Raw genomic sequence first — 144,179 nt, forward strand, 5'->3', positions numbered from 1 at the left:
AAGGAAGGAAGAAAGAAAGGAAGGAAGAAGGAAAGAAAGAAAGAAAGAAAGAAAGAAAGAAAGAAAGAAAGAAAGAAAGAAAGAAAGAAAGAAAGAAGAAGGAAGGAAGGAAGGAAGGAAGGAAGGAAGGAAGGAAGGAAGGAAGGAAGGAAGGAAGGAAGAAGGAAAGGAAGAAGGAAAGGAAGAAGGAAAGAAAGAAAGAAAGAAAGAAAGAGAGAGAGAGAAAGAAAGAAAGAAAGAAAGAAAGAAAGAAAGAAAGAAAGAAAGAAAGAAAGAAAGGAAGGAAGGAAGGAAGGAAGGAAGGAAGGAAGGAAGGAAGGAAGGAAGGAAGGAAGGAAGGAAGGAGGAAAGGAAGAAGGAAAGGAAGAAGGAAGGAAGGAAGGAAGGAAGGAAGGAAGGAAGGAAGGAAGGAAGGAAGGAAGGAAGGAAGGAAGGAAGGAAGGAAGGAAGGAAGGAAGGAAGGAAGGAAAAAGAGGGGAGAATGCAGATGAACTAGAGAAGGGATTACTAAGAAAATGATGGCTGGAGGAATCAGTCGGAATGGGAGATGTGTGCTGAAAGTATATAATGGACCAAACATGATGACCTCTCAGTGTCTGTGTTGCAAGCCATGATGCCCAAAAGTAGAGAAAGAGTATGGGGAATATTGTCTTCCATGGAGGCAGGGGGAGGGTGGGAAAGGGGGGGTATACCCGGGATATTGGTGGTGGGGAATGTGCACTGGTGGAGGGATGGGTGTTTGATCATTGTGAGATTGTAACCCAAACATGAAAGCTTGTAACTATCTCACAGTGAGTCAATAAAATTTTTAAAAATTAAAAAGAAAGAAAGAAAGAAGAAAAGAAGGAAAAAGAAAAGAAACAGGGGCCAGTGAGATAGAAGTATAGCAGGTAGGTACTTAACTTGTATGCAGCTGGCTCAGTTTGGATTCTCAGCACATATATGGTTCCCTGAACACCACTAAAAGTAATTACTGAGCACAGAGTCAGGAGAAAGCCCTGAGCACCACTAAATGTGCCCCACAAAGTAAAACAGAATGGAACAAATCAAATAGCAAAAGTTTTTAACTTGAATTTAAAGCAAGAACAAATTCAGGAGCAATGGAAGCAAAGACTTAGACCCATGCACCTTCTCAAGTCTCCATGTTTGCCATCATTGCTGTTGACTGCTACCACAGTCGTTGCTTCAGAAGTACCAGGCTATAGATTTAATGAAAAGTAAGAGAAGAGGCTAAAGGTCAATAGGCCAAAGCAGTCTACGTCCATTTAACCTTTTCCTCCACTGGAACTCAATGGAACACAACATAGAAGGAAATAGCCTGTGATTGTATGTAGTGCTAGGCTCATTTCTCATTATCCAAAGTGAATTTCTATCTCAGAAATAAAGAGATTATATTCTTAAAAAAACAAATAAAAATAAGAACAATAATAAGGAGAGATGTAGTGATGACACTAGAGATAAGTGCTAGTGCTTCAAGTCTTAAAAAATAAGGATGGAAAAATGTGTTGATACTTTGGAATGTGCAACAGAGAGACAGGAGAAAGAGAACAGAGAGAGAGAGAGAGAGAGAGAGAGAGAGAGAGAGCAGATTTATTAGACATTTTGAGAAAAACAACCTACAACTTCATTTCACTGTTACTCCGGCAGTGAACTATTTTCCTTAGAAAATTGTAGCCCCTTGCAGTGAACTATTGCCATGATGGTCCTTAGGTTCTGAAAACTGAATGAATAACATTATGAAACTTTCCAGATTGATCCACCATTTGCACTCAAAGCACAACAATCTCATAGATAAGCAAGTTTCTATAGTCACTTTTCAAAGATTGTACAATCAGATAAAATTTTTAAAAATTAGTCAGAGAGCACAGGGTAAAATGCTTGCCTGAATGTGGCAAGTTTGATTTCCAGTCCTGAATATGATCTCCTGAGTACTACCAGGAGTGATCCCTGAGCATTGAGCCTGGAATACCCCTTGAGCACTACCAGATATGACCCATCCTCCAAAAACTCAGAAAAACTGAGTAAAGAAAATAATAGTGACAAACCAGTTTTAAGTGTGATATTTATTTGTTATTTTATGACAAATGAAAAAATTGTTTAATATTGGTGAGGTACTAGGAAAGCATCTTAAAAGATATAAGCAAATTCTGGATTATCAAGCCACTGAAAAACTGGAGGCTATACCACTTTGGAATACCACAATGAGGACCCCCATTGAGTGCAAATGATGAATCAATCTAGAAAGTTTCACAATGTCATTTATTTAGTTTTCAGAACATAAGTACCATCATGGCAATAGTTCACTGCCAGGGGCTACAATTTTCTAAGGAAAATTGTTGACCTACCCACCCATGTTTAAAAGCAAGTTGTACAGGGGTTTTACAATACAATTTGATAAATGATGGGAATAACCTTTAGTATGTTTCTGGGATATAGTTAAGATAAAGATGTTTAAGGAAAATTTTTCTGTTGCCTTGATTTATCTAGGTGGACCACTAGTTTAGAGATTTGCAGTGTTTCTAACATGTACTTTTAAGTGTAGGGCTTAGTCTGGGATGAATGAATCTCAGTTTCTATAGACGGTGCTGTGAGTGTGACTGGACATAGCTCAGTTACAGATGCAAAAATAAAGGATATTACTTGTCAAGAAATTGTGTCCAGGGGCCAGAGAAACAGCACAGTGAGTAGTGCATTTGTTTTGCATGTGGCTGCTCCAGGTTTAACCCCCACACCACATACTGTCCCCAAAACCCATCAGGAGTGATTCCTGAGTGCAGAGCCAGGAGAAAGCCCTGAGCACTGCTGGGTGTGACCGCCAAACAAAGCAGAAATAAATAAATGAATAGATAAATAAATAGTGTCTACCCACTGTATAATTCACGCGAAGCACCTTATTTCAAGTAGAATTTCTACTGAACTAAGCACTGTTATGAATAAGTAAAGATTGTAAATTTAAATCAAAGTATAGCTCTATCCTCCAGTTTGTTCATGATACTATGTGAATATGAACTTTTATAACGCCAACATTTCTATGCAGAAGTGAAGTGGCTATAGAAAGAAAGGTTCATGCATCCCTTGTCAAACAGAGGGAAAAAGGAAAGTTGATTTTGTAAGATTTAAACTCTTTTCTAGGAGAGCTTTCGTTGGATGAGAAATGGATGGTTTAACTTGTATATATGGTGGGCATATTTAACTTTCTCAATAAGCTTAATATTTCTCTTCAGGGTATTGACAAAAGTCATTTTACATTGAGAGAATTGAAGGATGCATGAAAGAAGAAGCTGACTCTTTGGAATCGTTTGTACAATAGTAATATATAATAATGTTCCCACCTTTCTGAATAATTTTACTACTATTGACCTCAACAAGAAAGTTGCATTCAATATAACATTTATGTGTACTAGCTCAATAATTTTACCATTATTACCCTAAAATTAGTCTTCAGATATTAATAAGAAACTTTTAGATTAATAATTTCTTCATAATTGATGTCAACTCATCCATATTTAATCATCATAAAAAACATGATTGAGTTATCTTCTGATGTCACTCTGTTATCCTAAAATAAAATGCAATCATTGTCTCAATTTTGGATATCATTGGAAAAAATAAAATTCATCTTTCAGTACAGACTATTAAATTTCTGGTCATACTTTGAATGACCTATTTGAATGAGCAGATATTTTCATCCCTCTCAGTGACAAAAACCACTAGAGAAACTGAATGGACATCAATGCAATGTTTGTCTTCCTGCAAAAATACCACATCCAGGGTTGACTACCAAGTACTCCAGCAAAACACTACCAAGAGATAGCTCACTGACATTATCTGAATTAAGTATTACTTTCTCAAAAGTTCAGTATGTCCTTCTAGTGAAAACAGCTAAAATTTAATCATATAATATTAGACTCAGAAAATAAAACAATTTTTTCTGTCTTAGTGGTCTGCAAAATATTTCTCTTATTTTTACCATCTGCAAGTCTCAAAGTGTTGAAAACTATTGGCTCATGCCACCCATGCTTTGTTATAACAAGTCTAACAAACAAAGACAAGTAGTATCCATTATAAGTTGTTCTCTGAATGAAAGGAAATGTCTATTCCTATAAAAGAAGAGGAGATAGAGGGATAAATAGAAGAGATTGGGGAGGACTTACAAGGAAATTCCTGGGGGTGAAGACTAAAGAAAATGAGATATATCAGGGAGGGTGCCTAAGCCATTCAAGACTGAAAAAATATAGGAAAGGGAAGTAATGCAAGTCCTACAATTAGAGGAATCAAGACATTAAGAGTCTGAAGAATAAAAAGAGTTCAAAGGAAGTCTCGAGGAGCTAAAAATAAACCATACACATGTGGGCCAAGTGTTATGTAAACCAGAAACAGGACATTGAGAAAGCATTAGATCATTCAAGGTTACAGTCACAGTTTATGAGGATCAGAAAGTAAAGAACCAAGGGTATAATTTTAAAATAAGCCTCAAAGTGATTGTGAAGAAAGACTGAATTTGAGTATCTACTTCATAACTATTTTCTGGATTTTGTGAGCAGATCATTGCCCCTTTTCATACCAAGTTTGAAACCAACAAAAAGAATAAAATAACCATTAATGGGCGGAGAGAGGAGAGAGCAATACACTGCTTTTGGCTGTGCTGAATATTATGTGTATTTTCACACAAGCCATAGTTTATAGACCAATTAGTCACCACACAGCCCCCCCCTTCTGGGGAAAATCAAGTTATATACTCTTCTCCCTCAATTCCTCCAACCCTCAACAACTTTTTCTCCATCTCAGCTAACTAGGAACAAGCATGTAATCCCAGATGCACCCACTTTTAAGTTGTTTTATAGCCTATGAGGTTATTTGGCATAGAATTTCTGTTCGATTAAAAATTTTATGCAAAATTGATAAATTATGGATAAGTTGAAGCTTTAAGTTATAGAAAAGATGCGGAAGCAGCTGTGTACAACTAGAAGCCACAGGTAAGCCAAAATCTTAAGGTACTTAATGAAGTTGAGACACTGGTGAGTAGAAATAGGAATGAGAGCAGCACAGATGTAGGAATAATGAGTCATGGTGATTACTGGATCTCTGGACTCGCCAAAGCCACCAGATGACTCAGATCTAAGTCTCTTCTTTGGATGTCTCAGGTTCCTGAATGGCTGCCAGTGTCCATGAGTACTGATTCCACAGCTTGTCCTGACTTCCCAGGAGATTCTTAAAAGTCATTACTTCCTTGGATCTTTACAATACCCCTATTCTCATCAACTAGTTCTTTATGGAAGATTGACAAGCACCTCATAATGACTAAAACTCATTTAACATGGGCATTAACATGTTGAAGTTAACATGCTAACATTACATGTTCTCACATTTTTCACCTGAAATCTATGAAGAACGTATTACTCTCATGTATCTGTAGATAGATAAGCCTAACTTAAAGATATTACCCTTTTGTCCAAAGTCTCACATTAACTCCATTGTAAAGCTGGTCCTGAACCTTTATCTGTATAACTTCAGCTAATATACTAGTAGTTGATGTTAAGACTGAATACTATTTAAAGCCTGTCAAGTTATTCAGTTTCTTTGGGATCATTTTGAATAAGACAGCAGTAGAAGACTACTCCAAATCATAAATTTTTTAATGTAGTGAGAACAATAGTAAGAAAAAAGACATTATGTAATACAATAAGACAATCATACGTCTCACTGAAACTTCTTAAAAGAGAAGTTGTGAAAATTTCCCCCAAAGAAATGGTGATTATGAATCACTTTTTATGATAAATGGATTTGAGTAAGTGATTCAGTATTTTGGGTACAGGAGTTATTTATCTGTGAGATTTTCTTCTCAAATTTTTATAAACACATTACAAGAATATTGGATTTCTAAGGTATTCATCGTGCGTATGACTGATGCAGGTTCAATCCCTGGCATCATAGTAGTCCTCCAGCACTGCCGGGAGTGATCCCTGAGCACAGAGCCCAGAGAACTACTAGGTGTGGCCCCGCAAAAACAGACATCCCAAACTACCAAATTTACACCACAGAACTGCTTGGGAATAAGTGATAAATCAACAGAATAAGCCAGAACATTTAAAGATAGACTCATGTGTATGTCTCAATTTTGTCTTTATATGTGTCATAATTATTTTTAACATCATCTATAGAGTATATTATGTGACATATCATATGCGATATATAAAACTTATATGATTCAATATTACAAGATATTGGATAGTATACGTGTTTGGTATTCTGCAAAGGTAGTGTACAAAATCAGCATAGAAAAATAAAATTGATTTGGGACAATTGTTGCTTAGGAGAAAAAAATAAATGTTAAGTGCCTTTCATATTATGTACTAAGCTAAACTCTACGTAGACTAAGGATATGAATTTTATTATTTTTATTTATTTATTTTGATTTGGGGACCATATTTAGCTATGCTCAGGGATTACTCCTGGCTCTGTGCTCAGGGACCTCTCCTGGAAGGGTTGGGGAGCCATTTGTGGTCTTGGGGTTCAAATCCGGGTTAACTGTCTGCAAGGCAAGCACTTTATTTTTTTTTCTTTATTTAATTTTTATTTTTTTTAAAAAATTTTATCACCATGTGGAAAGTTACAGAGTTCTCAGGTTTATGTCTCAGTTATACCGTATTCAAACACCATCCCTTCACCAGTGCCCATATTCCACCACCAGAATCCCCAGTATACCCCCCGTCCCCCACCCCAACTGTATAACTGATGAATTTCACTTTATTTTCTCTTCACCTTGATTACGTTCCATATTTCAACACAAAACACACTATTGTTGTGGGAGTTATATCCCCAAACAAGATAACCCTAATAAGGAGGCATTTGATAATTAGTTTTCCATTAAAAGATTGTTTGTTTTCAGGTTTTAGAAAAGGTCGCGCGGCCGCTAACGCGGCTGCGCGGCTCGGATGTGTCCCAGTCCCGAATCCTGGAGCCGTGTTAGTTGCTGTTCAGTGTCGCCAGGGTTCCATCTGGAGAAGGTGTGCTGGCGGCACCTCCTCCTTCCGGCCCCCCAGTGTTGCTGGCCCCGATTCGAGTCCGGAGCATTGTCCGGGCCGCGTTGCTCACCAGAATGCCTAAGGCAAGCACTTTAATAGCTGTACTATCATTCTGGTCTTGGAACTCTATTTTACAGTTCTTCTTCCCTTTCCTTTTGTTGTTATTTTGATGACTGGAGGAAGCACACATACTTTATTGCAGAGCTTGCATATTTGTTTGTGGTGCAAACACAGTTTATTTGCAGTGCCTGATAGGCGTAGGCAGAACACTTTAGTTGAGGTGAACTAGTGATTTCTTACTTTACTATATCACCAGGGATCCCAAACATCAGTGTTGCCAGAATCTCATTAGGCTTGTGGAGCTGGGAATTGAATCACAGCCTCAAGCCACTGAGCTATCCCTAGGCTATATAAAATATCTGAATATTTTTCAAAAGAAAAATTCTACAACCTCTAAAAATGAGATATACAAAAATGCTTTTATAGAATGACAATGGAAAAATTCTAAGAGCAACACTAAACCTGTAACTATAAAGAAAAGAATGTGGGCAATTATAATTATTTTATAATAAAAGCATTTATAAACACATTTAGGAGATAAAATGGCAACTGAGGAAATACTTATAAATAGAAAGCCAAGAATCATTAATCACAATATAGAAAGGAAAGCATAAATTGGTAAGAATGCTAAACAGTAGGACAGGAAAAGGAATAAGCAGGAAATTGATACAAGAAAGTTACATAAATGGCCAATACATAGAAAAATTTACTGAGTAAATATGTAATAAGTCAATAGATATAAAAATTCACGAATCATTACTATACAATGATTGAGTGGAAGCTGTCTTGTCAGTATGTCTCAATGGAATCAGTCTTTCTAAAAGTCAAATGTAGAGAAAGTGCTAGCTTTGCACTTGCCTGTAACTTGCTTCTGCTACTCACCGATTATATGACCTTGGACAAGTTGTCTCACCTATCTGAGTCACTAGGTTTGTATTGTGTAACAGAGGATCCTAATGCCTCCTAGGTTTGAGGAAAGATTGAGAAAACACATGACCAGAACCTGGTACAGAGAAAGGGGTCAATAAATACCAGCTTCATTACCTCTTACTCTTTGTACTCATGTTTTCCTTCCTCCAGATTCCCAGCCAACTCTGATTAGATAAAGGAATGATTCAAGGCAGGAAAATTCAGCTCTTTGTTTATGAAGTCACTATTTGTTTAAGATATTTGTTCATATTTCAGAGAAAGCATACAAGGAAAAAAGCAAAGTATTATAGTAAGCAAAGAAAGCAGAGCAAAAAGAACAAATTACTGGTAAAGTTTTGGCATTAAGGTGGTGAAAAGAACAAGAAAAATGAAAAAACAGAGTACAACCAAACCCCAAACTGTAAGGAAATCAAACTAAAATGTGAATAATGAAAAACCTAGAGTAAATAAAAATAAATGTTATGGAATTACAGGTGACAGTTGTAATTTTTAAAATATTTTTCATGTATCATAAAGTTGACTTCTTAAAGTATAACAGCATTCTAGCATATTCAAAAAGATATCAACCATCACCCCTTTTTAAGTACAAAACATTTTTATCAACCCTCACCTCAATAAAAACGCAGCCAAAAAGCCAACAAAAAACAAAAATGGCCCATTAACAACTACTTGCTATTCTTCCTGCTCTGAACTTCACTTCCTATCACCATGTATTGTCAAAGGCATGATTTAAAATGGTTGACTTGTAGGAGCCTTCTTTATTCCACTTAATATTTTATCAGAAACAAACTATCTAGAATTATTTATAAATATATAGTATTCAAATATTTGAATGTCATTTATAAAATATTTGCAGGGGCTAAAAAGAGAGGCTGTGTATCTAGTCCCTCCTCCACTTCAGCCAAAAAGGAGGTGAGATAATCCTCATCTTTTGTCCCTCAGAGAGTTTCCTAGTAATATGATAAGGGTCCTAGGACTGAAACAATAGCACAGAGGGAAGGGTGTTTGCCTTGCACATTGCCAACCTGGATTTGATTCCTCCATCCCTCTCAGAGGGTCCGGCAAGTTACCGAGAGTATCTCGCCTGCACGGCAGAGCCTGGCAAGCTACCCGTGGTGTATTTGATATGACAAAAACAGTAACAAGTCTCACAATGGAGATGTTACTGGTGCCCACTAGAGCAAATTGATGAACAACGGGATGACAGTGCTACAAGAGAAGCAGAAAGACTCATGTCTATACTGAAAAAGAAGCAATAGGGAAGCAGTGTAGAACCCACCAAGCTCACCCAACTAAGATAGCACCAGCCTGAAAACTCCTAGTACTAACCAACTATGAAATCTATTAGATAAGGAGTTCAGGGATTATATGCTAAAGATTTTTAATGACTGCAAAGATACAGTGATGCAAGTTGTCAATAAAGTATAGGAAACTGAGAGAGAAGAAATAAGCAAAAATGAAAAAAACAGACATCAGAAGTGAAAACTGAAAAGTATGGTAGGTGAAATAAAAAAGAAATGGAAGTCTGGAAGCAGAGTGAGAGCACTTGAGGGTAAAATCAATGAGCTCTAAGATGCAATGCAGGAAACCTCCAGAAATAAAACTATTGAAGATGTAAAAAAGTCTCAGAACAAATGAGCAGCACACAAGAGAGCTATGAGATGAGTTTAAGAGAAATAACACAAGAATCACTGGGATCCCTGAGAAAGGAAGAGGAAAGGGATGGTGATGAGAAATCATTAATCAAAGAAAACAGAGCCAAGAAATTCCCAGAGCTGAATAATGGAGACTCCCAGAACCAAGAAGCCCAAAAGGTCCCAGACAAAAAAATTAAATTAAAACAAAAATTCCTAAGCATATCATAATCAGAATGACAAAAGCCACAGAAAGAAAATATTGAAAGCAGCAAGATCAAAGAATGAAATTACATATAAGGGAGTTTTCTGAGATTTACAGCAGATTTATCAAATAAGATACTATGGATTTGGGGCTAGAGTGATAGTACAGCAGGTAGGGCGTTTGCCTTGCATGCGGCCAACCTGGGTTTGATTCCCAGCATCCCATATGGTCCCCTGAGCACTGCCAGGGGTAGTTCCTGAGTTCAAAGGTGTAACCCCTGTGCATTGCTAGGTGTGACCCAAAAAGCAAAAAAATAAAAGATACTATGGGTTAGAAGAAAATGGTGGGGCACTATTAAAAATCTTCATGATCTGAATGCTTCACCAAAAGTATTCTACCCAGCAAGACTCTCATTTAGATATGAAGGATTGATACAGAGCTTCATGGATAAACAGCTGAGGAACTTCATAACCTCAAAACCAACTCTGAAAGAATTAAAAGGGGTTTTTCAAAAACCCCCAAAATACATAACTTCAATAAAATGATGGCAAGAAACTCCTACAGGTCAATGATCTCACTCAATATCATGGCCTAAATGCACCAATCAAGAAATAGAGAAGCATGAAAGGTAAGAAAATAGTATCCAATTTTCTTCTGTCTATGAGAAACTCATCTGAAAACACAGGGAAAACACAGGCTCAAACACAAAGGTTGGGAAACTGTATTGCAAGCAAACAAGTCTCTTAAAATAAACTGTGGTGTCTTATACTCAGATAAGACAGCATAGACTTCAAGTTAAAAAATCATAAGGGACAGAGATGGTCATATCCTGCTGACCAAGAATATGTAAACCAGGAGGAACTATTGCTACTAAATATTTATACACCTAATGACTGTAGCACTGTAGTCCAGTTGTTCATAGATTTGCTCAACTGGCACCAGTAACATCTCCATTGTGAGACTTGTTGTTACTGTTCTTGGCATATCAAATACACCACGGGTAGCTTGCCAGGCTCTGCTGTGCGGGTGGGATACTCTTGGTAGCTTGCCAGGCTCTCCAAGAGAGATGGAGGAATCAAACCCAGGTTGGCTGCATGCAAGGCAAATGCCCTACCTGCTGTGCTATTGCTCCAGTCCACACCTAATGACAGACCACCTAAATATCTAAAACAACTACTAACAGACTTGAAGGAAGATATTGACAGCAAAACAATAACAGTGGGATGTAAATTCCCCCTCAGTATGGTGCTGGGTAATTCCCTCGCTCTCCAGGGGATTACACATGAAAGGATGTTCGTGGGCTCTCCAGGCAGCTCTCTCTCCTGCTCATATTCGATGCTCTCCAGCCACTTCTCAACCTGGGACAGCTGTTGCCTTGAACGGACGAAGAAAGAACGAGGGCCAAGCTGGTTGCTGATTAGTTGCTGTTTATTCAAATAACCTCTTGTCTCTCCCAGCTCTCTCCAACCCTTTCTCTCTCTCTGTGTCTCTATCTCTCTCCTCTTTTGTGCAATTCTTTCTTCCCACTGTATTGTCTCCTCTCTCTTTCTCTCTCTGCTGTCTCTCCTTCTCTTGTCTCCTTCTCCCTCAATCCCCCCTCTCCTTCAATCCTCCCTTTTTTCCCGTAGCCCCGCTCTTTTTTTTTCAGACTGATCTAATTATTTTTTAATTGATATCTAAACAATTGGCAATATTTCATATCAAAATATTTGTAAACACATACATAGACTTGTGCATATATGTAAAATATAGTAGATATTGCATTTGTATATATTATTTATAAATTACACACATGTGTATGTCACAGATATTATATAGTTTTTGAGAACTTATTATTTTTTGGGGGGGGAGCAAATATTTTTCTTAAAATGGTGTAGAACAGTTACCGTAGTTTTTTTCTGATGTCATAGTACATCATTGGAGCATGTACTTTCTAGCTATTTTCATGTCAAACCATACATTGAATATACACAATATGCCAGAGATACTGATATTCCAAGTGTTCACAGCCTGAATTTTATGGATAAACTTAAAGTTTATTGGGATTAATATTTTCTTTATTTTTTTAATTTTTAAAATTTTTTTTTATTGAATCACCATGTTGAAAGTTACAAAGCTTTCAGGCTTAAGTCTCAGTAACATAATGCTCGAACACCCATCCCTCCACCATTGCATGTATTCCACCACCAAGAACCACAGTAAACCTCCCACCCACCCACCCCTACCCCCCAATCCCCCACCCCGCCTGTGTAGTTGGTAAATTTCACTTTACTTTCTCTTTAATTTGATTACATACAAACAAAGAAACTCACTATTATTGTTTGGAGTTTCCCCCCCAGAGTCGGACCTGCTGGAAAGGAAGCATTTGATAATTTGTTTTCCATTGCTGCGAATGAGGAGATATGAGGTTGTGTGGCCACAGTAGCGGCTGTGAGGTTCTAGATTTCTGTATTTTAGTATTTTAGTGACTAAGTCCAGAGGGCTTTCTGCAAGAGATTGCATCATTGCTAGCTCCTACCTCTCTGCTACTTTGTATTCTACATATGAGTGCAATCTTTCTGTGTCTGTCTCTTTCTTTCTGACTCATTTCACTCAACATGATACTTTCCAGGTTGATCCACTTATATGAAAATTTCATGACTTCATGCTTTCTAACAGCTGCATAGTATTCGATTGTGTAGATGTACCAAAGTTTTTTTAGTGAGCCATCTGTTCTCGATAGCCCCGCTCTTTTTAATCCTCTCCCCAAGCCTCCCCACAGGAAGCTCAATTAAAATGTTTTTTCCAGTCTTCCCGACCACCTACAGCCCACAAGGTCAAAACAGCCCTTAATGTGTCTTCCTCCTCTCCTTAGGCCAGCAACTTAATTAACATCTTTAATTATACTTCCTAATCTTTACGATTCTGTATGGACACAGTAATAGACACTTTTAGGCTGATAGGTGACTCTCCTGGGGACATCTCACCACAGACTCAGACTACAGTGCTCAGGCTGGATCAATCATTCCTAATCCCAGCAGGATCCAAATCTAGTTATTACTTTTGGATCATGACAGAATTTGTCCATGACCAAGCTCATAACTTATAGTTAAGCATTAGGACACTTTGGCCAGACCCATTTCGATGACAGGGTAGCTCATAGCTCACCGCTTGCCCTGGGCCCATTAAGTCCCTCATCAAGACCTTGTTTTGGGGGATCTAGGAAGTAAGGGCAACTGAGGCTTAAGGCGAGAGAGCAGATGTCCAGGAGGTAATACTATCTGGAGTCAATCAACTCCCAAGCCACAGGCTTGTCTTTTTAACTGTCCTCCTATATCCATACAAAAAGCAGCTGCTCTAAAACAGCTAACCATGCAAAGGACAGTAAGGAGAAAAGACAGACAATATTTACAAGTTAGAGTCTGATCAGGAGACAAAGGTAATTGATAGGTTGTGGTGCAATCAACAAACACATGCTCCCAGTGGCCAGGGAGGAAGGACAAACCAATGTTATCCTACAGAGGGAGACTTCAACATGGCTTTATCACCTCCAGATAAATTAACTAAAGTAAAACTCAACACTGGCTTTGAAGAAATAAATGGAAGAGATGGGCTTAGCATATATATAGAGAAGTATATCCCCATAAAGACGAATACATATTGCTTTTTAATGAGTAACAGAAGTGATCCCTGAGCACAGAACTAGGAGTAAGTCTTGAGCAATGCTGGGTGTGGCAAAAAACAAACAAACAAATAAATAAACTAAGAAATGAGATTATATTTGACCCAGTAATTCCACTTTTTGGCATCTACCCCAAGGGCCCAACAACAGAATGGAGGAAAGACATCTACACCACTCTGTTCCTTGTTCCACAATAGCCAAAATCTGGAAACAATCCAAGTGTGCAAGAACAGATAACTAGGTAGAGAAACGATGGCACATATATACAATAGAATATTATTTGGCCATAAGAAAAGATAAAAGCTTACAATTTGCTGATATGTAGATGGATCTGGAAAGTATGCTGAGTGAAGCTAGTCAGAGGCACAGAGACTGACACAAAATGATCTCTCTCATATGCAGGATATCATGAAACACAACAGTGAAATAACAAATGCATAAAGGCAACAGAAACAAAGAACATGCATGATAACTGGTCTTCAGTAGGAAGCATGACACTTGGGGGGGTGGGGTGGGAGAACTAGATAGGAAAGAGAACACTGCAACAACGCAACAACGGAGGAGGGAAACAGTTAATGGTAGCAAGGCGCTATGCATGAAACCTTACTGGCAAGTGTACTCTAAACCACAATATCAAGCACTGTCTGTGGCACTGTCGTCCATTGTTCATCAATTTGCTCAATCGGGCACCAGTAACGTCTTCATTGTGAGACTTGTTGTTACTGTTTTTGGCATATCAAATACACCAAGGGTAGCTTGCCGGGCTCTTCAAGAGGGATGGAGGAATCAAACCTGGGTCGGCTGCGTGCAAGGCAAATGCCCTACCTGCAGTGCTATCGCTCCAGTCCCACAATGTCAAAAGTTGTAAAAAACTGTTTCTCATAGAGATAGGTTGGTGAGTGGGAGGGAAACGGGATGAGAGGCATTGGTGGAGGGAAGTGGATACTTCTGTAAGAATTGGTGTTGAAGCATTGTGTTTCTAAAACCCATAAAGAATAATGCTGTCATTCATGGTGAATTAATACAAATGTTTTCAAATGTTCATGGTGCTGAAGAGCTTCCTGTAAAAGAATGCTTTGATGCTATGTGCTACCTCTAACCTACCTGTTTGCTTTCAACCTAAGTCCTTGACTCACCCTAGAGAATCAACTGTGTTGAAGTTTTTAACAAAGTTTTTAGTTCTTCTGGGTGGTTACTTCCCCTATCTATAATAATACAGTCATATCGCCACTTGTTTAGCTATCAAGAGACAGACTTTATCTGCAAACTTCCTTTTCTTGCAGAGAAGAGTTCAGTTCACTTCTACCCTTCCCCCTTTCAACATGAAACATTCTCTATTTTTAGTTCCTCTATTGTAACTTTAGGCAATACCCTTACTTTAGTTCCTCTTTGTCACTTTTCTTTATTTAAAAAAAAAGTAGGCATCTCCCAGGGGTGCGTGGGGCCTGGGAGTCACCCTTAGCAATATTCAGTTTGGTGATAAGGGCCTGATGGTCTGGAGTGACAAGCTAACTTTGGAACTGACCGGGCAGTGCAGTTCATGGGAAGGACAAGATTTGCCTCAGTGCTAGCCCTGGGAACTTCCTCCACTACTGGGCCATCTTCTCAGCCTCTTCTCACTGGATCCCAAACACCTACAGCTGTGTGAACAACTCACAGCACGCGGGCAGCGGCAGGGTTTGAACTTCAGGCCTAATACCGGTCAGGCAAATGCTTTAAGCTATTGAGTTTGCCCTCTTCCACAGTTCCCTTTTGTAACTTTCTTAATATATGTATTTTCATTTCCTGTTCAATTAATTATCATCTGTACCTCTGAACTCTCTATTTTTATAGTTCCCTTCCGCTCTAACTTCAAAAGTTCTGTCTCTGTTCCTCTCTGTGGAAAAGAGAATGGAAGATACTCTGAATTAGGGAGCAATAATATTTCTAAAGTACTAGGATTTTAGAGCAAATCTTTTTGTAAAATTTATTTTATTCTTTAATTAGTGAATCACCATGAGGGTACAGATACAGATTCACACATTTTCGAGCATGTTTTTCCCTCATACAATGTTTGCAACCACATCCCTCCACCAGTGCCCATTCTCCACAACCAATAAACCCAGTATCCCTCCCACCCCCCAATCCCATCTCCCCCGACCCCACCCTGCCTCTGTGGCAGGGTATTCCCTTTTGGTCTCTCTATCTCCAATTGGGCGTTGTGGCTTGCAATAGGGGTATTGAGTGGCCATGTGTTCAGTCTCTAGACTACTTTCAGCATGCATCTCCCTTCCCGAATGGGATATCCAACCACATTATACTTGGTCTTCCCTTCTCTATCTGAGTTGCCTTTTTTCCCCAGCATGTGAGACCAGCTTCCAAGCCATGGAGTCAACCTTCTGGTACTTATTCCTACTATTCTTGGATATTAGTCTCCTACTCTGTTATTTTATATTCCACAGATGAGTGCGATCTTTCTATGTCTGTCTCTCTCTTTCTGACTCATTTCATTTAGCATGATACTTTCCATGTTGATCCATTTATATGCAAAGTTCATGACTTCATTTTTTTCTAACAGCTGCATAGTATTCCATTGTATAGATGTACCCGAGTTTCTTTAACCAGTCATCTGTTCTTGAGCACTCGGTTTTTTTCCAGATTCTGGCTATTATAAACAGTGCTGCGATGAACATATAAGTGCAGATGTCATTTTGACTATACTTTTTTGCTCCTCCGGGGTATATTCCCAGAAATGATGTTGCTGGGTCAAAGGGGAGCTCAATTTCTAATTTTTTGAGAAGCATCCATATTGTTTTCCAGAAGGGCTGAACCAGTCGGCATTCCCACTAGCAGTGTAGAAGCGTCGTTCTCTCCCCACATCCCCTCCAACAGCAGTTGTTTTTGTTCTTTTGGGTATGTGCCATTTTCTGTGGTGTGAGGTGTTATCTCATGGTTGTTTTGTTCTGCATCTCCCTGATGATTAGTGTTGTAGAGCACTTTTTCATGTGTCTTTTGGCCTTTCGCATCTCTTCCTTGGGAAAATTTCTGTTCATTTCTTTGCCCCATTTTCTGATGGGGTTGAATGTTTTCTTCTTGTAGAGTTCAACCAGTGCCTTATATACCCTTGATGTCAACCCCTTATCTGATGGGTATTGGGTGAATATTCTTTCCCATTCTGTAGACAGTCTTTGTATTCTGGTCACTGTATCTTTTGCGGTGCAGAAGCTTCTTAGTTTTGTAGTCCCATTTGTTTATCTCTGTTTCCTCTTGGTTGGTCAGTTGCATGTCATCTTTGAAGAAACCGTTAGCTTCAATATCGTGGAGGGTTTTGCCGACTTTGTCTTCAATGTACCTTATGGTTTGTGGTCTGATGTTGAGGTCTTTAATCCATTTTGATCTGACTTTTGTGCATGGTGTCAGGTCGAGGCCTAAGCCCATTCTTTTGCATGTGGTTGTCCAGTTGTGCCAGCACCATTTGTTAAAGAGGCTTTCCTTGCTCCACTTCACATTTCTTGCTCCCTTATCAAAGATTAGATGGTCATACATTTGGGGTTGTGTGTAGGGATATTCCACCCTGTTCCATTGGTCTATGGCTCTGCCTTTGTTCCAGTACCATGCTGTTTTGATTATTACCGCTTTGTAGTAAAGTTTGAAGTTGGGGAGAGTGATGCCTCCCATCATTTTTTCCCCAAGAATTGTTTTAGCAATCCTTGGACGTTTGTTGTTCCATATGAATTTCAGGATTGCTTGATCCATTTCTTTGAAGAATGTCATTGGTATCTTTATAGGGATCACGTTGAATCTGTATAATGCTTTTGGGAGTATTGCCATTTTGACAATGTTGATTCTCCCTAACCATGAGCAGGGGATATGTTTCCATTTCCTCATGTCCTCTTTGATTTCATGGAGTAGCGTCTTATAATTTTCTTTGTAGAGGTCTTTTACTTCCTTAGTTAAGCTGATTCTGTGGTACTTGATTTTCTGGGGGCACAATTGTGAATGGAATTGCTTTTTTCGTGTCCCTTTCCTCTGTCTCATTGTTTGCACATAGGAAGGTGATGAATTTTTGGGTATTTATTTATAGCCTGCAACTTTACTGCACAAGCCTATTGTTTCTAAGAGTTTCTTAGTAGAGGCTTTAGGCTTCTCTAGATATAGTATTATATCATCTGCAAATAGTAAGAGTTTGATTTCTTCCTTTCCTATCTGGATGCCCTTGATATCTTTTTCTTGCCTAATAGCTATCCCAAGTACTTCCAGTACTATATTGAACAGAAGTGGTGAGAGTGGGCATCCTTGTCTTTTCCCTGATCTTAGAGGAAAGGCCCTTAGTTTTTCCCCTTTGAGGATAATGCTTGCCATAGGCTTGTGGTAGATGGCTTCGTAAATCTTGAGGGAAGTTCCTCCAAACCCCAATTTGGTGAGGGTTTTCATCATGAACGGATGTTGGATCTTGTCAAATGCTTTCTCTGCATCAATTGATATGATCATATGGTTTTTATCTTTACTTTTGTTGATATTACGGATTATGTTGATTGATTTCTGAATGTTAAACCATCCTTGCATCCCTTTGATGAATCCCACTTGGTCATGGTGTATGATCTTTTTGATGAATTGTTGGATCCTATTTGCTAATATTTATTGAGGATCTTCGCATCGGTGTTCATCAGGGATATTGCTCTATAATTTTCTTTTTTAGTGGTGTCTTTGTTTGCTTTTGCTATTAGGGAGATATGTGCTTCATAGAAACTATTTGGGAGAGTTCTTGTTTTTTCAATTTCCTGGAAAAGCTTGAGGAGAACTGTCAACAAGTATTCTTTAAATGTTTGGAAGAATTCACCAGTGAATCCATCTGGACCTGGGCTTTTGTTTTTGGGGAGACTTTTGATTACAGTTTCGATTTCCTTGATATTTATGGGCCTATTCAGGTATTTCAAGTCTTCTTGGTTCAGTCTTGGGAGATTGTAGGAGTCAAGGAATTCATCCATTTCTTTTAGGTTCTCTTGTTTCGTGGCATACAGACTTACAAATTAGTCTCTGATTATCTTTTGAATTTCATTGGTTTCTATTGTGATGTCCTCCTTTTCATTCCTGATTTGGTTTATTAGGGTTTCCTCTCTCTCTTTCTTCGCGAATCTTGCTAGCAGTTTATCAATCTTGTTTATTTTCTCAAATAACCAGCTCTTTGTTTCATTGACCTTTCAGATCATTTTCTGGGTTTCCATGTCGTTAATTTCTGCTCTAATTTTTATTATTTCCTTCCTTGGGTCTGGTTTGGGTTCCTTTTTCTAGTCCTTTTCTAAGGCCTTGAGCTGTAAAGTCAAGCTGTCTGTGTAGGCCCTTTCTTCCTTCCTAAGGAATGCTTGCAGAGCTATAAATTTTCCACTTAACACAGCTTTAGCTGTGTCCCATAAGTTTTTAGGTCATGTCTTCATTTTCAGTTGTTTCGAGGTATCTCTTGATTTCTTCCTTGATTTCCTTCCTGACCCACTCACTGTTCAACACTGAGCTGTTTAATTTCCAGGTGTTTGTTTTGATTCTCTGTGTCTGTGTGTGGTTAGCTTCTATCTTCAGCGCATCGTGGTCTGAGAAGGTAGTTGATACAATTTCTATTTTTCTGATTCTATTGAGGTATGTTTTGTGGCCCAGTACATGGTCTATTTTGGAAAATGTTCCATGTGCACTGGAAAAGAATGATTCTTTCTTTGTGGGGTGTAAAGCCCTGTATAGGTCTATTAGGCCTCTTTCTTCTACTTCTTCCTTCAGTGTCAATATTTTCTTGGTGAGTTTGATTCTTGTCAATCTATCCAGAGGTGATATGGCGGTGTTGAAGTCTCCGACTACTATTGTGCTGCTAGCAATGTCCTCTTTAAAGTCTGTTAGGACTTGTTTTAAGTATTTAGCTGGTCACTCACTAGGTGCGTATACGTTTAAGAGTGTGATTTCTTCCTGTTGCACTTATGTAAAAAATAGATAAATAGAAAGTGACCTTGATAAATAGAAAGTGACCTTCGCTGTCCCTTCTAAACTTTTTCAGCCTGACATCTATGTTGTCGGATATTAGTATGGCAACCCCAGCTTTTTTGAGGGAGTTGTTTGCTTGCAGGATTGTATTCCATCCTTTGACTTTGAGTCTGTGTTTGCTCTGACTGTTCAGGTGTGTTTCTTGTAGACAGCAGAATGTTGGGTTTTGTTTCCGAATCCATTTTGCCACTCTGTGTCTTTTAATTGGTGCATTTAGGCCATTGACATTGAGAGAGATTACTGTCATGGTGTTTTGTGTCATTTTTCTGCGGGGTTTGTTGTTCTTATAGGGTTTTACCTTGTCTTACAAAAGCCCCTTTAATCCTTCTTTTAAGCTTGCTTTCGGGTCTATGAAGTTCCTTAGTTGTTGTTTATCCATGAAATTGTGTATGGTTCCTTCGAGTTTGAATGAGAGCTTAGCCAGATACAGTATTCGTGGTGAGGCGTTCATTTCATTGAGCTTTTTCACTATATCCCACCACTGTCTTCTTGCTTGGAGGGTTTCCTCTGATAAGTCTGCTGTGAATCTAAGGGGTGCTCCTTTGTACGTGATTTTTTTTTGACCTTGCATCCATCATTCTATGATATGTCTTGGGGTCTTTTTATTAGGGTCCCTTCTAGCTGGCACCCTTCTGGCTCCTAGGATCTGATCATCTACATTATCCAGCATTTTAGAGCAAATCTTACCAGAAAAGCAAACAGAAATTCCCAGGAGCATGACTCGTAAGGCATGAAGTAAAAATATGACAAAAGCATAGAAGGGTAGAAAATCATAATTTGGCAGCTTAGGAATTATGAGATGTACCATAAGACAGAAACAGGGACGTGATTTTTAATTTTTTGCAATACAGACTTTTTAGATTGATCATCCATGTAAAGGAACAAAGGGCTGAAGCTGAAGAGAACATTCCCTAACACAGTCTCCTCACTACACCCAGTGGGTGGGTGGCAAGAGAATATTGTGTCAGGGAACATGAGGCAAGTCTGATCCTTATGGTGCTTAAGTACAGTTTGCACTTCAGAGAAATTTAAGGAAGAAAGGACAGGGATCTGTGTACTGACACATTTTCAGCTTACCCAGAAGTAATCCCACTCAGAACAAGAATATAGAACAGAATAAACATAATCTAACATTTAAAACACTTGATCATGTGCCAGAGAAGCAAGATACAAAAGAAAACAGAGTGAAAACAGTGGAAGCATAAAGGTAGAAATGCAAGGCCATTCATTTTTTTACTACATAGAATCTGTCCTAGCACTGTCCTTCCACTGCTCATCAATTTGCTTGAGCGGGCACCAGTAATGTCTCATTGTGAGACTTGTTGCCACTGTTTTTGGCATATCAGATATGCCATGGGTAGTTTGCCAGGCTCTGCCTGTGTGGGAAGTATACTCTCGGTAGCGTGCTGGGCTCTCCGAGAGGGATGGAGGAATCGAACCCGGGTTAGCTGCGTGTAAGGCAAACACCCTACCACTGTGCTATCACTCCAGTCTGTATATTTTTATTTCTTTTTGGGGAGGAAGGGCACAGCCAGCAGTGCTCAGGGTTACTCCTAGCTTTGTTGCTGGGGGTAGAAAGTGCTACCTCAGGTAGTGTTCAGGGGTCTTTGTGATGCTGGGGATCAAACTCAGGCCACTGGAACTCAATGCACTTGCCCTGCCCTTTGAGCTATCTCCCTCAACCTAGTCTTTACAGTTTGACAAGTGATTTTGTTTCAAAATTCCCTCATAAATTCCCACATTACTTGTATAGTAATTTTCATGTGCCTTCATATTCCTTCCCAATTTTATACCCATTTATACACAGTATGTAGACTATGTTTACCTAGGCTTAATCAGAGTATAATATAATTTTAGTATGCCAGTTCTCAAATTTAACTTATTTTCATAGACACAATTTCAGTGATTAAACTTACCATTCTAAATGTCTGAACTAGTGCCGATGCTTCCAGTTGACTTCTGTTATAAATAAGCTCCATAAGCAAGCACCGTGGGTATTTTATTTTCAGCATAAACAGGAGAACAGATGCTTAGAAAAATTGGAAAATGAACAATTTTGAAATTAAAATGGTAAACGTGGGTGATTTAGAAGTCACTTTTAGGATTCAACTGATTCAGTAATTCCTGTTTCTTATATATTACATATATATGTTTTAACAGATAGGAGTTCTTCTCAGGAAGATTTTTACTTTGAAGACATATACAAATGCAGAAAGATTCTATAGATAAATACACTTGTGCCCAGATTTAATAATTTTCATCATATATGTATATATATATATTATATTCAAATAAAGGGATGTTCCTGAAAAGCTGAATTTCCCCTTGAACTCTTCTGCAGTCACATGTTTAACTTAATGATTTTAAGGAAAAAAAGGCAAGTTAGTCCCAAAATCGTTCATACAAATTGCAATAAAAGAATGAGGGAATTGGTGTGATGCTTACAGAAATATTTGACTTTATTGTTGTTGTTTGTTTTTGTGTCACACCTGGCAGTACTCAGGACTTACTCCTGACTCTGTCCTAAGACATCACTCCTGGCAGTGCTTAAGGGACAATAAGGGATGTCAGGGATTGAACCCAGGTCAGCCACATGCAAGGAAAATAAATGCCTTACCCACTTCACTGTTATTTCAGACCCGAGACTTTACTCTTGAATAGACTGATATTTCTAGAATAAATGCAGTAATGCTCTATGTCCATAATGCATTATAGTTTGCAAAGAGTATTTGTGGCAGATATATATAAAGGGAATCTGAGGTAAGTTTCAACATAGGCTGAATCTCTTATCTGCTTCTCAAGAGTAGATATGGGGTGAAAGACTGGCAACTAGGGAGGGAGCTTACTTAACTTAAAGAATCTTTCAGAATATAATATTTCAAGCTCTCTTCAGAGAGTCTCTTGCTTGCATGCCTGGCTGTTCCTCCCCGGGGCACCTCGGAGGGGATGGGCTCCAGCTTCCCTCCCCACCCCGAGCAGAGCTCCCGGTGGCCAAAGACCACCAGAACCTAGCTACAGCCATGCTGGAGGCCCCTCTCCACACATTCGGACAGGCCTCATGCATGAAGGTACCAGCAGAGGAACCCAGGTGTGTGTAATCCCATCAATGGCCAACATCCAGAGAGAGACTTAAAAGCAAGCTCTCAGAAGTCCGCTATGTGGCCGCGTGATATCTTGTAGCCTACTTCTCCCTCTGGGAGAAATTGGCAGTTTCTGAGAGTTTCCTGTCCACATGGGACAGCCTTACAAGCTTCCCCTGGTGTATTCATATGCTAAATTCAGTAACAAGCTGGATCTCATTCCCCTGACCCTGAAAGAGCCCCTAGTGCGACAGACATCGTTGGAAGGGATGAGTCAAGATAGACTTCTAAGATCTCAGGGAAAGGACAAAATGAGAAGTTACTGAGCCCGCTTGAGAAATCGATGATTAACGGGATTTCGTGATTTTGTGAAATCTCTTTCTTTTATCAGTGTTACTCAGAGACAACTCTGGGGAGGGCCTCTTTTGACAGGTTAAATGAGAATTCCAGCAAATTAAACTATTATCAGGAAGTACTCTTGAGAGGTATCAAGAGAACACAGCAGAGCACAGAGCATCTCCTTTCCATGAAGAGAGCAGGATTCTCCAAAATAACAACAGTTTAGATGTTGCAGAATCTGAAGTTTTAAAACCAAGAATGAGGCTTGCATACTAAGACTAAAATACGGGGCCTCTCTAGGTACTTCTTTCTTAAAAGGAAATCCTAGCACATGCTGTTGAGCTACAAACTGTTGAGGTTGGCAAACTATACCATGCATGGCGAAGAAAAAGCATCAGGAAATAAAGATGCTGGCTGGGGATGTGGCTCAATGTTGGAATATCTGACTTGCATGACTGAGCCTCTGACATTGCCAAGTGTGATCCCTGGCAGACTCTCAGGTAGAACCCTTGACACTGCAATCAAGTACATGTACCCTTGACATCCTGACACTGCAACAATAACGAAACTGAGTTCTATTGTTAAATAAAAATAAAGAGGCTGAAGAGACAGTACAAAGGTTAAAACATTTGTCTTGCATGTATTTAACTCAGGTTTGATACCCAGATCCACATAAGATCCCTAGAGCACCACCAGGAGTGATCCCTAAGCACAGAGTCAGGAATCTGAGCACTGCTAGGTGTGTCATTTACCCACACCTAGCAGTGCTAGGTGTGGTAAAGATAAATGAATAAAACAAAGTAAAAGAAATGAAGATGAGATGAGTCTGAGAAAGGAAGAATGGGAGTGGGGTAGGTCACACCTGGAGGTGCTCAGGGTATTAAGTCCATCACAGCTACATGCAAAACAAATGTACTATCCTGTACTATTCTCCTGTACTAAAGAGATACTTTAGTATCAGAAAGGAAAATATTTTGAGGATGTTTCCCAAAGAGGTTCACATTCATTAAAGTATATTTATATACACATATATAAGCACATTGACTCCAGTTTCATCTTATTTGAAAAACATAATTTATATCTACAAGGTAGATGAATCACAGCTTCAATAATATTTAAACACTTGACCATATGCTGAAAAAACAAGAGAAAAAGTCAAAAGAAAGTGTAATTCTGGGGCTGGAAATATAGGACAGTGGGGAAGGTATTTGCTTTGCATGTGGCCAATCTGGGTTCAATCCCCGGCATCCCATATGGTCCCCTGAGCACTGCCAGGAGAGATTCCCTAAGTGCAGATCCTGGAGTAAGTTCTTAAACACTATCAGATGTGGCCCCCAAACCAAAAACAACAGAAAATTGTAATTCTTCTATAAATATATATCATCATCATCATCCCATTGACCATCGAATTTCTTGAGTGGTCTCAGTAATGTCTCCATTCGTCCTAGCCCTAGAAGCCTCTCTTTACTCATCCTTTCCATTGGTGCCACATTGGAGGCTCTTTCAGGTCAGGGGAATGAGACCCATCATTGTTACTGATTGAATGAATCAGTATGCTCCCCATGGCATAGCAAATGAATACGCCATGGGGAATTTGCGAGGCTCTCCCATGTGGGCAGAAAACTCTCAGTAGCTTGCCAGGTTCTCCCAGAGGGAGAACTAGACTATAAGATGTCTGGGAGCTTGGTTGTATAGTTTCTGAATGCTGGCTGATAGTGAGATTACATGGAGCTGGGGGCAGTCCCTGGGTGTGACCACCTAGCTACTGGGAAATGGGGAATCTGGGTGGAGAGGCCCAGTCCCGATTGGAGCAGCCTTGGAGGTCTCAACCCCGGGTCCCACATACCTGGGTTTTTCTCTGCTGGTTCCTTCATGCGTGAGGCTCGTCTGAACGTATGGAGAGGGGCCTTAAGCATGGCTGTGGCTAGGCTCTGAAGGGGTGTGTGTGTGTGTGTGTGTGTGTGTGTGTGTGTGTGTGTGTGTGTGTATGTATGTATATGTATATATACACATATATATGCACATGATATGTACACTATATACATAATCTATACATATTTATAAAATACATGTACATATGAAAAAGATCATAAAAGAGTTAAGACAACCAAAAATGTCAATAAACTATAAAGTCATTTCATTTCCACAAAGTAATTTCTGGGTATTACCTATATGGAGAACCTATCTCTGTTTGAAGCCTTCTCTTACCCCTAGTTAGATGTGGCCAATCCTCCTATGTGACCCCAAAGTCTGTTTCATCTTGAGTCTATTTTTAGCAGAGACACACTATATATATTATATATTTTGCAATATATATTTCTTCCCTTGAGGAGGGGAACATGCTCGGCCGTGCTCAGGACTTCTGACTGTACTCAGTGGTCACCACTCCTAGTGGAGCATGGGGGACCACATGAGAAGCTGGAGATCAAATCTGGGTCAGCCTCATGCAAGCATTTGTAGTTGCATAATTATAGATGGTAAAGACCTTCTTCTCTAGGGTTTTGAATCATTGTACTTTTACCTCTCCTTTAAGAACATTTTAGAGAGTTGTTTCTTGCTGAAACAAACAAACGAAAAACTCAGTTTTTTCACTTTTGGCAGCATCAGGTAGAGAATAAATTTAGCCTTCAGGAGAAAAAACTCTACAAGCTTCCATAATTGTACTCTGAACTGTAGCCAAAAAAGATTTGTTAGCACTCTTTAAAGTATTTTTAGAAAAATACAGTTAGTGTGATAAAGCTCTATAATCTAAATTAAACATAAAGGCATGCAGAGGACTCTGTACTAGTGAAATAGTTTCACATTAAAAAGGTCTGTTTTGGGGGCTGGAGCGATAGCACATTGGATAGGGCGTTTGCCTTACACGTGGCCGACCCGGGTTCATTTCCCAGCATCCCATATGGTCCCCCAAGCACTGCCAGGAGTAATTCCTGAGTACATGAGCCAGGAGTAACCCCTGTGCAATGCAGGGTGTGACCCAAAAAGTGAAAAAAAATTTTAAATAAAATTAAAAAACCTATTTTTATTTTATCCTGTCCATCTGTGTACACTTCACTTCTTTCTGCCCTACCTCTATCTTCCATTCTTCTTTTTTTTAAGGTTTTTAAAATAGCATTTGCATTTTAAAAGTCAACATGTGCATAAAAGAACATAAAAACATAAAATAAGAAAAGGACAAATTTATCATAATTACAAGTCAATTTCAGTTTGATGTGTTCCTTTTAGTTCCTGTGTGTGTGTGGCCATAAATATAAGCATTCATTTTTATGTAATTAAGATCCTGTAGTTAGGGGCTAGAGCGATAACACAGCAAGTAGGGTGTTTGCCTTGCATGTGGCCAACCCCAGTTCGATTCCCAGTATCCCATATGGTCCCCTGAGCACCAGCAGGAGTAATTCCTGAGTGCAGAATCCTGTGTATCACTGGTTGTGACCCAAAAAGAAAAAAAAAAGATCCTATATTTATGTGTCATGCTTTTTCACACACTATGAATGCATATTTACCATCTCAAAGTCCAAAAGTTTTATATGAGTATTTTGATAACCAATATACTACACCAACTAACTGTAGAAGGAAATATATGTAATGTTAACTTTTCTGGAAATGAATATTTAAAAAAATCAGAAATGGCAACAAGCCTTTAGATAAAGATATTGGGAGGGTTATAATTAAAATGCTGTATTTTTTAAATGTTGGTGAAAAATATGGTGTAAGGCAAGAGAGTACGCAAAATATAATATACCAAAGATAACTTATTATCTGTCTATATAATTGATATATGGTTCCAGTGAATTACTCTTTCCCTATAGTACACCTGAGAAAGGCACACACATATCACTATTAATGCCAAATGTAAATATGAATATATCACCTCCTCTATAGATTCTCTGTCTCTCTGGTGCCAGCTTCATGAACAAGTCCTGATGTATATTGCTCTAAAAATCTACTTCCAAGATGTTTCTTATCTGTCAATGATAACAAAAATATGCTTATGAATTCGTTTATTTATTGGCTCTACTTATTAAAAAACCATACAGTTCAGGTTATTTAAAAACCTAGATACTGGGACCCTCTGTGCCTAAAGACTTTGATTCCAGATATCTAACACATTCGGGCATCCAGAGCAGCATCTAATAGCAATGCACTGGGACTGCGAACTGGGCTACAACTCTGTGCTGCCAGGGGGTGGATTTTTTCCTCCCCACCCTGTCTTCCTGCACGGAAAACGGTGGGTTGGCGGCATCCACGTGGCAGGTGCCATCTTCTAAGACTCCAAACCCAGAGGTATTCGGTTTTTACTCTTGGGGCTCCCAGGAACTCATGGGAAGGGGGCGTAACCGGCACGCCCTCGGCCCAGATAAATCCAGAGCCACTGAGCGTGAAGCTGACCCTCTGCACCTAAAGACTTTGATTCCAGAGACTTCTTACAGCAATGCACTGGGACTGTGAGCTGGGCTATGCAATTTCTGGCAGAATTTTCCCTGGACTTTATACAGAAATCCAAAACTGCGCGGACTCAGCAGCGTCCACGCGACTTAACATTTATAATTGTCAGCAATGTGAAACGGTTCCTTTTGAACAGGTCTGATTTGGGGGGGGGGGGAAACTCCAAATAATAACAGTAAGTTTTTGTTGAAATATTGAAGGTTATTAATGTAGCAGCCACCTCTCTGGACTGTGAACTAAGCAAAAGCCCCACGCTGGCCGACGTGGCGTGGTGTACACCATACTATGAGGCACGGGAAGGGGGATGAGGGAGGAAAAAAAAAAGGGAAAAGGAAAAAAAGGAAAAAAAAAGAGAATTATGTACTTGTAGCAGTGGGGCTACATATCTCTTCATTTCCAGCAATGGAAAACTAATTATCAAATGCTTCCTTGGTAGTAGGTCTGTCTCTCTTGGGTGGAAACTCCAACAACTATAGTGAGTTTTGTGTTGCATTATGAAATGTAATCAAGGTAAAGAGAAAATGAAGTGAAATTCACTAGTTATACAGTAGGGGGTAGGGGGTGGGGGCGGGGGTATACTGGGGTTTTTGGTGGTGGAATATGGGCACTGGTGAAGGGATGGGTGTTTGAATATTGTATAACTGAGACATAAACCTGAGAACTTTGTAACTTTCCACATGGTGATTTAATAAAAAGTTAAAAAAAATAAAGTGCACGACAATATAAAAAAATAAATAAAAACCTATATACTGAAAAATAATGAATGAGTGTTGCCCACAATAATACAGGTACTTACATGGAGATACAAGCAGGAAGCCCTTCCTTTCATCCTTTCTCTTTCTTCTTCTTCATTATTTCAGTGGCTAAGTATCTAACTTATTTAACTGCTAGCATGTCTTAACAAAGACATTTTCACAAAACTGTCCTTTCAGAAAATGAACAAAAGAATGAATAAAGGAACTGAACTACTACTTTTGATTAGTGCTTATCTTTTTTTTATAACCTATTAGCCAAAAGGGCACAAATATAATAATGATAGACAATCAATGGGACTAAAGAATCCTTTTGTCTCCAGTTTTTTCTCTGCCCTTTATCCCTTGGTGTTAATAGTCAATGTTCTCAACAAGACATCAAATATCACAATTCTATTCCTGAATATTATCATTCCAACGAGCTAACATAAAAATACATATATGTGTGTGTTGTTTTGGGTTTTTTTGGATTTTGGACCACACCCAGGGTGCTAGGGTTTACTCTTCGCCCTGCCCTCAGGTCCGGGATCACTTCTGGAATGGCTTAAGATGCCCATATGGGGTACCAAGAATTGAATACCTTACCCACTAAACTACTGCTTTGGCACCCCCAAAATACCTCAAAGGTGTTACTCCCAGTTTTAAACTTTTCTTTGCACTTAGGAGAAACGTTATTTTACTACTTCTCCCCCAGGAATTATTTTTCTGAGTCATTGAAGTATCTGATCCCATGCTTCCTATGTAATTCTGAATGCACATTGTCTTCTTCCTTCTCCTGCCACCTTAGAACTTCAAGTTCCCACTACAATTTCAAATATAGAATATTTTGCTGTTCCTCCTACGAGAGAGCTTAAAATGCCTGTAATTACACAGTTTCCCAGCCCTCCTTTCCTTTTCATTTAAATGCAGCACAGCAGTACCATTTGCTTGACGTGCCTCACTGATTTGTTGTGTTATTTTGATGGATTTCTATCCTATGTGAGTCCTGGCTAAAATGATCCAGCAGCCCATGTTGTCTAAAAGAATTGCTTCACAGGTAAAACAAAAGGATCACAGAGCTGCAGTTACAAGCAGTGCCAGATTGCTATTCAACTCGAAGTTGAAAAATAAATTTGCTTTATTCACCTAAAATTTTCTCATACTTTATATGACTGCAATCTGGAGGTGTTCACAACTAAAAATTAATGTAATCATTGAATTCGCCTGTTTCCAAAGGTCCTATATTGGGAATTACCTAATTCCCTTGGACATTCTTGGATGTCCTCAGATTTTCGACTAACCTGAGAGGTTATGATAAGAAAATAAATGTGGCAAAAACAGTATTTTGAACACTAACTGATGTCTTCATCATTTTTAAAAAGTGTGTGCTTTCTTACTATCTCTACCCCTTCCTTCCCTCCCCTTTCAGACTGTAAGTACCTGTATGGCATCTAGAAGAGAATAAAATAAAAGTTTACTCCTGACTTTTTTGCATTTCAAATAGACTTGGAAATCTTAAGCCAGAAAGAGTTCAGGTGAGGGGCTGGAGCAATAGCACAGCGGGTAGGGTGTTTGCCTTGCACGTGGCCGACCCGGGTTCAATTCCCAGCATAGTCCCCTGAGCACCGCCAGGAGCAATTCCTGAGTGCATGAGCCAGGAGTAACCCCTGTGCATTGCCAGGTGTGACCCAAAAGAAAAAAAAAGAGTTCAGGTGAGTCTTTAGAAGGCAGCCATTGCCTAAAGTTTTAAAGCGAATGCCTTGAAGGGTCTTCAAGTTTAGCTTATGTATAATATGTCAGAGCCTGTCTTTTCTGTTCTTTGGTACTGCTAAGAGTCTGAATCTCAGAGATCCTGTATCTCACGCAAAAGGTGAGTAAAGAGCTGGAGTTCACTCAAATGGTGAACAAAGAAAGGGTATTGGAGAAAATAATCAGTGAAGTCCTCCTTCTGCTTGTGAGCAGAGGGAAGTATCCCGAAAGCTGAAGGAAGGGCAGTGAAATACCAGATTTGCCATCTGCTGCCAGCAAGGAGCAAAAACAGAAGGAAAGACAAGCAAACTGGCAGCAGTTGGACACAGCTCCTGGCATAGTGCTGGGCAGTGGGGAAAGTGGTGAACAGCAAAAACCTAGACTTAGTAGATGTCAAATTCTGCCAAATTAGATGTTAAATTAAATGGCATTTGGTAGCATTTGAGACCACATTTGGGACAAGTCAAATGTATCTTCACTATTACTTTTTTGTTTCTTGGGATGACAGCTGATGGTCCTTGGGTACCATGCACATGGCGTTAAGGATCAAACCTGGGAGTTCAGCATTTGATGCATGTGATCCACCCTTGAACAATCTCCCCAGTCCCTGAAATATTTCTTGACACCTACTTCCCACCCTCCATTTTTTTTTTTATCTTCTTGTCACTTGTCCAACCCAGTCTGGATCTGGGTTCCTGTACCTGGGCTCAATGTATGCAAAGCTGTCAGCCGTGCATTCTCTAAGGCCTTTAACCAAAACATAGGCATTCCTGGTGTCAGTGTGCACACGTGCCAGCATTCAGAGAGTCATCCTGGCACATTTACTTCAGGCCTAAACTCAGCTCTACTACTCAACAGAAATTGGGGGGAGGGGGCTAGGAGGGTTCTGTTGCTCTTATAAGCCATATATACTACTGGGCAGTTACTTAGCTTTTGTGAACTATGGGTTTCCCATTATTACAATACTGATGTTAAGGGCAGGAGATACGACTCATTAGTAAGCATTAGCATGTGTGAAGCCCTGGGTTCAATACCCAGCACCACACACACAAAAAAATCACACATAATTGGGAACTTAACATTAGGCTGAATTCAGGAATCATACCTTTTTGTGGGTAAAAAAAAAACTAATTAAATACTGGCAATTTCATAGGTTCAAATTAATAGCTTCTTTTTACAAAAATAGTGGCCACTTAAAATAAAGTATTAATCTCGCTCTGTTGCTCAATAAATGCTTACTGAGCACATGATTTATAAATAAAACCCTGCAATCTAATGGTCATGGTATAATCTGAGCTTAAAATATCTATTCCCTACCAAGAACATGATATGTTTTTAGTTCTCTTTTCTCACTATCCTTCTCCTTGTCTTTCTTCTCTTATTTGTAAAATGTAATTACCATCCTCCTTCTTTTTAAAAGTTTTAAAATAATGTTTTGTGTTTCAGAAACCAAAGGATATAAAATGTACTATAGTAAAGCTTCTCCTACTTCCATCTTCCAGACTACTATTTCTTATATATTTTATTGATGTTAAATAGACTAAATTGTGTTGTGTGTGAGTTCTAAAAGCAACATAAAACTATCTATATTTGGAACTGCACAGATGGAACAGGGGTTAAGACATTTATCTTACTTGTGGGTGACCTTGTATGAAGCCCCAGCACCACATATGGTTCCTTGACATGTGGTGGTTCATTTATGATAGTTCCAGCACCATAAATGATCTCAAGCAGGGTCAGGAGTAAGGCATAAGTACCACTGGACATGGCTCCAAACCAAACAACAACAAATTTATAAAAGAGGATCATTTTATGAATAATAAGTTGAGGTTCTCAGATATTCAGTTCCTTTGCCCTCAGTAATTGTGAAAATTAGTGCCAGAGTTTGAGCATTAATTACACTTTCCAGTTCTCTATGATGCCTTATATTACAAACATAAATCTTATAAGGAAGCATATATTTTATTAAACACATAAAGGTTCTTTTTCCCCCCCATGACTTTTGGGCAATGGAAGTCAAGTCAAAGGGTAACATTATTTGAATCTTCCAAATTTGTGAATTCTACTCATTAAAATGTTACTTGTAACCCCCAAGCCATTTTTCATGATGATTCCCAGATACTACTAGAGTGAAAATAATTAAATACGATGCTTATTGCACAAATTCCCAGATGCCATCAAAGAAGGTGACACTTTCTTGAGTAGAACTCTTATGTTATGAACAAGTGTCTATTTATTTAGTCTTTTTAATATGGCATCTTAAACATTTTGTTTTTGCTTTTACTATTCAATGTAACCCATGTTTTTCTAAGCACAAAAAAGCCGGTGCTTACAAAGAAAATACAACACAAAATAAGCTTTATTCAGTTGTAAATTGTATTGTTGGTTAATAAATCAGTATTATGAATCAACAATATATATAATAATGCATTTTAAAACAGAAACATACATAAAACAGAAACACACATAAGACAATAATATGATCCAAGGCTCCCAGGAACCTAACTTTGCATCTCTCCAGAAGCAATATTTGCTAATATAGTAAATTGTGACTTCACAGAATAAAATTACTATGATTAATAAAAGTGGACTGCATTTTAGAACATAAAGTTTTCCTATCTTACTTTTTAGTTGCCAGTATCAATTGATGTCCTTCCTTCTGCCCTTCCTTTTTGTTCTTTCTTTTGTTCCTTCTTTTCTTTTGCTCTTTCTTCCTTTAGTTTTTCCTATTTTTTCTTTCTTTCCTTTTTCTTCTTGCAGTACAGTGCATGGAAGCCAGGACTCCACAAATACAGTGCAAGTACTCTACCACTATACTACATTAATGGCATGATTTATTTTTTTTCTTCAGTATGTTACCTGAGCTATCATATTCCCATTGTTGTGATAAAAAAAATTACCTTTTGGGGTGCATAAACAGTTCCTATGTGCAATTTTAGAGTAGATAGCCTTTTAAAAATTTGTTAGTGATTGGAGTGGTTCAATTATTTTATTAATCTCATAGTCTTTGACCCATTTATAAAATAGATAATGTCAAGATAGCGAACAAGGTTTCATTTTCTCAGGAGTGTGTTTATCAGTTTTTAGTGTTAAAGAAGCAATTTATGGTTATCTTCAGTAGAGAATTGTAAGCGCATATCATTGAGTCAACAAATTGAGAACTCAACCTCATTTTGCCATTAAAAGAATATGCACTGGGGTTGTGGGAGATGGATGAGGGACCTAGGGACAAAGGGAGAGGGGAACAGACACCTGGGTGGAGGGTGAGGTGCTAGAAAAATTCATGTACGAAATCCTACTAATAGCAGTTTTTTAACCACATTGTCTAAAGTTTTAAAATATTTTAAATTTTCCATAAAAACATAGTTTTCATGTATGAAATTACATGTTTACATTGAAATTACAATGAAAACCAAGGATTAGGGACCGGAGAGACAGTACAGTGGGTAAGGTGCTTGGTTCACACTTGGCTGACCTGGGATCGATCCTTGGCATTCCCATATTATCTCTGAGCACCACCAGGAGCGATTCCTAAGTGCAGACTTAGGAGTAACCCCCAAGCATTGTTGCGGGGGGTTACAACGACAATAACTAAGAAAACAAAAGATTGCTTAGAAGGTTTTTGCACAGAAATCTAGCTTCTGCTACCATTTGTTATAATAATAACATTATAATTTCCTGTGATTTGTTTAAATGTAGATATTTCAGGTAGATAGTACAGATAGCCAGGAAGATGGTACAGCATGTAAGGTACTTGCCTTAAACCCAGCTGACCCAGGTTAGATCCCTGCCACCCCAAATGGACCCCCAGCCCTTCGGGAATGATTACTGATCCAGGAGTAAACACTAAGCACTGCCAGCTGTGGCCTTCTTCCCCCTCCTCAAAATAGTGACTACTTCTAAAAGGACAACATACATGGTGTTAGGTAGAGATCTGAGCCCATTTTTTTTTTTTTTTGCATGTAGCTGTCCAGTTTTACCAGCGCCGTTTGTTAAAGAGGCTTTCCTTGCTCTACTTCACCTTTCTTGCTCCCTTATCAAAGATTAGATGAGCAGATCAAAATGAATTAAAGACCTAAACATCAGACCAGCGTCCATAAAATACATAGAAGACAAGGTTGGCAAAACTCTCCACGACATTGACGCTGAAAGTATCTTCAAAGATGACACACCCCTGGCCAAGCAAGTGGAAACAGAGATAAACAGAGATATCTTAAACTAAGAAGCTGCTGCACCTCAAAAGAAACAGTGACCAAAATACAAAGACAGTCTACAGAATGGGAAAGGATATTTACCCAATACCCATCAGATAAGGGGTTAATATCAAAGATATACAAGACACTGGTGGAATTCTACGAAAAAAAAAGAAGATATCCAATCCCATCAGAAAATGGTCGATGAAATGGACAGAAACTTTCTCAAAGAAGATATCTAAATGGCCAAAAGGCACATGAAAGAATGTTCTTCAACACCAATCACCAGGGAGATGCAGATCAAAACAACAGTGAGATATCTCACACCCAAAGACTGGCTCACATCCAAAAGAACAAAAGCAACAGATGTTGAAGACTGGCCTACATCCAAAAGAACAAAAGAAACCAGTGTTGGCGTGGATGTGGGGAGAAAGGAACTCTCCTTCACTGCTGGTGGGAATGCTGACAGGTTCAGCCCTTTTGAAAAACAGTATGGTCACTTCTCAAAAAATTAGAAATTGAGCTCCCATTTGACCCAGCAATGCCACTTCTTGGAATATGTCCTGGAGAGGCAAAAGAGTATAGTAGAAATGACATCTGCACTTGTATACTCATTGCTGCACTGTTTACAATAGCCAAAAATCTGGAAAAAACCTGAGTGCCTGAGAACAGATGACTGGTTAAAGAAACTTTGGTACATCTATACAATGGAATACTATGCAGCTGTTAGAAAAGATTAAGTCATGAAATTTGCATATAAGTCGATCAACATGCAAATTATCATGTTACGTGAAATGAGTCAGAGAGGGACAGACATAGAAAGATTGCATTCATCTATAAGTGGAATATAAAGGAACAGAATGGAAGACTAACACCCAAGAACAAAAGAGATAGGACCAGGAGGTTTACTCCACGGCTTGGAAGCCGGCCTTAAATGCTGGGGGAAAAGGCAGCTCAGATAGAGAAGGGAACACTAAGTAAAGGGTGTTTGGAGGACCGGCTCTGGTTGGGAGATGTGTGCTGAAAGTAGACTATAGACCAAATGATGGCCACTCAATACCTCTATTGCAAACCACAACACCCAAAAGGAGAGTGAGTGAGCAAAAGGGAATGCCCTGCCACAGAGGTGAGGTGGGGAGGGGGAGACAGGGTGGGGTGGGTGGGAGGGATACTGGGATCATTATTGGTGGAAAATGGGCACTGGTGGAGGGATGGGTACTTGATCATTGTATGACTGAAATGCAAGCATGAAAGTTTGTAAGTATGTAACTGTACCTCATGGTGATTCACTAATAAAAAAAAGCACTGTAGCACTGTCATCCCGTCATTCATTGATTTTGCTTGAGCGGGCATCAGAAATGTCTCCATTGTGAGACTTGTTGTTACTGTTTTTAGCATATTGAATACGCCATGGGTAGCTTCCCAGGCTTTGCTGTGCGGGCGGGATACTCTTGGTAGCTTGCCGGGCTCTCCGAGAGGGATGGAGGAACCGAACCTGGGTCGGCTGCATGCAAGGAAAACGTCCTACCCGCTGTGCTATTGCTCCAGCCAGGTCTGAATGCAGTGAGTGGGTAGTCCGAAAGTAGTGAGCGATTGCAAGGTCAACCTAAAGTCAACCTGCAGCAAACTATAAACTCAACTAAACTCCTGGTCACTTATACAGTCAATCAAATTGGCAGACCATCACAATTTTCTTAGATTTTACAAGGTAACTTAAGATATGTATGAAACACTCCTGTCACTCTATAGCTACCTGTTGGAAATTTCTCCTCGAGATTTAGAGGTTTTCATATCTATATACTAAACCTAGATTTTTTTTCCTTTCCTTGGTTTTGTTAGCTTACTGATGCTGCTGTCACACCACATTGTGTGGCTGCTTCTTAGTGCTAGAGTTATCCTTGTTTTTCATCAATTAAAAAAATAAAAATAAATAAAAGGACAACATATAAAATTTTAATCAGTCTTTTAAAAGCATATCCTTTAAGACCACTGTAATTTCTAGACAATTGTTTAAAATTATACCTCAATGTAAATGATTTTGTCAGTTTTCCTGTCCAAATGTTCTGCTCAGAGGTAGTGAGAGGAGAATGAGTAGATAGTTAAAGGAAGAATCAGATAGCAAGAGAGAGTGAACTTGTTTATTTATGTGAGTTCAAAATGCAGGTGTGCGTTGTGTGCATTCAGTGGCCAAAAACTACCTCCTCAGGCCTCCCCAGCAGGGGAACAAAGACGGGGGACTAAAGACTCATGGTCAAAATGGCCCATTTAATGTAGAACTGCCAGTATACATATCTAACATCTTAGGGGGCTCAAGGTATAGGAATGCATGGAGGTTTGATTGATCATTTACAGACATAAAGTGTTTTAGTGGGGGCAATTCTCTTGGGGGGATTAACTCAAAGGGACACTCTGTCTCGCAGAGACATCCATATTGCTTTTCTCTTCTCCTTTATTTGTATATATTAAGTAATTAAGTTTACTTCTTAGTAATACTTTCAGTTAATTGGATAAACGCGGAACTGTAGAGATAGAGGTTCCAAAACTTACGTTCTCTGGATTCTGAGTGCAAGCAAGGCTTTTACCATAAATATCTGACTAGATCTTCAGGTTGGTCCAGTTTGTCCTTTTCCATAGGGATCCTATCTCTTAAGTCATAACAGCTTGCATCAAGAGCACATTTTTGTGCTTTATAGATTGCTTCATTCTAATACTGGGGTAGTTTTGGGACTCACCCAGGGCCATCAAAGTCTCATGGTGGGACTTTCCCTTATGGAATGTTAGGAACTACGGCAACCAAAGCCTGAGTCAAGTAATTATGATGGATGTCCAGGAGTAGATCTATTTCAGAGTCAGTCAACTCCCAAATATTAGTAGCATAGCATTAGCAATCTTTCTGTATTTAAGCAAATAATATTGCTTTATAGTAAAATATAAAACACCTATGGGGAAATAGAAAAGCAAGTAATTCACTTCAAATACAAAGTCCAGAGTCACCAGAAGGTTTTGGCTTGGTAACTAATACAAAGGAGAGGTCAAAGATAAAGTTAGGGAATTTGGAGTGCTCACAGAGCACTGTAAGTTTCTCTGGGAAGAGAAAAAGGGGCAACTCACTGAGGAAGCCCAAAACTCTTAGGGTTATTATCCAGCATATATGTGGACTATCTGTTAAAAAATGTCCTTCTAAAATATATGTTAGGGAGTCAGTGATTTAGTGCAGTGATTAAGGCACTCGCCTTGTTTGTGGCCAACCCAACTTTAATCTTCAGTACTGCATGCAGTCTTCTGAATACTTCCAAGAGTGATACCTGAGCCCAGAGTCAGAAGTAAACCCTGAGTACCTCCATCATGTGTGGCCTAAACTCTTCCCACCTTCAAAAACAGAAGGGGTCCTAGCTTCCAGAATTTTGGGGTGTGACTTTTTGGAGAGAGAGTTATTTATAGAAGAAATTAAATTTAAATGAGATCATTAGATAGGAACAAACAATAACTTTATAAAAAGATAAAAGATCCTAATGAAAAAAGCAAAGTTAGATACTAAGTGACACACATGAAGAAGGCAGACACTGGAATCTTCTATAATCCAAGGAATAACAGGTTTCAGTAAACCTCCAGAAACCAGGAGAGCCCAAGAACAGTCCATTCCCTCAGAGCACTCAAAACCCTGCCACTGCCTTAAACATATGACATCTGGGACTGTGTCACGATAAATTTCTGTTGTTTAAGCTACTTAGTTTGTGGTACTTTGCTATAGTAGCCCCAGGAAACTAATGTACAATCCATTACTGGATAAAGAATAGAATTAGCACCCTTTGTTGCTTTTATTTCTAATTCTACCTCAACTATGAAAGAAAATTATTTTCTTAGAAGCCAGATATGATGAGGGACAGAAATATTGTTTAGCAGGTAAGCAGCTTACCTTATATACAGCAGACAGACCTTGGTTAAATCCTTGGCACCATATATGATCCTCCAAGAACTGACAGGAATTATCCCTGAGCATAGCCAGGAGTAAGTTCTGAGCACAGCCACCTTGGAAGAAAGGACTGTATTCTACCCCACAGAGCAGAATAGTCTGATTTTAAAAGCTGTTTCAAAAAATGAGTGACTGCCACTTAGGCCATTGACTATTGTTCTTGACTCCTTATGCAGTAAGATAGAATGTTTTGTGCAATGGGAAAGTCAATACCTGTGTAGTTGGGAAGGGGAGAGAGAGAGAGAGAGAGAGAGAGACAGAGACAGAGATATAGACAGACAGACAGACAGACGGACAGACAGACAGACAGATGGAGGGAAGAAGAAGAAGGAGGAGGAGGAGGAGGAGGAGGAAGAGGAAAAGGAGGAGAAGGAGGAGAAGAAGGAGAGAAGGAGGAGGAGGAGGAGAAGGAGGAGACAGAGAGAGGAGAGCATGCATGTGTGTATTTCTGTATGTGTGTTAGTTTCTTGTTGTCATAACAAAAGGGGTTTTTCAGGGTTCAACAGTGCTCTTGAGCATTAACAGTATTAAATGTGTGGGGTCTTTGTGTGTGTGTGTGTGTGTGTGTGTGTCCTTACCTACTCTAGGGTTTGACTGCATATTTCTTATGTGCATGCAAATCCACTTGACACTATTTTAGGCTCAGCGTGGGCATGAGTCTTTGTTCAGTCTGTTCTATCCCCCATGGTTTCCCTATTGATGAATGATTACTGACGAATGAAGGTAAGAACAAAATGAAAGTGGCTTGAAAAGTCAAATGCCTGTTTCCTTTGTGTTATGCATTCTCAACGATATGTTCATTATTTTATATCTCTGCTGGACATTTTGGTATGTGAGTCTTGCAATACCTACATAAATCCATCTGCAATGATGACAGTAATTTTGTTCTTTGCCTAATGAATTCTCGAGGCTTTTCACATGAGTGTATGAAAAGTGGTCTAGTCAGAAATCAAAGTTCAATAGAGAGAAATTTTCTTAACTTTTGTTGTTTTAATTCCTTCTGGGTAAGGACAACTGAGTGTATGTAATGGTTCTGTCAAAAATCAGCTTCCTAGAGAGAAAAAGAAAGGTGCCTGCCATACATGTAAGATGCAGGGAGGTGTAGGGCAGGGAAATTGGGGACACTAGTGGTGGGAAATGTACACTGGTAAAAGGGACAAGTGATGGAACATTGTACAACTGAAACCCAATCATGAATAACTTTGTAACAACTTCATATATTATATACATATATATATGTATAATCAACTTCCTTACAAACAGACAGAACAAGAAAAGCACAAGTAATGACCAATTCTGAAAACGAGTATGCAAATGAACAGCACATTTAGGTTTGTGTGTAGTATGCCGTATTGAGTTTAAGGTTATAAAGGGTTAAATTAGGTCAAAGAAGCCACAACCAGGGGTATGATGTATTTTGTGTACTGAATATAAAGTTATAAGCAGGGGTGGAGCTAGGGTTGTACACAGGAATTGAGCCAGTATAAGGAACTCATAGACGTAGATAATACATTACAAGTAGAGAAGCATAAAATAGTCTTTGTCATGGTAAACAAGTTATATATCTTTATGATAATTAAATGGCTTAATTGGCATTTCACTTCTCTGTAACAAGGGAATAGGACAGAAAGACAGAAAAAGGAGTAACAGACAGAAGGGGCCAGAAAGAGAGTAGAGAGGGTAAGGCATTTACCAAGCAGGCGGCCAACCTGGGTTCAGTTCCTGGCTACCCACAGGGTTCTCTAAGCACTGTCAGTACTAAGTCTTGAGCACCACAAGGTGTGGCTCCAAACCCTCCATACCAAAAAAACAAAGGAGTGACAGAGGATCAAATGGAAATAGAGAGGTACAATTTATTATCCCTATATATGAGTCAATTCTAAACAACCAGTTGAAATATAAAAACTCGAATCCCAAAAAGTTTTTTCTTTGTATTTACCTATTTTTGCATAAAGGTTACATAACGCCAATTCCCACATCTGTTTGGAAACTGTACTTTAAAATCAGTAATGTCAAATTGCTTAATTAGCATTTCCACTTCTCATAAGTTTAGTTTGTTGAAAGAAAAGTTTAACTACTTGAGTTTTCTGTTAATTTCAAAATAAAATGTTTCTGTTCAGTAAAATGGGGGCAATTACAATAATTGGAGAAATCAATAAAAAATCATCCAATGACCAGAACAAAAGTGAAGAGAATTATAACTTTGAGGTCAGTTTTACACTTTTTTTTTTTTTTTTTTTTTTTGCTTTTTGGGTCACACCCGGCAATGCACAGGGGTTACTCCTGGTTCTACACTCAGGAATTACTCCTGGCGGTGCTCAGGGGACCATATGGGATGCTGGGATTCGAACCCGGGTCGGCCGCGTGCAAGGCAAACGCCCTACCCGCTGTGCTATCGCTCCAGCCCAGTTTTACACTTTTTGTCTTTCTACTATTTGCTTTTCATTGAAATTACTTTTGAGGGCTTCAGTAATCTCTTACTAACACCATGTAACACTCGAACAAAAAAATAATACTTTGTGATTTTTTCTGGGGTGAGGGGTGATGTGAGGCAGCATTGGGGATCAAACCTTAAATCCAGAGTCTCTTCTTAGCTTCATTCCTGGTCTTGAGGAAAGATACTGAAAGCACTCCATTGCTTCACAGCTAATCTCTCTGGAGACGACAAACCATCAAAAATTCCAGGTACACAGGTCTTTCAGGCTGGAAACTCTGGGGTCTCCTAGGAGTGAGGGCGGGGAAACTTCCCCCCAGCCCCCAACCTGAACTTTCAAAGCCCTGGCACCACACCCACATCCCACAGGGGCCACCATGCATCCTCACTGGCCCATTCCTAGAGATCTTGGAGGGCCTTCAAATTCCACAATGCTGACATCCCAGTAGGATCACACTTTCCTTAAGTGGGAGAGTAATACAGAAGCCAACTAGCTCAATAAACAAAAACAATACACAGAAGGCTCCACTACCAACCAACAGCTGAGTAAATCTTCAGACAAGGACTTAATGACCCCATACTTAGAGATACCATTTTCACAAATTTTCTTTTACTGAAGTATTTTATAATACCACTAACCATTTAGTTGTAACAAGCAACATAAACTAAATTATTTTGGGCTTGAGCGATAGCACAGAAGGTAGGGTGTTTGCCTTGCACCCGGGTTTGATTCCTCCACCCCTCTGGGAGAGCCTGGCAAGCTACCGGGAGTATCCCGCCCACACGGCAGAGCCTGGCAAGCTACCCGTGGCGTATTCGATATGCCAAAAACAGTAACAACAAGTCTCACAATGGAGATGTTACTGGTGCCCACTCGAGCAAATCAATGAACAATGGGATGACAGTGCTACAGTGCTATTTTGTATGTGCTAAGGAGGCAGCTTGGAGGCGGGAGTGGAAAACTGGGGACAACAGTGAAGGGATTGTCACACTGGTGGTAGGATTGGTGTTGGAACACTGAATGCCCTTATCAGCTGTACTATAAACAACTTTGTAGACCATAGTGTTTAAATAAAGTAAAAAAAAATACATTTAAAGTAGTCATATCCTGAATGTAAAAATGTCTCTGAGTTCATGTATGCTTATTCAAATAACTGAACTAAAAAAAATTCCTTGTCTTTAATTAACTATATTGAAACTTTTTAAACCTTCAAAATGTTAAAAGCTATGTGGCAGAAATTTTAAAACTATGTGGTAAAATCTAAATTGATATCTGTATGAGATGCCTGGTTAGCTTGTTATACAGACATGTTACAGCAATTCATGTTGGAAGAGAGCAATGTATTTTATGTAATCAACATAAGATGGGATTTTAGAGAGCAATAGATGTATAATTACAGAAACAGGTTAGATAATCACACATACATATAAAAATTAGGTTGAAAGACATAACTCAGCTGTTAAGGATGCAAAAATTAGGTCACTGATAAAATGTATTCTCCTAGAAACCTGAGCATCTAGTATGTAGAGACTAGGCTCTGTGTACATATATATATATACACATATATATATGTACATACATATATATGTATATATTGACACACAAAGCCTGGTTTCAGGGAGTTATATACTAGAGGAAAAAAGTGGATATTATAGGACTAAGAGAGATATGATCAATGGCAGAGATTGAAAGGTACAGAATGAAGAAATCCATATGGAGAGCTGTCAGAGAACCTGCAATCTTAAGGTTCACAGATGGAAACTTCTGGAACCTGGTCGGCCCAGTTCATAGCTTTATCCTCCACCTATGGCAAGATCAAGCCTGGTCTCCACCTTAGCTAAGCTCATAGGGCTATATATACACTGCCACATTTCCTGCCTACCTCTCTTCCCAATTCTCAAGGACACCCTTTGCACTAGAACGCCCCACCTCTACTTCTACTACTTCCAACATCAAACAGATCATTTAGACCCAAGGATCGTATTTCTCAGAAACACCTCTGAGCATTTGCCTCCTCTGCATCCCATTGCCTCTGCCACAATGCATATGCTCATGTTTTAAATTGTTCTGTCTCAATAGTCTCTTACAAGTCTCTTGATGCCCTGTTTTGACCTGCTGTTTTGACCTTTCCACTGGCAAAAGAAATATCTTTCCAAAAACACATCTTACTCTTTCCCAGTTCAACCTGTGGGTTCCTCAGAACCCAGTGTCTACATACAGTGGCTCTCAAACAGGGATTTGCCCCAGAATTACATAGGAATTTTCTTCTTAAACAGATTTCTCCTGAATCAAAATTTCCAGAAGTAGGGACTGAGCATTCTTAAAGCAATTTTAAGCAAGTTCTCCAGATAGCTCTTTACTGCTAGCCTGGTTCTAGTGGGTGATTTGGGGCTTTGGAATTGCATGATAAAGCACAGATTCAAGACACTGTCATTTATTTTAACTCGTCTACTATATACCCCATATCACAGTCAGGGTTGTGATCTGTTTCTGAAACTTCTGTGTCATGTACATGCTATTCTCTTGAGAACTGCCCTTTAGCTTTTTTTTTTTTTTTTTTTTTTTTTAAAGCCTGGAAAATATTCCCTAAGCCACCTTTTCTAAAGCCTGCCTGGATCTCTTAGTCAAGTGATTTATGTGTCTTCCTTTTCTTGTAAACCCTGGACAGGGTTTACAAGAATGCTTTCCTATGGTGTACTTTAATTTTACTTCTCTTGCTGCACTTTGACTTCTCCAAGGGGTGTGGCTGCAAATTACTCATCTTTTTAATCTTTATGTTCAGCCTTGTTCCTGGTTCATAATTGAAATGTAACAAATGAAGAATGGACAAATGAATGAAGTTATACTATGATAAAAGCCGGCTTTGTCTGAGGCCCTACTCTTTGGGAAGATGCCTCATTAGAATACTATTGAGTTTAGCAAGCACAAGCTCATCAGCATTTAGGCTGAAATGGAAAACAAAATAAATGCTACTGCAAAAACATAATGACTGCTTTCACAGTGTAGCACTGAGGGAATCATTAAAAATTTAGATTAATGTAAAGTATGGCAGATGTCCAACATTTTTATTTTTCATTTGCCTTTGTGTTCAGTTCTGGCCTATAACTTTAAATATACACACACTCAATCTTTTTTTTATTCATTCAAAGTTCACAATATATTTCAGCCTATTTTCATTTCCTCTATTTTGCACAGCACTTGCTTCTTTAGTGTTGGTGTTTCTAAATAAAAATATTATGACCACTAAGTAAAGAATGAACAAGTTGCCAAAAAAAAAATCGGGTAGGATGTTTGCCTTGCATGCGGCCAATCCGGTTCGATTCCCAGCATCTCATATGGTCTCCCAAGCATCACAAGGAGCGATTCCTGAGTGCAGAGCCAGGAGTAACTCTTGAGCACTGCTGGGTATGACCCAAAAAGCAAAAAAATAAAATAAAATAAAGAAAAAGGAAAAAAAAAGGACAAGTTGCAATATCAATTTACAATCCAATATAAATTAAAATGCTAATGAACTTTTGTTTTTGCTTCGTGTTCTGATCATCCTTCTTCCACTTCTCTCCATATTGGTTCTTTCTGGCAGGTCTGTTTGGGAACAAGGTTGATGCGGTAAGAGGTTGAACATATGAGTTAACCAGATCAAAGAGAGTCACAAGGAAATACTCAAGAAGGACACCGAATCCAAGCCAGACAATGACAGTTACTCTATCTTTGTTGGAAACCCTGGGAGAGATGTACTCTTGGCGCTGGGGTTAGAACTTAAGTTATTTTTGTCACTGTATGAGTAAAGCTGCCTGGGAATGAAGCTAACAGTGGAAAGCAAAGCTAAAAGGGAAATAGTGCTTCTGATATTTCTGAGCCTTTGCACCCAGTTATGCCTTTGAATTTACATTTATCTGAGCTCTACTCACTCTATAAATTTTTTTTAAAGAAACCTTTCCTTTTATGCTTAAGCCAGTTTAAGTTTGGCTTTCTCTTCTTCACTAACAAGTGGTATAAGTATAAGAATGTTTTGATGGATTTTAAAGCATCATTGAATTTGCTACATTCCGTAAGAATTGTGTGGATTCTCATGTAGCTTTCATCTTCTATGGCTCACTGGGAAAATATTTTTAAAATATTTTAGTTTGTTGGGAGATCTTAAGTAAGCCACTTCCCCCTGTATCCTAGTTTTCTTACTTGCTAAACTAAGGAGTTCTACTAAATTCCACTGAAAAAGATTTAGTCTATGGGTAGGAGGAAGGGCAGGGGAGGGTAGATAGAGATACATCATTAAAACAATGTACTCCTTAAAAGAAGTTATTGCTATTTAAAGAAAATAATTTGGGGCCAGAGCAATAGTACAGCAGGTAGGGCAATTGCCTTGCACGCAGTCAACCAGAGTTCAATTCCTGGTATCCAGTATGGTCCCCCAAGCACTGCCAGGAGTAATTCCTGAGTACAGAGACAGGAGTAAACCCTGGGCATAGCTGGGTGTGACTCTAAAAGCAAAAAATAAATAAAATAAAAATCATAATCTCCTGAGTACAGATGTTGCAATAATACGTTTTGTAGCTTGGTAGAGGTAGGGGCATAGAGTGGAGTGAAACAGGAGAAAGCTTGATAAACTTCATTTTGAATAAAATCAAAATCATTTATTTATTTCTTATAATTATTAGTTTCTTCTGTAATTGGGAGACTTGTTCTTAAAATGTGAGAACTGTCAGTTTGTCATATTTACCAAAGGATGAAAATAAATGTGTCAGGAAAAATGTGTTCAAAATTCAGTTCTTATCAAACTGGAACCAATGGCACAGTTTTAGACTGGGATGGGAGGCCTGAGTATTTTTTAAATATGTGCTATGAAGAGGATGGCAATGTCGAAGACAGAGGTAGAAAAAAAATGTAATAAATATTTTAAAATCTGAGCTCTAAGATAGAATGGCTCTTATTCAAAACAAAATGGTATATAAATGAGAGCAAGGTATACAATGTACTACATATATTTTCAAAGAACTATAAAATGTTCATTCTTCAATCTAGGGAATGAGAAGTGTGCAAGCCCAGTAGTGCTCAGAGCTTATTCATGGCTCTGTGCTCAGGAATCATGACTGGCAAGATTTGGGAGAAAATATGGGGTGCTGGGGATTGAACCCAGGTTGGCCACATGCAAGACAAGCACAATACATCTGTACTATTGCTCTATCCCCTCTTGAGTTTTTTATTTTTTAAAAAATAACCAAGATATCATTTCCTATAACATCTATTTCCAACATGTTGGTTCATAGGTTTACATATGACTTTATGTTCATCTACACCCAACAAAAATCATTCAACCTACAACATATTTATATTCTCCCTTTCAACTGTTTTTTCTTTTAGATATTAGCACTTAAAATGATGAGCTGCTCTTAAGACAGATTGAACTTGCTCAGTATAAATGATTCTAAAAGCTTTCTATTATTAATGCTATGGCATCTATGTTAGATTTCCAGTGTAAATTACTGGTAAATAATTTTCCTTTTGCTTTATAAGATGGGGCAGAGAGAGGGAGCTCTTAAGCATTTCTCAGGAGTACTACTTCACTCAAGTGCTACTTCTTGCAATACCTGGGCCAGCTATGTGGGCCTGACTATGCAGTGCTCAGACCCAGGGATGAGAACTACTTAGGCCCAGGTCACACCCTTCAATGCTGGGGATTATACTTAGGTCCATGCGCATGTCACGCACGCACCTAGCCCTTTGAGCTATCTCTCTAGCTCCTAGGTTTTTCAAATTATAAAACTAGCCTTTGTATATATAATAACAAGACAGAAAATATTAAGTTAGAACAATAAATTAATAATCTCTTCACTTCAATATTTTCCTTCTTAATCTCCGTGGCTGATGGCACCTTCCATCGCATCTCTATGTTGATAAACATATGAGTGTACACAGAGGTTAGACTAACTCTCCCATCCCCCTGTCTTTCTCTTCTTAGCACTTTTTCTAAATATTAGATTGCACAATTATTCAAAGATCACACCCTGGTGACCTGCAATCTAGGCACAGCAGGGAAAATACTTTGTAAAACATTAGGAAAATTTAATATGAAAAACGGTAAGATTTGCATGTCTACTTAGTAATATCATGGATGCTGGACACTTTCCAATTTGTAACACAGTCTTCTTCACTTCCTGTTATTTCGTCCATAGCACTCTCACCAATAAGGATTTGTGCTTACATTCTCATGATATTGTTAACCTGTTTTTTTTTTTACATTATGTCATAGTATTATCAATTGAAATTACACCTAAAGCTAGGGAGATAACTCCAGTTTACATGCCTAACACATAAGGATTCCGAAAGTCAATCTGTAGTACTATACAGCTGCCCTTACCCAGTGAAAGAGGCACTGGTGGCCGTAGAACACTGCCCACGTAAGCAGGAACCCAGAGTCCCACCTGTACCTTTATGTCTTGGTCCTCCACCCACTGCACCATCCAAGATGAACCCTATAAAAATGAAAAGAGTTCAAAACATTAACTTAGATTCCACTTGCATATACCTGAAAATGCCAAATTACAGTGAGTGATTTAAACACGAAGGACTTATTTTTCTTAAATAAGCCTGGAAATAGGCAGAGGAACTGAATATACATGTCTCTAAAATAAAGACATACAGATGGCCAACAGGTACATTGAAAGGTGTTCAACATTTCTTATTAGGGAAATGCAAATCAAAATAAGAATGAGATACCACCTTATGCCAATGAAATTGGCTATTATTCAAAAATAGGGAACACATGCTGGGAGGATATAGAGACAAGAACCCTGCTCACTGTCAGTCAAATGTAAACTGGTGCTGTCCTTATGGAATGCAGGATGGAGATTCCTCAAACAGTTAAACAGAAATTCCATATAAGTCATTTATCTCATTTCTGAGTATCTACTTAAAAATAACAAAAAATAGTCATTTGAAGAGACAAATGCAGTATATTTATGCAGAATTGTTTATAATAGGTAAGAACTACAAATTGTATAATACTCATTGGCTTATGGATGGATAACAACAATATAGCATAAACATATGCAATGCAACACTGTTCAGCTATAAAAAATAAAAGATGAAATCCTGCTGTCTACAAAAGATGCTAGGCCTAGAGGGCATTGTGTTCAGTGAAGCAATCTAGAAGGCGAAAGACTCCACACACTCCACACACACGATTTCACTCTTATGTGGTGGAAACAAAACACACAAGAAGACAAAACAAAAATAAACTTTGCTTTGCATGAGGCTGACCCAGGTTTGATTCCTCTGTCCCTCTCAGAGAGCCTGGCAAGCTACCAAGAGTATCCTGCCCACATAGCAGAGCCTGGCAAGCTACTCGTGGCGTATTCGATATGCCAAAGACAGTAACAAGTCTCACAATGGAGACATTACTGGTGCCCGCTTGAGCAAATCTATGAACAATGGGACGACATTGCTACATTGCTACTAAAAGACCAATTATTGGTTACCAAAAGTGAAGGGGAAAATGGGGAGAGAGGATAGATCAGTTGGGACAGGTAATAAAAATACACTGAAGGCTAAGATTGGGTTTTTAGTAGAGTGAATGCAGTATACACGTTAATTTTCAGTGATTTCAATGGTTTGAAGACTTCTAACATGTGAAACTTATATAATACTATACTGCAACGTTACTTCTATTTCATTAGCCATAACTTAACTATTCTATCAAACTATCTGTAAATGACAGTGAAACGTTTGATTTCAGATACCAAAATAAAGTCCACATATTTTATTATGAAGAGGAACTATGCAACTGAAATGTGTTGAAGAAATTTTTCATATTATTAAAGCCTGATTGATTTGTGAAATTTTTGGACATTTTAAGATCCAGAGAATTTGGAAAGTAACTTTTTTTCTGTGTAAATGATTTTCTTTTCTTTTTTTTTTCTTTTCTCGAATCACCGTGAGATATACAGTTACAAAGCTTTCATGTTTGAGCTTCACCCATACAATGATCGAACACCCATCCCTCCACCACTGCACATTTTCTACCACCAATGTCCCTAGTACCCCCACCTCTATCCCAGGGAATGTAAGTCTTAAAGCAGATAAATGATTAAATAAATTTCATGGTAACTGGTAACTACTATGTCAGTCAAAATTAAATACTGCTTGCAGAGTTCAAACTAGAGGTTCCTAAGGAGGGGTCAGAAATCAGTTTTAGATGAACATGTGGGTGAGCTTCAAAATACATCTTTCATGCATTAGACCTGGATTCAATCCCTGATGCACATGCACATACATGTGAGTGTGTGTGTGCGCGCGCATGCACGCGCACACACACACACACACACACACACGCACCAAAATTCAAAACACATAACCTGGATTTTGTTCTGAATTGCTACTTAGTTTCTCTAACAGGTTAGGAAAATCACTCAATCTGGGCTTCTATATTATTTAGGGTTATTTAAATTGATGCAAGTAATTGAAATTGCTACTAGCAATTTTAGTGGAAGAATATCCTAAGAGGCACAAATGTTTGAAAGGTTGGCCATTAGGCTTGGAAATGAACAAGAATGAAGCAACCTAGCTGATATGGATGTAAACCAGGATACTTTCAGCAAATAATATATCACTGTCACTATCAATGTCCTCCCATTGCTCATTGCTGGAGTGGGCACCAGTAACATCTTACAACAAATTGTTACTTTTTTGGCATATCGAATACGTCACAGGGGGCTTGCCAGGCTTTGGCAGTGCTGGTGAGATACTCTAGGTAGCTTGCCGGACTCTCTGAGAGGGGCAGAGGATTCGAACAATGGGTTGGCCAACTGCAAGGCAAACGCCCTACCCGCTGTGCTATCGCTCCAGCGAGTAATGTGGGGAAGTCAAATAAACCCTACCGATCTACCTCTGCTTCCTTTCTGTCTTTAAAGACTTGATGGCTGGCATCCTCTACTTTGTGTTTGCAGAAGGATGAACAAAAAGAATGCATAGGGAGGTCAGAAATGTTTCAGCCGGATGTGCATCTAAGGCTCTTTATAGTTGAGGAAAGCTTTGTCACAGCAGCGGTATAGACAGACACTAACCAACTTGGTATGTAGTAAGCAGGAAGTAGAAAGGTCTTTAGTAAGCAAATTAGAAGACATTATGAGGAACAAGCACAATGACATTTACAAGAAGCTACCAAATACTTCTTATAGTCATAGACTTTATAGACACAGGACTATCATAGCTATGTGAAAGAGACTAGGATAAGTTTCCTCATGCCTGTGAGACACAAGTATCTAGGACCCATATGAGCTTCATATTTGAATACAATAAATTAGTAAACCTTAAGTAGTCTCTCAAACAAAACAATGAAAACTGGCTGCTCACAGGTCAAAAACAGACTACAGTTAGTTACCAGCAGATAAAAAGAGAGTTCTATTATTATTATTATTTTTTAAAAGAGGCTCTGGCAACACCACGCCTATAGCTCTCAGCAACAGCTTTCCACAGTCTTCAGTGGTTTCTCAGTGTCATAGTCTCATCAAACCCCTCTGCACTCATGTCACATCACCAGCTTGAACTGGGAAACATTTGTAGTTTCTGATTCTTGAGGCCAGAGTGTGGACAGCCATCCTGAGGTCTACCAGCCCAGATGTCACTCAGCAACCAGTTCAAGTTCCTAACCTCTAGAGTCTCTGTTGTACAGATCTGATCCCGTCTGGGTGTTAGCTCTCACATTTCTATATTTAAGTCTCTGGATTCAGTGTCTATGGATAACATGGACAACTTCCTATTTAAACAAAGGGCTTCCAAGACTCTTAAACTAAGGTTTTAGATCCTTACAGAAACCTTTATCCAGGATAGTCTGACTCTTCTTTACCTTTCAGGCTCCACCTCCCACCCCATCTTCCTCAGCAGGGTGCTCTCTGACAACTTCAGTCTCTTTCAATTTGTGCAAGTAGCCAAGCTTTTCACAACTTGAGGCGTTTTGCATTTCTGGTTCCCTTCCCCTAAAGACTGATTACTTCACACCGTTTTCCATTATCTCCTACTACTATTTAGGTTTTAACTTTTAAATGGCATTTTGCCAAAGAAGTCTTCCCCATCTTCTACTTCTCTCATTTCCCACTCACTTCTGTTTCTCTAAAACTCCTGCTCTCTGCATTTCGTTGCTCTGAACCACAATATGTATTTTCTCACTAAACCAAGTTCTTTGTGGGCTGAGGTCATTTTTGGTGCTCTGAGAACCAGGGTCTAGAATAAACTGGGTGAACGATGCTTATCTGTCAAATGAATGAAAAGCCCTTTTCACTCTTCTGGTCTGTATATATTCACATTCCTGATCTCCTGGAGCAAATATGAAATCCTTTCTTAGGGAAAATGGTTTTGTTTCAGTCTCAATAAGCAAGTTCACCATGATTTATCAAAAGATAAACTCGGTCCAGATCCATCACCTGGGAACTTGGTTGCAATACAAATGATCTGGTCTCACTGCAATTTCTTTAATCAGAAAATTTCAGGTGTGGCCTAACTATCTGTGTTGAACAAGTGTTCCAGAATATTCTACAGCAAGAGAGGGTATAATTCAGGGGTAGAGCATTTGACTGCAGAACCTTCTAATGCATACTTAAAATGGGAAATTGTTGTTTTATGCTCTTGAACTCCTTTTTTAAAACCAGTTAAAATTTTTTAGACCTTAACTCAAGGCATAATAGCATCTTCAAACTGCTCCAGAGGGACATCTGGATCATCATGCATTCGAAAGCTCTGAATAAAAGCCTATTTGTGCAGTCTATTGTGGGGCGCGGTGCTGCACCCAGGAAGGGTTACGAGCTAAACCATGTTCCACAACCCGGACAGTTGTGGAAGGCTGTCACCATGCACACGTGTAACTGAACTAAACCTTCGCACAAAAGCAGACGAGTGGCGGTGCAAAGCCTTTGTTCTTCGGTGGGCGACCGCTCACCTCCGGGAAGCTAGCGCTGCTCTTTGCCATTCAGAAAAGCAGCCACTCAACTTCTCCGGACGGTCCGCGTGCCGCCCGGCAGCGTTTTCCACCAGGCCGTTTTCCAGCAGGACACCGGCGGAAGGCACTCGCGAGAGCGGGGCGCGGCGCCTCCTCCTCCCCCCGCCAGCCGGGAGGCGAGTCATTGAAACGAAAAAGCCGCTGGCAGCTTCCTAAACCGCGGCTCGGGCCGACTTCTCCGCCCCGCCCCTCTCGGCAAACCCGGTGCGGATCCGCCGCCCCGCGGGACCGGAGCCGCTTCCCGCGGGCGCCCCGCAGCGCGCATGCTCCGCCGCCCCGCCCGCGCGGAGCCGGAAGCGCGAGCGCTCGCGGCCTGGGCCTGGCCTGGCCGGGGCGTCGGCGCTGGCGGCCATCTTGGCTTCCCCGAGCGAGGCGGCGTGAGGGGAAGAAGTTGTAGGGTGGGGGCCGGAGTGAGGAGGAGGGGAGAGCGCGAGAGGGGGAGGAGGCCGCGACGGGGCAGGGCGGGGACTTGCCTGCCTCGCCTGCCCGCCCGGGTTGCGGAAGTGGTAGCCGCTGACCGAGCCTGCTGCTGCTGCTGCTGCTGCTGCTCTCTCGCCGCTGCCTCGGCTTCCCGGCGGCCCCCCACCCCCTTCCCCGCCCTCCCCCGCCGGACGGAGAGGGCGGCCCGGCCGTGGATGGTCAGATAGCTCGTCTTTCCCGCCGCCCATCTCTGGCCGCGACCAGCACGGAGCAGACGGCGGCAGTGGCAGCAGCAGGCGAGGGGGAAGATGGCGGGACGGCTGCCGGCCTGTGTGGTGGACTGTGGCACGGGGTAAAGCAGGGGCTCGCGCCGGCGGGGGCGGGGGCTCGGGGAAACTGAGGCGGAGGGAGGACAATGGCGCGGCGGGGAGGACGTGTCGGGATGAATGGGGCCGCGGGACGGCCGTGGCCGCCGGCCGTGTCAGCTGGCGCCCCGGCGCGCGGGCGAGGGTGGGGCCGGGCGCCAGGGCCTCTCGCGTCCGCGCGCTTCCCCCGCGGGGCCGCGGGCCGAGACCCTCCCCGGGCAGGCGGGGCGGGGAGCCGTGTGCCGGGGCGCGAGCCCTCGTGGCCGCCCGCCGGGCCCGGGGAGATGCGGGGCGGCTCCCGGGGCCGCGGTGGCGGCGTCTGGGCGCTGACGGGCCAGCCCGGCGCTGCCAGCTTCCTGCCGGCCCGTGGGGTGTGAGGGGGCCGGGGGAGCGTGGGGTGTGTGTGCGTGTGCGCGCGTGTGTGTAGGGGGGTACGGAGGGCACGGGGGGGGGACCCGGCCTGGCTCTGGAGGGCGTTGGGGCGGGGGGGACGGGAAAGGAGAAGCGCCGGCTCGTCGGTTTTGCAAGATCGGGCTGTGACAACACCACCGCGCTCGGGGTGTGGGTGGGGAAAGGCAAGACGGGGGACTCGGAAAATGGGAACCGAGATCGGGGCTCGCGTTTTCGCCGCCCACCGCCCCCCTGCCTTTGGACTCCGGGGCTGTGCCAGCTCGCGCTGCGTGCGCGCGCGGGAGTGAGTGTGTGTGTGTGTGTCTGTGGGTGTGTGTGTCTGTGTCTCTGTGTGTCTGTGTGCGCGCGCGTGTGCCTGTGCGTGCGTGCTGGAAGCCGGTGGAGATCCAACTCTCCCATTCGCATTCGCGGGCGAAAAGTGTCATGTGTGACTTTTCTTGCCTCGACCAAGTTCTCTCCCCCCACCCCCCGCCCCCAGTGAGCAAGCGCGCTGCAACTTCCTTAGTTTTGTCAAAGCCGCTTCCTGCTCTCTCAGCCCTTTATACCCTTATAAGGTAGTTTTTCGTTTCCAACCTGCACACATCTTCGTGGAACTTTCAAAGTCAGCCGATTTCTAAGTGGGCAGGCACCGCTGGGGGCTTGGCGTGCGGTGGTGGAGCCCCAGCGTTCCGGGGAGCGTTCGCGAGACCCTGGCGGGTGAAGCTGCTCGAGAAAATGGGCTGAATGGTTGAGGTGTCTTCTTGGACGCTGTCTTGGAACCCGAAGAAGAAAGCTTTTGGGTTATAAAGTCTTGAGTCTTTGGCGAGTTGGTTGTGTCAGTGATGTGCAGTGTAGTTTATTGAAGTAGGAAAAGCCGACTTGAGTGGAGGTTCCTTTGGCATTAACAAGGCGGTTGTAGAACCTTGCAGCACGCTTAAAAAAAAAAAAAACAAAATAGGCTACCTTTTAGTGTAGAATGACTGTTGAAATATTAGAAAGTTTTATTATTATTACAACTTCAAAATGCGCAGTTAAGGCTAGGGTTTTAGAGGTGAGTGCTGTGAGAATTGGCTTATCAGTCTTTCCCCCACCTTTTGTGATTCAGCAAACTTTTGTTGCTTAACAGACATAGGTGCCTTGCATTTCTACGTTATAATATTTCTCCAGTATTCGTGCCCATAACTCCATACTAGTGTTGCAGTTGCTAAAATTCCAACCATGCATCCGGAAAAGGAGCTGATTTATTAATACTTTCCCCTGGGAAGTACCAGCCTAGTTTAGCCTTGGAGTGTCTATATGTTTGATGGACAGCTAATAGTTCTTAATGCAATCTCATTAACCAGGGTAGTCAAATTATGTTCGGGGTCAGTTTTTAGACTGGCTTGAGAATGAATTTTTTTAAAATTTTTATTGTCTTAACTTTTTCAATTAAAGAACCGTGATTTACAGAGTTGATAATGGTTGAATTTTAAATAATGTTGTAGCACCAATCCCACCACCAGTGTCAACTTCTCTCCACCAGTGTTCCGATATGTGTCATTCCCTGCCTCCAACCTGCCAGCCTGCCACTTTGACAGGCACATTTTAAAGTTCTGTGGTTGTAGCTTGGATCTCATTTTTTCATTGTTGTTGACTCTGCAGTTTGGATATTTAGCTATATCACTCCCCCACATAACTGGTGTTCTTGAGGCTGGTGACCCCTCTGCCCCATTACTTCCCTCTGAGAAGAAATTTTCAAGCAAGTGAAGAAAAATTACTTAATTTTTTGTTCTAGAAATTGGTAAGTGTAGATAATTGTTACCCTAATAAAAATATGGTAGCATATTAGGGAGAATTTTTTCCCCCCTCACTTAGGTTTTTCCTTTTGAATTTTCATTATTTCTGAATGAGACTAATACTAATTGAGGTTTAACTGTTTTAAAGGACCTCTTCTGATAGGGAAGCCTTGAATTTAAAACACTTGCTAAGTGACCAGAAGGTATAAGGAGAGACATTTGGTCATCATTTAGGATATTTGTCTTTTAATACTTCGATTGTTATCACATGGTTATGTTACTCTTTCTGCACAAGAAGTTAACAGAGACTCAGCATAATAACTGGAATGGATCTAAATTGGGATTTTGTATTTCTCCTTAACCTTCTCTTAACATCTCTTAGTCTGAAATTCCACCTTTAGAGATTTGTTTGTTTTGGTATTCGAATTTTCAAAAATTTTTTTCCTGATGTGCTTATTGTAACTGTTTGAAAGTTGTACCTTCAGCTTTATTAGCCCACTGGAGGATAGCTCATATACTCTTAGTTTGACCCTAGTAGGGTATTTTATATTCAAGAGTACTGTGGTCCTGGGATTCAAATTGAGTGCCTGTAATATTTGTTCTTTTGTGCTTTTAAACATGCAATTATGGGGTAGAAACACAGTAGCATGAACTGAGTGCAGCCTGTGTGGACCATCCCCCACCCCCAAGAAGGAAAACAGAAAGAATTCACTTAAAATTCTCATAGGTTTCTGATGCCCATTGCACAAGACATGTATGCGAAAAATTACAGAGTCAGATTGTACATTCGATTGCTTATATAAGTTAGACTGACCGAAAATAGTGGTCATTTATGAAAATTGGTGATGTTAGGGCAGAAAAACTTTTAAAGTAAAGAAACAAGAAGGTTAATCCCCAAATTTAGAGATCCTGGGCCAGTAAAGATGTTTTTATCTTAAATGAGATAAAGAATTACTTAAGCTCAGGTTTCAAGTTGTAAAAGAAAGTAATCCCTTACAAAAGGAATTTGGAAAGAAATACTTCATATTGATAACCATACTTATACACCTTTCTGGTCTGTTAGAATATCATTGTAGAATAGATACATTAGAATAGAGAATCTCATTGATAGAGCTAATTGCTTAAAAACTGAACTACTGAATTAGAAATTCAGACCTACCAGTGTTGAAAACATTTTTAAAAAAGCGTTTTTTAAAAATATCTTACCACTTGTAAAAGTATTATTTGCATATTTCAGATTTATTTAACATTCAAGTCAAATAAAAGAATTCTTGTACTTTTTACATTGTTGCTTGGTTACAAGACTTGTACTGTGAAATTTCTTTTTTTGAAAAAAGCATTCTATAAATGTTTCACTGGTAAATTATTTCCATTGATTATGGTAGCAGAGGTTAATATTGTCAAACTTTTGGTTATATTCAGATTTAGAGTCAATTTTGTTTTTTTCTGTCTTAACAATCTTAAAATGTAAGCACATGTATTTTGAAGTCAGTGGATGAAGGGCTTAAAATCATTGTGTGGCTACACCTTCTAACTAGAGAAAGGATAGTCTTGTGTGAGAACAGTGGACATGAGTAGGGAAAAACATAAGTAGGAAGTTCATGATTTTTACTTGAGTTCTGCACATTGATTTTAATAATAATGCTATTTTCCCAGCCATTTCTAAGGGCAGACTCATTTACAAAATAGCTTGTGGCTACTAAAAAAAAATCCTTACTCCTTTATATGCTGAGTTTTGATTTGCTTTCTCTTTGATATATGACACATCGTCCTGTTGAATATTGAGAAGTACAAGAGTCTTACCTAGTCTTACCTAAAATCTTTCTCCTTTTCTGTCTTATCCTCCCCACCCCAACCGCTCCAGCCCTGCTGCCAGATTTGTATCGAAATACTGACTTGAAATGTGTTTTATTCTAGTGAACCTTCGAACATTATTATAAAACATAGTTTGGAAATTTTATTTTTACTGTACTTTTTTAAAAAAGGTGTTTGTACTAGGCCTGGAAGGACTCAGGGCTTAACCATGTCTCTTTTCTTAGGGGTATCTCCTGGTGATGCTCAGGTGACCATATGTGGTGCTGGTAACCAAACCAGTATTTATTGGCAGTGTTTAAGGCAGTGCCTTAACCCCTGTATTGTCTCTAACTCCAGAAATTATTTTTCAGAAGAGAAGAGCCACTACTGGAGGACTTGCCAACCACACTTACTAATTTATTTTCATCTTACTATTGTGGGTGCCATTTTTGCCTCATTTTACAAGTGAGAAAACAATATTAGAAAATTTGTTTTGTTTCTGGGCCACACACTTATTTTGCCCAAGGCTACTCCTGGTTCTGTGCTTGGGGATCATTCCTCCTGGTGCCGGGGACTTTATTAGGTGTTGGAGATCAAACCAAGGTCAGCCATATGCAAGATTTGCACCTTAGCCCCACGTGCTATCCCTCCTGCTGGCGAATTGAATGGTGTGGTTAGCAGGTAGTGAGAGTTGTTACTTAAGACCCATCTTGGGCTGGGGAGATGGTGAAAAAGACCAGTGTAGGAGCTCAGGGCTGGGTCCCCTGGATGCCCTGCATAGTTCCTGAAGCTGCTGCTCGGTGTGGCACTTCTTGTTCGAAACATCCTTCCCTCCTTCAGAGAAAAGCTTATGAGGTTTAAGTTCTTTCTATGGCACCATGGGGATGTCTGATCTCTGTTTTAGAATTACTCGGTTTATTTTACTTTATTTTTTAGTATAGTTAATTGTATTTTTGTTTAGAGTTATCCTATCTAAAAATTCCTTGTTGCTCTTGTAATTTAATCAGATACACTTTATCATCAAACGTTTCTGACTTGATATTTTTTCTGGATATGTGAATTCCTAGGTATTTCCTAACATTTAATCTCTAGAAAAAAAATTCACTCTAGTCTTTATCAGGAAATAGGAACAACTAATATTTATCAACACTTACATGACAGATTTTTTGGTGAATACTTTATATTTTTTCATTTACTTTTCACATAACCTGAGAAGTATCATCATCATTTTATAGGCTTGGTTTTATAAAACCAAGTTTTAGTTAGAGGCATTAAACTGTTTGCCCAAGGTATTGTAGTATATACATATGGTAGTATCTAACTTTGAATCATTTGGTATTTTTGCAAGTATTCTCCATGATGTAAAGCTATTTCATACTAGTAGCAATTTGAAATGTTAATAATTATTTTTGCATTGGTAGAAAAAGTGTTATTGTGAAGTCAGAGCTTCCAGCTTCTCAGCTGGCTAGGTATACTTGGAATTAAAATGAATAACACACTGCCTTTAAGAAAGTGTGTTTTTTTTTTTTTTAAGAGAAGGAAGCAAAAAGTCATAAAAAAAAAAAAAAGAAGAAGAATTAGAGGGCCAGAGAGATAGTACAGCAGGTTGGGCGCTTGCCTTGCACATGACCTACCCACATTCAGCCCAGATTCAGCCCATATGGTGCCCTGAGCACTGCTGGGAGTAATTCCTGAGTGCTGAGCCTGGAGTAAGACCTTGAGCATTACTAGGTGTAGCTTCAAAACAACTGCCTCCCTTCAACAACAACAACAAAAAGATTTAGAGTGGTAGAAGCTTGCATTTCATTGAATATTATGGTATGTTACCGGTAAAGAAAGATTGTTGTGAATCGTCAAGCAAATTTTGGTGAAGGTAGGATCTGAACTGTCCTCTAAGTATTTGGATGGACACAGAGGGAGGAAAAGCAAAAATACAGCTAAAAGGGGAGAATAGCTGCTTCCTGGGTTTAGCCCTCTTGTACCATTCCCTGACTTTATAGAATAAGTGTTGTAACATAATGTGACTGGATTACCTAATGTGAAAAGGAACTAATATTTATTGATCATTTGCTGTGTACCAATCATTATATATCACCAGTTTTTATTTAAAACTTTAATTTCTAGAAAAAAGTTAACTCTCTAGGAAATAGGGAATTAAAAATTCTCCAGTAGTGAAGTGTACTGTTAAATATAAGCCTTTTAGAATATTTACATTTTTAGAATGGGATTCAGTAGGATCAGATATAGAGAAGTTATTTGACATGAAGTTCTTGAAATTGTACATAGTAGAATGCTAGTCTTTTAATCGAGGAATGGCCTAGAATTAAGGGTGTGGTTAAAAAAATTCAAAAATACCCAAACCCAAGAATCTCAGTTTTCTGAGATGATTTTTAAACACATCTTAGCATCAGTTTTGGGAGAATTCTGAAATAGGGTATTGGCATTTAGGAATGGAGCAAATTAGATAAATTTGAGAAAATATGTTTCTTTTGTATAGCCCAAGTTTATAACTGCTGGCATTTGTATTATTTTCTATTATGGTTAGCAAGGGCTTTTTGCTTTTATGACCTTGTACTCAAAACTCTTTTTTTTTCCTATCTGTAATTTGAAGATTATAACATCTATTGTTTTGAGATACATTGTGAAAATATTTCAGCAGTGTTTGATGCTTAGTATGGACACAATATATTGTAATTATTACAATTCACAGCTTTTTAGTTGAAGTTTTTAAGTCTAGGATTGAGATTCTAGTGGATTATAAATAGACACAAAGATAAATTTAAGATTGTGTGAGTTTATGTGAGACAAAGGAGTTGTTAAGTTGGGATTTGTTACTGAATTAAATGATCTATAATTGGAAGTGCCCTGGAGAAAATTAAAGGTATAGGAAACTTCAGCAATGAAGGTGAAGATTAAGGCAAACATTTTTATACTTTGTGATTAAAACAAAACAGAATTGGAGTGAAAACAGATTGAATATTAGTATTTCTTTTAAAACATGTCTTTTAATATGTAATTTGACTTGGACACTGTATTGAGAATGAATGAGCACAGGTGATGCAATTGTGAGTGATTGTGTGCTAATGACATTGCCTATCTTTTTTGTTTTTGTTTTTGAGTGGTACTTAAGGAGGGGGTGGGGTTAATTGCCCTGCCCTGTGCTTGGAGGGTGATTCTAGAAGTGCTCTGAGGACCTTTTGGTACTGGAGATAGAATCTGAGCTTCCCAAATGTAACCCAAATGTAAAGCATTCACGATAGGCCCTTAAGCTATCTCCCCTGACCCTTACTTCACTTTTTATGAGACTCAATCCTAGGAGAGTTCAGCTGAAAGTGTAGGGCTAAACTTTTCTCTACTGTATACTTCCTTGTCCTTTATGCTCCTTCTCCACCCCCCCCCCCTTCATGTGGAAACATCTAAATGTTCTGTTTGGGGTAGAGATGTGAAATTGTTCAGCTGTAACTTTAAATAGTATGGTTTTTGAAACAAAATTACACTTTAATAAAGACATTTGAGTGCTCACATAGTTCTTTGGATCTTGTAACTTTTAGTGATACTGTTGATTTGTGTAATAGCCACTGACATGAAGAGACAAGAGCAGGACAATTATAATAATACAACACTGACATACTTTATAGGTTATCAGGCACTTGAAATTTATTATTAAATAATTTTGCAAGGTTAGGTGTCGTAGTGATTTTTTTTTTCCGCTTTTTGGGTCACACCTGGTGATGCAGTGGGGTTACTCCTGGCTCTGCACTCAGGAATTACCCCTGGCGGTGCTCAGGGGACCTTACAGGATTCTGGGAATTGAACCCAGTTGGCCGAGTGTAAGGCAAATGCCCTACCTGCTGTGCTATTGCTCCAGCCCCTTACTGATTTTTAAATTTGGTTCTTCAGAATAGTATAGTTATTATTGCTTGTATATTGTTTTATATATCTTTATGTGGACCTTTATGAAGCATAAACACATAGCCTTATGTAATTGGCAAATACCAGAGTAAAAGACAAATATAATATCCTTATTTTCAAAGAACCATTTTGTGGAATTTTGTTTTTTGTTTTAGGGCCTCACCTGGCTGTACTCAGTCAGGCTCCTGTGCTCAAGGGTCACTCCTGGAAGGGTTCAGGGGTCCATACGGGATGCCAGGAATTGAACCCTGCTTGTCTATGTGCAAGGCAAAATGCCTTACTGGCTATACTGTCACTAAGACCTCATTTGGTGGAATTTTAATAATTTTCTTTCAGAATCATTTGCAAAATGTTCTCAAGGGTGGGGAAATAATTCGAGTAAGACCATGAGTTGATTCTTAGAACTATCCTCCCCCCACCCCATCCCCCAGTATAATGTGGGTGTCTTCTTTATAAAGACAAAGTAAAGCAAAGTAAAATTATAAAAAGGCCTGGGAATGTAGCTTCGCTGTTGAGAACTTACATTGCATGTGTGAGACCATAAATTTGATTCCCATCATAATTAGAAAACACACACACACACACACACACATAAACATGATTTTAACTCAGGTCATTCCATATTCCTTTAATTTGGGATGGAAAGATCTTGAATTTGTGTAATTGGAATTATTCTTTTTTTTGCCCCATCCTACTTTCCTGCCCCCAGCACATAACCTCCAGAAACTATTTCTTCATCTGTTTTGATGCTTACCATTCATTCTTAATAATTTCCTGGTTGAAAGAGCATTATGCCTATTGTGAAAATTCAGTGCCCAAATAGTGTATTTTTAAGAGTTTTTTTTTTTCCAGTACAATATTGTGAATGAAGGGACCTGCAAGGGGGATAAATGTCTTAATAGGGGGATTATCATTAAGGATTGGTTTTGAAACTAAAAATACAAACTGGGCTCTTCGTATTGGTCTGTGATAAAATGCAAGTGTTTGTTACTTGCTGTTTTAGAGCTACTATGATTAAATACAGTGTGCTTTTTTTGTTTTAAGCATTTTAAAAATTCAGTTATTTTGAGACTTCAAAAATTAGTGAATGTTTGTAAAACTTCTTTTAGTGAATTAATCGTGGAGCCTAATGATTCAGGTGGATTTATGAAGTTGAAAAAGACTTAAGAAACAATTTAATCTACTTTCTGTAAGTGAAACAAGTCCAGAGTTGAGCATTCTTACTTATTAATTGATGGCACTGTTTAATTCTTTCAACTATGCTTAGAAATTCATAAGTTATGTAGTAGTTGAAATTTTTTTCTTAGTTGAAATAACTAATTAACAGATTAAGTAATTTTGATTGAGACAGTGAGTCAGAATAGTGTTTTTGTTTCAATGCAGAAATTGAACTCTATGAAACTGTGATTTTTATGTATCTCAACATAGCTTTTTGTTCTTATGGAACCAGGGATCAAACCCACCATAGCATTTTATTTTATTTATTTAGGGTGGGCTTACTACACTACTACACCTACTAAGTGGTGCTCAGGTTTCTCAAGGGCAGCTCCTGGTGATTCAGTGGTTCAGTTCCGGGAGAGCCTGAGGATGTGGTGCCGATCAGGCCCTACAGTGCCCTGTGCAGAATTACCTGGGTTATGTCCCATTAGTGTTGGAGGGCTTTCAGGGCTGTATACAGCTTGCTCGAGGACCACAATACAATTTCTTTTTAATTCTTTCTTTTTTTTCTTTACCCTAACCCTAGTCATAGCATTTTGTTTGTTTGCTTGTTTGTTTTGCTTTTTGGGTCACACCCGGCCATGCACAGGGGTTACTCCTGGCTCTGCTCTCAGGAATTATTCCTCAGGGTACCATATGGGATGCTGGGAATCAATTTTTGGCCTTACCCGCTGTGCTATCGCTCCAGCCCCAGTCATAGCATTTTAAACTAAGTTCTGGAGTCATCTATAAAGAGATGTTTAATAGCTAAAATGAAGCCATATGTATTTCTGCAACTTGAAAATAAATAATTGACACATTAAAATTAATTCTTCTTAATAATTATGTAGCACAAAAAAATTAACAGTCAAATCTCCTGTACAGGACTGTGACTCAGTAGTAGAACCTGACTAACATGTATGAGGTGCTATGTTCAACCCTTGGAATTCTTCTCACATTGCTGAGTACAATTGTTGATGCCCCAACAACTGCAAATATTCTTTTACCCCTCCACTGCAACAATAACAACCAGAGTAAGAACGTAATACAGAATTGTAAGAAATTTTTATTTGATTCAAATTCAGAGAAATTAATATTTGATTTCGAAGAGAGAAAGTATGTGGATTAAGGAAAACCACAGGTTATCAGAAAGTTAATTGTTCATTCCCTACCTTCATAGAATTAAAGATACTGTTTCTGTCTCTGAGGGGCTTTGTGTGTGTGTTTTAATTTTTGGCCACACCTAGAGATGCTCAGGGTTTACTCTTTGCTCAGGTCTCATGAACCTGGTGGTGCCTGGGAGACCATATGCATTGTTGGGGATCCAAGGGCAAGTAATTTATCCACTGTACTATTCTCTCTGGCCCTTGTTTCTAGAATTTGGATTCATTTTATGAGCAAAGCTCAAAGTTTTACTGGACGGTTTTTATATTTCTTGTTTGAAACTATCTTTATATTTCACTAGTGGCCATACACAGCAGTGTTTGGAAAATATGTGAAGTCCTTGGGATAGTGAGGTGGGCAAGACGTGCTGGGGATCAAAATTATGACCTCATACATGTTAGGCATCTTCCTACCACTTGAACTATCTCACTGGCCCCTAATTATTTTTTTAAATAAAAGGATTTAGTTCAGAGTACTGCTTCATAGGAGAAAAAGGGGGCCTGGATTTTAGGAACATTATTTTTGGACTTTTTTTCCTTGGTTGTTATACAGAAGACTAGTTCAGAATTGTTTGTTTCATTTGAGGGCTACATCTGGTCGTATTCTGGACTTACTCTTGGCTCTGCACTCAGGGATCACGCTTGGTGAGCTCCAGGGACCATATGGGGTAACAGGGATTGAACCTGGATCAGTCGCATGCAGTGCACATGCCCTGACTCCTGTACCATCAGTCTGGCTCCTGGTTGAGAATTTTTATGCCTTCTAAAATGCTGTTGGAGTATAACATTTTAGAATATTTTCCCCCTTAGCTTTTATTCTGATAACTGTAGGGTAAAAAAGGTAGCACTCTCGTCCCGTTCATCAATTTGCTCGAGTGGGCACCAGTAACGTCTCCATTGTGAGATTTGTTACTGTTTTGGACATATCGAATACGCTACGGGTAGCTTGCCAGGCTCTACCATGCGGGCAGGATACTTTTGGTAGCTTGCCAGGCTCTTCGAGAGAGATGGAGGAATCAAACCCGGGTTGGCTGTGTGCAAGGCAAACACCCTACCTGCTGTGCTATCAGTCTAGTCCAGTGTAAAAACATTCCTTTATTATTGTCAACTTGGGTGCCTGATCTGCTTGTTTGTTTTAGATTGCCTTTATATTGTGAAAGTTATATTAGAAACAAACCAAAAAGTGAAGCAGGAGTAAAAATTGGTAGAAAGAATGAGAGAAGTAGAAATAAGAGAAATAATAACTTGTGGTTATATTACAGAATTAATGGGAAGCCTAGGAACCAGACTCGGAAATATAGTGAAAAAGGGAGGCCAGGTAGCAAGAGTCTCAACACAGTCATGGTGTATATTAAGTGCAGAATGCTTCAACTGGATACTAGCAATATGCATTTCAAACTTTTTTCATGTAGTTTAATCAAGATTAATAGTTCTGATCCAAATTTTGATTGGCTAGACTATATAGATCATATATTATTTATTGCCAACTATGATTGTGAAAGGATAAAGGGTTTTGTTTCCTGCTAAGACTTATCATTGGTGGGTTCCTCAGACTAGGAATGGGGATTCAGTTCTGACAGTAAAAATGTCCATTATAGAGTGAAAAAGAAAGGTACATTTCCCATTTCTTTGTTGTTTTGAATTTCTTATTTTCATTTTGGTAACTGATTTTGGTACTAGCAATTTGAACACAATTATTTATCCTTAAAATGCTAAATTCCTTATGAATTCCACACTGTTCAATCTGACACTTCAGTTGAACAACAGTTTGTTTTTAAAAAGAGAATAATAGACAATGGCATACATAATATTGAATCTTCCATTAAGTAGAGGTATAACTGCTGATTTGGGAGTTATGGAATTATGGAATATTCTGGAAAGTAAGATATAGTTGATAATGCAGTGATATGGTAGACTTTTTCCTTAAAAATTTTTTAAATGAATTAGAAGAAATTTAACCTACACTTATTTTTTTCTCGCAGAAGATAATATGTATGTGAGTATATGCGAAAATAGTTCTGCACATGTGTATATATACAAGTTTGAAAAGAGAAAATAGAGAAAATAGTTCATGCATTTTTTTATATTTGGAGAAATTGATTTTCAGTTAATCTAGTAATTATGCAAAGGGATTGTTTTGCAACACTTCTTACTGTAGGGATTATAAAATGCATAGAAGCAGTGCTTGTCTGCCTTTTGGAAACATGTACACAAAAAAATGATAATATTGTAAATGCTCTGGCAGGTGTAAATATGGACTCATAGGTGAAAGATTACATTTTATAGTGAAGATAAAAAGAAAGGCCTCTTGGAAGAGATAATAATTGGGTTTAAGTGTGAATAAAGTTATTGATAGGCAGAAATAGGACTAGTATAACAGGTAAGAGAATGTATGGAAGAAACAATGGGTGGCGGAAAATAAAGATTAAATTGGAGGCTGTTGGGGTTTGGACACTGGTATAAAGAATAATGGAATGTTTAATAAGGTGTGGGGAAAGTTGTGAACAAATCTGACAAGGTGCTCAGTGCTTCTAGAATCAAATTCAAATATTTAGAACTGAATTGGGGAAGCCCATCAATTTTTCAGGGGTTTAATAGATATTAAACACATAAAGTAGTACAAAGTAAAATAACTACCATATAATAACTATATGATATTACATAACATATAACTGCCATATGTCACTGTTGATCATTGATTTGCTTGAGTGGGCACTAGTAATGTTGCCCTGTGAGCTTGTCAGGCTCTCTGAGAGGGGCGGAGGAATCGAACCCGGGTCAGCTGTGTGCAAGGCAAACACCTTATCTGATGTGCTATCTCTCCAGCCATATAATATTAAAACTGTAGTAATTATAAGGGCATTGAGAATGTATATAGGGGAGGAAAAGCTGTTTTTCTGTTTCCTAAATTCTATGACTAGTCTAATATTTAAGTTGACAGGCAGTTTAGCAGGAGGGAAATCTTTTATTTGATTCAAGCACATAGTGAGATCCACAGAAATGATGAAAGCAGGCAGCTTTGAACTTTTCAGACAAACAATAAATTCATGAAAAATTGAGAAGTCCAAGGGGATTGGGGTTGTGGTAGGAGGTAGTAAAGAAATTACCCAGTTGATTTTTACAGCCTTCTTGACCCTAAATTCCTTCTCTCTGGTGATAAGGATGACTTATCTTTTGTTACAGAGAGCATACCTTTCACGAAGCGAATTTATTTCCTGCTTTTAAAACCACTGTGTAGGATCAGTGTCTTTCTACTGTTTCTCAAATAACTTTAAAAACTAATCAGTGTGCCAGAAAGGTATATTTTAGTACAGCCTGTTTTTGTTTTCCTTCATGTATTTTCAGGTTTTTTGTTGGAAATAGTTTAATATTGTATATAAAGAAAACAGCATAATTTTGTTCTTGAGACTTAGTTTGGTTCCAGAGGTGAAATGAATATATATGAAATGATCTGAGACATGCAGGCATATATTTTGGATTTTATTTTTTGAGGGTGGGGGCATTTGGCATTACACCCAGGTGCATTTTGGGGATACTCCTGGCTCTGTGTTTGGATTGAATCTGTTCAGGATTGAAGTTGGGTGCCAGATAGTATGTGGTCCCAGGGATTGAATATGGGTTGGCTACATGCAATTAAGTACTTTATTCTCTTCATTTTTCTGACCTCAGTGTTTATTGTGAGACTGATAAGGTAAGAACTTTATTTGGAGGATGGTTTATAAAAGAGTTGAAGATCAAGTCCTTGAAAAACAAATAAGATGTGATAGATCAAATAGTAAGGTATTTCCCTGATGATTAGTCCCTCTTTTTTTCCTCCTCTCATTCCAAACTATGGGTTTGTGCTAGTCTTAAATAGTGCCCAAGAAGTATTTCCTACATGAAAGTTGGCTGGAGTTTTACATTTGAGGGAGGGGCCAGTTAGGAGATCACCTTACACAACTGAGATATTCCTATTGAGAGCTATTGGGATCCCAGATATTTTTTTATAATGTGTCATTTCAGAAGGATTTTAAATGAGGTAGAATGGCTTGGAATTTATTTGGAAGTGTTATGATGGCTATTTAGCAAAAGATTGATAAAAGTTAAATTTATTCAGTGTAGTCAGAATGTGGTTTTCTATTTCGTTCTGTTTTGAATAGTTCTATTGAAGTTCCTATGCCATTATTTGTTTTTTACTTTTTTATTGAATCACTGAGTTAGACCCTTACAAAGCTGTTCATGATTAAATTTTAGTCACACAGTATTCCAACACCCATCTCTCCACGAGTGTACATTTTCCAGCACCAGTGTCCCCAGGTTCCCTCCCTTCACTCCCTACCAACCTCTATGACAGGTGCTTTTTTTCCTCTCTCTCCACCCTCCACCCTCCATTTTGGGCATTATGATTTGCAATATTGATACTGAGAAGTAAAAATATCCCTTTACCTACTTTTTTTTTGGGGGGGGGTCTTTTGGGTCAACCTGGCAGTAGTGCACGGGGGTTATTTCAGGCTCTGCACTGAAGAATTACTCCTGGCTGTACTTGGGGGACCATATGGGATGCTGGGAATCAAACCTGGGTGGGCCACATGCAAGTCAAAACACCCTGCCCAGTGTGCTATCGCTCCAGCCCCCCTTTACCTACTTTTAACATTCATATCTTGTCCAGCATGATCGTTCCCTGCTATTGTTGTCATACTGGTCTCTTCTCTATCTACCTTCAGCCCCCTACACACTTGCGGTTAGTTCCAAACCATTGACCTGTCCTCCTAGCCCCTGTTTTTCCTGACCCATGGGTATTAGTCTACTATGTATTAGTTTTACATGCCACAAATGAATGCAGTCATCCTATATCTGTCCCTCTCATTTTGATTCATTTTACTCAGCAAGATACTCTCCATGTCCATCCATTTATAAGCAGATTCCATGACTTCATTTTTTTCTAACAGATGCATAGTATGGCACATTGTGTAGATGTGCCATAGTTTCTTTATACATTCGTCTGTTCTTGGATACTCAGGTTGTTTCTAGATTCTGGCTATGGTGAATAGTGCTGCAGTGAACATAGAAATACAGATGGTGTTTCTGCTGTGTGTTTTTGGGCCCCCAGGGTATATCCCCAGAAATGGTATTGCTGAGTCAAATAGGAGCTCAATTTCTAGTTTTTGAGTAACATCCACATTGTTTTTCAAAAAGACTGGGCCACTCGTCATTCCCACCAACAATGAAGGAGAATTCCTTTCTCCCTGCATCCATGGCAGCACTGGTTGCTCTTGTTTTTTTTGGATGTGTGCCAGTTTCTGTGATGTGAAATGATATTTCATTGTTTTGATCCATATCTCCCTGATGATTAGTGAAGAAGTGTGTTTTTCATGTGTCTTTAGGCCATTCGAATTTCTTCTTTGAGAAAAATTCTGTTCATTTCCTCGCCCGATTTTCTGATGGGATTGGAATATATATATATATATATATATATATGTACACTATATATATATGCTATATCTATAGTAGAGTTCAATCAGGGCCTTGTATATCTTTGATATTAACCCCTTATCAGAAGGATATTGGGTGAATATCATTTCCCATTCCATAAATTGTCTTTGTATCCTGGTCACTGTTTCTTTTGAGGTGCATAAGCTTCTTAGCTTAAGATAGTTCCATTTGTTTATCTTTGCTTCCACATGCTTGGTCAGTGGCATTTTATCTTTGACTGTACCTTTAAGCTTCAGTATCGTGGAGGGCTTTGCTGACCTTTTCTTTGGTGTACCTTATGGATTCTGGTCTGATGTTGAGGTCTTTAATCCATTTTGATCTGACTTTTGTGCGTGGTGTTAGATAGAGGTCTAAGCCATTCTTTTTGCATGTAGCTATCCAGTTTTGCCAGAACCACTTATTAAAGAGCTTTTCTTGCTCCACTTCATATTTATTTCTCCCTTATCAAAGGTTAAATGATCATATATTTTAGGCTGTATATTCAACCCTATTCCATTGGTCTGTGCACCTGTACTTTGTCAGCATTTGTAACTGATTTTTCTCATGGGACAGGTATGAACTAGTATAATCTATGTATGGTAGTGAATAGTTGAACTGTTAGAGTAGAAGAAAGGTTGGGAAAACATTCCCCCAAAAGTTTTTGAATATAATTGCAGAAATAGTAGAGGAATCATAGAAAGTGGCCTGGGATTAAGGGAAATGATGTGTGTGTGTGTGTGTGGGGAAATAATATTGAAGAATGCCTAATGAGTGCTGTCCACTGCTGACTTCTTTAGTTATGTCAGCCTTGTGAATTCAGTTTTAATCTTCCTGGGTTGGGAAAGCCTTTTGTCACTGAAGAGTAGATAATGGAACAGGACTTCCTTTCCTTCTTTTCTTCCACACCAGGATGTGCTCAAGGTTAACTCCTGGCTCTGGGCTCAGTTGATAACTCTTGGTGTAAGTAAAGCAGTGGCAGAGATTTGAGCCCAGATTGGCTGCAGTCAAGGCCTTGTTTTATCTTATCCACTGTACTCTGTCTTTAGCCAACGGAACAAATATTTCACTTATGATTTTAATTCTGAGATCCATGTTCTTTCCACTAGTGAACAGAAGTTAGATTTTAAGCCACAGACTTTAAAGAACTGGAAGAGTGTTGTTTGTTTTTATAAGTCTGGGTTTTTTCGCTCAACTGTATTCATTTTTTTTTTTAAATGTTGGATTCAATATTGACTTTCATGTAATGAGAAGAACATTGAGGGGAGATGGAAACACTTTATACAATTGGAAAATGTTTTTATAATTTATACTGTGAATTAATCGTTGTAATCAGGTTCTAATGGTTGTTAACACAGAATATTAAGAAATCTTTAGCTTACCTGAAAACTAGAGCTTTACGAAAGTTGGTGTTGGCTTCCTCTGAGGGCCTCTTCTTTTAATGTGAAATTTGGCAATTGTATGTATATTGCGTGTCTCTGTCATGCCCTTATATGGTGAGGGTAGAAGCTGATCATCTACATTGAGACAATTCTTTAATCTTTAAATTGGTGATTATCAAAACCAATACATTTTGGAGAATGGGTTCCATCAGATCATTAAGTTTCTTTACATCCAAAAGTTCTCATGTCTTAGTTTGTTAAATAAGGATCTAGCACTTATTCCTGACAATACTCCAATTGGATGCTGTGGGCCTGACAGTTTGGGTGATGTGCTGCTTGGTCCCAAAGTGGTATTGGGAGCTTCCATTGCTTCACTTGGATGATCTAGAGAGGCCATGTGACTTGGGTATAAAACTTGGGTTTTCGTGACTGCAAGACATGTGCACTTGATCTGTCACCCTGGCTCTTTGAAATTCTTCTTGATTTGTGCTTTTACTTCTTTCTATATTTACATGTAAAATTTTATTTGAGGGGCTGGAGAGATAGTACAGTGGGTAGGGTGATTGCCTTGCACACAGCTAACTTGGGTTCAATCCCTGGTGTTTTATATGTTTCTCTTAGCACCACCAGTGGCCCCTCCCAAGAAATACTTGATGCCAGAATATTTTGGGCATTTCAGGATATTCATAAGATATAATTTCCCTCTTTTGAACCAACATTAACAGGACTAGCTTTGAAAATATTTTTGAGATTACAAGGTAGCAAAATGTAATTGAACAGTAATATAGCCACTGTCACTGTCACTGTCATCCCGTTGCTCATTGATTTGTTCGAGTGGGCACCAGTAATGTCTCTCATTGAGAGACTTATTGTTACGGTTTTTGGCATATCCAATACACACGGGTAGCTTGCCAGACTCTGCTGCACGGGCTCGATACTCTTGGTAGCTTGCCAGGCTCTCAGAGAGGGGCGGAGGAATCGAACTCAGGTTGGCCGTGTGAAAGGCGAACGCCCAACCAATGTGCTCTTGCTCCAGCCCATTATAACCACATCATTTATTAATAACAATCTGAATGGCAGTGGAACTATACTAATTTTGCCTGGGAACTAGACTGAAAACTATGTATTCAAAAGGAATCATGAAAACAGAAGATTTGAAAAGGACATGTGTGGAGACAAAGAATTAGGGTTAAAAAAAGAGCTCAAAGGAGGTAACTGTTTATACTATGTAAATGATAGGAATTATGTTTTCTGTTTCTAACTACTGTAGTTTTATAAAGTAATACAGTGTATTGCGGGGATTAAGGATTAAAAGTGAAGTAGATATTTTGGTGAATCTGGAGGGTTAGTTGGGGATCAGACTGTAGCATGTTGAGGTGTAATCTTTGTACCAGTGAAATTCATTAAGGTATTCTTACTGTTAATTCAGGCTTGTATTCTGAGGCCTACTTTTTAGGGGTTTTGTTTTTGCACATTTGTGTTTTCGTTTTTTAGGTATCTTTTATATATTAAAGAGATCACCTCTTTATCCCTGAGTACAAATCATTTATATATACTGTTTGTTAGGGCTGGAGTGATAGCACAGCGTAGGACGTTTGCCCAACCTGGGTTCAATTCTTCCGCCCATCTCGGAGATTCCGGCAAGCTACCGAGAGTATCTCACCCGCACGGCAGAGCCTGGCAAGCTACCCTTGGCGTAGTCAATATGCCAAAAACAGTAACTACTAGTCTCACAGGGGAGACACTACTGGTGCCCGCTCGAGCAAATTGATGAGCAAGGGGATGACAGTGACAGTGATACTCTTTGCTATATATTTATATATCCTTGGTTTGTCAGTGAAGTTTTGTTTTTATTTGCACTGTAGCACTGTTGTCCCCTTATTCATCAATTTGCTCGAGTGGGCACTAGTAACATCTTCATTGTGAAACTTGTTACTGTTTTTGGTATATTGAATATGCCACTGGTAGCTTGCCAGGCTCTTCCATACTCTCGGTAGCTTGCCGGGTTATTTGAGAGGAACGGAGGAATCGAACCCAAGTCGGCCGCATGCAAGGCGAACGCCCTACCCACTGTGCTGTTATAAAAATAGGCCTTTTTTAGTCACTGTCATCCCATTGTTCATCGATTTGCTCGAGCGGGCACCAGTAACGTCTCCATTGTGAGACTTGTTATTGTTTTTGGCATATTGAATACTCCATGGGTAGCTTGCTGGACTCTCCGAAGGGGCGGAGGAATCGAACCCAGGTCAGCCTCATTCAAGGCAGATGCCTTACCTGCTGTGCTAGTTATAAAAATAGGCCTTTTTTTAGTGTTAATCTAAATTTTAGTTAGACTTGCTTTTACTTTGGGATTATAAAAAAACTATCTTGTATTTTCTTTTAAAGTTTGTTTCAGTTTTCCCTCTCTACTAATCTTTTTATGTATTTAGATACATGCTATTTATATGATTCCCCCCCACCCCCCGCAAGCTGTGCTTGGGAGCCTTGAGGGCGACTCATAGCAGTACTCAGCCTAGCAGTGTTGGCCTGAGAGTTAGATATTTGTGCTGGCACTGTGAGGATGCTTGGGTCAAGCAGTGCTGAAGGCCACCAAGGCCATATGTTGGCTCGCTTTTCATGAACCATTTGATGCTGGGCCTTATGAATGTTATGACATGCATTTCATCCATTTGCACTCTCCTTCGCCAATATATACCTAGGGTTGTTTGTTTTTATTTAGGGGTGGGGTTAGCTACCAAGTTTAAATTCCTTTTAAAATTATGATAAAATATGTGCAACATAAAATTGACCATTGTTGAGTGTACAATTTAGTGGTATTGACTACATTGACTTTGTTGTATAACACTGTTCATTTTTGACTTTTACAAACAAACTTTGTATCCATAAATAACTCTTATTTCATCTCTCCCCTCCCCTCCTTGGCTATCTACACTAGGAAATTGTGAGATTCTTCTAAATATTATATATATGTAGAATCAGAATTGAATTTTTGTGACTAGTTTATTTCACTTCATATGATAAGATTATTTTATATTGTAGTGTTTGTCAAAGTTTTCTTTTTAAGGTTAACGTTTCCTTATTTCCCTGTTTTGTTTATCCATTTATCTCTTAGTGGATGCTTGGGTTTCTTCCACTTTTTGGCTGTTATGAATACTGTTGATATGAACAATGGTATACAAATACCTTCACATTATTGTTTTGAATTATTTTGTGTACATACTTAGAAATGGCATTCTAGCTCATGTGGTAATTCTGTTTAATTTTTTGTGTAATTTGCAGTGAGCTACAGTGTGTGTGTGTGTGTGTGTGTGTGTGTGTGTGTGTGTGTGTGTGTGTGTGATACTCTGGCAGGACTGGCAGCTCAGTTTTGGGTCTGAGGGTACATTTGGGGCCTTGCTATGCTGGGTACACTAGGATCATGTTATTAGTAGTGCTTGGGTGCTTCTACTGCTGTAACTTGGCCCTGCTAAGAGGGCATTTATTACCAGAAATGGAAACAGGGTCAGTGCATACAGGGTTTGTGATCCCATATTATCTCCAGCCCCAATACACCATTTATAGTCTGGAAGAGTTACAGTTTCTCTATGTCCTCACCATTATTGTTTTCTGTTTGTTTTAAATTTGGTGTTTTAGTAATATACTAAAGTGTTACTGAGATTCTCATTTTGATTTGTGTTTCCTTAATTAGTTATTGATACTTAAAAGTTATTGATACTTAAAAGTTTCCTTAATTAGTTATTGATACTTAAAAGATACTTAAAAGTATCTTTTCATGAGTTTTTGTTATACCTTTGAAGAAATGCCTGTTTTAAAGCTTTGTCCATATTTTAATCATTTTTGGTGTTGAGATTTTTAAAAAATATATATGCTGATTTATAATTTATAAGTGATCTTTTATACTCTGAATTGCTTTTGCACTTTCTTTTTCCTTCTGGTTTTGGGGCCACACCGGGCAATGCTCAGGGCTTATTCCTGGCTCTGTGCTCAGGGATCACTCTTGGTGGTGCTTGGGACCATATGATGTGCCGGAGATCAAGCCCAGGTGAGCCGTGTGCAAAGCCCATTCTGTCCATTCTACTTTTGCGGCAGCTCTGCTTTTGCACTTTGGCATAAAACTTATGAATTTTGTTTTTCGTTTGTTCCGCTTTTGTATTCAGAAAATCATTAGCATATCCATTACTCTGAAATCTTTTTACATGTAGGCTCTTGATCCATTTTTTAATTTTTATTTGTGGTAAAACTAAAGTAGGATGAAGCTTCAGTTTGAGTCTCAGCTTATTTTTTTGGAGTAGGGCATACTGAGTGGTGCTTAGGGACTACTCTCTGGACTCTTCTTGGGCATCTCTCTTAATGTTCCTTGGGAACCGTACAGATGCCAGGGGAAATTGAACCCCGATCTCCAGCATGCAAAGCATGCACACTGGTCCTTTGAGCTATCTCCCAGGCTCCAGTTTTGCTCTTGCTTATGGATTTGTACTTTTTTCAGCACCATTTGTTGAAAAATTATCATTTAAAAATTTTTTATTTTGTGCCACAGCTGGTGTTGCTCAGGGCTTACTTTAGGCTCTGCACTTCAGAGTTCATTCCTGGTGGGGTTGGAGGTATATATAGGATGCCTGGGTTTGAACTTTGGTTATCAAGACAAGCACCCTCCCCATCGCTCAGGCCTTGAAAAAGATTGTCCTTTATTCATTTGAATGGTTATGGCATGCCAGGTAAAGATCACTAGGAGGGTTGATCTCTGGGCTTTGTTCTATTTCTATTTTGATTGCAGTTGCTTCATTGTTACTGTGTCTGTAATCAGGAAGTGTGATACTTCTTTTCCTTTTTCAAGATAATTTTGACAGTCAAGGTCATTGGAGAGTGTATATTACTTTAAAATAGATTTTCTTTTATTTCTGTAGAACTATTGATCAGTTTGATAGGTACTGCATGGCTTTGTGGATTGACTTGGATAAACTAACTCAAAAATCTGAAAGTTGGGTACAAGTCCTGTCCTCATTCCATGCTAATTAATGTTACTCAAGTGGCAAATTTAAGGAGTGATTCCTGAGCATAGAGCAAGGAATAAGCACCTTTGGATGTTTCTCCCCCCTCCTGCCCCTTAAAGAAAACATAAAAACCATGTAATCTCCTTTTTGGGGCTTAACAATTGAAAGAAGAGTTTTGACTTCAGACCAAAAAAAAAAAAAAAAACCTCAATCTGGAAAAGTAAGCTGTAAATGGTTCACTAATGGTTGGTCAATTTTAGTTTTTTGTTTGTTTGTTAGTTTTTGCTTTTTGGGTCACACACAGCAATGCTCAGGGTTACTCCTGACTCTGCACTCAGGAATTACTTGGTGGGAGAGGCATATGTATACATGCTTAGAGAATTTCTTAGTATACAATTTTTTTAATTTGAAATGTTAGTTGAAGTATTATAAGACATTGAACTTTGCATGTATCAGTGAAAACTAAGAGCTTTTAGTTTAAATAATCGCATCCATAATTTATAGTTTAAAGAGTTCAGTTTAAATCATTAGATGCCAGTGAACTGTGATAAAAGAGTTTGTTTTAGAGAAAAAAAGGTGAAAATCATTTTCTGCCATTTATTCAGTGGTACTTTGATAGGTACTGCATGGCTCTGTAGATTGGTGATATATACAGAGACAAAATCAAGACATTTGAGGATTCTTCCTTAATGTGCTTTCACTAGATTATCTATTTGAAGTATAAAACTGATACCACTAAATTGGGTTTATAGAAACTGGCTTGCAATTTAAAGCTTATTCTTTGGAAGTTCTAAGTATATTTAGTATTTTATATTTTGCCTAATTAAATTTTTAAATTTTGTTCACATGAGGAAGATTTGAATAAGGTTTTATTTTTTTTTCTATTGATTCACTGTGAGGTACAAAACTTTCATGTTTGAGCTTCGATCATACAGTTATCAAACACCCATCCCTTCACCAGTGCACGTTTTCTACCACTAAAATCCACAGTATCCCCCCCCATCCATTGCACACCTCCCCCTGCCTGTGTGGCAAACAATTTGCACAATACTCTCTTTCTCTATTTTAGTTACCATATTTCGAGACCAGTTCCACCACCACTCATACCTGCCAAAAATGCAATGCTAGACAATGTGTTTTGTATTGCTTGTTATGGATACAATATACTGTCGTGAATTAGGGCTTGAAATCTCGCTACAGCAAAGTTGCTTGGGTCTGAGCTTAGTTTGTATGCCTCTGGATCATGGCTCTGTGGGATCTTAAGTTGACGGTGGCCAGATGTGGCATCATCTTGGAGTTCCATAGGGGCGGGGAGTTGAATAAGGTGGGGTTCCCCCACCCCCCCCGTTTTGGGTTATGCCCAGCGATGCACAGGGGTTACTCCTGGCTCATGCACTCAGAAATTACTCCTGGCGGTGCTCCGGGGACCTTATGGGATGCTGGGAATCGAACCCGGGTCTGCCACGTGCGAGGCAAACGCCCTACCCACTGTGCTATCGCTCCAGCCCCTGAATAAGGTTTTAAAGCAAACCTCTTACAGCAAACTCAGATCCCCTCCAATTTGCTCAAATATGCGCTTCAAATGTTTTTTGTGCATTGCTATGTAAAGGACCTACTGTCCCAGTTCATCCATTTAGCATCAGCTCAACATTTTTTCTTTCTTTTTTCTTTTTTTTATGCAGTTCTTCCCAGACTTTCTTTTCCCTACAGTTGTTGCTTACCTGCTCACTTGTGTTAGCATGCTCTTAATACTAGCATCAAAATGTAATGCTCTGGAAACTTATTCTGGGGGAGCCTTTACATTCAATGGAAAGATATCGGAATTAACAACTTACGTGAAGAAAGATGTTAAGAATAAAAATATTCAATATTTTATATTTTGCCTAATTTATATATTTTTATTTCATTTACATGAGGAAAATTTGAGATCACACTTGTTTAACCTTATGTGACTTAGAAGTGGGTTTGAATATAGGATAATACTTTTTCTTTAAAGCTAGATCATGCAGGTTTTCCCACATAGATGTGTCCAGCAAGCCCCTAATATGCTGCTTGCTAAGGATAATTCTTTAAAGCTTCTAATTTTCCTTCACTTTTTCTTATGTTATAAGAATAAAGATTGAATCCACTATGGCAACATTTGGGAAAAATATATATTTGATAGTAATGCATTCAAAGGTTATGCTGTTAAAAGCAGTTTAAAAAAATTTTCCCTCTCTCTCCTGCCCCATTGCCTAGTTTCATTCCTGAAGGTAGCCAAAATTTAACATTTTTTTATTCTTCCAGAAACATTCACTGCCTGCACAATCAATTTATCTGTATTTATCCTCCCTTTTACTTTTGTACAACTATCAGCATAGTGAAAGGTGTTTTGTACCTGACATTTATTCAATGTAAAAGACTGTTGTGGGTGGGAAGTTGGACCATATCTGGACTAATTAATTAACAATACACTTAGGGCTTATTTCAATATCAATCTAAAAGACCTCTAGTTTTTCTAATAACGGAATATACTCTAGTATGAATTGGGCTTATTTGCCTTTGTTTTTATTTTATGGTTATTTAGGTTATTTCTGTCATTTTCAGTTACTATTAAGATTGCAGCAAATGTTCTCATGCCATTTGCTCATTGGGTGGTAGTGCTGGTATTTGGGCATCATATAGCAATACTGTGGGGTTACTCTTGTTTCTGTGTTTGGGCTGTTTTCTGGTGGTACTCCTGGCTCTCTGCTCAGGGTTTGTCCCAGTAGTTTTTCTCAGGGGAACCACCCAGTGCTGAGGATTTAACTGGGATCTTTTTGATTTTGTATGTAAATTTGTAATTCCTAGAAGTGAAATTTCTGGTTCAAAGCTATGGGTGTACATAATTTCGAAAATAGAGATACATAGTGAGTTGAAGGTAGGGTACTTTGTGTTTATTACCCATCTGCTATGCAAATGGAAATCTAAGAACTACATTTATCGTTGCTGAGATCTTAGTGAAATCCTTATACAATTCTTTTTGTTTTGCAGTTATACTAAACTAGGATATGCTGGAAACACAGAACCACAGTTTATCATCCCTTCCTGTGAGTATTTATATTAAGTTATAAATAAGCATATTTAAAGATCTTTCTTATTAATTAAAGAGGATAAACTGTTCTGACACTATAATACTTAGTCCTTTGAAAACCATGGTCTGTCTGTTTCAACTCTTTTATTCTGCATTTGTTTTTTTTTTCTTTTTAATTTTATTTAATTGAATCACCGTGACAAAAGTTACAAAGCTTTCAGGTTTAAGTCTCAGTCATATAATGATCAAACCCTCATCCCTTCACCAGTGCACCTGTTCCCCCACCAACAACCCTAATATACCCCCCTGCCGCCGCACCTGAGTGGCCAATGATCTTCACTTTATTCTCTCTATACTTTGGATACATAAAATATTTCAACAGAGAACTGATTATTATTATTTGGAATTTTCCCCCAACAATCAAACCTGCTGAAAAGGCTTCATTTGATAGTTTGTTTTCCATTGCTGAGAATGAAGATTATAGGAACTCGCGCGGCTGCAACAGCGGCCATGCGGTTTTGGATTTCTGTTGTTTTAGCTCAGCTCACAGTCTAGATACATTTCTATAAGTATCTGGGTGCCAAAATGGCTTAGTAGACCTCTTGGAGAATAGTCTTTAAGCAGCAGAGGGGCCGGCCGTGTTGTGCGCGGCTGCTCCGGATCTCATCTGGGCTACATTTGTTAAATGTATCAGATCTCCCTTTCCCTCCCTCTATGTCTCTCTCCCTGCCTGCCTCTCATATTCTGCTCTTCCTTCTTTGTTATTACAGTGACCAGAGTGGCACAGTAGGGTGGGAGCAAAGAGCATATTGTACATCCATCAGATTGTGGTGTTGTCCAAGTGTTACACTCCTTTAGTTTTAGCACTTCCACATATGCTCACCAGGCGTAATAGTCTTAGGTGTTTATGGTTTGGGGAATACGCCTGGTGGTGCTCAGGACTTACTCCTGACTGTGCTCAGGGATCACAGGGGTCCCTGAGTGGAATCATAGGGATCTTGGTGGGCTTGGGGGACTTTATGAGGTGCTGAGGATCAAACCCAGGACAGCCACATGCAAGGCAAGTACCTTGCCTGCTGCACTGCCTCTCCAACCCCTTTAGTTGTTATGCTTAGTCACATTCCATTTATAATACTTGTTGACAGTCACTGCAGTGCTCAGCACATGCTCACCAGGGGCGTGCTTCTTGTCTGTGGTGCTCATATAACTTTTAGTTGAAGTGTGTATGCACCTGGCTTAAGTGTATGACTGGAAATCACTTGCTTTGCTAAGGATCACAGACTGCATTTAATATCAAACAGAGTCTCAGCCAGGGTCAGGCATAGTAATGTGCCCCTGAGAATTTGAACTTGTGACCTTCACATGCCAGGAATGTGTTCTTAGCCATAGAGCTATTTTCTAGACCTCACTTATCTCCTCTCTCCGTGTTCAGGAGGTCTTTTAGAAATTTTTGTCCAGCCAGGCCTGATATTTAGTGCATGGACCTGTGGATTGTAGTGCTGCTTAGGTCATGCAGTCTTGGGATTACCTAGGACACCCCAGCCATCCTTGGTGTTGGCGGGGGTGGGGGGGAGTCTCCAAATCTGTATCTGAAGGTGCTCAGTAGCTTCCAGGTTTGTGTCTCATAATGTTTGGGGGACCATGTAGTGCTAGGAATCAAACCAGGGTTAGATGTAAGTAAGGCATGTGCTTTAATGCCTCCACTAAAATTTTCTGACCCCAAATATCTATTTTTAAAAAGTAAAAATTTAATGAGGTGGTACTAATTTCCACTTTGGGTATTGCTTTTAGTACTATGTAGGTATTTCTTAAATAGTACATCCCCCAATCACATACTTACGTGGTATGGTAACAGTTTGATGGGCTTCTGATCATTGATACCCTTGACTAATGTTCACTTTTCAAAATAAAGACTGCATCTCATCTTCAGCGATTTTTTTTCCTAGCTCACTTTTATTCTCTAAGTATGCTTATTATCTTTTTTGTTCTTATTTTATTCACTTTACTGTAGCTGACTTACCAACTTTTAATCATTTTCTTCAAGTGGTTTTGAAAAATAATCTAGCATTTGATTTATTAGTGGTCTTATTTGTTGGTGTGAATTTTATATCTGGCCCTTGGTGGACATGGTTTTTGTACTTGGCTTTCAAACAATTCACCTTTTGTTTGCCATGGTCACAATATGTTCTTCCTGTTCTGTTGTCTAATCAAGACCTTTACATATCAGATAATAGACCTCTTGAGCCATTGCTTAATCATGTTAATTCCTAGACAGTTGAATTTGGGAAGTGTTGTTGGTTTTCCCACAAGTTAAGCAACTGTTTAAATATTTTTCTCATTTCTGGGTGAGTGAATTAAAAATTTTTTTTTAAATTTATTTTATTGAATCACCATATGGAAAGTTACAAAGTTCTCAGGCTTATGTCTCAGTTATACAATACTCAAACACCCATCCCTTCACCAGTGCCCATATTCCACCACCAAAAACCCCAGCATACCTCCCACCCCCCGCCCCCCACCCCCGCCTGCATAACTGATAAATTTCACTTCATTTTCTCTTTACTTTGATTATATTCCATATTTCAACACAAAACTCACTACTGTTGTTGGAGTTTCCCCCCAAAAAAGACAGCCCTACTGCTAAGGAAACATTTGATAATTAGTTTTCCATTGCTGAGAATGAAGAGGTATGAAGTCCCGCTGTTCCAAGTACATAACTCTTTTTTTCCCCCCTCCTTCCCGCGCCACCAAGTTTGTGCCTGCTTAATAGTCCTCATAATATGGCTGACACCATGCGGCCCGACAAGGGGGAAAAAAACGAGAAAGAAGGATATTTCCCATCCTCGGCCGGCGTGGGGCTATGGCTTAGTTCACAGTCTAGAGACATGGCTACAAGCAGTTTCTGGAACCAGAAGTAGTCTAGTTGGCCTCCGGATCCTGGTCGATCAGCAGCAAAGCGGCCGCACAAAAGTGTGGCCACCCGGATCGAATCTCGGCAGAGCGTGCGCTGGTATCGGCCCCTGCCCAGGACTGCCCAAGTGTCCCGCTGTTCCAAGTACATAATTTTTTTTCCCCCTTCCCGTGCCACCAAGTTTATGCTTGCCTAATAGACCTCATAATATGGCAGATGCCACGCCACGTTTCTCCCTGAAAAGGGAAAAGAACCGAGAAAGAAGGATATTTCCTCTCCTCGGCCGGTGTGGGGCTATGGCTTAGTTCATAGTCTAGAGAAATGGCTGCTACTTTGATTACCTTCAATATTTCAACAAAAAACTCACTATTATTGTTTGGAGTTTCCCCCAAAGTCAGACCTGCTAAAAAGGAACCGTTTCCCATTGCTGACAATTAAGAGATAGTAGGCCGCACGGTTTTGGATTTCTGTGTAAAGTCCAGGGAAAATTCTGCTAGAAATTGCATCACTGCAAGCTTTTACTTCCCTTTTGTAGTTCTCATAAGATGGAAAAGCCTGGAGAGAGAAATCCTTTCCCGCTGGCGCGGCATGGGGCAGTGGTTCAGTTCACAGCCTGGAGGCATTTCTGCGAGCTGCTCTTTTCCCAAGTAGTTCAGTTGGCCTCCGGGATCGTGCTCGTGCAGCAGCGGAAAGGACACACACGTGTGGCCGCTGCGCTTAAATATCGGCAGAGGGTGGGGCCGGTACCCCCCACCCCCGGGATCTCCCTACTGTCTCGCTGCAACCGGGCTGGTACCTCCATCTTGTGTTCAAAAAGCGGTGATTGCCATGCTGTGACCATGAAGGAAGGGTTGACAGAGAGAAACTGTTCCCCGCTGGCGCCGCATGGGGCTGTGGCTCAGTTCACAGTCTGGAGGCATTTCTGCAGTCTGCTTGTGTCCAGAGTAGTTCAGTTGGCCTCTGTGATCGTGCTCGTGCAGCACTGGAAAAGGAATTTAAAATTTTTGTTCATTTGTTCAAGTTAAAGGAAATGGAAAAATGAGCAAAGTATGAAAACAGGTTTCCCTTCACATCTCTTCACATCCTATTGACCCTGTCACTGTCACTGTCCTCCCGTTGTTCATCGATTTGCCCGAGCAGGCACCAGTAATGTCTCCATTGTGAAACTTCTTGTTACTGTTTTTGGCATATCAAATATGCCACGGGCAGCTTGCTAGGTTCTGCTGTATGGGCAGGATACTCTTGGTAGCTTGCTGGGCTCTCCGAGAGGGACAGAGGAATCGAACCAAGGTTGGTCTCGTGCAAGGCAAATGCCCTACCCTCTGTGCTATCACTCTAGCCCTGAAAATGGGTTTAGAATTTTAAAATTAGTGAAATTGAGATAAAGTTTTAAATTAACTTGATTTTCCAAAACTGCCGTTCTTTAGTTGGACACTTGCTGTATTTTTTGTTTTATTTTAGTTGGACACTTACTTATTTGGACACTGTATTTAAACAGGTCAATTGTTTTCTCAGTTGTATTTCAGCAGTTTAATTGGGGATTGCCACATGTAAGACCAGCATCCTAAGTATTATATCTCTAGTTCCTGTATCTCTGGACCGTATATTACTTTCTTAAGGATTCTATAAAGAAGTACCAAAAGCTGCTGACTTAAAACAATTAAAAAAAAATGTTTTGGAAGCTTCAACTCCAAAATCAATGCCTGTGATCTTGGTGTGTTATTCTCTGTCTGATGGGTTTAGGAGTTCTCTGCAAATAATCTTTCCTTGCTGTCATTACTATGATTGTCTTCATGAAATTTTCTGTGGGCTTGACTGTCTTTATCCATATTTTCACTTATTACAAGTCTTCTAGTAATACTGAATAAAGGCTTAATAAACTCATTTTAATTTGAAAGATCTATTTACAAGTAAGATCATGTTCTGAGGTAAGAGGGTTAATACTTGAAAAATCTTTTTATGTGAACAGAATTCAGTCCATAAAATGATGATTTTGTAGGCTTACAGTTTTTTGTAAGATACCTTGTTGTCATTAAACATATATTTCTGGACATTACTGAAATGACACTCTTTTTGTAAAGTGTGGCTTTGCTTATGTTCTAAAATGGTCTTAAGTCTTTATTGAAGGCCCATAAAAACTTTATCTGTTTGAATTTTTGCTTTGAGATTTTAAATATATCAACATTGACTTTCTTTTTCTTTCCTCCTTTCTTTCTCCTCCCTTTTGTACCTTTCTTAAAATGACCAAGGGTTGTGCATAAAATTGGTTGCAGGGTTTGCTCTGACTCACTCTGTTTAGTTGTAATTCTTACATATTCTGGATATAGTACTCTCACATGTCTCACATGGTACTTGTTTGGGATCAAATTCATAGCTACAAGGTCTGCATGTCTTTTTTAGTAGTTGTACTTACTGTTGGTCACATTCTTTTTTGCCCATGCACACATGCATACATGGCCTGGCACCAGAAACTACACAAACAGCAGTGCTGTCTGGACCTTGCTGGGCACATGTAGGCAGCAACAGAAGTCAAATAATGGTCTCATGCTTGTAAGACAGGCATACTTTTCATCACTGAGCTCTTTTGAAACTTTAGGATCTCATAATCATTGTATCCATTTTCTTTCATTTTTGACAAAATGTGCAATTTTAGTTTTATGTTTCTTTAAAATAAATTAAACTTTTTATTTGGGGGATTTTTGAGCCACCTGGTGATGCTCAGGGGTTACTCCTGGCTCTGTACACAGGAATTACTCCTGGCAGTGCTTGGGGGTACATACGGGATTGAACCTTGGTATGGTGTATGCGGGGTAAGTGCCCTACCTGCTGTACTATTGCTCTGCCCTTTTCCTGAAAGTGTTTGATTTCTGGTCCCCCCACCCCCCCATACAGCTTTATATTTTGGGGGGTGTCCCAAGTAGTACTCAGAGTTTCTGGAAGACACTCCCAAGTGATCCCTTTGCCATTTTAGTTATGGTTCAGTGCTAGGGCTCAGGGAAGTACAACTAATCAGGCCTGGCCTTGCCAGAGACCACCAGGGCCACCCTACTGGTTTTGAGGGTAGGGTTGAGGGCAAGCCGTTCTGGGTTTGAATTTGGATAGTGCTATATTCTTAGTCTTTGACCTGGCCAATTTAATGCTGAAGGTCTTAATGTTTCTAATCAGTAATAATACTATATTGCCACTAATGAGCATGTAGGCTAGTTCTGGGAAGCCTATAGACGTAGATTGACTAAAAAGCTATATTTTCATATATCTTTTTTTTCTGGGAAATCATAGTATGCCATCTGAATTTAAAAATAAATTTGTAGAGATTATCTGGTACTTAGGAGTAGACAATGTATTTAGAAATTTTCCCTTTCGTATTTTTTTTTTGGGGGGGGGGTCACATCCAGCGATGCACAGGGGTTACTCTTGGCTTAGGCACTCAGGAATTAATCCTGGTGGTGCTCGGGGACCATATGGGATACTGGGAATTGAACCCGGGTCAGCCGCATGCAAGGCAAATGCCCTACCTGCTGTGCTATCTCTCCAGCCTCCTCTTTCCATATTTTCTGCCCACTTTATTAAGGATATTCATTATTTAAGTGAAAGTGCAGCGGTTCAATACTAGATGAACAGTGCCTGCATATAATTAATTTGAATAAAGGACTGCTTTTGCTTAAGGATTTGGACGTTCATAACCAAATTAAACAATATATAACAAGTTTTATGTCTAGAATTACAGCTGAATTTCTGAGGTTTTTTAAGGGGATTATATGAAACAGTTAAAATTTCCCTTTGTATATCTGATAAAAGTTTTAACAGATTCCAGTACTGTGTTATTCTTAAACTACTAGTCTATAATAGTGCTGTTAACATTTGAAGTTTAAAAAAAAGTTTTTTTTTTTAATTACCTTTGCAGTTTTCTTGTCTTCATTTGTTTGTTGGTAGTTTTCCTTCCCAAGTGTCTTATCGAGCACAAATTGATTTGGTGAAATTGTAATTTTGCTCCAATAAAAATGAAGCTTAGTCTTTAAAAATACAATGTATATAGCTCTACAGCATTACTTTTGTTTTTTTGTTTGTTTGTGGCTTTTTTTTTTGTATTTGAAGTTAAGATTTTGTTTTTAAATTTTGTCAACAGTTACTTTTTGTTTTTTAGATTGATAATTTACATTGTGGGATCATGTTTAATAACACTAATGGAAGACATGAGTTGAAAGTCTATAAATTTTTTGACTATTTTTAAGTTTTTATAAATAACATTTGTTTTAAAGGTATTGCTATTAAGGAATCAGCAAAAGTGGGTGATCAAGCTCAAAGGAGGGTGATGAAAGGTGTTGATGACCTAGACTTCTTCATTGGTGATGAAGCCATAGAAAAACCTACATATGCAACAAAGGTATTTTTTTATCATATGTATAAATGACAGTTTCTTTTAAAAAATTAGAATTTTTTCAGTGATCATGCCATCTGGAATTCATGTATAGACAATGTCTTTATGGTAGTTATTTCTTCTTCCTTATAGTCTCTTCTAATAATCTTGCTTTAACTCTGGTCTTTTTTTCACCTCAAAAGAAAATTTTAATTCATTTAACTGATCAGTATGTTTACTTTTCCATCATACTAAATCTCAGAACCCTCAATATAATCAGCTTTTTCTTACCTCAGTATTGCCTCTTACCTTTGTTTAAAGCTGTGTATCTCTTTATTTATTGTGATACATCCCCAGTGGTGCTTAGGGCCCTGGTGATCTGGGCTTATTCTCAGTCCATCACTGTTGGCCTGAAGGTTCAGTGCTTGGGTTTGCTGATGCTGGATGCCGTCAGGGCCCCATCAATCCTGGGAGTACCAGGGATTGAACTTGGAGTTTTGCACATGCTTTTCAACCCCTTTGAGTCCCTTTGAATCATCTCTTAAGTTTCAAATTGTTGCTTTTTTTTGTTCCCTTAGTTTCTTTCCTTCTTTATTTATTCCAGCTCCTTTTTCAAATTCAGGGTGTACTTGTCATACTGCTGTGTGTGTGTGTGTGTGTGTGTGTGTGTGTGTGTGTGTGTGTTTATATAGTAAGCTCTGTAAATAGGTCTTAATTACACGCACAAAGTTTTTTGTGGCCGTATAAAACTTTTAGAGCAAATTTAGTAACCCACGCTTTCCTGGTGCTTTCTTTTAGTCATCATCTTCACCTGCAGCAAAACACTGAGACCTAGATTATCTAATGTTTCAGTACTATTTTTGCCATATTTTTAGATTTATTTTAGGGGGGACATAGCATGATTCAGGGAAGACCGGATTATTTGGAGGAGTTAAGGCAAGAAATAGAAGTCATTTGGACAATAGCAATGGCAGATAGAAATGGATATTGTTTGTGCATCTCACACATAAATTTAACTTTTATTTTGGAAAGCATATGTAAAAGTAGAAACAATATATTAAACCTCCATTTTCCCTTCACAGAAGTTTAGCAGTTATCAACCTATGAATAACCTTATTTCATCCTCACAAGATTATTTTAAAATAAATTTCAGATATTATTGTATTTATAAATACCACTTAAAGAGAAGAGTTTTGAAACTAAATATTGGGCTTAAACATAGTAAACAGTTAATATTACCTAAAATCTTGTTACTGTTTATATTTCCCTCTTTTATTTTCTATTGGTCAAATTTTATACATGCTTTTTTCAGTGGATTTGCTAATGTGTATTGTTTTTCAGTAGCCTAAGGATAAGTATACATGTGTATGTGTATGTGTGTCTTATGTATGTGTTTTGACTTGGCAGTTCTTGTATTCTGATGATATGTTCTTGTGTCATTTAATATGATGCTCTGCTTCCAGAATTCACTTTTTGTTATACTTAGCCTTGGAATCTGTTTAGATGAGTGTTAAGTTTGTCAGTAAGATATAATGGAATGTTGACTTAAGGAGTAAAAGAGAATGATATCTGTGGTGATTGTCCTAGTATTTGAATAGAATTCCTAGCTCCTTTAATGCGTCTGACCTTTTTTGAGATTAAGAGCATTTAAAGAGAAACACATTTTTACTGAGATTGTATAGGGAGAGGAGGGCAAATTTAGACTTGAACATGACTTAAAAAATTTTTTTTAATTTATTTTATTTGGGGACTACACCTGATGTTGCCCAGAGCTTACTCCTGATTCTGGACTCAGATCACTTCAAGTGGGGCTGGGGACCATATGGAATGCAGGGGATTGAACTTAGTTTGGCTGTGTGTTAGGCAGGAACCCTGCCTACTATTTTATCTCCAGCCTTGATCTATCTGTAAGATATCTGAGACATTGGTAACATTAAGATATGGCTCTTAGAACTTAGAAACAAGCCATATCTGGATACAGCTGTTAGGAAGCTATCATTTACTTTTGAAGTGGTTGAGAATTTCTATAATGGTGCGTAATTGGGAAGAAGCCTAGGGTAGTTCGAAATTAATGTATTATTTCTTCAGTAGAGAAAAATTGTCTGATGTTTCTGATCACAAAATTTTCAGAAATAAAGTACAGTGAACTGTGCAGATTATATGGTTTTTATTATTTGCGAAACAGTTTTATTTTTTAAATTGGACAATTTGAAATTATTTGCGTTTTTATTATTTGTTTTTATTTGCGAAACAGTTTTATATTTGAAATTGGACCATTTGAAATACATTGTAGAAATAATTTCATTTTAAAACAGATATGCATCTCTTACAAATGATCTACTTTCATTATCACATCCTATGGTTACTTAGAAATTATATTCTTGACTTATTTACTGCTTTTCCAGAGTTCTTGAGCTCCCTCCTTGGTTCCTCTCTGTACTCCTCTGTTTCTGCTTCTATTTAAATCCATGTTTCTTGGTGGACTGGTCTCCCTCCCCCCCCATAAAAAAAGAAATATTACTTTCATTTATTATCCCCTATCCACTAAAGAAAATATTCTTTGGCATGGGTTTTTTATTTTATTTTTTTGTGTGGGGGTTTTGTTTATTTTTAATGATAATAATTTTTTCTTTTTTTTGTTTTAATAGTGGCCAATCCGCCATGGCATAGTTGAAGATTGGGATTTGATGGAAAGGTTTATGGAGCAAGTGATCTTTAAATATTTAAGGGCAGAACCTGAAGATCATTATTTTCTTTTGGTAAGTGTAAATTATAATCTTAATGAGTAAATTTCTGAAGAAACCTGAGGTTCTTTCATCCTGTCTGTACTTTAATAAAGCACTTTTTATTATTTATTAAAATGGGGGGGTGTGATAATACAATGGGGGCGCCATTTCCTTATACCTGGCCAACCTGGATCCAGTTCTCCAGCAACCCATATGGTAGCCTGAGCCTGCCAGGAATGACAGAGCCAGGACTACATCCTGAGCATAGCCAGGTGTTTCCCCTAACTCCCTCTCCCCATTGTCATTTATTTTAAAAACCTAATAAAGGAGTATTACTTTTAAGTGTCTCTGAAGTACCAGAGTTTAGGCACTTAAGTTCTTTTGTTAGTCATTTATGATAGGAATAGTAAAATTCACCCGAAAAAATTGGAAATAATTCTTTTTATTGGTTGGTAACTGGTTTATTGGTTTACTTTTAGTTAACAAAATACAAATGTGAAGATTGGAGAGATAGAATAGGGGATATGTTGTTTGCCTTGCAAGCGGCCATCCTGGGTTTAATCCCAAATACCCCATATGATCCCATGAGCACTCCCAGGAGTGATCTCTGAGCACTTAGGGCAGTGGGAAGGGGGGCGGTGCCACCACCACTCCTGGGAGGCCTAGCAGCCCCTACCCATACCCAGCTTCTTTTTTTTAAGTTCTTTATTGAATATCCCTAAGATAGAACATTACAAAGCTATTCATGACTGGGTTTCAGTCATACAGTGATCCAACACCCATCCTTCCACCAGTATACATTTATATGATGTAAGCTGTCGTCAAGATAGAGAATATGACTTCAAATCTAGAAAGATTTTTGGAGTGTTTTTTCTTTTTTTTTTTTCCTTTTTGGGTTCACATGGCGATGCTCAAGGGTTACTCCAGGTTCTGCACTGAAGAATTAGTCCTGGCAGTGCTCAGAGGACCAGTATGGCATGCTGGGGATAAAACCCCAGTCTGCCTCATGCAAGGCAAATGTCCTATCCACTAAATCATTACCTTCTTTTGAACATAGTTCCCAAACTCTTATAAATAACCACAGGTAATTTCATAGTTATAGGTCTTACTCAACTAGAGGTAGAGCTCTGTGGTAGAATACAGGCTTTGCCTGTATCATGCCCTGGGTTCAATTTCTGGCACTGGGGGCTGGACAGAGATATAGCTAAGTGGTTGAGCACATGCCTCATACTCATCAGACGCTGAGTTTGATTCCTGGCATGACAAAACAAAAATTTCTTTTTTGATTTTTACTATTGGAAACTCCGCCCCTCTCTGAGAGCCTGATATGCCAAAAACAGTAACAAGAAGTCTCACAATAGAGATGTTACTGGTGCCCGCTCGAGGAAATCGATGAGCAACGGGATGACAGTGACAGTGACTATTGGAAAAGTTTATTCCCACAAGTTTTTGATTTGGGTTGATTTTGGGGCCACACCCAACTCTTGGTAGAGCTCAGGGGATTGTATGGGATGCTGATGATTGAACCTGGGTTGTCAATGCACAAGCCAAGTGCCCTACCTGCTGTACTATCTTTCCGACCCAGTTCCTGGTTCCTAATTTTCTTTTTATAACACTTGTGTTTTTCTGTGGGATGGAGCAATAGTGCAGCGGGTAGAGCATTTGCCTTGCTGAGACTGACCCAGGTTCGATTCGTCTGTCCCTCTTGGAGAGTCCAGCAAGCTACCGAGAGTATCCCGCCCGCACAGCAGAGCCTGGCAAGCTCCCCGTGGTGTATTTGATATGCCAAAAACAGTAACAAGTCTCACAGTGGAGACCTTACTGGTGTCCGCTTGAGCAAATCCATGAACAGTGAGAAGACAGTGCTATAGTGCAGTGTAGTTTTTCCATGCTTCATCCTTGGCAATATGCTGCTGTTCTACTTTAGTGATCTTGCACACCACCTGGGCCATTCTGGTGGTGTTGGAGAGGTACTTGGGGCACATGTAGTGGCGTTTAGGACCACGAGTGCTACACCCAGCAGTGATTTCACGGGACAGTGTCCGGGGATCAGTCTGCCCAGTGGTGTTATCTGGGTTATCTCCCCAGTTCAGTTTTTGTATTTAAATTTAAAGTATTTGGGATTGGAGTGATAGTACAGTGGGTAGGGTGTCTGCCTTGCATGTGACCAAACTGGGTTTGATTCCCAACACCACATATGGTCCCTGGATCCTGCCAGTAGTGCATTGTTGGACATATTTTCTAGGAAGCTATGTTATAAATTTGTAGAATCTCAGCTTATTTACTATAATTTTAGGCAGACCACATGTATTCTGCTAAAATCACATAGATAAGAGTTCTTTACAAGCAACTACTGTTTTTTTTCTTGCTTATTTTCTTATTTATATGAATAACATTGTTTTCATATATGTATAAACCTGATTTCACTATAGTTTTACTTTGATTTATAAGTCTTATCTTTGTACCTTTAAGTTTAATGACTTAACTATTGTGTTTGAAATGATTTGTTTATCATTTAGAATTTGTAAAGTTATTAAAGCATTTGATTTTATCTCTTTAAATGTTAATTTGATAGACCGAACCACCACTTAATACTCCAGAAAACAGGGAATATACTGCTGAAATAATGTTTGAGTCCTTCAATGTTCCAGGCTTGTACATTGCTGTGCAGGTAAGCAATCTAATAAGTCAAGAAAAATCTGACTCTTAAACTTCATAGGGCTTAGTTAATACTTACTGTCTGTATGTACACACACACACACACACAAACATACATATATGCACTCGCACACACACGTATAAAGCAACCTTCAGGCATGTCATGGTTCTAATTAAATAATATAAAGAGTCTTACAAGGAAATGGAGTTTCTAGGTACCAGCAGAGTATTCCGTCAATAACTTATTGGTGGAAATAAGTTAATGGTCTTTAAGTACTTGGAGGTTTTTGCACAGGACAGAACTAAAAGAACTTCAATTTACTCTTTACTTAATGTCTGAAATTTCATATACAGATTAATTCAATCTTGAAGAATTTGTTGTATCCTTTTTATAGTCTGCTTTTGATTTAGTACTATATTTTGAAAGCATTCTCTGCTGTATCCAGTGTATTTATACTGTAATACACACACTGTGTGTATGTATTTTTTGTATATAGACAGACACATATTCATAGATGGATGTCTATTTAACCTCATAGCAAGTGTGATACATGATATTATCACAAATTTTTAATGAGTATATAAACTAGTTCTTTTACCCTACAATGGTAGTAGTGTGATCCTATGTTGAAATAGAAGGGCCCAGCTATCTTCCTAGGTCCCTTTCAGATATTTTATTGCAAGTAGATAAGTTAAATTTGTATGTTACTAGTTATGGTCATCTTGAATTATTTGAAATAAACTTTAAAAATATAAACTTGCTCTGTGCTTAATTTTCACACTTAGTGAATTATACTTTTATTGTCAGGGATGTTTTTAGATGGTATTATTTAACTAGTTAGAAGTGTGCAATGGCTTTTTCTGTGGGTAAGTGACTTGTAACAATTTCCTAAAAGCATGTTAATTATAGAAAATTTGGAGTTGATCTTATAAGAGTGGTATTTAGTAGTATTCTATCTATTTACTAATTCTGGTGGTTGTGTACTTAACTTTTACTTTGTTGAAACAACTAGCCCATATAAACATAGATTTGGTTTGTGGCAGTTTAATATTGCACTATTTATATTTAGTCTCAGAGTTTTGGACAGTAGGAGAAAATGCCCCACAATAAAATACAGAACACTTATAAATAATGTTTTAATTAATGTAAGATGCAATTGCATAATTTTAAAAGTCTTGAGTATTTGCTTTCCACAATAACTATCTTAAAAAAATAAAGCATACCTATAAAATGTCATATTTTTCTTTGCTTTTGTTTTGACTTTTTTTCACCTGCTTTCAAGGCTGTTCTTGCCTTAGCTGCATCTTGGACCTCAAGACAAGTAGGAGAACGGACATTGACTGGTACGGTAATAGACAGTGGAGATGGTGTCACTCATGTTATTCCTGTGGTAAGACAACTTTGAAATTACTGAGTAGAATGTCAAGTAACACAACTGACAAATTATATGAATGAAACCTACTTCTAAAAAATTTTATTGGCTCTTATTACACTTTAATATGGCCATTTGTGTAACCACTTAGTATTTTTATATTTTGTTGGAATTGTTAGAATTTTTAGAAAAATTCTAAGATGTTTCTTTTGCTGTAGACTTGTATTGCAATCACAAAATACTAAGAAAATTATTTAAAATAGTTTCTAATTCACACTATGAATTTTAGTATCTAGAGTGGAAATAGTTATACCTTTTCTTAAATATAAAATTCTCTTTTCTATCCTCTGTGTTAATGTACTATGTTTAAATTAATTTTTAAAACAATTTTTATTAATATGTTATTTTAAAATTTATTAATTAATTGATATTCTTAACTGATTTCAGATTGTCTGACATTAAATAGCAATGAGTTGTAAACATATGACAATGATTTAATGACTTGTATTATTTGCATTCAGTTAAATGCTTGAGTTATAATTGTACTGTATGGTTTAAAATTTACAAAGCCTTTTAAGAAGAATTTGTAAGATTAAATTCATTGTTTTATGAAATTGGTACTTGGCTTCTTTAGGAAAAAAATGATAGCCAGTTCATGAGTTAATGATCAAATCTTACAATGCAATCTAAATATTTTCCAGAAATTATAAAAAAATTTAATAAAAATATGAGATAAATTTTTTTATCTAAACATTTATTACGTCTGGAATTTACTTCTATGTTGTTGGAAAATTACAGTCTTGATTTTAGTATCTCGTCCTTAGAATAATAAATCCATGTTGCTGGTTATTTTTTTAATACTTGTATATTGTTATAAGTTCTGTTATAAGTAAGCCAAAGAATGCAGTTCAGTAAAAACTAGCAAGAGTCCTCCTGGGCGAAAACAATTGAGAGTATAAATACTAATGATTAATTTTAGCTAATTTTCAAAACAGTTTATAAAAAAATTTAATATTTTTATTTTCATCTAGGCTGAAGGGTATGTGATTGGCAGCTGTATTAAGCACATTCCAATCGCAGGACGGGATATAACATATTTTATTCAGCAGTTGCTAAGAGACCGAGAAGTAGGAATTCCTCCTGAGCAATCCTTGGAAACTGCTAAAGCAGTAAAGGTAAAAGAGTAGTAATGCAAGTATAGTTCTCTTAGAAATTATTGTCATATTGATAATGATAGCATGAAAAATTCTCAAGTGAAGAACAGTGTTTAAAAAAATCTGTTAGACAATTACTCCTAATTATATGCATGTTTTTTTTAATCTCTCACGAAAACTATTGAGATTGTCAAATGTGTCCGTCTTCACATTTCACATTTAAGAGGATTCTTAAATAGGAACATTTTTACTGTTACTTCAGCATATTATTAATATTTCTTTTTACTGAGATAATTAGTTCATTGAAGAGTCCACACAACTCAACTGCTTCACTGAATTCTTCATTTTAATACCAATAGTTTCATTTAAATTTTTTAAATGTAATTTTATTTTGTTATATAGAGGTCATGGTTGGCTCAAATTACATAATTTTTATTTGCCAACACACCTAAAACATATTACTGGGTTTCACATATGTTTTGAATAGGTGAAAGCAAATAAGTGCCCATAAAAATTAACTCCCATTTAATTTGCTTTTTGGGGGGGGTCATTATAGGGTTTTCAAAGATTAGGAATTACAGTGAATTTACTGTTTTCTAGGTAATAAAATGATTGCCAAATGGCTGCTAAAAGTAACTTTTCATAGTATCAGGTATATATATATATATTATATATTATATATATACACACACACATATATATGAACACTACTATTTAAATCTCTTTGAGAAGTTCTTGAAATCTTAAAAAGTTACAAAACATCAAGAGTTTAGATTACTGATGCTCAGTATTTTAGGGATCATTTTCCACAAATTTTCTAGTTCTAAGATTTGGAGAAAGACCTACTATAAGACTATTTGTAGCATCACTGATTATAAAATTTATGAAGTCTGTGTGCTTTTATTTAGCAATAAAAACAATTTAAAATAGTTAACGACTTCAACTTTAGACTGTATTGCATTCCCTAGAATACAGATATTCATGAATCTGATTTTCAGTGAAGTCTGTGATACAAAATTGGGTATCAAGAAGTAAAGAGGTACCCAAAAGGCAGGACTAAAATGGTAGGGAAGGGTGTTCTGCTTCAAAACAACTGCAACAGCACAGAAGGTACCTCTTGCTGCACAGAGGAAATGAGTGAGAATAATTAAATAACTCCAGCAGAATCTCTCTAATATTCCAAACAGAGAGCTCGATTATTGCAATTCCAATAAAGGGAGAGGGGAGAGGGGCAAAGTAGAGGCAAAGGTTGTAGCTAATGGTTAAAAAGGAAGCAGTAGGATAAAACCCTATGGCACTGCCTTGTGAATCCCTACCCTCACAAAACCTGAGCAGGAGACTACACCCAAACTTAGCAAGGTCTTTGGCTGGCAGTTACAATGAGTCCACATCTGTGGATTCAGCATTCAGATTCAGGGGTCTGCCTGCTGCAGATGAAGAAAAAAGCCATTATTTCCCCCATCACATTTGACCAAGTCCAAGTATTTTCCCCAGTCAGAAAGATTTCATCAAAATACTAATACTAATGCGAAATACTAACTAGTTCTGTTCTGTGTACTACACAAACTTCAGTACTGAGACAACAAAGCTGAGGAAAGGCATTTGAGAACTTGAGAACAAGGGGGCAGTGCTGGTCTGTACTGCAAAGTCAGCAATGGTGGGAAGCAAAATTACTCAGCCCAATAGGCTTTGTTGCATTTGGCCTATGTGAACCCTAGAATGCCACCTAGGCTTGCACAAAATCAGACACACCCTTTGCTGTCAGTGCATGAGACAAGAAGTGAAGGAGTCCACATACAATATTTAATTTCTTAACTGGATTGTGGCCCCATCCAGGATGAGTTTGTTTGTTAGGGTGAGGGGGTCATGAAAATTTTGCTTAAAAATTTGTGATTTTTATAATTATTTCTTAATACTTGGGTTGCCTAAAAGTTCCTTGGGCTAAAAAGTGATATCAGTGGGAAAAGGTTTAAGAAGCCCTTCATTAATGGACCAAGACATAAGCCTGGAAAGAGGAAAAAATGAGCAAACCAGAACTCCCTAAAACTCTTGGATGAAGATTTTCAGATGCTAATGATAAGGATATTTAACTGCATTGAGGAAAGCAGTAGAAGAAATCTCCAACAGTGAAAAAGAAAGTATGAGAGAGAGTATGAGAAAATTATTATCAGAAAAACTGAAGAGCCCCGTAGGTGAACTAAAAAAAAAAAGCACAATATGTAGGTGGGATCAGCAACAGCACTTATAGAAGCTGGCTGTGCCTCAGGATTATATGCATGATCTATCAGTTAAGAAGAGAGGAGTAAAAAATAATAAGAAAAAAGAAGACCATTGGAGTAATTTCAGGAGAAATGACATCTCTGTTATAGGAGTTCTAGAAGGAGAGGAAAGACAATGGGAAAAAATTCTTGGTCAGGGGTCAGAGAAATAATATAGTGAATAGGGCACTTGCCTTACATATGACTCACTTGGGTTTGGCCCCAGAAGCATTTAGAGTCCTTTGAATGTCATGGCCAGGAGTGATTCTTGAACCCAGAGCCAGGAGTTAGCCTTGAGCACTGCTGGGTGTGGCCAGACAAACAAAACCATTGATCTAGTAAGTTCTAGTCTAATAAGTTCTAGTCTAGATCTTTCCCACTTTGAGAATATGCTCATATACTCAGAACCAAGAATTGCAAGAAAGTTCCAAACAAAAAATACAACACCAGGAGTGATTCCTAGGCAAAGAGCCAGGAATAAGCCCTGAACATGGCCACGTGTAACCTAAAACCTTTTTTGAAAAACAAAAAAAAAGACATCAAACTAAAGGTTTTTGCTCTGAAAGGAAAAAAATGAATTGAAAAAGTATTTTCAACGGGAGGAAATCTTTTCATATTATGTATCTAAGAATTGTGTATATCCCAGATTTATAAAGCACTCACAAAACTCAGCAACAATAAACTCCATAGAAAAATGATGAGAGTTGGTCAACAGAGTTTTCCCCAAAGAAAACTTACAAGTGGACAACAAGCATGAAAAAGATCATTTTCATTATCATTTTCACTGACTATCAGGGAATTGGAAGATGAGACACCGTATCAAGATCTTATACCAGTGAGAATGGCTCTCTTCCAAAAGTCAAAAAACTGGGCAGGAGAGATGGTACAGTGAGTAAGGCACTAGTTTGCACTCATCGAACTTGGTTTGATCTGCATTCCATGTGGGCACCTGACTCACCTCCAGGGATGATCCCTAAGTGAAGAGAAATTGAGCTCTGAGCATTGCCAGGAGTGGCCCCCAATTTAAAATACCAGAAACCAGCCAGTGCTGGTGGGGATGTGGTGAAAAGGAAACTATTCACTATTGGTAGGGATTTTATCTGGTGTAGCCCCTATGGAAGATAGTCTTATAAAAGACTATCTTATGGAGTCATAAAAATATTCAAAATAAGGCTTCCATTATGATCTAGATTGTCTTCCTTGGCTTCTATCCCAGGAAAACAAAAATGCTAATTTGAAAGATATTTGTACTATAATTTTGTTCATTGCCACACTATTTGCAACAACCCTAGTGCTCAATAGTAAGTGGAAAAAGAAATTGTGGTATGCACAGTTAAATGTTACTTAGTCTTAAGGAAACTAATCTTGGCAGCTCACTGCAATCTACTTGAATTGGAGAGTGTCATAGTAAACAAAATAAGTCAGGGGGAGGACAACATTCATATATGCAATATAAAGAAACATAGTAAGAGTAATAGTCAGTAGCCATTGAAGACAAACCCTGAGAACTGTGCCTATAAAACTGAGTCTACTAATGGGGGTGAGAGGGATGAGAAGGGACCTAGAGACAGTTGACACTATGTTGGCAGGTATGGTGCAGTTAATTGTATTCCTAAGACATTATTAGCTCTTTTTTAAATTATTATGTTAAAAAAATACACAAAGGATATATACTTTTATTTTTTTAATTAATTTAATTAATTTATTTTTTGTTTTTATTGAATCACCGTGTGGGAAGTTACAAAGCTTTCAGGCTTAAGTCTCAGTTACACAATGCTCAAACACCTATCCCTTCACCAGTGCACATATTCCACCACCAAGAACCACATTAAACCTCCCCCCACCGCCCCACCTCCCCAGTCCCCTACCCCGCCTGTGTAGCTGATACATTTCACTTTACTTTCTCTTTACTTTGATTACATTCAATATTTCAACAAAAAAACTCACTATTATTGTTTGGAGTTTCTCCCCTCCCCCCCAAAGTCAGACCTGCTGGAAAGGAAGCATTTGATAATTTGTTTTCCATTGCTGAGAATGAAGAGATATGAGGTCTTGTGGCTACAATGGCGGCCATGAGGATTTGGATTTCTGTATTTTAATATTTTAGTAACTAAGTCCAAAGAAATTTCTGCCAGAAGTTGGATCATTGCTAGATCGTACCTCTCTGCTACATTATATTCCACATATGAGTACAATCTTTCTGAGTCTGTCTCTTTCTTTCTGACTTATTTCACTCAACATGATACTTTCCATGTTGATCCACTTATATGCAAATTTCATGACTTCATGTTTTCTGACAGCTGCATAGTGTTCTATTGTGTAGATGTACCAGAGTTTCTTTAACCAGTCATCTGTTTTTGGGCACTCTGGTTTTTCCAGATTGTGGCTATTGTAAACAGTGCTGCAATGAACATAGAAATGCAAATGTCATTTCTACTATACCTTTTTGCCTCTCTGGGATATATTCCCAGGAGTGGTATTGCTGGGTCAAATGGGAGCACAATTTCTAATTTTTTGAGAATTGTCCATATTGTTTTCCTAAAGGGCTAAACAAGTCAGCACAAGGACATATACTTTTTAAATTGCAAATTGACTTACAATCAGTTTGTTGAAAATTTTTTCATACATACAACTCAACGTAGCAATTTAGGCTTATAGCTTTATAGTGCAAAATAACAGATTTTTTTTACCTTTAAATTTTTTTTATTATTGGGGATTTGGGTAGGTGCTACAACTTATGGAACTGTGATTTGGAGTTGCTCTGGCATTGCTTGAAGGGCCCAGGGTCCAACCTGGGCGTCTCAAATGCAAAAGTCTGCATAGGCCATAATCAATTTTGTTCTATGTAGTTATTAAACTAGTTTATTAAATAATGTAATAAAACAGTAGTTATCCACTATTGTTTATTCTCCAGTTCTGTTAGTATTTTGTTTTCTTTATTTAGAATATGACTAATTCATTCTTAAATCATAAAATATTGGAGAATATTAATGTTCTCATGAAATAATTAAAATGGTAGGTAGCAACTCTTTGTCAAATCTTAACCCATTCGTGTACAAAGCCAGAAATTATATATTGGAGATGAGTTGCTTTTAGTATCCCTATGATATCCTAACAGTTTTCTCCGTTTTCTAGCTTTGTCTTAAGGTTGAGATTTTTATTTGCTTACAAAATAAATACTATATTGAAAGTATGCCATCCCTTTTTACTTTTATAAAAATAGGAGGAAGAAATTATTCATTATCTTGTTTTTCTAGGAGCGTTATAGTTACGTCTGCCCAGATTTAGTAAAAGAATTTAACAAATATGACACAGATGGATCAAAGTGGATTAAACAGTATACTGGAATCAATGCTATCTCAAAGAAAGAATTTTCCATTGATGTTGGTTATGAAAGATTCTTGGGACCTGAAATCTTTTTTCATCCAGAGGTATGTTATGTTTTTTAATGGAACTGTTTTGTAATAGCATAAAGTATGAAAAACTAGGATATTGAGAATTAATCCCCCCACCATTGAGAAACCCCCCACCATGTAAAATTATCACCATGCAGAACTTCAGTTAACTATCAGCAAAATATGTATGTATTTATTAATTACTTTTAGTTAAAATTATTTTTGGTCAGTTACAAGTATGGCTTGTTTTTACTTTTTTTTAAATCTACCAGTTAGCACATACGATTATTTTCTAACTTTTCACTCTTATCTCTGATCTTGTGTTTATCATGAGATTTCAAGTAGTGAACATATTTTGTTTGGGTCTGAACTATGCAGTTTACTGGAAATAGTTTCTTATCCAGTGTGTTTTCCATCAAGCTATTGATAAGTAATTTTCTTAGTTTTAAAATACTATTTCTAAAATGTGATCTTCCAGTTCCACATTAGTGATGCTTAGAGATCCATCTCAAGATCCATCTCTTGCGGTCTAGGGATGGAACCTGAGGTGGGATTTATGGTGCCCTACTGCTGGTACTCTGTTTCTCTGGACCCAGCTTTATCTTCTGAACTTACTATTGAGTTTTACATTTCTGGTAACACTAAATCTTCATGAGAATCTCTGCTTTCACTTTCAATTGCACCTTTTCTGTAATGCATTGTTTCTCTTTTGTGGTGATACCTTCCTGCCCCAGGGGGGATATTGAGCATAGGGTTTTTTTTTTTTTTAAGTTTTGTTCTTTCTGCATAGTCTTTCTCCTGTAGGTTTTATTTTCTCTTTGTTTTGATTCTTTTATTTTTCCTGCCATTTATTTAAAAATGGGGTAGTAAAAACTACCTTTCAGGAACCACTCATTTAAGAATGACTAGTAAAAACCTTGTTGGAAATCAGAGCTTTATGGTATGATCTGTTAAGGAGGGTCTTTTCACATGTGTGTGTTTCTTTTGATCATATTGGGTAGACCAGTTGTCAGGAAGACTCCTGCCTGAAGGATATAGCAGCCAAATGGGGCAAGAATGCTAACATTTGTGTGTTAACAGTAAAATGCATGTTATCACTTAAATCCCTCAGCTTTGGATTCTGCTTTATTCTTTTTAGAAAATAGGTGAACCAGTTTTCTTCTTGGATAATGAGGAGGCATATGTTGGGCTTCTTTGGAGAGGAACTGAGCATTCACCTGGTTCTTAGACTAAATCAGTTATCCCTGACCTCCTACTCCCTCAGTTTAAGAATTAACATATGTAGATTGGGGGGAAATTGCACTATAAAAAAGCTTGGGTTTTTTTTTACTTTGTCCACTGATCACTTATTAAATGTTTTGAAGAGTTTTTATGGTATTTGCCCATTTCTCTGATTGTATTTAAATAAATTTTTGCTGTTTCTTCCTACTATGTTCTCTCCATACTGGCAGAATATGCATATACCTTTTATTCAAAAAATTTTTTCCAGATGTTTTTAATGAGTTTGGGGGAAGAATAAGATTAGACATGTGTGTTTAATTCACCACATTTTCTAAGAGCAAACCTGTTTTTTGTATTATGAGCTGTCATTTCCTATGTTAATTTTAAGATTTTTTCCCCTATAATTTTAGATATTTCTGTTGTAGATAATTTGTCATTTGAAGGATTTACTCTTATTGTTTTAGTTGGATTACAGGATAAGCATTAAAAGTTGAAAAGTGAATATAAATAAAATGCATAAAAAGAGAAAGGAAATTTTGAGCTGCTAAATTGGTCAGCAATACCAGAACTGGTTTTAGAAGAGGGGAATTTGGTATTGTGATTCTTTGAAAAAGGAAATTCTTATTTTTGCCAAGTTATTTAGTTATGTATTTACCTGCGTTCATTCTCTCCTTTTTTTTTTCCAGAAGAACCATGTTTCCCTTTGATACTGAGACCTAAGAAGTGATAATTTAGAGACAATTATTTCTTTTTGCTGAAAGTGAGAAAAAAAGTCTAAAATATTCTTATAGGGTTCAAACAGACTAGTTTGATCCCATCAGTATTACATAAACTATAGCAATTTATTTTTATTGTCAACTTATCTTTTTCTTAATCTTCCATATTATTCAACTGGTTCTCACCATAAATTTTGCAATGCAGTAGATCCTGAAATTTCTCAAAAAGTAGATTCAAATCAGACCTCATTTCTTTCTGAATTAATTTCTCTCAGTGAATCCAGGATATCTGAATATTTAAAGACTAGTTTTTTCTGTTACTAGCAAAAAAACCTACTCTCAGAATGACACACAATAGTAGCATAGGAATGAATGACTCTATGCCCTAACTTAAATTTAGGGGAAAGACTTATAATAAGGGTAACATCTGTCTTTGTGAGGGTTTTTCTTTTACTTTTTTTTTTTTTTAAATATTTGGGGGCTTATATCTTTTTAAGCTAATAAACTTCAGCTTGAAGTTTATTAAAGGTTCATAAAAGCAAATATAGAGATCTTATAGTTGGAAGTCTAAAAGGATTAAAGTTATCAGTGTGGTCATGTAAAATAAAAAATTACAGGATTCTATTTTTGTTTCTCATTCTTCCGAATCATTGACTCTGCCATTCCTGCCAGTAATCAAAAGATGAGTTGAGTATGTATTGTTCTATTTTTCCACATAATATATATCCAAATTTATTTTTCAGTTTGCTAATCCAGACTTTACTCAGCCTATCTCAGAAGTTGTAGATGAAGTAATACAGAATTGTCCTATTGATGTAAGACGTCCTCTCTACAAGGTCGGTATTTATAGAAAAAAAATTGCCCACTGTTGATTATTAAATATGAAAATACCTATTTCAAAGGACATGATATGATTTATACCATTCTTTATTTTAAAGTTTTCCTTCATTTTCAGCATAGGTTATACTTATTTTTATTTCCTTCCCCACTTATATAGAATATTGTCCTCTCTGGCGGTTCAACCATGTTCAGGGACTTCGGGCGTCGCTTGCAAAGAGATTTGAAAAGAACTGTAGATGCCAGACTGAAACTAAGTGAAGAATTGAGTGGTGGTAGATTAAAGGTTGGTTTTCTCAATTATTGGGATGTGGGTGCCTTGATTTTTGTAATTGAAAGGAAAAATGTCTCCTAATGCTTGCTGTTATTTAGGAAACTAAAAGAACCCCATCACTGTGTGGTAGAAAGTTACATATTCATGGCTATAGATAATAGAATGCTTGTATATTTCAGAAAGTATTTTTATGGATCCGTAAAATTTTTAAAAGTCCTGCAATAGGATAACAAAGCTCAGTTGAGAGATAAGATTGCTTGGCCAGTTCTGCTTTCACAAATTTTTTGACCCTAGTCTCTCCCATACCATCTTTCATAGTGTAAATCAAGTGATTGGTTCAACAAAAATACTAGTATAAGCTTATATAGCCTTTGCATTGCATATCCTAGTCTTTTGAGCTTGGTGTCAAAAAAGACAACATTTTAAAATCGGGTAACATTTTTATATTAAATTGTTATGAAATATGTTTCATCTTTTAAATGTGACATCTTAAAGCAAAACATGAGACGAAATTGCTAAATAATATTTTGTTTGGGGGACTTTCCAAGTTTTCTGGGAGCCTGCAGGCCAACTGTGGGGAGACCAGCCAGATTATTCAGTTTGGGTCTGAGGATGTTGTGTTGCTCAGGTGTTGACCTGGGAACCACTTGGGCCTCCACCGGCTGCTCAGGGGCCCTCTATACCCCTAATGATGCTGAGGAGGGGCTAGCATGCTCTGTTGGGTATTTTAACTGTTATCCTACATGATATGCATGCAAAGACTTTTTCCTAACCTATGCTGCTCCCTGGTCTTAAGTAATTCTTTTTAAAATTTTATTTAACTTGGGAAAATTACTAAGAGTAAGGACTCCATTTGAGGCTACTATCGTCATTTAAAATTATTTAAAAATAGAAGATAACTCTCTGGAAATTGCTTGCTGAAAATTTGTATGACTTTTTTTCAGTCCCTCAATAGGGATTATAACTTATCTCTTGGAATACAGTGAAAGTATGTCTAAATTGTTCAGTTTCTGATGACACGTTGCATATATAAGAAAAAAGCAGTGCTGATTTTTTTTTAATGTATGATTTTTTCAAAAGTGATTAATATCTTTAGGCTTCTTCTATATTCGTAGTAATAGATTTCCCCTTCCACTAATAATTGTGCTTTGTTGGTACATCTAGTAGTAAAGGAGAAATCCCATATGTGAACTCTAAACTTCTTCCCTTTTATTTCTCTTGATAGGGTCATTTTTATAAATATTTTTTTAAATATGGTGTCATTCTTTTTCAGTCTGTTTTATAATGACAGTCAGATAGGTATATTTATTTACTGTGTTGAATCACCGTGAGATAAACCATCACAAAACTGTTCATGATTGGGTTTCAGTCATACAATGTTCTTTTTTTTTCAAATATGTCATCATTTTTTTTTTTTTATTGAATCACCATGTGGAAAGTTACAAAGTTCTCAGGCATATGTCTCAGTTACACAGTATTCAAACACCCATCCCTTCACCAGTGCCCATATTCCACCACCAAAAACCCCAGTATACCTCCCGCCCCCACCTCCCCACCCCCAACTGCATAACTGATGAATTTCACTTCATTTTCTCTTTACCTTGATTACATTCCATATTTCTTTCTTTTTGGTTTTTGGGTCACACCCTGTAAAAAACTAAAGCTCGCCGAGGGGCGAGTGCACTCGCGAGCTCTCAGGGCGGCTCTGTCTCACCACCCGCGTTCGGTGCTCTGGAACCGCAGTGTGTGGACTGTATCGGGACGGCCGGTGGTCAAGGACAGGCGAAGGAAGAACGAGGACCAAGCTGGTTGCTGATTATCAGTTACCGTTTATTCAATCTTCAAACTTTCTCATCTCTCGCACTCCCAGCTCCGGCCTCTCTCTAGATCTACTGCCCAACTCCTCCCCTCGCTTCTCTCTCTCCTCCTACTCTTGTCTCTCCAGGTGGGTGGATCTGCCCCATGGATCTGCCCCCCCCCCCCCCCCAAGATACAAGAAGATCGGGATACCAACTGAAGCCCTCTTTGGGCTGAAAGCACTGGGATTTACATCCCAAAGACCAGGCTGGGCTGCAGCAAGAAATCTACATGTCAATTACAAACTAGACAGCACCTGAAATTTACATCCCAAAGACTAGGCTGGGCCAGAGCCTGGAATCTACAATGTCAAGTCAAGCCTGGCTAGCACCTTAGATCTGCGGGTCAAAGATCAGCTAGGTTTCTGTGACAAAACTCCAGAAGGCAGCTGGAAAAGGGGAAATATTCCAACATCTCCCCCCGTTTTGTTTAGAACAGATTTTAACCATAAAATAAAATGCTAGGCACAAAAAGTTCAGTAACACTAGCAGAACACCTATTCTCTAGGACAGATACGCTTTCAGCAGGACCCATCCAAGGATGAAATCCCATGGTTGTGTTTCTCCTCTCCTTGTCCAGTAAACATATAAGCATTCACAATATTAATCATTTTGTATGGGCATAGCAAGAGATGCATAAAACTTTTAGAATTGCTCTCCGGGGGTCACCTCATCTCAGACTACAGCGCTCAGGCCAGATTAGTCGTTCTTAGCCCTAGCAGGGCCCTGTCTCGTCGTTGCTTTTGGATCATGACATGACACCCCATGACCAAGCTCTTAACATATAGTTAAGCATTAGGCGCTTTGGCCAGGCCCATCTCGATGCCAGGGTAGCACACAACTTACCGCTTGCCCTGGGTCCTTCTTCGTCCCACGTTGGGACCCTGCCTTTTAAGAGGGCTAGGAACTGAGGGCAACCAAGGCTACAGTCAAGAAAGCAGATGCCCAGGAATTAATAATATTCAAAGCCAATTAAATCTCAATTGCAAAGGCATAATATTAAATGTCTTCCTCTGTCCATACAAAAAGACATGCTCTGAATAAACTATGCAAAGGACTCAAGGAGAAGAGAAAAACATTATTTACAAGTCAACAGAACACTAAGAAAGAAGCTACAAATAAACAAAGAGGAATAGGAGCACTGTAACGGGAGTAACCCAATAAACCTAAACTACTGAGGCTATGTTATCCTACAACACCCGGCGATGCACAGGGGTTATTCCTGGCACTTCACTCAGGAATTAACCCTGGCGGTGCTCAGGGGACCATATGGGATGCTGGGATTAGAACCCGGGGTTGGCCGCGTGCAAGGCAAACTCCCTACCTGCTGTGCTATCGCTCCAGCCCCCCTACATTCCATATTTCAACACAAAACTCACTATTGCTGTTGGAGTTTCCCCCTAAGAAAGACAGCCCTACTACCAAGGAAGCATTTGATAATTAGTTTTCTATTGCTTAGAATGAGAAGATGTGTAGCCCCACTGCTCCAAGTACATAACTTTTTTTTTCTTTTCCCTTTTCCTCTTTTTTTTTTTCTCATCCCCTTTCCTGTGCCTCATAGTACGGTGGACGCCACGCTGCGTTTCTCCCTGAAAATGGGAAACAACCGGGAAAGAGGGATATTTCCTCTTCTCGGCCGGCGTGGGGCTATTGCTTAGTTCACAGTCTAGAGAAATGGTTGCTACTTTGATTACCTTCAATATTTCAACAAAAAACTCACTGTTATTGTTTAGAGTTTCCCCCCCCCAAGTCAGACCTGCTAAAAAGGAACCGTTTCACATTGCTGACAAGAGATGTTAAGTCACACAGCCTCTGTTGTGGCCGTGTGGTTTTGGATTTCTGTATAACGTCCAGGGAGAATTCTGCCAGAAATTTCATAGCCCAGCTTACAGTCCCAGTGCATTGTTGTAAGAAGCTTCTCTGGATGCCAGAATGGGTTAGAAGACCTCTGGAATCAAAGTCTTTAGGAGCAGAGGGTCCGTTTTGTGCTCAGCAGCTCTGGATTTATCTGGGCCGAGGGCGTGCCAGTAACACCCACTTCCCATGATTGCCTATGAGCCCCAAACTGTAAAAACCGTATACCTCTGGGTTAGGAGTCTTAGAAGGCGGCTCTTGCCACGTGGATATTGTTGCCGCCGCCATTTTCCGTGCAGAAAAACAGGGTGGAAAGGAAAGATCCATCCCCGAGCAGCGCAGAGTTGTAGCCCAGCTCACAGTCCCAGTGCATTGCTGTAAGAAGCTGCTGTGGATGCCAGAATGGGTTAGAAGACCTCTGGAATCAAAGTCTTTAGGAGCAGAGGGTTCCCATACAATGTTCTGACCCCTGTCTGTCCACCAGTGTACATTTCCCACCACCAATGTTCTATTTCCCTCTCACTACCTTCCTACAACCTGCTGTATTCCCTTCCACCTGCCTCCATGGCAGGCACCTTTCTTTCTCTTTCTTTTGTGCATTATGGTTTGTAGTACAGGTACTAAGGGATTCTCATGTTTGTTCAGGGTGTTTTGTATTTTTATCAGGAAGGTACGACTGGAGTAGCTTTTTTTAAACTGGGTGACAGCTTTGGGCTGTTGCCATGACTTCCTGGGCTAGAGGAAGTACAGGACGTTGCAGGGAGGTAGCCTACCAAAGCCCATTTTGAGAAAGCCTGGAGATTTTAGTTACAAAAACCTGCATAGCTGAATTTTCTCAGCAGATTAATATCTCGTTGCAGTCCGTTCTGAGATGATGGGGTCTAGCCAGGGGCATGGAGGCAATTTTGTATTATGGAAGCAAGAGGCTGCCCTAGGCTCTGTTTGGATGGGCACTGGGCCAACCCACCCCCGTCGGATATACCTTGGTCTGTTCAGCATTGTGTGGGTCCGAGATTAACCGTGTCTCTTTTGAGATTTATTTATGAGTCTCTGAAACAAGAATGGTAGGAGATCTTACATGGTGACGCTGAAGTTGGTTCATGAGGGTGACTGCCTGTGCTTCGAGTATAGAAAAGTGGGGGGAGATAACCCATCCCAAGTCCAAGAAAGCCTGAATATTTGAGTCACAAAACCTTCATACCCGAATTTTCGGCAGCTTAATATCTTAGAGAAGTTCATCCTGAGACTGTAGAGGTGTGGTGATGATTTTGGATTGTCAGAGCAGGTAGGTGCCTAGGCCTCTGTTTGGATGGCACTGGCCAACCCACCCCCTTCCGGTGTATCCCAGTCTATTTGGCGTGTCCCAGTCTGTTTAGCCTCACATTGGTCTGAGGTAAACTGATTTCTGATCTCTTTTGAATTTTGTTTATGGGTCTCTGAAGCAAGGCAAATAAGTGAGCTTGTATTCCTGAGGCTAAGGTGGTTTGTGGGCGTGACTCCCACATACCTAACTTTTGGCTATGTAAGGTGAAACTTGTTCCTGAATTGTTGGAATCCGGGCTGCAGCACTGTGGCCCAATTTGAGATATCAGGAAGCCCGAGGCTGCTGATGCACTCGCCCTGCGGGTGCAGGTTGATGTGCCGCCCCTTTCCTTCCACCCCCACCCCCACGCCAGTGGCAACAGCAGCAGCCACCCCAGCAGGGTCCTAGACGGGGGCCAAGACTGCTACCATTTGTGGCCTGGGCCATCTGGGCAGGCTATTGCCACCAGTCCAGCAGTGCCTGACCAGGGAGCACAGGCCCCCATCCTGGGTCTCCAGACAGTTGGCGTGCAGGGAGGTTTTCCTCCATAATATGCTCTGGGCTACGTGGGCTGGTCAGGAAGAAATGGCACTGGGGCTGTCTCACGGGCAGCAAATCGCGAGTGCCCTATGGTGGGAAGCCGGAGTGCCTCCTCTGGCTTCTAGTTGACTCTAGGACCTGCACTTCAAGGTGGGTCAGAGTTGGACCCTGTTCAGACATCTTAAAATTATGCTGCCATCCATAGAACCAAGAGCTGGGGTGCTGGCGACTGTGCTACCCCATCCTCACAAGTCTCACTCCAGGCCAGAGCTCAGTGGTGGGCGACCAGCTGTTTTGTTTAATGGCGCTCTCCTGAGACAGAATATTCAAGGGGCACCCACATTCACTCATGGGGAAATTTTATGACTCCTCAGCTGTTCAGAGCACCGAGAAAGATTATTGCTCTGGCGCTTGTCACTGCACCATTTCCATCTTGACTGAACCCTTCCAGACAGCTGTTTTTGCTTTTTGGGTCATAGCTGGCGATGCACAGGGGTTCCTGGCTCTGCACTCAGGAATTACTCCTGGCGGTGCTCTGGAGACCATATGAGATGCTGGGAATCAAATTGGGTCTGCTGCATGCAAGGCAAATGCCCTCCCCACTGTGCTATCACTCCAGCCCCCAGATAGCTATCTTAAAACAAAAAGATAACAATGTCTTTTAAAGATTCAAGATTTCTAACTTTTTATTTTAAATTCCTGATTTTTTTGTTTTTTTGAGCCACACCCAGGTGTGCTGAGGGCTTGCTCCTGACTGCTCAGTAGTCACTCCTGGTGAGGCTCAGGGGACCATTTTTGACGCCGGAGATCAAATCTGGGTGGGGGATGTGCAGAGAAGCACTTCAAATACCTATTGTTCTATCTTGCTGGCCCCAAAGGAATTCCTTTAGATTTCTCAGTTGTCTTAGTTGTGTTTTTGTTTGTTTGTTTTAAAATCATGCTTTATTCTATTTCTTTAAATAATATGTAGAAACAAAATATATCTACCCATGCATAAGTTATTTCTTCTAAATTATTTGAATGGTTTTATGTATATGGTGGTTCATTACCCCTAAATAGTTTTGTGTATATTTTCTGAAACAGAACATTTAAATGATTAAAATCCTAAAATTAATCCATTAAAAAAACAGCTACCTAGTTACAGACCTGGTTCAGGGTTTACCAAGTCTCCCACTATTTTTTTTTTTTGGCAAAAGGGGGGAAAATTTTCCTGTTTGGGATTTACACCAGGTGTATATATTTAAATTTGTTAACATTTTCCTTTGATCAGAAATGAGTTCTTAGTCTTGTAGAAGTTTTTATAATCTTAATTTTTTTTTTATGGTTGTAGGCCACTTATTTTGCATGTTTCTCTATTTGACATTGCTTACATTTAGAGTTTACACAGAAGTTTACGGTGCGTTGTATCATGATATGATTTGTCCCATATGTTTACTTTGATCAGTATTTGCCAGGGTTTTCTACTGTAAACTTTCTAATTTTTTTTTGTTTTTATATTAAGAAACTATGGGTATATACTTTGAGGTTATGTAACAAGCCTTGTTTCATCAGGCTTTCAACAGCGATTTTATTCCCAGTTTTTCTTGTGGTTCCCTACTAGCATTTTGTAAACTCCATCATACTTTCTGTGGTTTTCAGTCTCGTTTATTGATTTTTGGAGTTTTTTTTTTTTTTTTTTTTTTTTTTTTTGCTTTTTTGCTTTTTTGCTTTTTTGTATATCCGGCTATACTCAGGGCTTACTACTGGCTCTGCATTCAGGGATCAGTTCTTGGCAGTGCTTGGGGATCCAGTCTGGGTTGACTGCTTGCAAGACAATCACAACCCACTATACTGTCACTCCACTCTCCTTTTACTATAAAAAAGTATGTTCCCCTTTCCCTATTTATGCAGTAAAATTGACAAGAAGCTTCTGATTTCTCATTTTATTCTTTACACTGTATTACTAGTATTATTGTTATAAAGATGCCAAAATATCGATAACTGTTGATGATCAAATTTGGCCAGTAGGAATCATAAAGAAGGCTTTTAAGTTCTTTGCATGTGGCCCTAATATTTTGTAAACATTTTTAGCATAACATGCTTTTAATCATACTTACCTCTTCCAGATTTAAAATTACCTATCTTCTCCCCCCCACCCCCCAAATCTTTGTTATCTTTTAGTAGACCTTCCCTGCTGGGTGGAGGGCAATGATTGGCCTGGAGAAGGCCTGGTGTGGGGGCAGAGCATACCAAGTGTTGCTCAGGGCTACTCTTTTAGTAGAAAATGGATGTTTTGTTTGTTTTTTTTTGGGGGGGTCACACCCAGCAATGCTCAGGGGTTACTCCTGGCTCTGCACTCAGGAATTACTCCTCGCAGTGCTTGGGGGACCATATGGGATTCCGGGGCTCGAACCTGGATTGGCCGCTTTCAAGGCAAATGCCCTACCCACTGTACTATTGCTCTGGCCCGAAAATGAATGTTTTTAGGAAATTTAGTTTTGGCCTTCTCTTTCTAAAGTAGTACTGTACTCTGACTCTGCTCTGCTCTTGCTTTTTAATAAAAAGCCTTTCTTACTTTAGGAATAGTTCTACTCTTCTGTCAGTTATACTGGTGGTCTCTTGTTTCTTGAGCATATATGTTCTCTAGTAAACCATTTTTTCTGTACTTAATTTTTAAAAATCGAGTTTTAGATTCTGGATATAGTCATGGCTACTGAAGGTTAAGTACTAATAATCCTTCTTTGGGATCAGAATTAGGATATATGTTTGTGTGCCTGTATGGTTGTGGTACATACCTACTTTTCTGGATAAATTAAAGCTTATTTAATCATTTTGATGTTCTTAAATACTGTGTTGTTTGTTCTAGCTTTGCTGTCTCTATGTTCTCTCTCTCTCTCTCTCTCTCTCTCTCTCTCTCTCTCTCTCTCTCTCTCTCTCTCTCTCTCTTTCCCCCCCTCATCCCCTCCCTCCCTCATATACACTCATACATGTAATTTTTTTTCTCAAGAAACCTGGTTTTCATTACCAATATGTTTTTACTCAGTCCTAGAATGTGCAAAGTTTTAGAATTTTTAATACATACCATCGTGAGAAATGACAGTTCAATGTTGGCTCAGTTTTCACTTTTAGTTTGAGAAATAGTTATACTACTATCTTCAAAAGTTACTTAAAGTTAATTCTCCCTACTTCATGTGGCTATTATAAATATTTTTAAAACTCCAATTGTTTTTGCTCTATTATGTATTTCTATGGGTCTCTTGCCTTTTTAGAGAGTATATTTATTTTTTTATGTGAACACATTACATTTTTGTGTACATTTTAAAGTTTTGTGATATATAAACTATTACTTCAATTTGCTATTAAACTGATCTTATTATATACTTTTTAGCCAAAACCTATTGATGTGCAAGTCATTACACACCACATGCAGCGATACGCAGTTTGGTTTGGAGGATCCATGCTTGCTTCTACGGTAAGAGGGATGAAACTCTTTCAAAATTTTGTTTATTTTTAGATAGAAGAATCCCATTAGTGTTAATGCAGTTTGGTAAAGCATGGCACTTCACCTTTTACTAAAATTACAATTTTACGAATACTGCATGGGAAGATTTTAGTATGTGATACCTATCTGCATAGTATTTTAAAAAGTAGAAGTCATTTGAATTTATTTTTCTTTGCCTATTTAGAGTATTAAAATTTTAAATGTATCTGTAGGGAAAATGGTTTAGGCAGTGGTAGTATAGTTTCTGTTTTTATTTGGTTTGGTTCTTTTTGTTTGTTTTTGGGAAACACACCCTGTGTCCTTACTCATGGCTTTATTTAGGGACGACTTCTGGTGCTGCTGAGGGGCCATATGCTGTGTGTATAAAGAATAGGGTACAACTAGGGTCAGCCACATACAAAGCAAGCACTTGACTCCTACACTGTCTCTCTGGCCCCTCTAAGAGTCCTTAAACAAAACACTTAAACATCATCTAAAGCATATCACAAAATAGATTTTTGTTCTTTATAAAAACTTACTCGGGGAATGTGGCTTGCAGGAGAATACATGCCTTGCCTCTATAGAAGCCCTGGGTTTGGTTCACAGTGCTGCAAAAATGAAAGAACAAACTCAAATAAATATGATTTAAAAAACTTAAATGTTTTATTTATTTACTTTTTTTTTTTTTTTTTAATTTCAGCCTGAGTTCTACCAAGTATGCCATACCAAAAAGGATTATGAAGAAATTGGACCTAGCATTTGTCGTCACAATCCAGTGTTTGGAGTCATGTCGTAAAATTGGCTTCATGGTTATTGGGGTTAGGGAGGTGGGAAGAAATAATCTTTCTGATTACCTGTTTTGTCTGGATGGCTGGTTTTAAGGTTTTAAACCTGACTTGAAATAACAAGACCAAACATAATTATACAGGAATATTTTAATAAGTATATCAACATGTGAATGTAGAGGAGAGCCAAAATAATTGTGTTTTTCTTTAGATTGAATATTTGAATCTTACGTGTAACAAAAAGAAGTGGGTTTTAGTTCTTTCTGTGCCCTGATATTTTGTATATTATTGAATTATCCAAGATTTGATGGGATTTATCGGTATGTAGATAGCTCTATAATGCTTGAATTGTACACTTCTACGTGTGCAGTGCAAGAGCTTGTTTATATTTCATACTTTTTATACTTTGAGGAAAAAAAGTCGAAGAAAAACTAGTATTTGAGGAAAAGCAAGTGACCAACTAAAGGATAAATTTCAAAAAATAGCCTCATGAGACTTGGCAAACACACTCATGGGATTCCAGTTATTACTAATTGCTTCCATCCCCCTGAACCCCCTACAGTGGTTTTCTTTGCAAGTGCTTTTGAAACTAAGAAGCTAGTGTCTTGGATTAACTGATGCCTGCTAGTGCTTTCTGATTACTTGCATTCTGTTTCTCGCTTTAAAGGAAAAGTAAAGACAAGACTGTTGGACCAGTATTGCAGTTCTGTAGTATCATTTCTTATTAAAAAAATAATTTGATTACCAAAATTGGTAAATTTAAAGCCTAATACCATTCTAATAAAGGCACAAATTTCTTTTTAACATTTGTTTCAAGCTCTTTAATCTCTTTATAAGTTAACTAATAAATCTATTTTCTTCAAACCTCTGCAATAGTTCTTTAAAATCAGAATGGTTGGTTAGCAAGCTGACTTTTTTATGTGCTCTATACAAATAATTGTGTACTTTTAATATGTTGAGTGCTTTCATTTTGATAACTGGATCTCCATTTGATAATTTTCATTTGTATAACTCATTTTCAGTCTGAAAATTTTTTTAGTGCCAGTCCCTGACATACCATGGAAAGTTAATTTTCTTTGCATTTAAAAATATCTGGATCATGAAGAAAAAGTGATGAAAATAAATTAAAACTGAACTACCTTTTCTAATGTTTTTTATTTTATTTTATTTTATTTTTAAAAATTCTGTTTTGTATCTCTGTATTAGATATGATTTCTGTTTCTGTTGGCATAATGAGATTGATTCATTGGAATTTATATGATATATATGTAAATCTAAAATTTACCAGTTATTTATAGATTACTAAAATGGGCAATGTTTATAGACTCTGGAATTTACATAATAATAATACCAATCAACACTCGAATTTTATTTTCCATGAAAAAAATAACACATGAAATTAGAATGCCTCTGTCTGAAAGTTAAACAACAGGGTTTTTTGTTTGTTTTGAATATAAAGATAGAATTGAGGAATAAAATTTCAGTTTTATTTAGAGTGAATCTGTATATTTAAAAATATATTTAGCATTTAAATGAATCGTAATCCTTTTGAGTGTGGTAAGTATAGAACTAACTGCTGTGGGTTGGCATGATGTGCTGGTGGTGGTAGTAATAGTATAAATCAAAGATCATTTTTACTTGAAATTGTATTTCATGACATTGTAAAAAAAATTCAAACAGTACCAAAGAAATGATAGTAAAAGTAGGAATATTTTCTACCATATTCTGTATCATTTTCTCATTATTACGCTGTTAGAAATAGCACAATATTTCCTGTGCATATTCTATATAATGAATATGCCTCCTTTATTTTACACAGATAGTTTGCTATATAATCTTAGGCACTTTGCTTTTTCATGGATCTTTTGATAAGAACCAAATTGATAAGCATTAGAGTTTTCATCCCCTGGGCCCCATATAGTATTAATAGGATTGTCATACGTTTTTTTTTTTTCTATCTAGATGATTGAGTGTAAGCGAAATGCTAGAAAGATGCTTATAAAATCTTACTCAAACATATACAAAGATGTTTCTGACATGAAAATATGAGAAAGGCCAGAGAAATAGGCCTTGCTTTGCATGCAGCTGACCCTGTTCCATCTCTGGCACTGTCTGTGGTCCCTTGAGCACTCTCAGGAGTGACCCCTGAGCACCATTGGGTATGACTCAAAATTCCTTTTGCATTCCCTCAGAAAAGAAGGCCTGAAAGTAAAAAAATTGTATTACAATTATCCTTCTTTCAGGAAAAGAAAGAATTCTGATCTCTCTGGTTTTGTGCTACCCCTTTTGCTTTGTTTCTTTAGCTGTGAACTATGATAGACACAATGCTCTGTAGAGGTCAGCCAAAGTAAAGTCTGTGAGCTTGATTTATTGTCAGTCAGTACATAAGACCAGTGATTGAAATTTTTATTCTGGTTCTACAAATTGATTATAACTCCTGAAATTTTTTTTTTTGGTTGTTACTGTTAAACCACGGAAAATTTTTTTGCACTTTATGAACCTAAATTCAGTTTACACATGGTAGCAGTGTTATACTGAAATAACAGTGCAATTTTTATGAGTTATGAGAATATGATCTGGATTTTTTTCTTTGATTTATAGTAGTAAAGGTATTATCTGATATTTCCTTTTTAAAGTAGACATTGGTCATTTGGTAAATATAACAGACGGAAATTAAATAGATGATGGTTATCTAACTTGATGCCTGCTCTTTAATGAGTTTTATCTACATATATCCTTAAATATTAAATAAATGGCATATACTGTAATCACCTTCTTTTGTTTTCCTTTCTAATAAAGCAATTACCTATTTAGGCCTCCTAATAGTTTGTTTTAAAAAGCCACTTTAACATATGGAAATAACTTCCTAAAGTTGTTTCTAAATCTGTCTTCAGAAATCACATCATTCATGGAGTGAAACACATATAAAGATTGAAATTCTGTGTATCACAACCTGTTTTGGTTTTATTGAACTTCGTTAATACAGTTGATCAAGGAAGGACAGATTTTGGGGTTTTTTTGGGCCACTCCCCGTGCTGCTCAGGGCTTGTTCTTGGCTGTTTTTGGGATCACTCCTGGTGGGCTTGGAGGACCATATGAGGTACCAGGATCAAATACAGGTTGGGTCTCATTGAGGGCAAGCACCCTACCTGCTGTACTATTGCTCTAGCACCAAATGCAGATTATTAAAAGAAATCATGAGGAACTTTCACAGCAAATCCTGAAGATAAATATTTTCTAAAGTTGACCTTAAATTAGAATTTTTTGATCTGTGTATGGATTGGGGAAGTTTTTATAACTTAAGAGAAAAATTTTATTTTTAAGTTCATAATAATGTTTTTATTCTGTATAATTTGTGTTTCAGTATACCAGAACGTTCATTATACTCTAGTTGGTCTTGATAGTATCTTAGCAAATATAAATTAAATCTTTGGTTGCTGTTGGTATACTTAGCATCATTCAGTTTGAATGATATATATGGAATTTGTGAACTGATCATCTGTTTTAATTTGCAAATGTGCTAGCATTGGTGTAGTAAGAAAGATTTAAATGAATGACTTTTGGGGAGGGGGAAGCAAAAGAAAAACAGAAGTTTTAAAACTAAGAGCGATTTATCTGTTACTTTAATTGAGCAAATAATTATTCACTGTTTGCTAATGTTCTACCACTTTCTGTTACTTCATTGCACCGAAAATAAGTTTCAGAATCAACTTAAAGTTTTATTTTATTCAAAAGATAAAATACACTTGAACTTCCTATATATTACATCAGATTTTGTGCCTCTAATTCCAGAGGCATTTCTTGACTACAGAAAAATGGTTCAAATACTGTACAGGAAGATGAATAAAACAATCATTCCCGAGCTTACAAAGTAGGTACTAGTTTTAAAGACAGCTTCAGAGCAGTGATGACTATTTTGCCAGGATTGAAAAATGTCTAATAGAATTCCATTTCATGAAATGATGGTGGAGATAGTTGTTTTGAGACTTTCAAACTCATTTGAATATCTTTAAAATAAGTCTTCTGTGTACTCCTGAAATTTTAAATATGTAAATATTATAGCAGTCAATAGTTGAAAAAATTAAAGTTGAATCTCATTTGATATTTACTCATTTGGTATTTCTAGAAGTGCTTTACATGTATTCTTTGATATATAGAAGTAGTTCATCAAAAGTTGATGGGGCTTGGGGCTAGAGTGATAGTATAGCAGGAACAGGGGACATTTGCCTTGCATAGGGCCAACCCAGCTTTGTTTACTGGCACCCTAAATGGACCCCTGAGCATAGGGCTGGGAGTAACCCCCTGAGCACAGCCAGGAGTGGCCCCTAAACTAAACAGAAAAGTGTTGATGGGTGAAAGGGAAGATACAGATTGATTTTCATTTTGAAAATAAAATTTTGAATTACTTTAATGTGCAACTTTAAAATATATTTCATTAACATACCCATATTGACTTAAAACTGAAGTATTACCCTTTTCTATTCTAGTTTTTTTTTTTCCCCATAAAACAAAAATGAGGCCTGGAGCCATAGTACACAGCAAGTTGGTGCACTTGCCTTGTACACAGCCAACCAGAGTTTGATCCCCAACACCCTATATGAAGCTCTCCAGGAGTGATTCTGCCTGAGCACTGTCAGGGTGGCCCCCCAAAAAAGTGACATTCTACATAAAATGGTGAATTATTAGTGAGCATAAATTTTCTGAAGTGGGACTTTAGCTGTTATTTAACTAAATCAGAGGTGAGAAACCTCTGTCTTGCAAACCGTATAATAAGGCCTATAAAATCTGTCTCTGGTGTATCATAGTACAGACACATGTTACACTTCTTGTCAGCTGTCTGCAGCCCCTCTGCCTTTACTGTATGGTCCTTGAATGATGTTATGAATATGCAAATAACTGTTGGCAGAAAAAAAGGTTACTAATCTCTGGATTAGGGTTTTGATAATTTTGAGATCTCTATGACTTCAGTGGTTGTCCAAAATAAAGCATTTGTGCTAATTTTAGTTGGGTTTACCCTAAAATATTTTATTACCATTCAAACATAAAGAGTAAAAATAATATGCACGTCCAGCTCTAGTTTTTATTGATCAAATTTTAACCAAATTTTATTGTTCATATTTATTTGAGGTTGTTGTGTGGGGACAGTCCTGACTGCATACCTAAGAGATCCACTGTTGACACAAGTTCTGTTCAGTCATAGTGGTTCTAGGGCCACCCAGGAACTGGGGGTCAAACTTGGGGCATGTGCTCAAGTTCTTTGAGTAATCTCCCTGTAGCCCAACATTAGAAATGAGAAAACACACTTAGATATTTTAAGTGACTCGGGAAAGGCCACAGAACTAGTGGCAGGACTTGGCAATGATTCTTATTCTATTTAATATATACTGAGTAATAAGATTCATTGAATCTCTTTTCAAAATTTGTTGCTACTGCTTAACCTGTTCTGACCCATTCTGTCATTAACATTACTGCGTTAGATGCTGCTCATTGAAGGGGAGGTTTCAAATGACTAAATGTATGCCAGTTCATGCATAATTCCTGTGTCATGCTAGTGTGCTGAGGTAATAGGCAGAGCTTAAAACGCAATTTACTTGAAAATAAATTAGATTTTCTAAGGTAGTAATCTATTGGAAAGGAAAAAAGGGTACTGAGTATAGAAAAACCTATTAGGTCTTTAATCACATCTATAGTAAGTAGCATATTTGAACATTTACACATTTTGATCTTCATCAGCTAGTTTGTGCTAAGTTTGTGTAGCTTGTTCCAGATATTACTAATAATGAATATTTACTCGCAAGTGATAGGAAAGAATTTTTGTGAATTAGAAAATGTCTCAACTCAACTGATTTTAAAGACGTGGAAAACTTATACTTTAGGTTGCAGATAAAAGTGATGTTTCTTACATCATATGATTTTGGTGTGGCAAATATTCAGATATTTCAAATAATTGAATGAATTGTGAAAATGGTATTTCTGGTTTAACTATATTTTATCCAGTAATTAAAAGGAATATTTAAGATACATTTAATATCTTTTTTGTAATTGAAGTAGCATTGGCACATAATAGGTTTCAGGTAAGCTTCCTTATAAATCACCATTTATTTATATTATCTTATGTTTGCCACTGAAAGGAGTTTCCAGCATGATGCCTGTAAAATAGGTTACATATTTGGCATACATTAAAGTTCTGTTTATACATCCCTTTAGAGTTGTTTTTTCTTTTCCTCTGTTCTCTGCTCCCTTACCACCAAGTTGTGTTGATGTGGGGAAGTTATCACCAGGGATATTCTTTATTTTTTAGGAATATCTATTTAAATGTATATGTATATATTCAATTATGAACAACTTTGTAAATCATAATCCTTAAAATCTACATATCATATTTTATGTATTGTTTATAATTTTTTAAATCTTGGTGCCTTAAATTCTATATATAGAATCCTAGAATTCCTATAAATTGTAGAATTTAAATTCTTGAATATATAGAATTTAAGGCACCACAGCTTACAAAGTTGTTCAAAATTGAGTTTTAGCCATAACATGTTCCAATACCAATCCACTACCAGAGTAACCTTCCCTCCACTAATGCCCACAGGTTCTGTCCTGCCTCCCAGCCTACCACCTTTTCAGATAGTTTTTTGTTTAATGTTTCAATCTCCTGCTTGCAGTGTTGTTGGCCCTGTGGTTTAGACACATACCTCACCTCTACATCACCAGTGTGCTAGGGGCCACTGCCCTCTGCCTCTGTTACCCACCATCCACCTCTTTTTGTTCCCTGCCCCCACCCCCAGTTTCTTACTTCCCTGTCATTCTCATTTCTGTCAGGCCCAGGGTAATCTAGGTATTTCCCCTTTGGTATCTTGGGTTCCCTCCTATTGTTATTGTGTATACAAAGAAGTGAGATCATCCAGTATTTTGTTCTTCTGACTTTGCTTAAAAATGATGTTCTCCAGTTCCATCCAAGTTGCAGCTGTCTTCTTGATTTCATGGCTCCTTTTAGCTGCATAATATTCCTTTGTCTATACACTTTTATTATCCACTCATTTCCTTGGTTACCCCACCAGGGATCCCCTGCATTCCCATGCACTGTCCTGAGGATGTAGTGCTACATCCTCCCTCTGGTGCTGAGGGCCTCCATGGCTGCTCCTGAAGATGCCTGGGGAGGCACAAGCTGGGAATTGAATGGGAATCAGTCCAATCTCTAGCATGCCCCCTAAGCACTAGCCCCTAGAGCTATCTTTTAAATGTTTATTTCAAGATGGTTCATTACAAAAACAAGGGTTTGGCTCTTTTAAATGTATCTTAGTAGTCTCCAGATCATGGATATGCTAATAGTCTTAATGTTGAGATGTATGCCTATGGTTTTATGACTACTGGTATACCTCAAAAGAAATAATGGCTTTTAATCCAAAAGTACTGTCTGCTCATGCCTATTTATCTTTATAAAATAGAAAGTTGTGACTAGACATAGTCTATTCGAAGCATAAATGAATTGGTTTTATGGAATCTTCTTCCCCATTTCCCAAGAAGATTTATTTCCTTCACCCAAGTATAAACCTTTTGTCGAGTTGTTAGCGTTCTAATACTCTAGAAGTGACTACTGACTTTTGACCTATTTTACAAACGCAAGTGGCCTTTAACAAGACATTTTGCAAGAGATGCAAAGAGGAGCAGCTATTGTGTTCGAGTTCAGATTTTCAGTCCAGCCGCTGCTGCTGTCCTTTCTCTCATCTATACTGGAATAGATGTGCTGCTATCAAAAGCAAAGTTGATCTCTCTGAGTTATGGAAATCATTTTTCCCCTCACTTAAAATGTCACTTGCCAGTGTACTTTTGGATTTTTGTTGGTTTTGTTTTGGGCCACACACAGCTGAGCTAAGGGCTTTCTCTTGTCTCTATTCAGAGGTCACTCTTGGGAACCATAATTGGTACCTGGGATCAAACCTGGATAGACCACACACAGGGGCAAGCACTCTACTCGCATTGCTATCTCTGGCCCAGCTATTATTCCCTTGACCAGTCAAAACCAAGATACTACTTAAGCTCTGACATAATTTTCATTGGCATTAAGTAACATCAATTTTGTTTTTGTTTTTTGTGTTTGTTTTGTCGTAGTGTTCAGAGGTGCATGCCATGTGTGAGTGGTGCTCAGGGCTTAATCCTGGGTCTGTGCCTAGGAATCACTTTAAGCCATACTTGAATGGATCATATATGGCTCCAGGGATTGAACCAGGGTCAGCACCTTATCATCTCTGCCATCTCTCTGGTCCCTGTAATGTCAGTTTAGAACATTAGTATGCTAAGTCCTTTTCAAGGCGTGGAAATGTAATATGAACAACAACAAAAAACATGGTTTGGCATCTTAAAAGGATACCCAGCTATAGCAAAATGTATTAAAACTAATGTGAGAACAAAATGGTTCAGAATCATTTGAGGGGTTGGGGGAGAGCGGAAGGGCACACCTGGTGGTTCTCAGGTGCTGTTCCTGGCTCTCTGTGCTCAAGTTACTCTTGGTGGTAGTCACCTACATGCAAGGGAAGTTCCTTAGCCCTGTACTATCTCTTTGGCCCCTGTTTTAGATTCATATATTAAGAGCAGAAAATGTAAGGGGTGAGATAAACTTTTGTCTTTGAGGTTTAATTTTTTACTACTATGCTCTATAGAAAGTAAAAATTTATAGTTTAGACTACAGGTAATTTAGACTATACATTTACTCTTTGGTTATCAAGATCATTGGAAAGATTCTAAATTGCAAAATGTAAAGTTGGTTTTTTTTTCCTTATATAAACATGATAAATGCTTTAATGCAATTATGAGGATTTGCAATTATATCTCATTACTGTATCACTATCATTGTCATTGATTTGCTCGAGCAGGCACCAGTAACATCTCCATTGTGAGACTTGTTACTGTTTTAGGCATATCGAATACGCCACAGGTAGCTTGCCAGGCTCTGCCGTGTGGGTGGGATACTCTCGGTAGCTTGCCGGGCTCTCCGAGATGGATGGACGAATCGAACCTGGGTTGGCTGTGTGCAAGGCAAATGCCCTACCCGCTGTGCTATTGCTCCAGCATATCACCCATAAACTTGTGTCCCATACTTTCTTATTTATATACATATAAACAAGATATGAAGGTTTGTTACCCAGAAAATTAAAGCATTTTAGTTTTGTAACGTGATCTACAAATAAGAGTCGTGTATTTGTATGAAACGAAGCCGTATATGGTAGCACATTGAATTAACCAGTTGTTTCTACCATCTTAGAATAAAACCAATTGAAGGCATCCTTTCCCTGCAATACTTGAGCTTTGACATAGGAAAGGACTGAAAATTGTGGTTTGGGGTTTTTAATCCAGAATGCTCTTAATTCAGCATACTCTTTTCTATTCTAAATATTTAAATTTATTACAAAGTTTCCACAGAAAAATATTTTGATTTTCAGTGGTGACTGTCATAAAATTATGTCACGAACCAACTCAAAATTTATGGTGCTCTGAAACATAGTTATGCGCTCTGTGTTTTCCTACATTGTTGACTGGGTCACTTCCTTTTTGTGAGCAACTTTACTGTTGTGCCTTTATGGACTCAAATGAACAATAGAAAAAAGGAAGTGGTAAAAACTCTTGAAGATCACGTAATACCATTTTAGCCTGATAGCAAATAAATGAACTGGTTACATTTTATCAGGTTTGCTTTCTTCCTTGTGTTAAAAAGTTTTTAGATCTCTCTTTTTTGGCCTACTACCCCCTTTGCAGGAAATAATAATTTACAGTGTCTCTTACTGGAAACCCACTTTAAGTTAACAAACAGTGCTGTTACCTTGTACTCTTTTACATTTTCCTCCCTTCTGGTGCGTTGTGGTACACCCCTCTTGCCCCCCGAAAATTTATCTCACACTTTGGACTCATAATAGGCGACACAAGCCTAGGTAACACTTAATGTCCCCTGTTCTAAGTGATAAAAATTTGAGCATGACTAAAATAAAAACCTGCTTGAGGGTAAATACAGATATTTGGCTGGGGGAATGGAATAAATAAGTATTTTTTGATGGTTCATAAATATCACCATGCATTGGAAAGACGGAGCTTTCAAAGTATGCTGGTTCTAAGATAGTTGTAGTATAATGTACAATAGCCACTGGTTTTAAGAGGGTGCTCCATACACTGAAAAAAAATTGAGGACTTGGGACTGGAGCAATAGCACAGCGGGTAGGGCGTTTGCCTTGCACACGGCTGCCCGGGTTCGAATCCCAGCATCCATTGCGGTCCCCTGAGCACCGCCAGGGGTAATTCCTGAGTGCAGAGCCAGGAGTAACCCCTGTGCATCGCCGGGTGTGACCCCAAAAGCAAAAAATGAAAAAGAAAACAGGACTTGCTGATACTGCCGTCGCTGTTGCTCAGAGTATCCTGATGTCTCCCCTGAGATGAAGGCCATTTCCTCCTGACATGGTGGATGAATAAATACTTGTTAAGGAATCTACAATCTACTTGAAGAGTGATTTTGGATGAAGGTGGGGACACAGTGGTAGTCCTGGCCATGCTCTAGTATTCCTAGCAGGGTTTGCGGGCCTTATGTGGTCCTGGGGAGCAAACCCTAGCAAGCACCCTCTCTGCTCTAATCTGAAGAATAATATTTAGGGCAGGGAGATAGATCAGGGGTGAAGGGCACATGCCATGTATGCACAAGAACCAGTTTGTTTCCTGGGCCTCAGCTCTGTGAAACCCTGGTGGTCTCCAGGTTCTGTTGATGTGACCCTGCTGCCTCTAAGCATTGCCAGGTGATCCTAGTCGCCTTCGCACCATTGGGCCTGAGTGCTATATTTCTAGGCCCCCAATACTACTGAGCCTGAACAATGCTGCATCTCTGGACCCAGCATTTAACCATCTAGAACAGTTGGTCAAGTAATGCTGGGAGTGACCACACACTGGCAGTTTGAACTCTGCTTGGGAATGTCTCCAAAACAAATTTTCATTTAGTAATCTGAGTTTAGTTTTCATTGGTAATCAGATACTGACTGATAAATGCCTGCAAGTTGGCATAAAGCAGAATCAGTATCAGACAAGTAGTTTTGTGTTCAAATTTTTAATTATTACATATGGAAAGAGATTCTAATGTCCTGACTTTAGCACTTGTGAACAACAGTTCTTTTGTGTTGTCTGTTCTCTGGTTTACACCCACCAGACCAATTTACAAATGACTTTTGCAGTGTGTTAACATTTCATGATGAGATGAAGTAGGAAGTATTCCTATGAGACAAAAGCCTTTTACTTACAGGGGTGCTGCAGGGTCAAGTATGGTTAGTTTTCCACTCCAAGTAGTTGCATTATGTTCTCAATAATGGATGGGATTGTTCAATGATGATATATATTTGAGCAAAAGTGTTTGAACATACATTATTTGAGCAGTAAAAACTTGATGGGCCTTTTTAAGTGATCTATGCCTAGGATTTGGTAAGTTGAAAAGCCTGATTACTTCTACTATTCATAAAATGAACAAACTCTGAAAGTCGTGGGTTTCACTGTATTCATGTACGCAGGATTTATATGGAAGCAAACACATGTGCATAATTATCTTTTTCCTTTGAAAGTTCCCTCTGTAGGGAAAATTTTGTTGAAATGCATTCCTATTGTAATATACCGCCCTTCCTCTTTCCACACACACACACACACACACACAATTTTATTTTCTTGCCAAGAAAAAAAAAATCCTGCTTTAGATTTTGCAAATGAGACCATGCCTTTTTGTTATTGGGTTGCCCCCTAACTCCCACTTGATTGGTCTAATCTGAATTTTTGTTTGGGCTTGTGCCCTCTGTCTCTTGCTAATCAGAATTGGTCCAAATATATATATTTAAGGATTCATATTATTGGAGACTGTATGCTAGCCCTTGGTAGGTGTGCAGAGTACTTGGTAATACTTTGTAGATTCCTGTTGGATAACAGGGTTGTCCTTGCTCTCCCCTCAGGGAACTTAGGTTTATTGAGTTACTCCCACAACTATGCCCCTGAGGCACACCCAATTCCATCAAAGGGATAGTAAATTTTTCAGGGTGCTGGCAGTTGGAATCCTAGCTGTATTCCCCACTAAGATGGGACAGAATCTGGGCCTATCCAGGTTCTTCCAGTATTTCTTGAGACAGATCGAACAGTCCAAGCCATTTATGGATTTGATTCAGTATCTCTCCCGAAGAACGGGGCACCCAGAAGACTGCATTTCCAGAGACCAACTTTGGACCTGCTTTAAAGTAGTTTATGAAAATGTTCATAAACCATAAACCATGGTTCCCAGATGAAGGGACTCTAGAAACCAAGATTTGGAAAGACATGAAGAAACGTGTTTACTTTGTGTCTAAGGAAGGGACTAAGATCCCCATGGAATTCTGGGTCACATGGGACATTGTTAGTTTTCATGGGACATTCTCTAGTTTTGGAGGAGTACAGTTAAGGAGAATATTAGAGATAAGATACCCTCAGCTCCTCCCATACCCAAGTCCCAAAAAAGATTCAACATGTTTCCAGTAGAAATGCACTCCCAAAGTAAAAATATTTCTGATGCTGGTGAATTAATGTTCCCTACTGGGAGGCCCCCATTTCTTCCATATATTTCTGTTTCCAGTGCATCAGATGAAAGTGATGTGGATGATGAACCCACTGCACAGCCACTTCCTCAGATTCTGAGTCTGAGAGCGGCTTGGTAGAGAAGGCTTCCTGCTTCTCAGCCAAGGGGAGGCCCCTGCAGGCCGCTTGGGACGTACTCCCAATTAACCAGTCCAGCTGGAGGAGAAGCAGCCTCAATCTTTTCAAGGGTTAAGAATGGATTTACTCAGCCATTTCAAAAAGGCCTGTGCTTCTTTTGGACCTACGTATCGTACTGTAAGGAATATCTTATAAGATGGAGTAGAAGTGCTTGTTGGGTTCCTCAAGATTTTCACATGATCGCTAAATTGTGTTTAAGCCCTCAGTATATGCAAAGGAAGATGAGAACTGCTAGGTTTTGGGACTTTGAGGTCTTTGGACACTAGAAAGTCGGGGACTAAAAGGACTAGATAACAATGACTGGATGTAGAGGACTGAGACTACAACGAGACAAAGAAGAAAATGTAACTAAGAAGACTTTGAGGCTTACAAGGAGATTAGCATGACGGAACTGTGATGACTGGGACTATGACCAAAATTATGACGATTGCTCTGTAAGGAGAGATTGTACTGCGCTGGGGAGGAGAGAGAAACAAACTGACTACCGAGCAGCCTGGGGCCCAGTGCCCCTGTTTCTCCGTTCCCCCAGTTCCTCATCCATCCGTTGGCTGTGGGCCGGCCAGGGGCAAGGTTCTGGCCACTGAATGCTCGCCTTGCTCATGTGCCCCCACACCTTTTTTCTCCTGGGAAAAAAGTAATGTTCACAGCTGCCTCCAAGGGAGTCTCCCTTGGAGGCAGCTGTGAACATTACTAACCTTGACACAGAGTAGTAGATGTTATGGGTTGTAATGAAAATGAGAAAGTAAGAATTAACTCAAACTGAGAAAATATAAATCTGCCTTGCCCTTCAGTTAAAGGCAGCTGCAGAATGGCATTGTCTTTCTTAAGAGCATGCTGCAGCATTAATATGTCACGATGACTCTTAGCAGGCACTGCTGCTCTCTTATTAGAGAAACTTTGTTCTCCAAGTTTCTGATATTTGTTAAAACTCATACATTATCAGAAAGGTTGCTGTATAAACAATTAGGAGGCATCAAATACTCCCATTTTCACTTAATTTACTTTGACATAGAGAAGTGCTCTTTATTTCTTTTTTAAATTATTTTTTAATTTTAGTTCACAATATTTGATTGTATTTAATATTCAAACACCAATCCTATCACCTTTACATCTTCCCACCCCATATTCTGGGTGTTTCCATTCCAAACCCCAATCCCTGCCCCAAAGCAGAATCGAAGTAATATATTTTGTATTGTTTGTTATGAAAAACTGCTGAGAATGCTACAAAAAAGTCTCCTTAGAGGAAAGAGTGTGAAGATTGTTGTATTTCACCCAGGGGCCATGAAGCTCTTCTATAAGAGATCACTAACATTAAAGGCTGAGCCTTGTATGCTTTTATATATATATATTGATGTATATGTATATGTACATATATGTATATGTATATATCTGTAAAAAACATTTACCTCTAAGATTGGTTTTCTCCTACTTTGAACCCCATCAAATGTTGTATGGTACTCCTGGAGTATGGGTAAGGTGTGTCCTATGAAGTATCCGGGAATAGGTTCAATCGTGGGTAAGGGTTGGCCTGTGAGCGTGTGGAGAGCAGCCATGAGCATGGAGGCAGTTGAGTTCTGGAGTATTTTGGCTGCCAGGCTGGGTCCCTTGGGCCAGAGAGGGGGTCTCACCCGCCCCCCTCGGGGGCACCCCGAATGAAACAGCTTGGCGTGGGGTCCGGCCGCATGGTTATGGCAAGTGTCGTGTTACGCTCCCTTCCAGGAGACAAAGGCATGTGATATCTGCCCTTGATTTCTGAATGAGGTGCAGAGCTTCAGGTATGGGGCTTGGGGAATTAGCATTCTTCATTTATCTTAACATTTTTGTTTCCAGGATACAGGACCCTGGGTCCACTGTGCAATCCAGATCTAATGTTCGGTCTTTTACTGGAGGGGCTGCATGTGGTCAGAGCCTTGCATTGCTGATTTATTTAAATTTTACATTTTCTGAGTCAATTTTCACATTACCATATTACCTGAATTATTATTCTTATTTATGGATTTATTTATTTTTTATAAATTTATTTAATTATTTAAATTTATTTATGGGTCACTCAGATTCCCCATTTTCCAGTAGCTAGGCAGTCACACCTAGAAATTGTTCCTGGCATCGTGTAATCCCATCAGTGGCCAACATCTGTTGAGAATGCTACAAAAAAGAGACTATGAAACCAAGCTCCCAGAAGAGAGTGATGCAGAGTCTCTTGCCCCTTTGCCTGCCTGTTTTCACTGGGGTCCCTCGGAGGGGGCGGATTGAGTTTCCCTTCCCACCTCGAGCAGAGCCCCGGAAGTTGAAGACCTCCGGAATCCAGCCACAGCCATGTTCAAGGCCACTCTCCACACGTTCGGACAAGCCTCACACATGAACTGGCAGAGGAACCCAGGTGTGTGGGGCTCAGGGCCAAGATCTCCAAGTCTGCTTGGATTGGGACTGGGCCTCTTCCACCCACATTCCCCATTTTCCAGTATCTAGGTAGTCATACCGAGAAACTGCCACTTGGCACCTTCCATCCAACATCCAGAGACTAAAACCAAGCTCCCAGAAGCGTGGCTACAATGCAGCCGTGAGACATCTGATAGCCTATTTCTCCCTCTTGGAGAACCTGGCAAGCTACTTAGAGTTGACTGCCGGCATGGGAAAGAGCCTGGCAAGCTCCCTGTGGCATGTTCATATGCCAAATACAGTAACAACGATGGGTCTCGTTCCCCTGACCCTGAAGAGCCTCTAATGCAGCACCATTGGGAAGGACAAGTAAAGTAAGGCTGCTAAAGTCTAAGGGCTAGATGAATGGAGACGTTACTAGGCCCACTTGAACAAATCGATGATTAACGGGATGACAGTGATACAGTGATGCAGTGATTTGTGGATCAATAAACTTGGCTTTGTCAGACAATCAGATTGCCCCAGGAAATCTTAGGCTGATTGGTTGGGTAAAGAAGTACTTCCTGAGTGTAAAGCAGAAAAGGGTAGAGAAGTGGATGTTAACTGAGCATATAGGACACTTTCAGAAGCCAGTTTCATTAATAATTTATTAGCCATTGTTATTTTTTTTGTTTGGTTTAGGGATAAGGTATGCCCAGGGAATAAGATAGTACTTGGCTTGAACCAGGCAGCATTGAAAGAGGCCTTCTGCATGCAAAGCATGTACCCGTATTGTGCTTTCTCTTGCCGTAGACATTGTTACTTTCCTAATAGTTTAATTGATATTGTGCAGGAGCACAAATGTGTAATTAGTTTTTATCAACACTTGAACTGTTCAGCCCTAGACACCATTACTTTATTTTTTCTCGCTTTATAAACACTGTGGTTTCCAAAGTTGTAATGATGATTTTTTACAGGCACTCAATATGTCAATACCAATCCCACCACCAATATCACCTTCCCTTTCCCATTGTCCCCATTTCCCAACCATCCCAATAGCCTGTCCTCATAGCAGGCCCACAATAATTTGTTTCATATTGCTTGTTACCACTAAATAGCTAATGGAATGATCAAAAAATACTTCAGTTAAGGAAAATGTGTGAAAATTGTATCATCATGGGGACATTAAGTCCTTGTCTAAGGTTTTACTGAGATGTTGGTAGTTAAGCCTTCTGTGTTCATGTTTTTGTTAGTCAAGCTTAGTTGACTTTTACATTACATTCCCATTCTATCTCGTGTGCTGTTAGTATAGTAGTTTGGAGATCTCGCTCCAGAAAATCCAGAATATTAAACTGAGCAGTGAGCTTACATGGCAGTGGTGGTGGTGGGACATGGGTGTGCTGCCAGGGCTTCCAGAAGCATGGGAGGGGGTGGAGGTTTCCCACCAAGGCTCTGAGAAGGCCCAGAGTTTTCAGTGTTCCCCTGACCATTCACTCCACCCCAGCCTCCAAAACAAACAAACAGCAACAACAACAACAACAACAATGGTATACTGAGATTTTCAGCACGTTGGCATCTCTGTAAGGCTCATTCATGAAAATGGTGGAGTCTGGCCAGAGGCATTGGTGATAGCTGTTGGGGTGTGAGTCCAGCCTCTGGGGCCTTGGTAGTGTGGGAAACTGGCTCACCCACGTTCTGAGATCATTCAGGAAGTCTTAACCAGGATTGGACACCATTGCTTTTTAATAGTTTTTTTGATTACTCTGTCGCTGTCATCCCGTTGCTCATTGATTTGCTTGAGCAGGCACTAGTAACATCTCCATTGTGAGACTTGTTACTGTTTTTGGCATATCAAATATGCCACGAGTAGCTTGCCAGGCTCTGCCTTGTGGGCGGGTTGCTCTTGGTAGCTTGTCGGGCTCTCCAAGAGGGGTGGAGGAATCGAACCCGGGTCGACAGTGTGCAAGGCAAATGCCCTACCTGCTGTGCTATTGCTCCAGCCCAGTTTTTTTTGATACGGCACATAAAACCAAATTATCAATGGACTTTTTCCACTTTGATAGTTCTTTAGCATTAAATTTGTCAGTGTATTTGCATAATAGATACTGCACATATCCTTGCATTTAACTTTTAATAGTTTCATGTAGGGATACTTTTTCATAAAGTAATATTTCTGGAGGGAGTCTACACTTAAAATTCCACTTGAATTTTTTCAACATCTTTACCAATGTTGTGCTTATAGCTTGTTTTGTTGCTTTGTTTTGGGGGTTTGGCTTGGTTTGGTTTTTAGTTATTTCAACCACACCCAGCAATGCTCTGGGGTCTGACTGCACTCAGGAAGAACTCCTGGCAGTGCACAAGGGACCATATTAGATGCTTGGAATCAAACACAGGTCTGCCAAGTGCAAGGCAAGCTCCCTACACACTACTATCACTCTGACTCTATATAGGATTTAATAAATCACACACATCAAAGAAACTTCAGATTTTATCTATTTCCTTAAGACTTTCCTCAATTCTGAGGTTGTGGTCTCCTGTTCATCACTGTTCCACCTCTGCCTAATAAAGCACAAATTATCCTTAGGTAATGAGGCACTGTTCAGTCGATGTTTTTTAATAGCTTCATTTGCCTGCAGTTGCCTAAATGTCAATGGATAGGTGTGTGTGTGTCATAATGTGCAATAAGTGAAAATAAGCCCCCTGTTAGTTGTATCATTAGAAATAAAATAGATGCACAGAAACTCAAAAGAGGTGATAAACTGCCAGATTCCACTGAGGAAATAGAATGAACAGCAGTTGAAAGCATAAAGAAGTCAGTTCATAATTTCTCACCAGTCTTGATTTGTTTTGAAAACCTTTGTGTATTTACTTCTGTTTAACTTCAGTCAAGTCAGTGTCATATAAAGCTTTAATTTTAAATATTTCGGGAAAAGTTATCAGGTATATTCCCTTACCTATTTTCAACACTCAGTTCCTATCCAAATTTCAACTACTATTGTCATACTGGTCCCTTCTCAATCCTAACTTCCCTTCGGCCCCCAGATACTCTTACGGCAAGCTTCCAACCATTGACTAGTCCTCTTGGCCCCAGTTTTCCCTGGCCTTGGATTAGTCTCATACTATATATTATTTTTTATATACCACAAATGAATGTAGTCATTCTATATCTGTCCCTCTCTTTCTGACTCATTTCATTCAGCATGATAATCTCCATGTCTTTGCATTTTTAAGCTTATTTCATGACTCCTTTTTCCCTACTGGCCGCATTGTGTAGATGTACTATAGTTTATCCAGTTGTCTGTTCCCAGGGACTCAAGTTGTTTTCAGATTTTGGCTATTGTGAATAGTGCTGCAATGAACATAGAAGTTCAGATGATGTTTCTGCTGTGTGTTTTTGGGCCCCCAGGTTATATTCCCAGAAGTGGTATTGCTGAGTCAAATGAAAGCTCAATTTTTAGTTTTTTGAGGAATGTTCTTATTGTTTTCCAGAAAGCTTGGACCAGTCAGCATTCCCATTGACAGTGAATTAGAGTCCCTTTCTCCCTGCATCCACACCAGCACTGGTTGCTTTTTGTTCTTTTGGATGTGTGCCCAGTCTTTATGATGTGAGATGATATCTCATTGTTGTTTTGATTTGCATCTCCCTGGTGATTAGTGACGTTGAGCATACTTTCATGTGCCTTTTGGACATTTGAATTTTTCCTTTGAGGAAGTTTCTGATTATTTCTTCTCCCCATTTTTTAATGGAATTGGAAGTTTTTTCATTTTGAAGTTCTATCAGTGCCTTATATATCTTTGATATTAATCCCCTAACAGATGAGTATTGGGTAAACAATTTTTTTCCATTCCATGGGCTGTCTTTGTATCTTAGTCACCATTTGTTTTGAGGTACAGAAGCTTCTTAGCTTAATGTAGTCCCATTTGTTTTTGTTTTGTTTTGTTTTGTTTTTTGCTTCTACTTGCTTAGTAGAGTTTCATCTTTCAAGATGCCTTTAGCTTCAGTGTCATGAAGGGTTTTGCCTATGTTATCTTTTATATACCTTATGAACTCAGGTCTGATTTTGAGATTTAATCGATTTTGATCTGATTTTTGTGCATGGCATTAGAAAGACATCTGAGCTCTTTTTTTTTTTTTCTTTTTGAGTTACATCCAGCGATGCTCAGGGTTTACTCCTGGCTCTGCACTCAGGAATTACCCCTGTTGGTGCTTTGGGGACCAAATGGGATGCTGGGGATCGAACCCAGGTCGGCCGCATGCAAGGCAAACGCCCTACTCACTGTGCTATCACTCCGGCTCCTCTTTGTTTTTTTTACATGTAGCTGCCCAGTTTTCTCAGTACCAGTTGTTGAAGATGCTTTCCTTCCTCCACTTCATTTTGCTTCCTCCTTTATCAAATACTAAATGATCATAAATTTGAGGGTCTATGTCAGGATTTTTAACTCTATTCCATTTGTATGTGGGTCTGTCTTTATCCCAATACCATGCTATTTTAATTACAACAGCTGTGCAGTACAGTTTAAAGTTGAGGAAGGTGATGCCTCCCATCATCTTTTTCCCTAGATTTGCTTTGGCTATTTGTGTGGATTTATTCCCTAAGTTTATTTAAACACGGTGGTTTGTTTCCAAAGTTGTTCATAATTCTTTTTTTACAGGCATTCAGTATTCCAACACCAATCCTACACACCACTGTCACCTTCTCTCCATCATTGTCTCCATTATCCTAGCCATCCCTCTGACCTGCCCCCACAGCAGACCCACAATGATTTTTTATTTTGATACTTACCATTAAATGTCTATCAGAATGACAAAAAATGTTTATCAATTTGTGAAAATTGTATCTCATAATGGGGATGTTAAGTCCTTGTTTGAGATTTCACTAAGATTTTGTTGCTAGTTAAGCCTACTGTGTTAATGTTTTTGATAGTCAAGGTTAGTTGGCTTCCCATTGATACAGATGAGGCAAAAGTGGTGGCAACAGTTCTTTGTCTTTGTTCACAACTCCAGGTCCTTCAATATATTTAAGAATGAAAGTACTGGGTAATAAAGATGAGCAGACTCAGAGTTCAAAAGTAGAAAAGTTCACTGGAAAGTAGAAGAGAAAAAGACAAGGCGCTCCCCAAATGTGGAGGAACTTAGTATAGGACTAAGTTAGAAGGGGCTTTTGAGTATGCCCTTACAAAGGCTCCTAGCATTCCTTATTGGTTGACAAGGATTCACAAATAATGCCAGAAAATTGCAGGATGTCTAGCTGGTCTAAATCTCTCCAGGCATAATTGCCCATTATCTTAGTTTCCCCATCAGCCTAATCTCCAGGGCAGAGTTTTATGTTCCTGGGAAACCCCTTGGAATGCTGAGACAGAACCGCGGGGCTGAAATGTGTGTCGGGTTGATAGGGGAAAGATGGAACATCTGGAGAGAAGAAAACTGTGGCTTCTCTAACTGACAAGGGGAAACAGGGTTTTTATTTCTCCATCCAATCTGGTGTGCTACTACTGGGATGTATTATAGATTTTGGAACTGTTGCTCCAGAAATTACAGAATATTAACTGGGCAGTCCAACCAGAGGCATGGACCCGAGAAGGCCTGGAGTTTTCAGCTCAAAGAAGCCCCATGTACCTGAAATTTCCTGCAGATGATGAGCTCTGTGGAGTTGTCCTGAAGTGCTGGAGTCTGGAGAGAGGCAAGGGCAAGGATTTGCGACATGACTGCAGCCAGGAATGGTTATCTGAGAAATTTTTGTGACTAGTTGATTGATCTCTTTCAAGATTTATTTATGAATCTCTGGAACAAGACTGGTAGATGAGCTTACATGGAAGCAATGGTGGGACATGGGTCTCCTGTCTCCTTTTCAGAAAAAAAAAAAAAAGATTACTCCCTCTACCCTGTATTCAACCTTATTTAGGTGTACAGCAAGCCCCCCATAGTTGTACCCAAGGGCCCCCACTCAAGTTCAAGCTTACTCTGGGGCCAGTATGACCTGTTTTAGGGAACACTGATGTAGACTGATGTAGAGGATTGATTAGTGGAGAATCAACTCTCAGGGCCGGAAGGGAATCTGCTGCTCATCTCCTTATGCCTACAGGGACTTTTCTTGAAACTTAGGTGTGTAGCTATCCAGGATCCATAAAACCAGAAGTAGGAAGTAATAGAACCTTTTGTGTAACCAGAAAAAACTTGAAATTTCATATTCAGAAATTACCCATGCTTTTTTTTCTAGCAGTTTTCAAATGGCTACATGTGCAATTCTGAAAACTCATTTATCTGGTCTTTGAGCTCTCACGATTATTATGTTAAATTTTGAGCCATTGATAAGGAACTTAACCTGTGTTTTTGACCCCCATTTTTCTAGATTAATGTACGCATCTGGAAGTTTTATTTTCCTCCAACTAATGCATGTGAAGCACCCAGGAGAGAGTGAATTGGTCTCTGTTACATTATTTGTGATCTAACATATGGCAAAATAGGGTTATTAAAATTACAGTTTCAAGTCGTTTCAAAGTTCATCCATCTCCTATATCACAACTTAAATTAGGCAGTCTATTCTAGAAAACTGGGGTTATGGGTCAAGGGACACAGAGTCTACCCCTCACTCTTTTATGGGGGGTCATGGGAGGTGTGGCCCATATCCAGCAGTGCTCGGGACTTAATCCTGGCTGTGTTCAGAGTATCTCATGTGGTATTGGGGTGAACTGGGGTTGGCAACATGCAAAGGGAGTGCTTATTTCCTATACTGTCTCTCCAGCTCATCTTTCTTTTTCTGCAGTGCTCCACAGGGAGGAGAGATTAGGGAGTTGGGTATCCTCTCCTCAATGAGTTGTTACTGCAGTCTACTTTCTAGCCTTCTAGATTTACCATGAATGGATGGGGGCGTACGCCTCAGTAAGCAGCCAGCCTGGGCTCTGATGGTGGGACAGGCAGCTCTGACTTCTGTTCAGAGGACTCAGTGCCTGCAGCTTTCTGAGGGTGGAAGGCATGTGAAGGTAGCTGCTGCTGTGCAGCCTGACATGCTACAGAGCTTCCTTCATGTCCGTATCCAACCTTAAGCCCAACCAACACCCTGCTGGACCATAAGAGGTAGACATTTGCAGCAATCAGGAAAAGTTTTCTTAGCATTTCCTGCCTTGGGGGATGAGTTGAATGCTTCCCTTTCTCCTTAGAAAGAGAGACAAGCCATATTATTATTTTTTAATAGAATCACCATGAAACTGGAGCAATAGCACAGCGGGTAAGGCATTTGCCTTGCACGCAGCCAACCTGGGTTCAATTCCTCCATCCCTCTCGCAGAGCCTGGAAAGCTACCGAGAGTATCCGGCCCACACAGCAGAGCCTGGCAAGCTACCTGTGGCATATTGGATATGCCCAAAACAATAACAACAAGTCTCACAATGGAGATGTTACTGGTGCCCACTCCAGCCAATCGATGAACAACAGGACGACTGTGCTACAGTGCACCATGAGAATCAAAATTCCAAAGTTTTTTGTGATTTTCAGTTGTACAGTGTTCAAGCACCCATCCCTTCACCAGTGTCCACTTCTCTTCATCAATGCCCCTCCCAGACCCTCCCAGTCCAAAGTAGCCTCTATAGCAGACAATTAATTTTTCTCTTTTTCTGTTTAGCACTCTGGTTTGCAATATTGTTACTAGAAGAATATCTATCGGTCATATCATTTTACCTTCTTTCTGCATCCATCACCCCTTTTTTGCCCAGAGTCATCACTTCCCACTGTCATTGTCATAGTGGTCCCTTCTCTGCCCTAACTGCCCTTTCCACATTATGGCAAGATTCCTACTGAGGACTAGTCCCCCTGGCCTTTGTTTCTATTGTCTTTGGGTGTTACTCTCCTACTGTGTTTTTTACTCTGCAAATGAGTGTGATCATTCTATTTCTGTTCCGTTCCTTCTGAGTTATTTCTATGTCCATTCAAGTATCAGCAAATTTCATAATTTTCCTCCTAACAGCTGCATAGTATTCCATTGTGTAGATGTACCATAACTTCTTTATCCACTTTTCTGTTCTTGAATACTTGGATTGTTTCCAGACTTTGACTATTGTGAATAATGCTGCAATAAACAAGGAATGCAGATGTTTTTTCCACTTTATCTTTATTGGCCCTTCAGATATATTCCCAGGAGTAGAATTTCTGGGTCATATGGAATTCCTAGTTTTTTGATGAATGTTCATACTGCTTTCCAAAAAGACTGGATCAGTTTTCATTCCCATGAGCAGTGAATGATGGTCCCTTTTCCACCACATCCATGCCAATACTGGTTGTTGTTTTACTTTGTGATGAGTGCCAGTCTCTGTGGTGTGAGGTGGTATCTCATTATTGTTTTCATTTGCATTTCCCCGATGATTAGAGATATAGAGCATTTTTTCATGTGCCGTTTGGCCATATGTATTTCTTTTTTGAGGAGGTTTCTGTTTATCTTTTTATCAAGTCTTTGATAGGGTTGAATATATTTTCCTTGTAAAGTTCTGCCAGTGCTTTATATATCTTAGATCTTAATCCTTTATTGGATGAGTGATGTGCAAACAATTTCTCCCAGTCTTTGGACTGTCTTTGTATTCTGATCTTCATTTCCTTTTAGGTGCAGAAGCTTCTAAATTTAATGTAGTCCATTTGTTTATGTTTGTGAAGACACATTCTTGAAAAAAAAAGTATGAGGTTCTTCTTTCTCAGTTACTTAGTATACCATCTTGATTAACCCAGACTGAGAACCAGTGCTTTGTATATCAACATGTTATGTGATTTCTGATGGGACTTCTTCATGTGACTTCCTAATGCTAAGCTGAGTCTCCAGGTGGCAGTTCCTCTGACCAGTTTAATCACTGGCATCCCCTGTGGTCCCCTGATAACTACCAGAAATTATCCCTGAGTACAGAGCCAGGAGTGAGCCCTCAGAACCACTGTTTGCACCCCCTAGAAAAATAAATAAAAGCCCATAATGGTGACTAACATTATGACTGGTGCTATTTGTCTTTTCTTACAGCAAGTCTTTCTTGTTATCTATTGAGGAATGACAGTCAATGAATTTGGGAAGGTAGACATATTGAATATCAGGTTAAATTGTTCTACAATGAACACAGATATGTATATATTTTTTGACCTGATTTTTAAATTTTCTTTAGATAAATACCCAGAAGTGGAATTGTTGGGCCATGTGTTAGCTCTGTTTGTTTTGTTTTGTGTCCAGCCCAGCTGTTCTCAGGGTTTACTCCTGGCTCTGTGCTCAGGAATAACTTGGCGGTGCTCTGGGGACCATATGCATTGCTGGGGACGAAATCAGTGTTGGCAGCATTGCAAGGCAAGCACATTAACCCCTGTACAATATATCAGGCACTAATTGTGTTTTTAATTTATGAAGGGAACCTCCATCCTGTTTTTTTCATGGTGACTGAACCTATTTAGATTCTCAAAAGTATACAGTTGAGCATTTTTCTCCCTTCATATTTTGTCATCATTCATATCTCAGGCTATTTTAATAATAACAATTCTAAATTCCAAAGTAATATCTTTTCAGAACTCCTACCAATATTTTCATTGTGTTCATTTTTTAGTTCTAGAATTGTGTGAATTCTTTACATATTTTTATATTACATATTTATATATTACATATTTTTATCAGATTTCAGATATATGATTTACAAATATTTTCTTCCATTTGGTAAATTTCCTTTTCATTTTGTTGATTCCCCTTGATGTTGGAAGATTTCTAGTTTGATATAGCCCTTCACTAGTTTATTTTTAATTTGGTTGAGTGGGGGTTGTGTGTTTTTTTGTTGTTTTGTTGTTTGTTTGTTTTTGCATTGGGCATTATTTAAAACACTATTTTCAATACCAGTCAAGGAATTTTCTGTTTGTGTTTTCTTCTAGAAATTTTATGACAAGTAGCATCTTCAGAACTACTAGAGACAAAGAGCTAGAGTTACACAAATAGGTTATCTTCAGAAAGGAAAGAAAATTAGAAGATAGAAGCGGAATATAAAATTACAGAGTAGGAGACTATCACCCAAGAATAGTATATAATACAGGAGGTTGGCTCCATGATTTGGAAGCTGGCCTCACATGCTGGGGGAAAAGGCAGCTCAGAGAGGGAAACACCAAGTAAAATGTGGTTGGAGACCACGCATGGGAAGGGAGGTACATGCTGAAAGTAGACTAGAGACCTAAACACTATGGCCACTCAATACCCCTATTGCAAACCACAACACCCAAAAGGAGAGAGAGAAAAAAATGGAATGCCCTGCCACAGAGGTGGGGTGGGGTGGAGGGGATGGGATTGGGGGGTGGGAGAGATACTGGGTTCATTGGTGGTGGAAAATGGACACTGGTGGAGGGATGGGTTCTCGAAAATTGTATGAGGGAAACACAAGCACAAAAATGTATAAATCTGTAACTGTACCCTCACGGTGACTCACTAATTGAAAAATAAAAATTAAAAAAAAAGACAGAAGCAAGTCAAAGTTTTGGAGAATGCCATGATAGGGCTGACAGAAGTTGAGTCAAAGGAGGAAAAGAAAGTAGTCAGGGTGTAACATAACACATGGAGTGGAGTTCCATGTTTTGAGAACAAGGATATTGAAGAATTAGCTGGTAGAAATATCTAAAACTGCAGGGTGCTGAGAAAGGTGAAAACCAAATAAAAGAACATCAAATTGCTAAACTTCTCAACTGGAAAATCACTAGCATTTGAGGGATTAATGTCAGGAAAGAAATAGGAATTGAAGCAGCTTGCAAGAAGTGGTGGGATGATTAGAGAGACTTAATAATTATAACTAGCTTTCCTTGTCTCCCCCTGGCCCCCGCCCCCCGCCTCCAACACACCTAAAGAAATGTGTACTTATAGGAGTTTTAAATAGGTCAGGGTAGGGCTGAGTGAGAGGGTGAGGGTGGAAAGAAAACAAATAAGGTAAATGTAGAATAGTTTTCCTGGAAAGCTTTAGACATGCCCGTTGGCTTGACAAATGAGGGAGGAATGAGAATGGATGGTCCTTCCTTCCTTCCCTCCTTTCTTTCTTTCTTTCTTTCTTTCTTTCTTTCTTTCTTTCTTTCTTTCTTTCTTTCTTTCTTTCTTTCTTTCTTTCTTTCTTTCTTTCTTTCTTTCTTTCTTTCTTTCTTTCTTTCTTTCTTTCTTTTTCTTTCTTTCTTTCTTTCTTTCTTTCTTTCTTTCTTTCTTTCTTTCTTTCTTTCTTTCTTTCTTTCTTTCTTTCTTTCTTTCTTTCCTTTCTCTTCCTTTCTTCTTTCTTTCTTTCTTTCTTTCTTTCTTTCTTTCTTTCTTTCTTTCTTTCTTTCTTTCTTTCTTTCTTTCTTTCTTTCTACAAGATCATTTTAATTAAACAAAATTTACCTTTAAAGATGTGACTGGAGAGAAAGAGGAATATATGTTCAAGAGAGAACATGGGTTTCAGAGTGGAAAAAGCAGATAGAGATAACATGTTCAAGGGCAACCATGGGCTGGAGATAGCAGGCTGAGAATAGATGGTTTCTGACTTATGTTCCCAGAAAAAGGAAAAGACTATAGAGTGAAAAGTAAGTGTGAGGTGGGGAGATTAGCTCTGGAGAAGAGTGATGAGTTAGTGTGCTTTTTTGGAAAGCAATACTGTTGGAAAGGCTGCATTCCTGGGTAAGCATGGAGCAGATTCAGTTCTACTGATTTGTCCTCAGCTGTTATAGGACTCCTGAGAGAGGTTTTCTTCTATCTACTGTGAATGTAGAAAGTTTCTAATGTAATTCCATTTAAGATTCATAAGTGGAGTTGAAAGCAGCACAGGCAGAAGTGACTTTTTCGCAGCTCAAAACTAGGTGGAAGAGATCACTCTGTGAGACTCTCATACTTGTGGCAGATGGCCGCAAGTCCTAGGTTAGGAACATACTATGATGTGTTAACAAGAGACACTGGCACATGTCCTTTGATCAGATGAATCAGGCACAGAGCTACAGAACATTAACTATGGAGATTAGCATTGGCTGGGGAGGTTGGCATGGTGAAACTGGCAAATGCCAGACTTGGGATTCAAAAGCACTTGTGGCTTGCGTTCATTTTCAGAATGGTATCTGCAGTGTGAAGGAGATTCCCAGAAGTTGAATGAGCTTCAAAACTAAGTTTTGATGCTTATGAGCATGTGGTTTGCTCAGGCTAGAATAATTCTGTAATTCCTTCACTGTACTGTTGGTGTGAAGGGAAACAGGATGCTTTGATGATTCTTTGTACCCCCCACACACATACCCTAAATTACAGTTCTAATATATTCTAGAAATTGCTTGACCCTTAAAATAGATGTTACAGTTCTTGAAAACTCTGACAAGTTTTAGCATTCTTAGTATGTCCAGAAGAACAGGCTCTCATATTCATAGGTTGAATATTTACAGATGTGTAAAGGTTGACCAAAAGGCAGAGGACTCTTGCCAGAGGGTCCTCTTATTTTCACCTTATCCAAAATTCCAGAGTATATCATTGATGCCTCTAGAGAAAGTGACACTTCCCAGCTCCCTTTCCCACACCTACTAGTCCAAAGAACTTGTTTCAGTTCCTACTTCTCGCCTGGCCTAACCCTAAGCTACATGTTGTGGGTAAGATGTTTATTAGCCTACAGGGAATAAGAAACATATATGGGATGCTCTCTTTCAAAGAGACCACTGAACTCACAGACACTGGTTTTTCTAGATGTTTAGAAAGCAGCTCAAAATTTATTAAGGCAAACCAAGTGGGGCTGGTTCAGAAATGGAGGCTATTAGCTGTGCATCTCCACCCAAGTCTAGTTTCTGCCCTTCCTCCCAACAGCATCCTGGCCATGCTTGCCCATGTATTTCTTTTGCCTGGTATTGTAGGGGAGAACAGGGCTGAGCTTCTGGAAGATGGGTTGCAGGCCTGTGGGCATTCATCCTCTCCAACAGATGGTGGCAAATTAAGCAGGCAATTGTAAACACCAGAGTGTTTTCAGGGCTTCTGTTAGAGGAATGATTCCAAAGGGCTGGAATCAGGGGAGGCAAACGACTCAAATATGGGGCTGGAATCAGGGGAGGCAAACGACTCAAATATGGCCCCAAACGTTTGGTGCTCAGCTTCTATCTGGTCAATTAACACTTACTCAAAACCCATTAAAAAGAAAGTATTCCAGACACTAGATGCACACAAAGATCAGAGGCCACCATCACTTCCTGTGTGTAGGAAAAAGAAAACAGCACACAGATAAAGGCTGCAGGGGCCAGTCCAGGCTAGGCAGATATAATGGTGAGTCAGAAATTAGAACTGGCATGCAAGTGTGGCAACGTGTGCCATCAGGCAGGTCTTCAATGACACGGAGTAGGTGAGACAAACACAGTTCTGGGACTGGAAGGGATCCTAGATAATTTCACTTTAGAGATGAGAAAGCTGAAGCTCCTCCCTAGCAAAGTGAAGTGGTTTATTCAGGTCAAGGTAATTCAAGTTATTTGGAGTCAGTGATTGATAGCACCACTAGTAAGACTACTGTAGCAGTGATACAACTCATGGACTTGATAGTATTGATAATAAGAGGGGCAAAGGCTATGACTCAAAGCATGTGAGGCCCCGGGTTTCATTTCTGACACATGGTCCTCTAGCACCCATAGGTATGGCTCAAGCCCAGTGGTCCCCAATACAAGTGGTCCCAACTCTCACACCACACTAACCCATCAGGCCCACACTTATGAGCAAAGAGTTGCCAGAATTGAATCCCAGGCTCTGCCAGCCCTGCTGATTGTGGCCACCATACAGTTATTGCTAATGACAGTAATCATATTACTACTCTACTGCTGCTAACAGTACAACTAAGAGTTAAAATCATAAAGCACGTGAAGCTGGAGCAATAGCACAGTGGGTAGGGCGTTTGCCTTGCACGCAGCCGACCCAGGTTTGATTCCCAGCATCCCATATGGTCCCCTGAGCACCGCCAGGAGTAATTCCTGAGTGCAGAGCCAGGAGTAATCCCTGTGTATCGCTGGGTGTGACCCAAAAAGCAAATAAATAAATAAATAAATAAATAAATAAAAATTAAATTAAAAAATTATAGAGCACATATATGCTCTAGTCACTAAGTGTTTTAAGTATGTCAACTTGATTAATGCCTAGAGTTCTCAGTATTTTTAGTCTTAATTTTATAGATGAAGAAACTGAGGCAGAAAAATGAAAATACTGGTGCAAAGTCATAGCACCAGTCAGTGGCAGAACTGAGATACACACCAGGCAGTGTATGATTGTAGTATAATCTCTTAATCTCTGAGCTAACTCCCAGTCCTTTATCATTCTCACTTTTGGTCCAATGTTCCTTGTCCTTCATACAGGGGTGGGAAATGTGCAACTTCTGGACCATATAAAGCCTTTGAAATAATGGTATCTGGTCCTGGTATGTGATAGGACAGACACTTGCTTCTCCAGTATCTCCTCTGTCTGAATTGTATGGCTGTGAATGATATAAATATCCAAATTGCCCTTGGCAGAAAACAAAAGTTTCTCTACCTTCATTTTAAAGAACTTAAGATAACCTGTATAAAGAAGTGACATGATGAAAATGATATATTGAGATACCTGGTGTGACCTCAATCATCAAAAGGCCTAGGGAAGAAATGAGAAGTGATACCAGGCAGAGGGTTGTCTAAATTCAGTTAGGATGCATTTCTATAGCACTGCAGGAATAAAGAAATTTGCATCCACAGTAATTATTGCAATCATTCACACTAGAGTATGATTGTGTCCACTCTTTGACCTAGCCTTTGAGTTGGTATTTCCCAAAGTAGGTGATAGAAACACACTTAGGGTGGAACAGGTGGCAGAGATGTAGCCACTTTTTTGACTTCAGCAGGGCAGCAGCAGTTTGATTTAACTCACTGTTGACTTCAGGGTTTTGGTTGAAAGTGGTTTTTTTTTATTTCTATCACTGGAGGTGAAGGTACTTGTCTATACCAAGTATCCTCACAGGTCAGGAACGCAAGCTTCAGGATCTGCTGATCTTTATCTTGGGCAGGTATGTGTTTGTTCATGATTCATTACCCTCAAGAGTAAAAGGGAATTCACTGAAGGCATAGTTGGGACTCTCAAAGGCCACAGTTCAGAACACAGTTTGTAGGACATTTGGAACAAACAGGTACAGGGTCTCTGGTACCAACTGTGCTCCACAGCAGGGCCTGCTCCTGGGACCTCACCTTGCTTGTTTTCCTGTGCTCATGGCTCAGCAGTCACGTCCTAGCACTGGTGTCCCCTTCACTGTCAATCCAGCTAATGTCATTGGAATGAATTAGTTCATTATTCCTGAATCCAGTTCCCAGGAGAGTGAGAACATCCAACTTGAATGTGAAATGACTGTTCCAGCTCAGGCAACTGTGTGCAGTGGAATAGACATGACCCATACACACTCCCCACCACATCCATCTCCATGAGGGGTGCAAAGTTGCAGAGTAAAGCCTATGGTGAGTTTGGGGACGAGAGTTTCTGAAAGATCTACAAGAGTACGTGAATATGTCTGTGGAGGGTTGGACTTAACAAGGAGGTAAGGAGGTACGATTATTTCTCCAGAAATAACTCTCATAAGTAAGAGAGAGAGAAGCAAGAATCATTCTTTAGGGAAGAAGAGGACAGACAATGACTAGTTATTTCAGTGAACTGTAAACTGGACTAGGAGGCTCCGGATGAAGACAGCTAGCTGCTTGTGATTGGTTCTGAGACTGTCTTTTTTTATGGAGTCATGCATTTAATAAGTAACTCAGCCCATACTCAAATGCTTAGCTCTGTTAAATCTTGGAGTAATATTCTCATTGGCATCAGGCTATACTAGCCTCCTTCAGATGTTCATATTCAAACACAGACATGAGCAGTTTCCCAACTATCCACCAGATGGTACCTTCCTACCAGAAATCAGGTTTCAGGTTGTAGCACTTGGAATTGTTTTTTTACCTCACAGTGAAGCTAAAGAATCAGAACCGGAGCCTGCCCTGGCTGCCGTAAAAAGAGAAAGTAAGTGTGTGTGTGTGTGTATGTGAGATTTCAGGACTATTTAATAATTTGAAATGTGCTTTCGGTGATCAGGAGTCACCTGAAGCCATGTGGAGCGGTCATAGAGAAGGTCATGTGCGAACGTGTGAGTGAGGGACTGTGAGGTTAGCTATGAGGGGGCCTGGTTCTGAAAGTTCTCTGCGAGACCATTGTTCTATCCCGCTAATTGTCAAAGACGTTTAAAACCTGCCTTGTTCTCCTGGATTGCTCTGAAATTATAATCTGTTATCCTACCCAAGAAAACTTTTGTTAGAGATTTCTCATTTGTCCAACTGTTTGGATGAAGAGGCTTGAACCATCATCTGCAGGAATAACTCTTGGAAGGTAACTAATAATTCCTGGAGGTTGAAGTGTTCTGGGGTTCACTTTCTGCCTTGCTGATAAAGATACAGCAGCTCCTGAAGTTTATTAAAGCTCCCAGGTGATCTGTTGTGCCACATAATTTATTCCCAACTCTGCCTGTTGGCTAAGTTCTGCCTTCGTGATCATTTAAATTTTTTTCCTGCTACGGCAGAACCTGGCAAGCTACCCGTTGCGTATTAGATATGCCAAAACCAGTAACAAGTCTCAAAATGGAGATGTTACTGGTGCCCGCTCGAGAAAATTGATGAGCAATGGATGATAGTGACAGATAGTGATAGTGACCTGACTGATATTTTGACCAAACTTAAAAAACAACCAGCACATCTTATTTGAGCTCTTGGATCAGACTGCATTTTCTCTGAACTGGTGCTTTTCTGGTTCTAGTGAGAATTATCTCCATTATTCCAGACGCAGCTCACGAAGATTTCCCGAATTCATCTTACATTCTCTTTCTTTCCTTCTTTATATCTCTTTCTTCCTCCCTCTCTCCCTCCCTCCTTCCCTTTCTCCCTCCCTCCCTCCTTTCCTCCCTCCATTCCTTCCCTTCCTTCCTTCCTCCCTTCCTCCCTTTCTCTCTCTCTCTTTCTTTCTTTCTTTCTTTCTTTCTTTCTTTCTTTCTTTCTTTCTTTCTTTCTTTCTTTCTTTCTTTCTTTCTTTCTTTCTTTCTTTCTTTCTTTCTTTCTCTCTCTCTCTTTCTTTCTTTCTCTCTCTCTTTCTTTCTTTCTTTCTTTCTTTCTTTCTTTCTTTCTTTCTTTCTCTTTCTCTCTTTTTTCTCTTTCTTTCTTTCTTTCTTTCTTTCTTTCTTTCTTTCTTTCTTTCTTTCTTTCTTTCTTTCTTTCTTTCTTTCTTTCTTTCTTTCTTTCTTTCTTTCTTTCTTTCTCTTTCTCTCTTTTTTCTCTTTCTTTCTTTCTTTCTTTCTTTCTTTCTTTCTTTCTTACTTTCTTTCTTTCTTTCTTTCTTTCTTCTTCCTTCCTTCCTTCCTTCCTTCCTTCCTTCCTTCCTTTTTTTCTTTCTTTCTCTCTTTCTTTCTTCCTTCCTTCTTTCTCTTTCTCTCTTTCTTTCTCTCTTGCCTTCTTGCTTTCTTTACTTCCCATTTTTTGGATTTGCTCAGGGGTTACTCCTGACTCTACACTTCCTCACTTGCATGCAAAACCCATATTGGCACTTGTTTTGTTCATTAAGAGAAATGCAACAAGACAGGTCAGCAGATAGTAAGGTTACGGCATGTGCCTTGCATGTGGCCAACACCTATTCAATTCCAGCCACTATGTGTGGTCCGCTGAGCACTAACAGGAGTGATTCTTTTTTTAAAATTTATTTATTTTTTATTGAATCACCATGTGGAAAGTTACAAAGCTTTCAGGTTTAAGTCTCAGTTGTACAATGTTTGAATACCCATCCCTTCACCAGTGCACATATTCCACCACCAAGAATCACAGTTTACCTATCCCCCAACCCCCACCTCCCCAGCCCCCCACTCCACCTGTGTAACTGATAAATTTCACTTTACTTTGATTACATTCAATATTTCAACAAAAAACTCACTATTATTGTTTGGAGTTTCTTCCCCCAAACTCGAACCTGCTGAAAAGGAAGCATTTGATAATTTGTTTTCCATTGCTGAGAATGAAGAGATATGAGGTCGAGCGGCCACAATAGCGGCCACACAGTTTT

The 144,179-nt window shown here is 38.9% G+C and overlaps 1 protein-coding gene across 1 annotated transcript; it reads left to right on the plus strand.

The window, feature by feature from the left end:
* Positions 1 to 51,890: 51,890 nt before the first annotated feature.
* Positions 51,891 to 112,161, plus strand: ACTR3 (actin related protein 3). The gene is made up of 12 exons (XM_055120266.1): positions 51,891 to 52,223; positions 77,301 to 77,356; positions 84,511 to 84,635; positions 87,257 to 87,367; positions 89,910 to 90,005; positions 91,276 to 91,383; positions 92,397 to 92,540; positions 98,035 to 98,208; positions 100,853 to 100,945; positions 101,107 to 101,232; positions 110,141 to 110,224; positions 110,934 to 112,161. The coding sequence occupies exons 1-12, from the start codon at positions 52,180 to 52,182 to the stop codon at positions 111,027 to 111,029; spliced, it is 1,257 nt and encodes a 418-aa protein (XP_054976241.1). The 5' UTR covers positions 51,891 to 52,179; the 3' UTR covers positions 111,030 to 112,161.
* Positions 112,162 to 144,179: the final 32,018 nt, after the last annotated feature.

Source organism: Sorex araneus, chromosome X, assembly GCF_027595985.1.
Source record: "Sorex araneus isolate mSorAra2 chromosome X, mSorAra2.pri, whole genome shotgun sequence".
NCBI classification, from domain to species: domain Eukaryota; kingdom Metazoa; phylum Chordata; class Mammalia; order Eulipotyphla; family Soricidae; genus Sorex; species Sorex araneus.

Bases quoted from the DNA above. Each gene is read 5' to 3' on its own strand.
- ACTR3 (XM_055120266.1), top strand. From the start codon at position 52,180: ATGGCGGGACGGCTGCCGGCCTGTGTGGTGGACTGTGGCACGGG. The intron at 52,224-77,300 runs GTAAAGCAGGGG...TTTGTTTTGCAG, and splicing joins GTGGTGGACTGTGGCACGGG to TTATACTAAACTAGGATATG. The intron at 92,541-98,034 runs GTAAAAGAGTAG...TTGTTTTTCTAG, and splicing joins AAACTGCTAAAGCAGTAAAG to GAGCGTTATAGTTACGTCTG.